Source organism: Tenrec ecaudatus, chromosome 18 (assembly GCF_050624435.1).
Source record: "Tenrec ecaudatus isolate mTenEca1 chromosome 18, mTenEca1.hap1, whole genome shotgun sequence".
Taxonomy (NCBI): domain Eukaryota; kingdom Metazoa; phylum Chordata; class Mammalia; order Afrosoricida; family Tenrecidae; genus Tenrec; species Tenrec ecaudatus.
Genome location: NC_134547.1, coordinates 34,766,781 through 34,910,959, shown reverse-complemented (window position 1 = coordinate 34,910,959; position 144,179 = coordinate 34,766,781).

The following is a 144,179-nucleotide window of genomic DNA, read 5'->3' as shown; positions in this document are numbered from 1 at the left end:
TCTTATCTGTAGCAGTGTACATGCTCTGGTCTTGCCAGATTTGTAAGCTACAACTGGGGTCACGATAGTGGTGGGGAGGACGCATTAAAGAACTAGAGGAATGTTGCGTGCTTCATCAGTGTTATACTGCACCCTGGCTGGCTCATCCCTTCTTCATGAGAGAATGTCCAATTGTCTACAGATGGACTTTTGGTCTCCATTCAAACTCCTTGGTTCAGATCAAAATGGTTGTTTGTTTTGGGTCTTTAGATGCCTGATACCTGATCCCATTGACACTCTTGATCACATGGGTTGGTGTGCGTCTTCCATGTGAGCTTGATTGTTTCCCTGCTAGATGGCCGCATGTTTAATTTCAAGCCTTTAAAACCACAGACACTATATCTAGCTGGAAACCATCAGCTTTCTTCATCACATAAGCTTATACACCCATGTTGTCTTCAGTGATTTTGTTGGGAAGGTGAACATCACAGAATGCCAGGTGATAAGAACAAAGTGTTCTTGCATTGAGGGAGGACTTGAGTAGATGCCCAATGTCTGACTGCTACCTCAATACTTGATCTATAAATATATGTACATAGACCTATATCCCTATCATTATATATTAATATATTAATATATTTATATATGTACATGCCTATGTTTGTATCTCTATAAATGTCCTTTGCCTCTCAGTTCTTTCCTCTGTTTCCTTTTACTTTCCTCCTGTCCCTCTATCGTGTTTAACCGCATTAGGCTCTCTGTACTTCTTCTAGGCTACATTGCACTTATCAAACTCTACCAGGCATTCTATGGCCTCCTCACCATCAATTGTACATCTCTTGTTTCCTTGTCCCTGGGTTTGTTGGCTCCCCCACTCCTTTTCCCTCCCTCCTCCTCTCCCCTGTCATCTTGTAAACATCATCCCTTTGTTGTCTCCTCCGGGTTGTTTATCCTGCCTATTTTAAATAGATAAACATGTAAAAAAAGAAATGAAGAAAGAAATGAAAAAAATAGCCTATGAATCGTTCTAGGTCTGTCTGCTGACCTTTATGAAGGTTTTCTGATGGCTCTGGTGCAATGCCAAGCCTTGCCCCCTGAGGCCCAAGTCTATTTTCAAAAGTCCTTGTAGACTCCCCTTGCTGCTCTGTTGCACTCCCTTTCTGTTACACCTGGTGTGTGTGGGGTCAGACCAGGCAACATTTCCACTGTCTCCAGTGCTGCCCTCCTTTGTGGTGGGGCTCAGTAAAGGACATCGTGGCTCCTGGTGAGGGCAATCCTATGGTACTCTCTGGGCATTGCCTGCTCCAAGCTGGAATGTCTTCCTTGAAGTTTGGTGAGTCAGGATGCTGTTCTCTCTCTCTCTCTCTCTCTCTCTCTCTCTCTCTCTCTCTCTCTCTCTCTCTCTTTCGTCTTTCCTCCACCCTCTCCTCTCTCTCCCTCTTTATTGGTTTCCATGTTTAGACTTTAATCTTTTAGGAAACAGCCTCTCATAGCTGTCTCCCACAGAGTGGCTGGTGGATTCAAACTGCTGACTCTTGCTTAGCAGCCAAGAGCTTAATCACTATGCGGCCAGAGCTCCCGTTCCCTGTGAGAAGACAGGCATATGGGTATTTATTTTACAAAACAGGGAGCAGATTCAGAGCATTTCAGTGTCTTCCCTAAGGTGACTCAGTTAACGAGTAGAGTATTGGAACCTAGATGTTCCTGCTCTGAATGTGTCCCATCTTAGGATTGGTCTTGTTGTTCTAGATAAAATTAAGCCAGCTACAACCCATACCAACTCTATGCACAACAGGACGAAAAACTGCACCGTCCTGCGCCATCCTCACAACCATTTCTATGCCTGACTTCGATATCAGGGAGGATTGGTCTGAGCACTCACAAGATCGAGAGTATTTATTGATGCCAACATCAAGGAAGACAGAGTGGACCTTCTTCTTCAAAATCAGCTGCTTGGAGAAGGTTATGGGATGCTTTGTAGACAGGGGTTGGCGGAAGGGGTCCCTGGAGCTCAGGCCTCTGAAACAGGCTCTCTGGTTCTCAGATGTCCCCTTTGCGGGAGGCACGTGACTGCACTCCAGCCGAGTTTAGTGAGTTCTGTCCTTCAGATGGAGAGGGGTTAATTTACCATGGAAAAGGCTGAGACAAAGGCTTGCTAGTGCACCATGAATTCAAACCGGATTTTCAGATTGAAAGGAAAGGGAGACAAAGCACAGGGGGCTCCTGCTAACCCAGGGTGGTAGCTCTCGCCTCTGCCCATCTCCTCTTGGAGAGTATTCTCATTAGGGCTCCTCTTCTCACAGCTTCAAACTGCAGTGAGTGGTTTCCCTTATAAAGCAGAGCTAAGAAGAAGAAGAAGACGTTCTTCACACGAGTCTTGTGCTTAAACTCAGTTTATGAAGTTACCGGAGCAGGCTCATGAGAGAAACCAGGGACCCAAAGGCCCCTCCCATAGGCTAATCATTATTTTCATAAATACATATTTATACAATAGGTTGTTGCTACTTCATTTTCTTTCAATCTTTGTAACAATTTATATACAAACTTACAGAATGCCTTACTTGTGCCACAAACTGTGTTACAGATGAAAATTGCTACTTGCTGTTTTTCAAAGTATAAGTGTGTTATTTGTAGGTGCTTAGAGGATTTTCAATTCATTGCCCCACCCCCACTTCCTAGCGCACAGCGTAGATGTCCTTATATGATTTGTTAGGCAGTAACCTTACTGGAAGAGCTCTGGAGGCAAGGCAGTTACATGCCAGGCTGCTAATTGCAAGGTCCACAGTTTGAAACCACCAGCCTCTCCACAGGAGAATGACTGGCCTTTCTACTCCAGAAGAGTCATAGTCTCAGAAACTCACAGGCAGTTCTACTCTGTCTATGGAGTTTGTGATAGGTAGGTTTATGGTGTCAACATGGCCAGTGAACACATGTGGGATTAATTGAAGGGTGGAGAAATAAATGACTCAGCGAGCCTCACCTTTCTTGTCTCTTGCTCTTTGATCATCTGACCAGTGCATTGCTGCCTTGCTTGTTCTTTGCCTCAATTTGCAAGCTACACTACCTGTGGGATACCTAACCCGTGGACTGTGTTGCTGTCCTTTGAGGTTCCTTCAAGACCTGCTTCACCACACTACTGGAGTATACATCTCTTGAGCTGGGGACTGTCTGATCCTGTCATCTGGCTGACTGCTAGTGACCTGCCTTGCTGTTTGCTGCCTGTGGCTGGATAGCCCGAATTGCTCTACCCAGCGAACAACCTCAAGACTTGAAGGACTGCCAGTGTATTAAGCTGTCTCACAGAAATGAGTTTCGCTGAACTATTTGTACTGTTTTATAGATTAATTTACTGTTTATTTCTTATGTTATATGTATCTAAATATATATCAAATTATTAGTGTCCTGGTTTTGTTTCTCTAGAGAACCCTGTTGAACATAGATAGGGTTGTTATAAGTCAACATTGATGCAATGTAAGTGAGTTTGTTTTTTGTTTTTGAAGGAGACTTTACAGGAACAAATTTCCAGGTCTTTTCTCCAACAGTCCCTCAACTACCAACCTTTCTGTTTGCAGACAAGTGCTTAGTTGTTGTGCCACCAGAGACCCTTATTGTTATATAAAACCACTTCCTATCTCTAGGACATTATTAACGTGCTTCCTGGAAATGCTTGGACCTCACTGAGACCTGTGGTTTTTCGTGGCACCCCATCATCCCAGTTAACTTGGAAGTTCTATCAATTATTATGGCTTAGAGTCGCTCGGGTCCATTCTGAACTTTATTTTTATTCCCCTCTTACTGACTTGTCCATATGCACTGGTGTTTGGCATGCCCCAATTCCTGACGTCATGGTAGAAAGAAAATGGGGTTTGGAGCTAGCACACCTAGATGGTCTCTGCCTATAACTTAGAGCCTTTTGTTTTTCATCTAAAATTTAAGCTTTGCCATCTAAATAATAGCCATTTCCTTTTTATTTCCTTTTTTGTCTTGCAACTTTGTTATGTAGATCCTTTGACATAGTCACCATGATTTGAAAAATGTGAGCCCTGAGTGCCTTCCTTTTGTCTTCCCAGGTACAGGGGAGGGTCTGCTGTCTTTGAAGTTCAGCATAGGCATGGCAGGGCAGTAGAAGTGCTGCCTGTCATCTCTAGGTGAAAGCCAGTGCGTGATTGACCATGCTACTCGCCCCCCAACTTTTTATTGTGCAGTAGGTGGGATTTTACATGTCAGATGATAATTCTTTCATCCAACAATTTAAACACATTGTCAAATGATGACTTGCCCTATTTTTACACCTCCCCCTCTTTTTGCCCCCTTTCTCCCTCTGGTAGATATTACTCTCATGTTCACCCAAATTAACATTTGTATACCCTCCAGCCCTGGGATTGGCAATCTTCTGAGATGGAAGAGCCAATCCTGTCCCTCACAACAATTTGAAAACTATTCAAGAGCCATAAATATATTTTTTGCAAACAAATGAAATCACCATTATTTGAATAATACCCTTTGTAAAAATAAATGACACTATGATAATTATACTTTCATTTTAAATATTACTTCAGAGCTACATGTTGGAACCAAAAGAGCCGCATATGACTGGGGAGCTGCAGTTTGCTGACCCTTAGTCTAGCCCACCCCTCTTTTTCCTCACCTCTGTTAACCTGGAAAATCTTTATCATGTTTACATTTTTACATATCAGTAATCTCATAAAATATTCTTTGTGATTGACTAATATCATTAAGTATCATGTTCTCCAAATCCATCCAGGTTGTAAGGTTTCATCAGCATTCTTTAAGGATGCAGTGTCCCATTGTGCTTAAGTACCAACATTATTTATCCATTATTTCACTATTGTGTATAGTCCTGTGATGAACATGGGTATGCATACATGTCATGTTATGTTTTTTACTTTTCTAGGATACATGCAAAGTAGAGAATTAATGGGTCACCTGGGATTTTATTTGCAGTGGTTGGAGGAGGTGCTGTCCCGCTCTCCACCATGGTTGCCCTGCTTGTGCAGTCCCACCAGCAGTATCTGAGGGGCCCAACCTCTCCACACCCTCTCTAGCATTTGTCTTTTTTTTTTTTTTACTTTGCTATCAATGCTAGACTGAGGTGATATCTCATAGTTGTTTTGATGTGCATCTCCAGAATGACTAAAGATCATGAGCATTTCTTCATGTGTGTTGTCTACCTGGTTATCTTTTTTGGTGAACTCATGTCCTTTCCATATTTTTGTATTGAATTATGTGTTTTATTTCTTGCCGAGGTGTTGAAATTTGTTAAATAGACTATAGAGATTAGTTCTTTGTCTGATATACCATTGCCAAATTTTCCCTAATCTATGAGATCTCTTTTCACTGTTTTGGTGAAGCATTTTGTTACATGTAAGTAAGTGTCTTATTGTATGAGGTTCCAGTCATCTATATTGTCTTCCACTCTGTGAATTTCATTACGTTTGATACTACCCTGTTTTCCCAAAAGTAAGACATCCTCTGAGAATAAGACCTACTTACAGTTCTGCCTCTCCGTGAAATATCAGGCACCCCCTAAAATAAGACCTCCCCGAAAATAAGCCCCCCGGAGCTACCGTAACTCTGGACTCTGAACCGTAGCGGCGGGCACCATGGCGCAGCTCACTGTTGGCCACCATGCATCTGGAGCAGACAGGAACTGTGAGGTCTCTTTTAATAAAACAATAAACAATAAATGTGTACTGTATTCTTCTCCATGGAAAAATAAGACATCACCTGAAAATAAGACCTAGCACTTCTTTGGGAGCAAAAATTAATATAAGACACTGCCTTATTTTCAGAGAAGCAGGTTATGTTTATGCCACATATTAGGACCTCTAAGTTTATGCCTAATTTTCCACTGATAATCTTTACAGTTATAGGGTTTGCTTTTTATCCTTTTCAAAATCATTTTATTGGGAGCTGATACAGATATCCTATCATTCCATAGTTCGATTACATCGAGAAGTATTGTACAGTTGCAACCACAAGCAGTTTCATAACATGTTTCCTTATAGAAATCCTCGACATCAGCTCCCCTGTACCTTCCCCTGCTGCAAAACCCCTGCGCTCCACCCCTGAAAACCTTATTCTACTTGCTATCCCTATAGGTTCATCAACCCTGGGTTTAAGTTTCATATCCTAAAAAACAGGAAAGCATAACAAAAATCCAAGGGGTCACCCCAGTGTCTAAATACATCTGGGATAACCCCAATATGAACAAAGAAAAAAAACCCAAAAGGAATACAAACAATGTTGAAAACCAGATCAGGTCCAATGTGCATCAGAGTGGGGATCAACTGACAAGGTTTTAACTGTTCAAGTCAGGTTTACCATTTTGAACTTCTATAGTCATCTCTACAATGCACTCTATTTGGGACCCAGAGTCTTCCCATCCCTCTACTGTGGAAAGAGGGAGATCACCAGAGGCTCATGTCCAATGTAGATCTTACAAATGTATCTTGGGCTCCTGCTTTCATCCATACCCTTCTGCAAAACTGACTCTCACAATTTAGGCTCTGAAACTATTCCCTCCTTCGATTTTAGCTTATATGATTTACAGTCCTTCAGCCACTGGTGTTGACATGCTTCTTCCATGTGGACTTAGTGGACATTTCACTTAGATGGTTGCTTGTGTGGTTTACATTTAGATTTTGTATACATATTGTGTTAGACCAGATTGACTAGAGAAACAAATCCAGAGACATTCATATATGTATAAGAAAGATCTTTATATCAAAGAGTGTTTGTATATCAAGAAAACATCCTAGCCCAGTCCAGATCAAGTCCATAAGTCTGATATTAGTCCATAAGTCTGACATTAGTCCATAAATCTCTCTTCAGACTCGTGAAGCCACATAAAGCGATGTCAAACGTAGGAAGATCACAGGCCAGTGGGTGAAAAGTCTTGCAAATCCCAGAGCGGTAGAAGTATCTCAGCCCTGGCATGGGTCTCCACAGGGTTCCTTCCAGCTCTCCAAGTGTGGCTCTTCAACAGGAAGGTGAAGAGACAGAGGCTCTTTGCAGGTCTCAATAAGTCTCTGCATGGCTTGTCAACAGGAAGAAGAAGGCAGAGAGAAAAGAAGTTCCCAGAATTCTCATGAGAAGGCCATGCCCACAAGCAGGCAACATCAGGCTGTGACCTGATTGACAGGCTAGACTCCACCCTACACTTATTTATCAAGTTGACATACAATTGTGTAACTACCACACATATTGTGTTAATTTTTGCATATTGAATGAGGGATGGGCCCTATATCATTCTTCTGCAAATGGAAAGAGATGATCTCTTCCCTTTTTAATAAGAAAAAATGATTAAAAATCAGTAGTCTTTAGGCAGATGGATTTATTTCTGGGTTCTCTAGTCATATCCCATTGGTTGTTTTGTGTATCATTGTACCAGTATTGTAATGTTTTGACAACCATGGTTGTGAAGTAGATTTTGAGAACAGAAGTAAGAGGCCTTCTGCTTTGTTCTTTAGAAGTGCTTTGCTTATCTTGGACTTCTTGCCATTTCATGTAACATTGGTGATGATTAGTTTTCTCATCTCTTTAAAGAATGTCATTGGCATTTTTAAAAAAACCTTGATAATTTATAAATTATTATTATTTTTATTTCTTACACTGTCCAATGTCTCCTTTCACCCACTTTTCTGTTGTCCGTCCCCCAGGGAGGGGTTATATGTAGATCATTGTGATCTGGTCCCTGTTTCTCCTCACTTTCCCCTTACCCTCCAGGTATCTCTATTCTCATTATTTGTCCTGAGGGGTTTACCTGTCCTGGATTCCCTGTGTTTCCAACTCTTATCTGTACCCGTATACATCCTCTGGTCTAGCCAGATATGTAAGGTAGAATTGAGATCATGATAGTGGGTGGGAAGGAAGCATTCAAGAACTAGAGGAAAGTTGTATGCTTCATCGGTGCTATACTACACTCTGACTGGCTTGTCAGAGATTATAATAATAACTTCTACTTTCTTTGAATTACTATTTGCTTGCATATTTTTGCCACCCTTTAATTCTCAGCCTATTTTTGTCTAAGACCTTGAGATGTGTCTCTTGTACACAACAGATTGAACGGTTATGTATTATAAGCCAGTCTGCTATTCTGTCTTCTAATGGGTGAGTTGTGATGATTGACATTGCAGGCCATGAAGGTGGCACTGCAGAGGGTTATTACACGTATACAGGAAACTGCATTGGCATGGCCCAGAGTGTCAAGGTGTGCTTCAGAGGGCAGCCACAGTATTTTTATCCCCTCCTCCTTGTGGTTATGTTATTCATTTTGTATCCTGTTTCTGATATTTGCATCTTCTCCTTTTTCTTTGTTAACCCTATAACGCCGAATGTGACATTTACATAACATTTAATTAAAGGTATATATTAATAAATACTGATAACTATGAAAGTAAAGTATAAAAACAAATTTTCCCCTGAAATGAAAAATTCAGGCATTATAGGACTAACTTTGCCAATGGCTAGTTGTTTATCATTCTTGTTACTCCTTTGAGGATCCAAATTCTTGCCTTATGGATATTTTCTATTATTTTTATGTTTTCTGATTCATTTATTTCTGATTTAATATTTACATCTTTCCTTCTGATAATTGAAGGTTAATTTTGGGCTTTTATTTCAGTTGTTGAAGATGTTGGGTTAAAGTTGTTGATTTTGGCTCTTATTTTTTTAATGTATAATTATCACTCTAAATTGCCTTCTGAGTACTGCTTTTATTTTTTTCTTAATGTTTTTGGAATGTTGTATATTTGTTCTCATTTGTTTTTAAATTTTCATTTCTAATTCATTTAAACAGGTTATTATCAGGGTATTGTCCAATATTCATATATTTAACTTTTTCTTGATCTTCTTATTGCCTATTTCTAAATTTTTAGTGTTATGGTCTGAGAAAATGGCTTGTAATAATTTTAAGTTTTTGTTTTGTTAAGGCTGTTCTGTGACCTAACACATGGTCTGTTTTGGAGAAAGTTACATGTGTACTGGAAAAGAATGTATATTGTGCTGTCGTTTGTGGAGTGTTCTGTGTCTATCCAGGAGATGAAATTGATTATTGTATTGATTAGTTTATCTCTATTGATCTTCTTCCTAGCTATTGTCTTTCCTTGGGAGTCAAATATTGAATTCTCTTACTATTATTGTAGTATTATCTATTTCCTCTCTTCAACTCTGTAAGAGTTTGTTTTGTATATTTTGAGGGTCTTTCATTGTATACAAAGTTATTTATTATGATTATATGTTCTTGTTCAATTGTCCCTTTAATCATTATGTGATGCCCATATTTATCTCTCATGATGGATTATCCTCTGAAATATATTTTTCTGTGATTGACATTGCCACTAGTTTGACATGTATTTTTCCATCCTTTAATTTTTATTTCATTTTTGTCTTTGTGTCTGAGGTATTTTTCTTGTAAGCAGCATACTGATGAGGCCTATTGTATTATCCATTCTGCTACTTTTTGTCTCTTGACTAGTACACTTAATCCATATTCATTCAATGTCATTACTGATATACATTTATTGCCATTATTTGATGTGCTTTTAGTGTGCGGTGTGGGTGTTGTAATTGGTCCTTGTAATTTCCTATAATGAGTGGGTACAGTTTGTGTGTTTTCTTGTCATTTCTTTCTTTGCTGATAATTTATAGGGTCTTTATGATCCTTTCCCCCATTTTATGAGATTTTTCCATTTTCCTTATGGTCATCTTGTTATTATTTTCTTATCAAGTTTAAACTGTCTTGTTGCCTTACAAATGATTTGATTTCTTTAAAAAATGTTTTTTATTTACATTTTGTAATTTTCTTCATTGTGTACTGATAGATCTGGCTTCTTCTTTTCAGGCTTAGTAAGTTTGTTTTACTTTGCGTACTACTTTGAATGAGTTAGCCGCGGCTGGTGGAGTCTTCCTGATCTCAGGTTGATGTCTGCCATTTTATTAACTCTCTATCCAAACTACTCCTCCGAGTATTTTTTTAACATTGACCTTGTTTTTATTTTCCACATTAATTCCTTTAATTACTCTTATCTGGTCATTTATTTCTCTCATATTTTAGGGATAATTTTTCTGGATATAAGTTTCTTGGATGGAAAGTTTCTTTTTTCTGATGTATCTAATCTCATTTTTTCCCTGCCTGCATGGTTTCTACTGGAAAATTCAGAATTCAGTCTTACTGGTCCCTTTGGAAGTAACTTCTCCTTTTTGAGTTGGTCAAGTTTGAGTATATGTTGTGGTGGTTTTCTTTTGGATTATATTCTCTGTGGGATTCTTTTGGCTTCTTGATTCATTATTTCCATCTCTTTCAAAATGCTAGGCAAATTTTCTTCCAGGAGGCTAACTTCTGTATTTTTCTTTTTCTGTAGTTTTTATTAATTGTTTGTTATTTCTCTTCTTAGTGTCCTACATAATTTTTAGATTTCCCCCCCCCCCCCAGCCTTCTTGGTTCTTTACAAAGGTTGTTCTATTAGATTGGTATTGAAAGATTTGGCTTCAAGCTCAGTGAGTTAGCCTTCTCTTTGCTTAATTTTACTGCTTTATTCTTTCAAAATGTTATCAATTTCTTATATCTTAATATTAACCTTCTGGATTACTATTTGCTGTTTTTATATGGTTTTAAAACTTTCACTTATTTTGCTAGATTACTCTTGTAGTTTTCTGAGTTCTTCTAATATATATTTTTTCTTCTGAATCTCTCTGGATATTTCACTCCATTCCTTAAAATGCCTACGAATAATTTCTCTAAATTCATTTTACAGTTTTTCCAAAACCTTTTCTTCCTTAGAAAGATATAATGGTCACTTAAAAATTATTTTATATTGCTTCTTTGTGTAATATAGGATTTCTTATTCACCCTGAGATATGGTGTTGCTTTAATATTTGTTTCTATTTGTTGTGGTGGTAATGGAATGAATGATTCCCTTGCTTACTAGTATGTTGTAGCCGTTGGAAATCTGAGGCTAGCCAAGTTGTGTGGAAACAGTTGACACCATCATTTGGGACAAGAAAGAAATAATTAAAACAAACTGAAACAAGAACACAAAAACTGAGCAATCAACACACAAACACACACACACACATACACACACACACAAGCCAGAATGAGCAGCATATGCTTTCTCACCAGTGCATGCTTTACAAGATTTACACACTAGCAGTGTAAATATAGGTGCATGAGGATGGAGAGTGGTGACTCTACTGTTCAACAGGGAGTAGTGGAGTTAGGCATTTCCACCCCCCACCCCCAGTGTCTTGTGTCCAGTTTATCTCCACTCTTGCTTTATCAGAACATCAAAAGAAGAGAACCCAAAGAAAAAAACAACAAAACAAAAACTCTGATAAAGCCCCAAGCCTGGCTTCTGCCTTTTTCTAGACCTCCATCCCATAGCTGAATTTCTTGACCATTAGGGGGTATGATTTCTAGGGATAGTTCTGACCCTCTTGTGGGCTGTTCTGGTGGTTTATCCAAATAAAAGAAAAAAGAAGGTGAAAAAGAAGAAGAAAAAAAGAAAAGCTGCAGGCTGTCTTCACCAGTTTCCCCCCAAGATATTTTCCATTATTAGAGCCTGTGTGGAGCCAATCTATGGGATTGGGTGATTGGTTCTAGTTGCCACTCCCTCTGCTGATGCAAATATGTAGGCCAACACCCATTTCAGTTACCAGGAAGCTGTTGGGGACTCAGGCTGATTCAGATCCTGGTATTAGCACCTGTACTATGCAGTGTTCCTTCCTGTTCTGCCTTCCTTTGGACCCTGGTGGTGTAATGATTAGGTGTTGGGCTGCAGTGTGTTTGGTTAGCAGTTAGAAATCACCTGCTCCACAAGAGAAAGACTGGCTTTCTACTCTTAAAAAGTCAGAGTCTGGGAAACTCACAGGAGGTCATTCTCAGTCAGCATTGACTGGATAGTCTTGAGCGGTAGCCCTGGGATTGTTGAAGGTGGGATACAATCAGCTACTGAGTACACTAGCTTGGGAGCTGTTCACTCCTCCATTCACCTGAGGGTGTGGGGAGCAGGGGTGGCGTGGTGTGGGGAGTGTATCTCTCTCAGTGGAGATTGCACTGCACTGTGCCGTAAGATGATCATCTCATGGTTGTTATGGCTGTTGTATGCTGGAGACTCCCCCTTGGACAGAGATGTTTGGCTTACCACTGGCTAGCAGAGAGTTTGCTGGATTCCTTGTGTGAGCATGGACTCTTGCCCCTCTTCTTTCTACATTGATGTGTATGGTTCACCAACCTCCCTTTTCTCAGAAATCCAGGCTTCTAGACCTTGTCTCCACATGCCGTTCCTTATGTCTTGATTGTAGAAAACTCAGCAAGTCTCTCTAGGTTACTTCTTACTGGAAGCTCACCATGTCTTCCCTACCCCTCCCCATACCTCACACCCTGCTACTGCAGTGATTTTAGAAGCACTGTGAAAATTAGCTTCTGGGTAACCTTGTTCCAGGAGTGACCACAATAATTACCAACTCATTGCCTTTGTGTTCATTCTGACTCACATTTTGGTAGTTGTTAAGTGGCATCAGATTGACTTTGACTCATAGCAACCCTGTGCACAACAGAACAAAATGCTACCATTCCTGCATCATCCTTGCAATTTATTAAGTTTGAGCCCATTTTTGCCACTAGGTCAATCCTGCTTATTGATTGTTTTCCTCTTTTTTGCTGATCCTCCACTTTACCAAGCATAATGTTCTTTAACAGGAATTGGTCTCTCCTGATAAAACGTATGTGAGACAGTACATGAAATGAAGTCTTGCCATTCCTATTTCTAAGGGACATTCAGGTTGTACTTCTTGTTCTGACAGTCTCCACAGTACTGTCAATATTCTTTAATACATCATAATGTAAACTTATCAATTTTCCTAAGGTGGCCCTTATTTGTTTTCCAGCCTCTGCATGCATACAGGGCTATTGACTGTAGCATGGCTTGGGCTAGGCACAGCTCAGTTCTCAAAGTGGCATGCTTGCTTTTCAACACTTGACAGATATCTTGCACAGCAGATTTAGCAAATGCAGTATAACCCTTCATTTCTTGATTGTTGCTTCCACGAGCAGAGATTGCGGATCAACGCAAGATGAAACCCTTGACAACCTCTTTGTTTTGTTCACCAGGATGTTTGCCTCTGATCCAATTGTGAGGACTTTCGTTGCCTTTACATTGGGTTGAAATTTATAGAGAAGATTCTGGTTTTCATTACCAAGTACGTCATGCCCGCCTCACTTTCAGCAAGGAAGGATGTGTTATCTGCATATAGCAGGTTATTAAGTCTTCCTACCGTCCTGATGGCCATTCTGTTTTACAGAGTTCACCTGCTTAGATTATGTGCTCAGTATACAGACTGAATAATGATTATGAGTGGGCACAACACTGACACACATCTTTCCTGATTTTACACTGTATCAGTCTTTTGTTCTATTTGGAAAATATTTCCTGTGCATGTACAGATTTGCTTCAGCACAATGAAGGGTTCTGTAATTTCTATTCTTTGTACTGTTATCCATAGATTATTATCTACACAGCAGAATGCCTATGTTATGACTCATAGCTACCCTATGTTATGTTTTCCAAGGCTGTAAAATTTTATGGAGAGATAGTTTCATCTCTCTCTTATAAAGTGGTGGTTGGGTTTGAACCACTGACTTTGCAATGAGCAACCCAGTGCTTAACTGACAGCACTACCAAGACTCTTTTATTTGCTGCAACAAATCTTCTGCTTTTAAGGTTGTTTCTTATTACAATAAAATTTGTTGTTGTTATTGGTCCCCAACTCCTGACAGCCACGTGCACAATGGAACAAAATGCTGGTTGGTCCTGTTTTCCTTCTGATTAGTGGATAGTGTCATCCTTAGAAAATGTGTTAGTTTTCAGAAACAGAGCACTAGGCCGAATTCACTGGTCCTAACTCACTAGTCTGTCATGGTTTGAAGATTCCTTTAAAACCTGTCCAGCAACATAGCAACATGCAAGTCTCCATATACAGACAGATGTTGGCTAAGCATGAGGTAAATTTGCTCAAAATAGATTCTAGGTTTACTGTGTGGACTATGTGAATTCTACTACTAAACCACCACTGTCACCACAGCAAACCTAGCCCGTCCTAACCATGAGTGTATGATGACAGTGAACATGATTCACAACATTTATGAGACTTTCTCTTCAGTACCGGAGCTCCCAGAGCCTATAGAAACACCACAACTGAAAAGAGCATCACTATTAAAAGGCTCGTTTTGAACTGCAGTGCGCAAAACAATTTATCAATTGCTAGAAGACTTGTAAATATTTTTCTCTTGTAATTTTAAAGCCAAGAAGGGCATTGAAACAAAGCATTGGCCCACCTCTGACTCCTTTCCTCCTTCCCAGATGTGGAATCTTTGGGAGCTTAAAGAATGACTGTAATATATTTTTTCTATAGAGATTCAAGATGTCTAAACTAATCTCTTACTAATCCTCTTATTCTCCCAGCGAGTTCATGAAATCAGTGAGTTAAACATTTCAGAGCACGCATGGGTGTGAGAGCACGATGTTGGCAATGAAACTGGCTTGCAAAAAGATTGCACCTGTGCTTTATCGCAGCACAGTGGCCATAATACCAAAAAGCTGCTTTAAGTAGTGTTACCGATAAGGAATAAATCCATCTTGACCTTATACAGCTTGAAGGTGATGCTTTATAGAGAAGTAGAGGTGAGCATGACCTGGTGTAGGCCGCCCTGTAGTGGCACTGGCTCTTTAATTCACACCGAGGCACCCGGGGCTGCTCACAGCACCTTCCAACCTCAGAATCTGACTCTGCAAAAGGACCTGATGCTTTGAGGGTGAAGTGAGACAATGCCCAGGAGGTTTCTGCCAAGAGGAAATGTGAATTTCATAATGAATTGCTGTTAACTGGAGCTTCTATTCATTCATTTGGAAGTTTTGCTACTTTGATTTACTGACAAGAAATCCTTTCAAAGACTCTTAAAAACATCTTTGTTGTCCCCTGTAGTGCTCTGGGTCAGTGAAGGACATCATGTCTTGAAGTGAGACCGGCCCTATGGTCCTCTCTGTACATTGACTGCTTTGAGCAGGAATATCATCCTCCTTGGAGCTTGGTGGGCCAGGATGTGTTCCACTCTCTCTCCTTCCCTCTTTGTTTACTTCTGTGATGTCCTTCATTGACCCATGGTGCTATAGGGGACAAAACTGAAGACACAGTGTGAGAATTGTGCTTGACCTGACCCCACCCCACCAGGATGAAATGCTAAGGGCATGCAACAGAGCAGCAAGGGGAGCAAAGCAATGAAGTCCCTGTGAAATACAAAGAATAGACTTTGGGACCAGGGTGTGGCATCCCATCAGACTAGACCAGAAAACACTCCTAAAGCTTGACAAACAAATCTGGAATGATTTATAGGCCTTTTCATTTTTTTGTTTTGTTGTTTTGTTTTCAATGAGGGGGGATCCGGATGGAGACCCAAAGCCCATCTGGACATCCCTTTAAAGAGGGGTTACAAGGAAGAGATGAGTCAATCAGGGTGCAGTAAAACACCAATGAAGCATACAACTTTCCTCTATTTCTTCTATTTAAAAAAATCATTTTATTAGGGCCTCATACAACTCTTATCACAATCCATACATACATCAATTATGTAAAGCACATTTGTACATTCATTGCCCTCGTCATTCTCAAAACATCTGCTCTCTACTTAAGCCCCTGACATCAGGTCCTCATTTTTCCCCTCCCTCCCCGCTCCTCTACTTCTTTAATGCTGCCCCCCACCCCGGCATAATGACCCCAGTTCTACCTTACAAATCCCACTGGACTGGAGCATGTGCATGGGTACAAATAAGAGCTGGAAACACAGGGAATGCAGGACAGATACACTCCTCAGGACCAATAATGAGAGAAGCGATACTAAAAGGAAGGTGGGAGAAGAAAGGGGGATCTCATCACAAGGGTCTACATATAACCCCTTCCCAGGAGGACAGACAACAGAAATGTGGGTAAAGGGAGACAGTCAGTGTAAGATATGAAAAAACAATAATAATTTATAAATTCTCTAGGGTTCATGAGGGAGGATAAAAATGAAAAGCTGATACCAAGGGCTCAAGTAGAAAGAAAATGTTTTGAAAATGATGGTGGCAACAAATGTACAAATGTGCTTGACACAATGGATGGATGTATGGATTGTGCTAAGAGCTGTAAGAGTCCCCAATAAAATGATTTTAAAAACACAGTATATAGACTAAAAGAAATAAAAAGACAGTAGAGGGAAAAAAACATTTTTGAAATGTTTAAGGGAAGTATAGAAGGAAAGTTCATGATAAATGGATGGAAAAATCCAGGGTCAGAGGCGGGTCTGGGGTGCTCAAGTGATTTGGGGTTCTCCCCATCCCCTGTACTTGCTCTCTATGGCAAGGCCTCTACAATCTTCAGGTGGTGGGGAGTGGAGTGATTCTCAGGACGACAGCTCTGAGTTGTGTCTCAATGGCTTGGCACAGAAGTGAACTCCTGAGGGAGGAGAGAACATTCACATGGATAAGCACTGAGTATAACACAATGAGGGGAAAAAATTAAGAAGGCTGCTATTAGGCTGGATGCCAAAAGCAGTGGGGGCCCAAAATAGAGGGTGAGGGCATTGTTCTGGAGTTTCTCTGGACTTTGGGGAGGCACCCTGCCAGCCCAGGAGCCACACGTGAGGGGATGTGCAGTATGTGAGGCCAGTGTACCTCCAGTCTACTCTGTTTAGAGACATCCAGGCAAGCTTGAGGACCCCCAGGAAAGTTCTCGGGCACCTTTCTTCATTGGTAGCAATGACATATTTTGAGTATTGAGTGAGTGAGGGGAGCAGGCGGGTGGCACTGAAAAGTTAGTATGTATTTTTCAAAAGTTACAATTCATTGTGAGCGCTGCTGAGGGGGACATTGGAATTGATATCAGGCAGAGTCTTTTAAGCAGCTAAGTGCACAGTAATTCAGTGGAAGATTGCCAGTTCAAACCTACAAAATATCTCTGTGGATGGAAACACCTGCTTCCTACTGGTGATATTCAAGAACATTTTTATTGCAATCTGCTTCCTACAGGTGATATTCAAGAAAGCCCCATGGGGCAGGCTTTGTCATAGGGGTCAGTATGAGCTAAAATGGACCCGACAGTGCCTAATCACAGAGTCATGGACCCTTCCTGAAGAAATGAATGCAACGGAATCTCCCCATTGCTATGCCGCTTCCATGCTGTGTCCCAGAGCACTTCCCTCACGGTTTATAAGAGCAGCGGTTGTTGGATTTTCCCCTAACCATTTCCCAGGTGGAAGATGGAGGAGGTGTCATGGGAAGACATTCATTTCTTCTGAAATGTCTTAGTCTAGGCTTTCCCCGGAAGCACCCCCGAGGAAGTGAGTGCGTGGGAATTGATCAAAGGAATGAGCCACATGGGCAAGGGCCTAAAGAAAGGTGTACTATTGAGGTGGTCATAGTGTGAGCAGCCAAGAGGTAGATTAACAGTTGGTGAGCAATTGATGCTCAGTCCCTCAGGAGGCCCCCAGAGGAGTATAGGGATGGCCTCTCAGAGTTGTGCCTCCGAAGGTTGACCATTTATCCACTTTCTCTTTCCCACTGGTTGAGGCTTGCCCAGGATGGTGGTAGGGTAGCCCCTCTGTACTTCTAGACTGCTCTACATTTGTGTCCGGGGGCTCTGACCTGGTCCCACCCCAGGCTGGCAGTGTTGAAGGTGTACTGGTGCTGACAGTGGAGAAAAGTGCAACATGTCCCTGGGAAAGATGCTGTTAGACAGGAGTGAACAAAACAGTTCTGATAGCCACAGTAACGTTAGGGAGGAACAACAAGAGGATGTGAGGCAGGTCCTGGAGGCATGCTATTGAACCCACAGAATGTGTACCATGTTGGTCCTCTGGCCCAGGGAAACTGTGCTAAATCCTGCCATGTGGGACAGATGGGCAACCCCAGCTGTCCCTCTCCTAAGCTGGGCTGGGAATACTCTGTTTCTGGGCTTCCATGGTCATGGATTCTCTGTGCTCATTGATGCTCCTTGATGCTAAGAGGTGTGGTTAGTCTAGAGATCCCAGGCCAACAGGTCTCTTTTCTCCCCTCACGAAGACTCTTTGAATTTCACCAGAAAAGGAATCCCAGGGGAAAGAGAATGCAGGGTCCCTTTTCAAGACTGCTAAAGTTTCTGCTTCCATCACAACAGGTGATAGGAGGTGATGACCGAGTGCAGGGAGCAATTTTCACCAGCACTTCAGTTAGAGACTCTCTTGGCTTTCTTTATTCAAATAAAGGATATTTTCTAGTTCCAAAAGTGAAAAAGAGTGCCCTGGGTGTTACTATTCCATACTTTGTGTTTCTTGGAGCGAATGCTTTACTTCATAAATGAAAAACTGTTATCTTTAGACTGTCTTGCTTCACAAGCAGACTTTGAGACAAAGATAGAAAGGTAAGTAGTTTATTTAGGAGATGGTCTCAGGAACACGAGACAGGGAGTGGGTGTGTCAGTTAACAAGGGATGTGTTATACAGCCAATTCTGTTCTTATTCTTAAGGTTTTCGATAGGTAATCCCTCAGAAGTGGACAACGCATTCATTCTTCATAGTTCTTCGCCTATAAGCTCTACTGAAACTTGTTCACTGTGAGTGACCTTGCAGGTATTTAAAATACCAATGGCATAGTTTCTAGAATCACAGCAACATGAAAGTTACCATGGTACAACCAAATGAGAGGCAAGTTGTAGAACTTCATTCTAGAACACATACTTCGTAAATGTTATGAGGAGAGACGGGACCCTGGAAAAAGACATCAGCATTGGTAAAGCAGAGGGTCAGTGAAAAAGAGGGAGACCATCAGGGAAAGGGATTGAACCAGTAGGTGCAAGAAAGGACTTGGCCGGGTTCTAAAATAAAAAAATCAACTGTTATGTACACTATGGAGCTCTATTGTGACACATATGGGATTGCCATTATTTGGAATTGATTGCTATGTTTCTGTTTTTTTAAAACATCTTAATGGAAAGACGAATGTCGTTTTCCTAGGAGACAGTCTTTTTTTCCTGTGCTTTTATTTTATCTCCCTAATTTTATGGGTTAGAGTGATTCCAAAGTAACAGAGTTCTCAGAGTGCCTTCAGGACCAGGGAGTCTGTCAACCTGTAAATGAGTAGATCTCTTCAGCATAAAGATAAGTAGATACAAATTTAATAAAAGAAAAGAGCAGCAACCTCTGCTGATAGACTCCTCTTTGTCATTGGCCTTTGGTACAAGCCGATGGAGCCCAGATTCCCAGCTCTCCTGGCTGACTTTTCCTAGCCCAGGAGCTAGTGGGGGTGGCTGACTGGTTGAGTTTCAGGGACATAGCTCTAGGGGACCAGCCTGGTGCCAAGGACAAATAGGTTTGTTTCTAAGCCCGGGCTATGGGAGCTCCTGTCTGACATCTTCACAGCCTTACCTCCCTAGTAGCAGTCATGGCACAGCCTTCTGAGTGGTCTGGGAATAACTGTACATGAGAATCTGGAGCAGGCATACATAGTTAAAAAACAGCATTACACACAAGCCAGGGGAGCGTCACAGGCCCCCATCTTAAGGCACTGACATTAGCAGGCATTCTGCCCTCTGCCCTCCGCCAATTCTTTGGTTAATAGATAACACACAGCTGGCCTATTAGCAATGGTAATAGCATAATAATATAAGTAGAAAGTGCAACAGTGATGGTGGGGGTGGGCTACAAAGCACAGGCAGGGAATTTGGGCATGAAACAAAGAATGAGAGCTTCAGGGCTCAGAAGCCACTCCTGGTTACATATTAATCAGCTGTCACATAACTTAGGCCTCTGGTCAGCACCCCTCCTAGACCTCCTAGGTGGCAGGTATAGACACCCTCCCCCCCACACACACACAGTTTGGTCACCTCCATCATTCAAAAAGAATGAACCCGTCCCCTCTGACCTGACCCTCCAGAGGTCCATAAGAATACAGGACTCTCAGCCCTACCAGAGACCAAAATCATTCCCCTAGCCTTAGTCTCAAGCCTACCCTGACGTGCTAAAAGACCACAGGATACTGAAGCCACAAACATACTGCTAGACACTGTCCCCAACTGCTCAACAGACCTCAGTGCTCCACAGTCCGGACTCCCCCCAGGACTCAGCTGTTCTTTTGTTGGTGCTGTTGCTTTGTGTTCCATCATCCCTATACCCTCCCCCCTGTTTAAAGAAAGTTGTTGCACTATGCTTCTAATGCTCCTCTATCAGCTTCCCTATCTGTAAGTATATATATGTAAGGACAGGAAAAATATACAACATTACTTTCGTGTTTTGCTTTCAATTTACTTTGTTTTTCAATCCCTCAACACATCACCAATGTACAAGTTAGCACCTAGATCAAGGCTGCTGGGCAAAGCTTAGAGTCCAAACAAACACACATGAACAGCTTTTCTGATTCCTATTTCACTATTATTTTCATTTTTAATAGTTTTGTCTTTTGCTATTTCCTTCTTTATTTTACTATCTAATCTTTAAATTCACAGCCTTTTCAGCCATCTTTCCCCCCCTTTTCCCTCATTAATCCTTCTCGTTGCTTCTCATCCTCATAAAACCAAAAGCTGACCCTGTTCTTACCATTTCGCTCTCTCCGATATTCTTACCACTCTCATTGCTAAACGGGCATGTTTTGAGTTTAATTTCATTTCTTTCAACATACCAATTAACACTACTTGATCCTTCCCTTTTAAAAATTCCTCTTCCTTTCTTTCTCCTTCCTCTACCACTTCTTCTTCCACCTTTTTACCTCTCTTCTAACACTTAATCTAGCACTCTTCCCCAGACACTGAACACGAGCTGTTTACCACTCCTCTACTGAACCCCCTAACAGTTCACTACTCTCAAGTAACCCCATCTCTCTAACACTCCTGATAGATATACCAAGGAAACAACATGCACTATCAGTTCACATGCAAAATAAAACCCAAACCAAAACAAAAAGAGAAACAGACACAAATAACCAAACTCCAACCACCCCCAACGAAATACCTGAAGTTGAACAGGTTATGAAATACCTGAAATTGAAGTATAAGAAAAATAATTTAAAATAATGATGATGACATGCAAACAACAGATGAAGGAAGAATCTGAGACGAAAAGTGAAAAAGAAAAAAAAAGTTAGAAACCTCACAGGACACATCAAAAATATTAACGAGAGGCCAATTTATAGCAGTTAATGCACACATGAAAAAAGAGTAGAAATACAAAAAATCAACACCTCGCACAACACTTTAAAGAACTAGGACAGGACAACAACATAAACATTCCAGTAAAAGAATGGAAAGAAATAAAGATCCAAGCAGGAAAAAGAAATGGGGAAAAATATCAATGAGACAAACAGCTGGTTCTTAGTAAGGATTAACAAAGATAGGCCACTGGAAAACTTAACAAAGGCCAAAAAAAAAAAAAAAAAGAAAAGGGGCAGACACCCAGAATAAGAGATAAAAGGGATTACATTACAACATATCCAAATAAAATACAAAGAATAATAACACACCAATATGAAACATGGAATTCAAACAAATTTGGCAATCTAGAAGAAATGGACAGATACTTTGAAATATATCACCCCTCAAATTAGGGAAGACAGTTACTGAAAAACTCAGCAGACTCATACAAATGGATGAAATAGGGATAAATAAGAAATGACCAACCAAGAAAGTCCTGGATGGATTATTTAACAGGGGAATTCTCCCAAATATTCAGAGAAGATATGATACCAAAATTTCATAATCTATTCCAGAACAAAGAAAAGACAATTATCTCCTAAAATCATTCTTTGAAGCCAGCAAAACACTAATACCTAAAGCAAGCAAAAATCCCACAATAATAGAAAATTACACACCAATATCCCTCATGAACACAGATGCTAAAATCCTCAACAAAATTGTAAACAATAGGATCCAACATCAAAAAGAAAAAATTCACCATGACCAAGTGAGAGCCATTACAGGTATGCAGGGAGGGTTCAATATTAGAAAAACCCTTGATTTAAATCAGGGTAAACAAGGCTAAGAGCAAAACCCACGTGATCATAACAACATGCTGGAAGTTTTAACTAGAGCCATCAGACAACACAATAAATCAATGGAATACAAAAGGAAAATAAGAAGTGAAACTCTTGCTAGTCACAGATGATACAATCAAAAGTTTCCACACAAAGCTTACTGGAAATAATCAAGGGATTCGGCAAGGTAGCAGGATACAAAATTAACAACCAGAAATCAATCAGATTTCTGTGTACCAGCGAAGAGAGCTAAGAAAAGGACATTACAGAACAACACCATTTACAGTAACCGCACAAAGATGAAAAATATAACAAGAAACAAAAGACCTATACAGAGAAAACTACAGAATATTACTACAAGAAGCCAAGAGATCTACAGAAATGGAAGGATGTTCTGTGCCCATTGGATTGGCAGACTTAATATTGTTAAAATGTCAATACTCCCTAAAACAATCTACAGAAACAACACACTTCCAATCCAAATTCTAAACATATTTTTTTAAAGAAATAGAAACACTATCCATTTCGCATGTGTAGGCAAAAGACTCAGGATAAGCGAAGAACTTCTTAAGAAGAAAGACCAAGTAGTAGGCCTCACACTATATGATCTAAAAGCCTACTATATAGCCAAAGTAGTCAAAATCTGGTATCATTATAGACCAATGAATCAGAACAGAAAATACAGCTATAAATGCAACAGCATACAGGCAATTAACAAACCTAGAAATGTCCAATGAGAAAAAGACAGCCTCTTCAACAAATGGTGTTGGACAAGCTGGATTTCCACATGCAGAAGAATGAAACAAGACCCATATGTCTTCCCTGCACAAAATGAGTTCAAGGTGGATTAAAGACCTAAATGTAAGCCCCAAATCTCTCAGCATTATCAATGAGAAAGCTGGAGCAAATATAAGGGCGTTATAACAGAACATATATAGATTACCAAGTATCATGAAGGAGGCACACACAATGGAAGACAAGATAGATGAATGGGATATGCTGAAATTACTTCACTTATGCACATCAAAAGTCTTCATCAGGAGAGTGAAATGAGAGCCCATAGAAAGGGAAAATTTTTTTACCCATGACACATCAGAAAAGGGTTTAATTACCAAAATATACAGAGCTGTACGATAGCTTAATAAGAAAAAACAAACTATCCAATTAAGAAATGGGAAAAAGACATAACAGACAGTTCACCATAAATGAAGTAAAAATAGCTAGCAACACATGAAAAAAATGCTCATGACCAATTGCCTTAGAGAAATCCAAATTAAAATCATAAAGAGATAACACTTTACACCCACAATGCTAGCTAAATTATATTTTTAAAAAGGGAAAACAACAAATGCAGAGGGAGAGATTAGAACTCATATACATTGTTGGTGGACTTGTAAATATATCCAACCACTATGGAAAAAAATATGATAACACTTAAAACAACTGGGATTGGAATCCCATATGATCCAGCAATACCATTATCAGGCATATGCTTCAAAGAAATAAGAGACACAACCCGAGTGGACGTATGTCTTCCTTTGTTTATAGCAGCACCGTTCACAGTAGCAAGAAACTTGAAGCAGCCCAAATACCCAACAATAGAAGAATGAATAAAGAAACTATGTTGCATATACACAATGGAATACCATGCATCTGTTGCATATACACCATGAAAACCACTCAAGCAGGGGAAAAGGGAGAAGACTATCCATTTGATGCTGTACACCATTGAGGAAGGATTCGATCAATCCAGAGTCCCTCCTCAGGAATGAGAGGAGAACCTTACTGGAAAACCAAGTTAAGACCACAGGAGGGCGCATCTGCATTTCAAAGCAGGCCCTGGTAATTCTTTGGTGGGGATGGTGGGTAAATAGGAAGTAGTAACCTCACATCAAGAAGGGATACTAGACTAAACCTGGTTCCCTGGACCTGGTTCTGTGAGTAGACACTTTAAATGTGTTTTTACCCAACCCTTGGTGAACCTCTCACCATGGACTAAGCACTGTGATGACCTTAGATGCTGGCCTTACAGGGAACATGGCATTCTCTCAAGGGCCACACCACAAAGATTCGACGTGGAAGCTGGACTGAAAGAAGTGGATCCTCCCTCAAAACTAACCATACCCTTGGACTTAGGACTGAAGTTCCCTGATGGGAAAGGAAGCAAAGGATAGCCACCCCAAGACTGTGGAAATAGTGGTCATTGGACCTTGGACAGAACCCCTGGCTTAGTGGGTATTCAATGAAAGAGGATCCAGAACCTCCATATATTTAGTATCTTAATGTTTCCCTTGCATTAATATGGCAAGCTTTATTCTTATAGTCAAGGATCTGCCCTTATAAGAAATGATAAAGGAAATTTCCCCCTATCACCAACCACTTGCTCAACCAATTCAAACTTTTTGGGATCTTAAAGGCTTGTATTCAAACACGCAGCCATCTAAGTGAGGTGTCAACTAAGTCCACACCGAAGAAGCAGAACGATGACAATAACAAAAATCCAAATATGATGAAGGGAAAATTACCAGAGCTTTATTTGTAGAAGTATATGGAGGACAATGGGATTCCAAAACCCACCTGAGAGTATCTAGTCAAATTAAGCCTCTGGAAAATCCTCTGTAGGCACAGGAGAGGTCCTTGAGCCATTTTCCTCTCAGACAGAAATGGCTGTAAACTTGATGGTGGTACATGGCACCAAGGTATAATAGGATTCTTGGTCAGTTGACTTCCCTCTTGACCCAACGTGAATCTGTTTTAAGCTCCAGTACTTCTCACTTGTTCCACAACAGAAATTCCTTCTCGGACTTTTAAAATGTTATTGGTGATCTTTTCTTTCTAACTCTATTATTATTTTTATATGTATAATATTATTTTCTACTTTCTCTCTCATTTTGTATTTTTTATTGCTTCTGTTGGGTTTCCAAATTTATGAAATACAGAAGGAGCGGATGCCTAGAGACAATAGCTGATACAATGGTTTATTGGAAATGGGTGGAGGGGTGGTGAGTGTGAGGGGATGGAGGGAGCAAACAATGACTACAGGAGGAGAGGGAGAAATCATTAGAACTGATTGCGATGATGCATATGTAACTTTTTAAAAGTGATTTAACCCTAGAAATATATGATGTGTGAATATTCTATCAAGAAAAGTATTACTAAAATAACAAAACCCAAGCCCAACTTGACCTATGGTTCCGGTGGGTAAAGATGGAAGAGTATTTGCTCAGGTGGCATTACGTTTAGGTAAATGGTGGTGGAATAATTTCAAGAAGAAGGCTATCAATAATCGTACAATGCAAAGAGGATAATAAATGACACTGAATTACACATGTAGAAGTTGTTGAACTGGAGAATGATTTGTTTCATATATTTTGCCACAATTGAAAACATAATTACACAAATTTTAAAAAATGAAAAGGAAATAAAAGAAACTCTTACGTGCTCTTCTATGCAGCAGATTGGTGATGGGCCCAAATGATAATAGACTAGTATCCTGAGCTACCAAGGTATTGCCCCCTTTTTCTTGTCTGGCCAGACCTGAGCTTCCTACAGTCCAGCCACTATTATGTAATGCTGGCCTGTTGGTGACCATTAGACCCTGCTCCTGCACCTTGGACATCATGCCTACCTGCAGGCCCGTAAGGGCCCAAGTACCCATTTCTGCAGGTCAATGAGGAGCCATGATGACTTGGTAATTATTTGAATGTGTCTCCTGGGCACACAGTACATCTCAGGAAGCAATTGCTCTATGGGTAGTAGATTTTTCTAAGCCTATTGTGATTTTTTTCCTAAAGAATAGTCTCTTCTAGTCTCCATTAGGAGTATTCTTTCATCCTTTGGTCAATTCTCACTCATCTTGCAGGAACCGGTAGGCCCACACAGAGTAAGAGCAGAGTATCAACTCGAATCCAATTTCCTCTGCTGAAAAATTGAGGAAACCAAGTCCCGGAGTCAGGAAGTGCCTTGCCAAAGTGTCAGCATCCATGAAGCCTTCCAGACCAGCTGTGTGACGACGGGTGCTCTGGAAACGCTCTCCCTCTCTTCTCTTAACCCTGATTCTCCTGGTTTGTTGGGGGTTAACTGCAGTCTGCATATTTCCTAGGGAGTTTTCAGGCATTTTAGCAGCTTTAAGTGGTAGGGTCTGTTAGCATATAGGAAGCTAAGTTACCTGCTAACTACACAGAGTGACTGGTGGTGGTCTCACAGCTGTCTTTGAATTTTCTTCCTTAGTCAACTCCTCCTCAGGCTGAGTCCTTTAGCCTGTGGGCTCAGGGTAGCCTCTCAGATCCTGGTGTAGTCGGTCATTTGGCACAATGGCTGTGAATTAGACTGGGGCCTTAAGCGGTAGGCTCCTAATGGTTACTTAGCGCATGTTTGTTGAAGGAGTACAAGGATGCATAAGAACATCAGAACTGCGACATGAATATGGGTGTAGTCGTGCTTATATTAATTCTTGTCTGTGAATAGAGGTAGGCTTTTGGGTGTAAGTTAAAATGCAATTCATGAGTGCTTACAGCGAAGCCAGAATAGCTGTTATTAGAGAAGAAGGACATTCTCCAGCGCTGGGCTATAAATAACATCTTTTGCCAGTTTGTGTGACTTCTCCTAAACGATTCCTGAAAATCTTGCACGCTAGGAAGACTAATTGATTTTCCTTTTAGTTACCACACAAGTTGGAAGGATGTTTTCACCTGGATTTACTTTGTAATTTATGCCTTGAAAACTCATTTTTATCAGTGTCAGAGGGCAAATTTTCCAACCTAATTAACCAAAGCCATAGCCGAGGATCTTAGCAGGAATTTGAGGATCTCCACACAGTCGCTATAGACTGCTTGCCTGCCTTGTAAGATAGTAGCATGGCAGTATAAGAGAGCACTGCAGAGTTCCTTAGCAATGTCACCTCCACGGTAACCTGCCAAAGCTATTTATATGAGAATGAGGACATAATTCCACTGCACAGTTACTTAATTTTAGTTCTCCTGGAGAGAAAAGGCCCCAGAAAACACCACCTCTGGCAAGCTGGTCTGCAGGCTTTGATTCTCCTGAAGTGGATGCCCATTGTTGATACGGTACATTGATGAACTCACATCTGCGAGCTCAACCCACAGGCATAAAAGCACAAGTAAATGTCTGGAAGAGAGGCCTTTGGTTCTCAGAAATTGCCATATTCAGCAGGCAAATGTGCATCCTTTCTGTGTTGCCAGAGAGCCTCTATATTTTAGCACAAGTGCTCTCGATTGAGACAGGAAAGAATCATTTAAGTCTTCTTGTGTCAATAGCAGCTTTGTAAGCATGGAAGTAGTCTAAAGGAAGACATAGCCTGTGTACAATACCTGGGATAATTCCGCACCTGACAGAAGATTTCAGTCGGTTTTCTTAAAGCTGAGTTAACTGATTGCAGGTGTTCTTTGAATAAGAATGGGTAATATTGGCTGTCCTTGTTTTCAAGGTCACTTGATCTTGAAAAAATGGAATCCAAGTGTTGGCTGTGGGATTGCTAATGAAGACAGCATCGCTTGGCCTTTCAACATATCAGCCCCTTTATTCTCTTTTCCCCCCATCCATCCTTTCATCCAGCCATCTACCCTCCTATCCATCAGCTTTCCCACCCACCCACCTAGGCACGGTGCACTATGTTGGAAGCTTCTATAGTCCGAACACTGACCAATGGAAGTGAGGAAGAGAAAAAATGTTCCCGCTCTCTTGAGATTTCCTGCTTGGACATGTGGGTGTGGAGAAGGCAGAGAAAAATAAGTAAATAACCAAATGGATTAGGTGATTTCATAGAGTAAAAGGGCTGTGAAGACAAAATGGAATTGTGAATTATGAGAGTGTCTTATGAGCTGGGACATAGATATAGTGAAGAGTTTTCTGAAGAGGAGGTCTTTGTACGACTGATGGTTAACTGGCTAGAATCTTCAGAAGATCTGAGGACAGGATATTCCAAATCGAGGGCAAGAGAGAGAAAAATCTTGAGGAGCATGGACTGAGGGATATGAGCAAAATTAGTTCAAATGTGGATATTTTTTCTATGTAGGTTAGAAATAGAATCTGATGATTCCCATCTAATGCTTTCCTCCAGAATTTAGCTGTTGGAAACTACCTACTCAAATAGAGCCTGTTTTCCCACGTTGGACCACTTGATGGCAGTCTTGCACTGTGCTAAATTACATGCTGGGCTCTCATAAAGTCTAAGGTATGTGTGTTTGAGACTATCTCCCTGATGTTGGGAGACTACTATTTTTTGCCTTGCTAAGCAGAGCTTTGCTGCTGTTGAAATACTTTTCCAGCAAGGACTACTTGCACTGCCAACCTAGAAGAGAGCTGCCAGGGTCCCCTTAGACTGTGAGTTATAGAACTCTACCAACCTCCAAATTCTATGCCAGGTGACTCAGTTAAGACTCAACACTTACTCTCATTCGTTTCTTGTGGTCAGGTGGGGGTAGAAAACTTTCCTGGAAAAACCAATATACTGGCTCCATGATTAATAAGACACTCACCACTTCCCCCAAGAAGCTTTAGGAACTGGCTATTGTATGGTATGGGAAGAGACTTTCCATCGGCTGGATATGTTGACTAACAACCAAATCATCTTAATATTCTCATTAATAATTACTACCTATTAAAAAGAAATGCACAGAAAGACTTGGATTCTGCACGAGCGCTGGTGAGTGAAGGATAGATGCCTGACTGCTGGTGTAAACTTCTAAGGCAAATTCTGGCTCCTCTTTTTCTGGAAACCAGTCTATATCCTGTGGTACACACTGCTTCCCACGGGCACTGCCAAGCTTTCCTCTCATTTGGGTGTGGCTGAAGTTACTACAGATCTAGAGCCAGAATACCTGCCAAAATCAATTATACTTTGAAAAAATGACTTCATCTCTTTACCTTATCAAAATGGGATGTTCTGAGAACAGATGGTCCTGGTTTCCATAAGAAAAGGTACTCTTGTCTGCACTGGGATCTGGTGTAAGTAGTCCAGGCTGTAAGTCAGTAGGCCAGACTTTGGTCCGTGTTCTGCTTTGTTATTTTTGATTCTGAGTATTTCAAGTCACCTCTTTCTGCCCCCTTTCCATGAACTAGAGGTGAACAGATCTTTTTGAAAGGGAAGATGAGTTGATTAATAAAGTCAAAGCGCCATGTAACTGTCAAGGGCTAAGTTAATACCAAGGATAATTACCATTATTTCTGTAAATCTTTTTTTCACACTTTCTCACCTTTAATTGCAGAAAAAGGATGAGTTTGGTAAAACAACAGCATCAATAATCCAGCAATCAATTGGGCAAGTGTACACACAGTGTTAGGTTGGGTTCTCTAGAGAAACACATGTGTATGTATACAGAAACATATGTAGTGGCTCACACAGTCGAAGACTCAAGTAAGCTCAGTGAAGTTCAGGTTTGTGAGTCAGATGGTAAGCTACTGGGGCCAATGAAGCAGGAAGGCCACAGGCCAGTAGATGTAAAGCCCATCTGTAGGCAACTGGACACCCCCTTACAGAAGGTTCGTAGGGAGGAGACAAGACAGTCAGGGTGCAGGGTATCAATGATGAAACATACAACTTTCCTCTAGTTCTTAAATGCTTCCTCCCCCGCCCCCCACAGCCCTATCATGATCCCAATTCTACTTTATAAATCTGGCTAGACCAGAGGAGGTACACTGGTACAGACAGGAACTGGAAACACAGGGAATCCAGGGTGAATGAACCCTTCAGGACTAGTGGTGATACCTGGAGGGTGGTGGGAAGGTGGGGTAGAAAGGGGGAACTGATTACAAGGATCTACATATAACCTCCTCCCTGAGGGATGGGCAATAGAAAAGTGGGTGCAGGGAGACATCGGACAGTGTAAGATATGACAAAATAATAATTTATAAATTATCAAGGGTTCATGAGGGAGGGAGAACGGGGAAGGAAGGGGGAAAATGAGGAGCTGATATCAAGGGCTCAAGTAGAAAGAAAGTGTTTTGAGAATGTTGATGGCAACAAATATGTTCAAATGTGCTTGACACAATGGATGTATATATGGATTGTGATAAGAATTTTACAAGCCACCAATAAAATGATTTAAAAATAACAAAAAAAATAATGAATTCAAAGTCAACCAAATGAACTGAAGGTAGACAGTCTGCTGATGGCTCCTGGGATCCGTGGGCCATATGACAGGAAGTCCTTTAACCAGATCCAGCAGATGTGAGCTAGCTGCCCCTCAGTGTCAATCTGTACTAAGGCTAGACCACGCTCTAAATGAAACTTTCTCCCAATTGCCTTAAGGCTATGGCTAGATTTAGGAGGTGTACTCCACTTTATTCTTCCAACAACTGCTTGGCTGCTTCAAAAACGATCCTATCATGGAGATAGCTATATTATGTTAAACCACATCATGGGAGAGTCCTGGCCCAGAGAGGTTGACATAAATCCTAACTATCATACCCATCGAGATCCTGTAGATCATGGGCATAAGGGTATATTTACCTAAATGTGATTCCGCTTTTACAGGTGCTATAAGGCAGACTATAACTTAAAAACAAAAGATTATTATTATTAGTTCAAGGATCGTTTGTTGGCCTTTAAGAGTGTTTTCTAGTCCAGTCTGTTGGGGCACCACGCCCTGGCCCCAAAGTCCACCTTCAGCATTCCCTGGGGACCTTGCCACTCCATTCCCTTGCTGTTCCGTTGGCTGCACTCCCCCAGGGCTTTGCCTTGGTGTGGCGGGATCAGGTCGGACGCAATTCCCACACTGTGTCTCTGGTGCTGTCCCCCGCAGGGCCATGGGTCAGTTTCTCATAGTGGGGCTGGCCATGAGGTCCTCTCTGTGAACTGGCTGCTCTAATAGAGGTCATTGTCTTCAAGGCCTGGTGGGACAGGACAAAATAATTATTTTTAGGACAATTAACATACATCAACTTTATTACTTTAAAATATACAATTCAGTGGCACTAAAATTTTTATTAAAAGATCATTTTGGGGAGGCTCTTACAGTTCTTATAACAACCTAGACATCAATTGTATCAAGCAAATTTGTACATGTTGTCATCATTGAGCCCTTGGTAGCAGTTCCTCTTTTTTCCCTCCCTGTCTCCCTCCCTCATGATACCTTGATCAATTATCAATTATTATTGTTTTCATATCTTACACTAACCCTGTCACCCTTCTTCCATGGTTTCTGTTGTTTGTTCTCCTGGGTGTGTATGTGGTGTGGTTGTGTCAATTATTGCTATTGATTCCACCTTCCTCCCCTTCTCTCCTCACATTCCTCTTCCCCTCCTGCTATCGCTACTTCCATTCCTGTTGCCATCTTCTGTGTGTTGTGAGCTCTTATTCTGCGCATGCTCGAGTCTAGCCTGAAGTGAAAGGCAGGACTGGGGTCAAGATAGTGGGCATGAGAAAGCCTCAAGGAACCAGAGGAATATTGTGTATTTCATCAGTGCTATACTGCAGCCTAGTTGACTCATCCCTTTCTTGTGACCCTTCTGTGAGGGATGTACAATGTTCTACAGATGGGTTTTCGGTCTCTGCTTTTACCTTTCTTGTTCTCAATGATATCATTTTGTTTGTTTGTTTGTGTTTTGGGGGTCTTTTGATGCCTGTTGCCCGATGCCATGAACACCTCATGATCAGACAGGCTGGTGTGCTTCTTCCACGTGGGCTTGTTGCTTCTCTGCTAGATGGCCGCTTGTTTAGCTTCAAGCCTTTCAGACCCCAGATGCTATATCTTTTGATAACCAAGGACCATCAGCTTTCATCACCACATTTGTTTATGTACTCGTTTTGTCTTTAGCGATTGTGCCAGGAGGGTGGTGAGCATCACAGAATGCCAGGTTGTTAGAACAAGTGTTTTTGCGTTGAGGGAGGGCTTGAGCAGAGGTCCAAAGTCCGTCCACTACCTCAATATACTGCCAAATAGATATATGTACATAGGCCAATATCTCTGTTTTTTTTATGAATTAATGTATTTATATATACATACCTATATTTATAACTCTGTTTACAGCTTTGATTCCTAGATCTTTCCTCTGTTTCCTTTTACCTTCCTCCTTGCCCTTCTTCCACCTCTTAGTAATTCCTCTCAGCTAGATTGCTGTTGCTCTGACAACCCCAGGATCTCTATGTCCTCCTCATTGTTGATTTTAATTCCCTAGTTGTTCCTCTGTCTATGGTGTTGTTTGCTCACTGCTACCTTCCCCTGGCTCCTCCTCCCCCCAAGTCTCTCAGGAACCATAAGTCCCATTTTGCTTTCTCCTCAAGCTTGTTTCCCATGCCTATTTTATATTAGTAGGCAAACCAACAATAACAGCAACCAGTCAAAAGGTAGGATAAAAGAGAGAGAGGAAACAACAACACACAGAATTCCAGGTCAGTCCAGTGACCTTTGTAACTATCGCCCCACTGGTCCTGGGAAGTTTTGGGAAATGCCCCGCCTAGCTTGAAGTCGACGTTTTGGGCTCCTAAGGGGCTTTGTGGCATTGCTTTGCTCCCGTTGCTTATCTGTTGTGTTCCCTTATTGGTTCACCCCGCTGTGGGGTGTTCAGGATGGACTACCTTCTTGCCGTGTGTCCCCAGTATTGTCCTCCATAATTAATTGCTTTTTAGTGTATTCAGGTAGCCCTAAATTTACCACACTTAGGCATGTCCCACACTCAGGTATGTCCATTACTGTTGTTACATTTTACAACCATTTTATCATTAGTAATATGTATATTATATACACTAATTATAGCACATAATTTGCTAGTGTTATCATATCTATATTTTTATATGCATCATTTCTAACCCCTGAGGACAAATATTCAATTTACAAAGATACAAATAATAAAAGACAATGATAATGAAAACTTTTTAAAAATGTGGTATTCAACATGCCAGAATTGATTTCTGATTGAGTCATTGAAACGGAACCCCATTGTAAGTCAGGTCTTACCTACTATATATACTCGAATATAAGCCGACCTGAGTATAAGCTGAGGTACCAAATTATTATGTGGGAAACCAGAAAAGCCGATTGACTCAAGTATAAGCCTAGGGTGGAAAATCCAGAAGCTATTGGTGAATTTCAATAATCAAAACAAATGAAAATAAAATACTAAAATTTGAGACACCGGTAGGGTAATGTTTTTAAATAAAAAAACATAAATTAAAGTGCAACAAGTCATTTAACATTAGTAAACCAGCACAGTAAGTGGAAAATAGGTTCAACAAAAAAAATAAGGTATCAACAATGGTACCTTAAGAGTACTATTCCCTGAGCTCAATCAGCAACCAAGCTAAAATGTAAAGAGTTAAAATCCTTCAAAACTGGATTCCTCATCATCATCTGTATCCCAATGCAGAGCTTCAGCTGGTGTGAGGTCATCATAGACGCTGTCCTCACTGAGATCACCATCACTGCTGTCATTTTCATACAAAGCGCAGTCTTCACTGCCATCCACAGCATTACTAATACTACATTTCTGGAAGTCACGTCACACTTTGCTATTAACTCTATGTCAGGCTTCATGAGATTTCCTCCTTTTTTTAGTTGGGCTTGACCAGATGACATCCATTCATGCCACTGACCCGTTTATCAGACGAATGCCAGTTTTTCAGCACATTTTTTATGCTCAAAAATTCAGCTTATACACAAGTATATACGGTATATTCACATGGTTGTATAAGCATCACCACTGTCTAATTCCAGCACATTCTCATTGCTCCAAATGAAACTCCATACGTATGCCCAATGCTGTCTTACAGGTCTCAGAAGCACTGCTCATTTTCATTTCTTTATTCTGTTAGTTCCTCTGTCTGTCAATTGACCTATCTTTGAATCACCGATTCATTATTCCAACTGCTCAAGTCTATTGTCGAGGTCCTCTCATGAGTTAAACATTTTTATTATTGTATTTTTCAACTCCAGAATTTCTGTTTCCTTTTTATGATTTCTTTTTATTGATATTCACTGTTTGATGAAATATTGTCCTCAAGCTTTCTCTTAGCTCCTTGGACATTTTAAAAACAGTGTTGTTAGGCGCCATCAGGTTGGTTCAGACCCATAGCAACCTTACACACACCAGAGTAAAACATTTCCCCATTCTGCATCGTCCTCACAATTCCTATTTCAGGACCCATTGTTGCAACCACTGTGTCAATCCATCCCATTGGGGCCTTCTTCTCCCACGCTGTACCTCTACTTTAACAAACATGATGTCCTCCTCCAGGGACTGGTCTCTCCTGACAACATGTCTTAAGTATATAAGATGAACTCCTGCCATGCTTGCCATAAGGAGCACTCTGGCCATTCCTCTTCCAAGAGAGATTGGTTTGTCCTTTTAGCAGTCCATGATACTTTCAGTATTATGACTCAAGCCGTGGTATTTTCAAATACCTAATATGCATGGGAAAGTTGAACATTGAATAAAGAAGGCCAAAGGAGAGTTGATACACTTGAATTTTGGTGTTGGAGAAGATATTTAAGAGTTGAATTAAATTTTTTTGTCTATAGGAATCTATATCAACTTTAGATATATGAATGGATTTTGAACTTGTACTTAATCATAAACTCTAACTTAAGCACAATTATATCTTACGATGCGGCCCTGGTCAATATTTGTCCTCATGAAGTGATCATGAAGATCTGGCGCTGTGGAAAAGTGTGGAGAAGAAATAAGATGGTGCCTGGCTAGCAGAAGGGATAGTGTCTAGGGCCTTAAAGGTTTTTCTGAACAGATATTTAAGTAAGTAAGGGATCAACTGAATTCACATAGCTGGCGCACACCAGACTGAGTAATACATGAAATGAAAATAATATAATCCAAGATCAGAGGAGGGAAGTATATTGGAGCTTAAGTTGTGAACACCTAGTTTTCAGAATACTATGGATATCAATAAACGCTCCAAACCTATTTTCAGTGACCCTACATAGGTTAAACCTCACTGAATTCCCATGAACTACTGATGAGGGATGTGAATAGCCCTGCCCTCACACAGAGTGCAGGGGAGAGTGAATAACTGCATATGGAATTAATGTAAATTTAACATGTGATCATTTGTTTTCCTTTTTGACCCATTTTAAAAATTTGTTCTAATTTCTATCATCTTCAACTTTCACCTGGATTGAGTTTTTGTGTGTGTTTTAGTTTATTGTTGTTGTTTTTTTTGTTATGATTTTGTTTATATGAAATCCATCCTAGGTAAATCTATAATAGAAACAACAACTAGAGGAACAGGTTTTAGGGTTATTGGAGGGGGATTGAATGAATAATGGTGAGCTAGTAATAAAGGTACAAGAATGCAGAAAATGCTTTCCAGTTGACTGTGGTGATGATTGCACACTCCTTTATATTTAAACTATTGAATTATATGTCAATAAAACTGTTACAAATAGAAATTTGTCTAGTATGTCCAATATCTGGGATAATCCAGACATCATTTTTACTGATTAATTTCCACCTATATATAAATAATACTTTCTTGTTACTTTGCATGTATCATCATTTTTGTTGAAACTAAACATTTTTAAGTAATCTGATGTGGCAATATTATTTCCCCACACCCTTAGAATTTTTATTATTACTATTTTTTGTGGCTACTGATATTTGTTAGTGATCTTTCTGAACTAATTTTGAATAGTCTATTTACTTTGTTACAGAGAGTCACTGAAATCTCAATTCCATTAACTGGTTATTGTAGCTGTTATTGAGTTGATTCATGACAACTTTATGCACAACAGAACAAAATGGTACCTGATCCTGCGGTTATCTTCAGAAACACCAGCATATTCAAATTCATTATTGTGGTTAGTGTACCAATTGTCTTATTGAAAGTCTCTTACACTTTCAAACATTCTATATGTCAGGAAATACAAGATTCTCCTTAGTGATTGATCTCTGCTGGTAATCTATCAAAAGCAGCAAGTTAAACAATTTTCTCTTGTGATCTATAAGGTTTTCATTGGATAATTTTGAGAATATCAATCATTATGACTCCCCACCTCCCCTTTTTCTTACTCTGGGAATTCTGCTTAAACCTTCCATGGACGACCATGTTGGTATTTGACGACCATGCCAGTATTGGATGACCATGTCTGTATTGGACGGCCATGTTGATATTGTACTACCATGTTGGTATTGGACGACCATGTAGTATTTGAAAGATTATTGGCATATTTTCCAGCATCACAGCAACACCTCACAGTAGGACAAAATGACTTAGTTGTTAGCTAATGGTTGGACAGATATTTCAACATTTGGAATCATTAATATCTGAACCTTTCCCACAAGGTTCTGTATGTATGCTGGGGCATGCTTGGTACCTGCAGCCAAGTGGTTTACAACACTCCTCCGCCTTTCCCTGCTGCTTTTACAGAGCCTTAAATTCAGTCAGAGGGAGAGCCTTGGACCTCTTCCAAACATTCCTCAGTGTAAGTATAGTTGTATAAATGCAAGGACTTTTCTAGAGTCCCAGAAATATGTTGAAGTTTTCAAATCCTGTATAGATATCTCCTTCCTTAGATTTTAAAAAGTATTTTGATTAGCCTGTTGTTTTCATCAACTTCTATCTGTGACCTAAGACAGTCACGCGGTCAAATTTTCTGTCATTGAATGTTTTCAACAAGTGCTATTCCCGACCCCACAAGATATGTTTCGCAGTATACCCCAGATAGAGCAGTCTTTTCAAGTGAGATCTTCCAGGGAACTACCAGTCAGGTCAAATAATGATGTTTCTTGGGAAAAGAACTTCCTGTTCTCCCCAATACTAGGAATGCAGGCTATTAGTTTCAAGACCATCACTGAGGTGAGAAAAGAGGATAAGAATATGGTAACTTAAAATGCCGCAACACTCATTGCTGTTACACAAATTAGTTGGTTCCTTTTCTTCCTTCTTGCCTTCCTTCCTTTCTTCCTTCCTTCCTTCCTTCCTTCCTTCCTTCCTTCCTTCCTTCCTTCCTTCAATATATACTTTTCAAGTTCCTGTGAGCCTTTGGTCATTTTTTAGATTTTTGAGAAGGTTGATTCTGACTTTTGGGGCTCATATTTTTCATAGCGTTTATAGATTTATAACTTTTTGGGAGTCTCTTTCATCTGCTTTCTCTTTTCCTTCGAAGTTGTTATGAACCTGTTGAGACCATGCTTCTGTGACACTAGAGATCCTGCTGTTTCTGTCCAGGGAGATGGGCTTTGGTCTCAAGATACTGAGCATTCTGTTCTGTTATATGAGAAAAGTGTCCAGAAATACTCCAAATAAATTAATTTTTAATTCACAGTCAATTAATATGGGAACATACACTCGAATTAATTCCCAAATGAAAGGGTGTCTATAATAGTTAAGGTTTTGTATCAACTTGGATAGGCTGGGATTCTCAGTGGAATTTCTGAGACATGGAAACTCTCCATGGTGAGCTCTAAAACAATGTCATTTCTTCCATGATGCGATCTGTGACAAGCAGCCCGTCATTTCTTCCATGATGCGATCTGTGACAAGCAGCCCGTCAATTGAAAGGAAGTTTCCTCAGGGTGTGATCTGCTTTCAATATATGTGGACAATATGAAAAATCTTGTTTATTGAGCCTGAATCCTGCATCTGGCTTGTCACCTGACCTACATTTCTTTAGACTGGAGTCATCAGCCTGTTATATTGCCTGCTAATCCCAGGAGTGGTCCGCAGTCAGCAGCCTGCCGTCTTCCTTGTTGACCTTTGATTCACTCACCTCTGCAGCTTGAAGGATGTCTGCTGTTTGACCTGCCATTTTGGATTCAACAGCCCCTGCATCTATCTGAATTGAGAGAAGCTTCTAGCCTGGCAACTGACTCACCATCTTGGAACTTGCCCACTTCTCCAACTGTGTGAGCTACTTCCTTGTTAGAAACTTCTCTCTCTATACACATGTATGAGCTTCACTGATTTTGCTCCTCAAGAGGAGCTAGATTATGATCATCTCCCAAAGTTAAAATGATCATAATCATTAACGAAGGGACAAGCCTGTGTGTCATTCTTGCCCCCAATTTTCTACTCATTAATTCAATGGTTCAGTCACTCAGTAATCTCTATTGAACAGCTGGGATATGTTTGACTTCATGCTTGGTGATGTGGTCAAGAAAGAGCCAGAGGGGATGTGATTCCTACTGTCTTGATGAGCCTACAGGACGCTATGTGATCATGAGCACCAGAGAGGCTGAACCCATCCCAGGACTCAGACAACACAGAGGAAGGCATATCTAACATCCCTGAATGACCTCAATAAGTTGCTTTATGGGCGGAGTGGTCATGGAACAGTCATTTATTTTGTTTAGTGTTTCTGTATTAGGACTTGTATGCTTACTCTCTTCCAACTGGGACTTTATTCCTTTCGTTCTTAACACAGAGAGGTCTTCCCTCAGGACCCAATCTGAATTAGCACTTCTCTGTCACTACTCCCATCATGTTGTGTTTTAATTACCTTCCAGTACTTGTGACTCTCTGAAAATGTCTTATTTACTTGCTCTTTTATTGTATGTACTTTGTTCCATGTCCCAGCCCTCACAAAGCCAGCCATCTATCTTGTCTTGCTTATTACTTTATTTGCAAAGCACAGGCCAGTATGGCTAATGGTTGTTGCCAAATAAGTATTTGTAAGTGAGTGTATAAACCATTAGGAAAAGAGTCCTCATGGTCCCTTTCTATGATCCATTTCCTGATTCCCATGCTCCACCTGACACTGTCTGCTCTGTGACTGGACCAGCCTTAGCTGATTGGGAAGGATGGGGCTGTTTGTCAATCCTAGGGGCAGAGAAATGCCTTCCTGGGGCAGGAGCTAGACCTGGGAGGAACTTCCTCATCGTGCCTCATAATCATTGACATCAGTCCTGGAAATTGGAAGGTGGCCCAGAGAACTTGGAGCACACAGGACAGTCCTCATCTTCCCTTCCTTAGAAGATCTGGATGGGCCAGCCCCTCTAAGCAAAGACCCTGAGGGAAAAGTAGCTGGCCCAGTTTTCTCTTTTAAAGAACCATGCCATTTTAAAATATAAACTTACTAAAGAATAGAAGAACTTCCAGATTAGGAATGACTAGACAAGAGATAGTTTGGAAGACATACCTGGGATATGATACAAATTATATATGAAGAAGGCATAACGTTCTCTTACCTACTTGGTTGAAAATGAGTGCTAGGTTGAATCCCAAGAGAAGCAAATACTTCTTATAGAAGGATCCCCAGGAGAAATACCACATCCTTATCACAAAAACATTTACCAGGATTCCATGGACATTGTGTGTGTATATACAGTTGTTTATGTTTGTTTCATTGGGTATGTGTGTGCTGTCTGTGTTTGCAGGTGTATGGTGTGCACAGTTGCACATGTGTTGTGTGTTTGTATGTGCTGCACATGTGTAGTGTCTTTGTGTGGATATATGTGCATGGCATGCATGTATAGTGTATTGTGTGTTTGTGTATGTAGTTACAATATATTGTACATATGTGTGGTTCTATGTTTACATCACTCTGTGTGTGTCATTCCCTCCAGTACTTTCCAGACCTCATCAATCACGGTTCCTCATTGTTTCCAATGTGATTCCATTTCTCCATTGTCTTTACTTGATATTTTTCTGCACATTCTGGTCTGCAGGTCGAACTTATAGAAGTTAAAGTGGGGAGAAAACAGACATTAAAAGGGATCCCTAAGTGGGTTAGAGTGATGAGGTGAGCTGAGACAGAGCTCCCAGGCCAGTCTGAAAGACAAGACCTGCTTCAAGAATGAGGAGAAATGCAAGACATGTGGGCTGGATTTCGTTTGGGAAAGCCAGCTCATCCCTTCTCTAACATCCAGGATCGGGGAGCAGTGCCTGCAGGGAGGCACGGGTCCTGCAAAGACAAGACCTGGAATTTGGGTGGTCCGTAGAGGGCCGGCAGCCCCTCCAGTGAGGGTGACGGATGCAGCACTGTGGCCTGGGCGATCAGGTGTGAAGAATAGCATTGTTGAATGTGTAAACAAAGGTAAGTCCATAGACGGAATTTATCTCACTTCTGGAAAAGCTTTCTCTTCTCTCCTCTCAGCTTTCTGATTTACAAGTGGCAGCAGAGTCCAGGAAGTACAGCTATTGGAATGAATTAGAATGGTCTGACCCAGAGACTGTGAAGAAAGAAACAGTTTGGGTATAACGCTCTCCACCAGAGGAGCACTCTGCCACCTTGTCTTGACGAGGAGGAATGGGGTCTTGCTGAGCAGGGTGTTTCCAGGATGGAAGGGTGGTGTTCAGCCAAAGGGCCTGCTCCACAAATCATGGAAGGGCAGTTATGCAATATGACTGACAAACATCTCTTGGCTGCTCTGATTTGAAATCTGCATTCTTCAGACAGTGGGGCAAGGCCACAGGACACTTGGATCAAGTTCTGTGAACAAAGCTAACATATTTTCCCCAAATCCTTTTCCGTAGTCAGAGTTCAAGAATCCAGTCTCCAACTCTTTACTTTCCCATTTTCCCCTCTAAGAAGTAATCTCTACTGGGAGATTTCCGAGGTATGTGTGAGAGCAGGTTTTGCTGTGTTTGGGTCCTCCCATCTCTCTGTTGCTCCTTGGAGCAGAGTTTGGGATAGGAAGATTCCCAGAGCTCAGCATCCCTGGGGCTGCTGTGCACTCTGAAGGCATATTCTGAGAAGGTCCCATCTCTGGGTGGAGCAAACAGACTGAGCTGACTGTGGGAATGTGCCATTCAGGGAAAAGTCCGTCAGGAATTGGTACCTGAGACCAGCAGGCAGAGTTAGAGATGGCAGAGGGTGCACGGATCATTTACTTTGGGGGAGGGTCAGATCTGAGGCTTTGACTCTCTGGTGATTCTGTCCTCAGAAGATAGACGAGCTGTATCTAATCACAAAGTGGTGACAGGTAGCAGTCTGGGGAACACCCAGGGTAAATGAGCAAAGTCTTGATTTTTGGTCCAGATGGAAAAATATGGAATTCAGTGCCCTTCTTTCTCCCTTTGCTTCATCAAAGTGTATGATGCTGCACATTCTCCAACAGACCAGTGTGTGGTCAATGTCTCTGCCTGGCCCATGTCTGACCTTCTCCTCCAAATCAGTTTTGTCCACATCTGGCGGGATATTGATACTATTGTGAGAGCAAAGGAATGGGGCCAGGGTTAAAAGCTGAGGCGAAACTCGGTTGTGTCCAGATCCGATTGAAGAGAAGAGAAGCAAAGCTAGAAGACTCTGGGAGAAATATACTGCAATGACTCACTGTGAGTTATATCCCACCGTGACTATGTGCTCATACTTGAGCATTTGACAGTGCCTACATATTCTCAAATGTCAGTGTCAGGAAGAGTGATGTTCCTGGCAGTAGCGATGGTAATTTAATTGAAAAGAGGGTCCATACAGAAATAAAGAGAGATAGAGATATATAAATAGACCTTGATAGCTATCCTCCCCTGGCCTTCTCTCTTTTCATAGCGATGGTTACAGCTACATGATGCTGAAAGCATCAGTGGAAAAACAAGTCACCTTTAAAACCTGTAAAGCTAATTATTTAAATTTTCTGTACACCAGCCCTCACTGCTTTGTGCTGTGATTGGTGCCTTGGGTGTGGCTGTGATGCTGGAAACTATGCCACCGCTATTTCAAATACCAGCAAGGCCGCTCGTGGTGTGCAGGATTCAGAAGAGCATCCAGATTTAGGCGTCGGAACAATTAGATCATTTCCTTGTGGCGCACTTCCCCTCCAAGCCCATGACAACCTATGTGCACAAAGCCACAACAATGGACTGAACGATCTCGATGATTGTGAAGAAGGCCTGTGGCCAGGTGCCTTGTTCTGTGATACATAAGTACCATCATCATGAGTCAGAGAGAATGAACTAGCAACTAACAACCCCAAGCATTTGTAGTCAGAAGTCTTCTTGTGTGTGTCTCTTTAAAAAATATCTCTGAGTAGCACAAGAGGAGAGTCTCTTCTTTCTTTGTGGTCTTCTTTCATGCTTTGATATCCTGAAAGTCTAGGACGTGCAGGACAATCGTTGGCCAGAGTAGAAATGACCCCGCTCCTAAGAGGCAGTCCCTGGCTTGCCTCTGCCTATGGCTTTAACTTCCCGGAAGCTTGAATCTTCTGCTTACACACATTCATGGATGTCCGCTTATGCTGTGAGGCACAGGTTATCTGACCTCGGTCTGTGTGAATAAAATAAAATATTTGGACTCTGAAACATCTTCTACGAATTTGTCGCCAGGAAGCGTCTGCTGAGTGCATGCCACCTTTTGTTTGTGGTTGACACCCTGCCAGGCCTTCATTGAGACAGTCAAGTGCCTTGGGAAGGTCACAGGGTGTTCCTCACACCTGCAGCAGCATGAGAACTGCAGTGCAGAGAGACATGGCGGCATTGGTAGTGACCTTGGCATGGAGGAGCTTCTCTTTCAGTCATGCCACCTCATTTGCAATTGTAATGGTTTTCCCAGAAAACCTGGAACCTGGTCTTTTGTTTTATGAAGCAGTAAAACTAATTAGCCAAAACAAATCCTGTCTGTGCTTAGTTTGCTCAGGACTACACAGTGGATATTAGTTTGCCTCTTGGTCTGTGCTCTTGGCTGCAGCATGACATTGCTGTATCTCTCAGGATCCAGGTGGGGCTGCTCCATCCTGGCATAGAGGAAAACAAGAGGAGGGAAATGTTCATGGAAGCTTTAGGCCATAGACTCTTCACAAACATAGCTGTGTTCTGGCCGTTCAGAGTTTAGAAGATGCTACTGGTATCAGGAATACAGAGCAGGGCTTCATACCAATGAGTACTAGAGTATAATCTAGAGCAAGGCGAATAAGTTGAAGGCCAGGCTAAGACCAGAGATAAAGAGATAAGTTGGCCACCAGCCAGCACACTCACCAAAGGCCTGGTTTCCTTTGACCAGTCTTATCGCTGGGTACTTGATGTGAGGGCAGTGGGGGCGAGGGGGATCTCTCTGTATCACTTTATCTAGGGGATCTTATCTAGGCTGGTGCCAGGGGGCAAGGGTAAGTGTGACAAAAATTAAGGTGACTACTCACATGGGGCTTGTCATGGATGTTCGAAGCAGAAAGTGTATTTTAATTAGACTTGTCCATTGCTTCCACTCGATTTCCAAATATTAAATTTTCTCTTTCATTTCTTGCGTGAGTAATCCTGGCCTTGATTAATTGGAAACACTGGGTCTTTGCCACTCTCACATATTATCCCTGGAGGGGACTGTGCTTCGGTGACAAATGTTAACGGAATGTACAGCATTATCTTCCCTTGGCTTTGCAAATAAAGGGGGGGAATCATTTATTCCCAGGCTCAGCGAGCAGCCGTAGGGGATCGAAGTGGCCTGGCTTTGACACCAACTAAATGATGGTGGCAGCATCGCCTCCTTTACCGGCAGACAGAACCCGTGCCCTCTCACTCCATTAGCCAAGTCAGAACCATCAAACTTTTATGGGAACCATTCCAGCTGAAACAACAAGCTCCTTAATCATCGCAGCAAGACTGTTGGGAATTATTTTTCCTGTGGAAAATTAATATCCTGAATGTGCCAAGTGGCCAACTCTGGAATTTTTTCTTCTTTTGATGCGCTTCAGAAGAATGGTTGGTTTTTACTGTGAGGAGAGAGAAGATAGAGTTTCTTGGAAAGTCTAACGAACAGGTTCTCTTATGTACAAAAATTCTTTGTCCTTTGACAAGTTACAGCTCAGGTGTCACATAATCCTGTGGTTCCACGTCTACATTTAAAAACTATCTGTTCTTAGAGGTCTATCTCATAAGAGCCAACTCTTTGTCATTTTGCAAGTTTCAGGGCCTATTTTCTAAATTATGACAGTCCTGTTTGTGGTTTGATGTTAAAGAGACTCCTATAATTACTTGAAAATGCTATTTAAATAACCACTTAGTCAAAGTTGGGGAGAGGTGAATACAGGTTGATATGCTACCAGATTAGTTATGCATCGAGCCTTCTGGGCTGGCTCCCAAAGTGGCGTTTACCTGATTATTCCATTCAGGGCTGTGCAAGTGGGTCAAAATGTTAGCTTTTCATCTCTTTCATGTTCTCTGGAACGTGGAAACTTCTCTAGAGGACTGTAAATATTTTATTTACCTCATTGATTCTTAAAGAAAATGATAGACTCTTCTTTCCTCTTTATTATGAGCAAATGCTTGAAGGTTTCTTTGCTTTGCCTTCCGACAGACAGCAGATGAGCACACTCGGATGAGACGTAACCCCGGAGGCATTGCTGGGGAGGGGAATCCTACTAGGCAGAGCCGATTCTCAAAGAAGGGCGCAAGGTCAAGTATGGGACAGTTACACAATTCTGGTGAAGGGGTGTGGCTTGAGGGCCAACAGGAACTGCCCCACAGTCCCCAGAGGACTGATGCTTTGTCTCTGGGGTTCAAAAAAGGCATGGCCATGCCACCACCTCTGTCTCCAACTCCAGGATTAGATTTTGACTCCCAGAAAGGATCCTTGGCATTCGTACTGAACATTTGTTTCATGTGGGCACCTGGCTTCCAGGTATCCTTTATCTGTGAACAACATCTCAAGTTCCTTCTGGGAAATTTCTTCTCTGAGAAATTCAAAGAAAACATTCAAATGGTAGCTTCCTTCTCCATCTCTAAGGGCAGTGTTGCTGGGAATATCAAAGATCCCTGACAGTCTAGAGATTAAATGCTTGCATATCAAGCAAAAGGTTGTAGTTCAAACCTGGTCTTTGAACTAGTTGTTCTTGGTTCACTCATGACTAATGAAGTAACACCAAGATGGACTTGAATCGATAGAATGTGGGGTTTCCACAATAATAACTAGAATGGGTACAATTACAGGTTGACATCCTGCTACATGCCTTTCTTAGAAACCGAGGGCACTATACATGTTGTCTAGCAACCAAATATCTTACTGGCAAAAATGGACACTACAGCCTGGCTTAAAGATGGCAGCCAACCATTCTGTTTTGAGTGTGTGTCATGCTCCCCAGGCCTGGCAAGAAATTGGTATCCCATATCAGATTCCCGAACAGGCTTTCTATGCTTCCTCCAAGACTCTCAGTCCAAAGATTTGATCTGTAATTTTATGTGTTTCCTTTATCATCCCAGCACATTTCCACATTATAAATTTAGGTAAGTTTGATTATGCTGCATCAGTTGTGAGTGAACCTGTTTGAAGCCACCAGGTTGCTCTGTGGGAAAAACTTATAGCCTTGAAAGCTTTTGGAGCGAAGTTTTACTCTGTCCGGTAGGGTTGCTATGAGTTGGAATAGAATGGCAATGCGTTTTATGGGACTGTTAATCAAGGAGGTCAGCTCTTCCCTGGCCAGTGCAGGAGCTGAAGGTTGAAAGGGAGAGGGAATCTGAGTTTCTTGTAGGCAAGGCCATTGGAGCCGGACCCCCACAACTGGACTAGCCTTGCAAAGAAGGGAGGAAAGGCCCTACCTAGGAAGTAGAAGATGAAGAAAATGAGAAGTGAGAACATCAAGGTGAAATTCATGTGTTCATTATTGTCACCAGCATTCTTGTAGGAGAAGAAAACGACTTGCACAAATGCCTTGAAACTGAAAAGGAGGGCCATGAAGGAGAAGTGCAGGCCAGGAGTCTGGGCAAGAGGATCTGCTAGTGTGGGGTGGGCTGAGGACCAAGTGGAGGCTCTTGGACACAGTTCTGCAATCAGCAAGAAGGAAAGGAAGGTCTCTGAGCAGCCGTGATCCATTTTGAAGAACTGTGATCCATTCATTTCAGGAAAGGGGTTCAGGAAGCCGGGCAGGGCGTGTTGGAGAGGTTGCGATGGGAGAACTCCCAGGGAGAAAGGATGTGAGAACCTTGGTTGTGGGGATGCATCTCTTCTTGGTTCTGAGGGGTTAGAACCAGGGCCAGAACAATGGGTTTTACATACTCTAGAGCAGAGGGAACTGGCCAAATCCTAACCACACTCTCCTCATTTACTCTGCTGTAGCCAAACAGGCCTCCTCACTGACCCTTAAATGTGCTAAGCTCATTCAACTCCCGAACACATATCCTCTGCCGGCAGTGCTTTCTCTCCTGGTAGTCATGGAGCTGGCTACTGTCCCATCAGGTAGCACCACCAAAATCATCTTTTCAGAGAGAATTTTCTAGACCAGCAAATCTAAAGGAACTCTTTCCCCCTCTATTTCCACAGCCCCAGCTATAGCTCATTATCCTGTTTAAGTTGCTTCATTCAGCACTTCTCAGTATGTGAAATCATCTTGTTTATTTACAGTTTCCCATCTTCCACAGTTTGCATTTATGTTCATGTGGATAGGATCTGCACTCATGAATCCATGAATGTGGATATAATAATACTTGACAGAGTTCAATAAATATTGCTTGAGTGAATAAAGACTAGCTAGAGTGATAAACCCAGTCACTGGTCCAGGAGGCTGTTAAGTCAGGTTTGACTAGAGAAACAAATTCATAGACACTATTATTTATATAAGAAAGAGGTTTATATACAAGAGCAATTGAACATCCAGAAAATGTCCCAGCCCAGTCCAGATCAAATCCACAAGTCCAATATCAGCCCATATGTTTGGCACCAATCCATAAAGTCCTCTTCAGACTAATGAAATACATGCAATGATACCAAATGCAAGAGGATCACAGGCCAATGGGTTGGGAGTCTTGTGGATCCAGTGGCATTGTAAGCATCTCAGGGCTGGCAGGGGTCTCTACATGGCTTCTCTGGCTCTAGAGGTCTGGTTGCATCAGGGCCCATGTGTCTTCTCCAACTCCAAGGGTGTAGAGCCCTGTGTCTTGTCAGTAGAGTGTCTCTCAGGGAGTGAGCCGAGAGGGAGAAGTGTCTCCTACCTCGAAGGAGGAAATACAGGAGTTCCCAGAATTCTCAGGAGAAGGTCATGCCCACACAGAGTCTGACTGGTTATATCTTTATTGACAGGCCAGACTCCACCTCTCCACCCCTAATCCTCTCAAACTGACACCAGATTATGTAACTATCACAGAGGAGAACCATTACTTCTAAGCAAAAGCTCTTTGACCTCCAGGTCTCTTATCCATGCCAGGAGAGGGAAGGGCTTTCGTGGTGGTGACTCTAGTAGATGACCTCCGTCAAACTTTCATTTTCTTGTAATTCCTACAGAGTTCTCATTGGTTCTATACACAGTACACAAGTACAGCCTGGGATGTTGATGGCAATGTATCACATGCATCTCTAGCCTCTGATGGAAAACTCCATCAGTTTATTTGGGCACGGATGATCCATCATTTAGAATCACTCTAGTCACTTTTTCATTGATCAGTATAGACACATTCTTATAAGTGCTAGCAAGTACTGCGAGTCAGCTGTTATTTGCAATTCGAGCAGCAGGGAGGTCTGGGATGGTCTGTAGTCACTGCCATATTGATGGGTTGGAACAAGCATGGATGACTAGGTCTCACATTACCAAAGATTCGGGGGATTTAGTGGGAAAAGGCAAACCTTTAACTGTTGGTTTATATCTTTTTCTTATCTGATCTTTGTTCCTACCCTAAGAATTAAAGATATGTCCCTAATTATAAGTAGAAAATCCCTCTGAAAAGGTGACTTTGGAGGGGCTGCCTGATAGAACAGGAGGCGGCTCTGTGAAAATCTGGAGCAAAAGCATTTAGAATATGGAGCCAAGAGTGAGACTATGTGTTCTGGAGTTGAATGAGCTTAGCACATTTAAGAGACACTGAGGAAGATGTCTTGTCCCTATCCAATGGCAGGATTTGGAGATCCGGGTTAGGCACCATTGAGTAGCTTCCAATGTGACCTTGCCCATAACAGAAGGGAACACTGCCCAGTCCTGCGCCACCCTACAATTGCTGCAGCCACGGTGCCAATCCACCCTCCCGGGCCTTTCTCCTTTTTGGCTGCCCTTCTACCTTGTCAAGCATGATGTCCTTCTCTAGGACGGGTCTCTCCTCAACATGTCCAAAGTACACAAGATGAAGCCTCACCGTCCTTGCCACTGAAAAACATGCTGGCCATGCTTCCTCCAAGACAGAAGGGTTTGTCCTTTTGACAGGCCATGGCACTTTCAATATTGTTAGCACCACAATTCCAATAAACCCTTTCTTTTTCAGCCTCTTTACTCAATTTCCAACTTTCACCTGCATACGAGACAACAGAAAACACCATGGCTGGAGTCAGACACAACTTAGTCCTCACAATAACACCCTGGCTTTTCTATACTCTGAGGAGGTCTGTGCAGCAGATTTATCCAATGCAGTGTGTCTTTTGATCTCTTGGCTGCTGCTTCCATGAGCATTGATTGTGAGTCCAAACAAGATGAAACCCTCGACAACGTCCATCTTTTCTCCACTTAATAGCATGCTACCTACCCTTTATCCTGGGTTCTGAGCTGTAGGACAGATATTTTTAATTTCCCAACATAGTTAAGAAGTATTTTTTTCTTTCTGAAAAGGAGTTGGTAGGCTACATAGTTTGGTAATTTAGGCTTAAAGTCTCAAAGAAAATTCTGTACTACTCTGTCTCCATTAGAAAGTAATGTAGTGGGTTACAAATTGGTCTAATAACTACAAGGTCAGTAGTTCAAGGCCACCAGGTCCCCTGAGGGAGACAGATGGAGCTTTCCCCACCTTGTAAATATTTACAGCCTCAGAAACCCGTGGAAGCACAGTCGCTGTGCCTAGGAAGCTAACCCCTCTGTTGTACAGGGCAGCTCTGAGTCCACATTGACGAGATGGCAATTGGTTTGGTTTGGTTCAATTTGGTTATTAGTGCTTCCTTCCCTGGGGGAGGTAGGTCCCGCATCCTTGCAATTTCCTAAAAGTTGTTCAATCTAAGAAAGTCATGTAGCACGTGGACTCTGTCTGCTGTCCCTGGTTACTTCTACAAAAGAATTAATGCACCCATATACACCATGTGGGGGTGCGAAGAGCTTATGTAAGATTTCAGTTCCCTTGCATGTGAAACGAGGGAACCTACATTTTATTGAAAAAAGCTAAATCACAAAGTGTATGGAAAGTGCTTAGCGAAGATAAAACACAGAACGAGCTCAATAAACATGCCCTGATGGTAGCAATGACTTCATTTAAAGAAAAAAAAATGACTGCCGAAAAATATTAAAAATCAATAGATTACTTGATATCCCAGCTATAAGATTCTGACTTTGAAATGCAAGGTAGAGCAGTAAAATAATTTGACAGAATCTCATGTTTGGATCCTGAAATCAATTTGTGAAATAAGAACGCCACTGAGATGTCATGGCAGAGGTATTATTGCTTCCGTTCTGTGCCAAACTAGAATTCTCTTGCATTTTAATTTAGTATAAAGCCATTGTCCTAGAGGAAGAGGGACTTCTCTTAGTCCCGATCTTCCCAGGTGTAGACCCTGGGCCACAATTTTAAGGTAATGTGTTTGTTTGTGACGTGATCTCATGCAAGATCAGTAGGAAAAGAGTGAAGGGAGAGTGAGGGGGATGAGCAGTGCATGAGGTGTTCATGAGCAGGTCACAGCTGAGGACAATTGGGCCACAAGTCCCCTAGGGCATTTTGGAGGGGTATGGAGTACAGAATTCAGAATTAGACCTCATGAAGACTGGGCATCTAAAATACTTATCATTGACTATTACCACCCATTTCTCAGTTTTTTATACTGTTGTGGCTTGCGATTAACATGTGACATGCAAATGACATTGCTTGCCCAAAATGAAGAGCCCTTGAAAAACTGATAAAAATCGTAGCTACAGCTTTCCATATGAATTACAACTGAAGTTGAAGAAAACAAAACTCCTTACACTGTATCAAGAAACAGCATCATTATATGTGAAGAAACTAAAGTTATCAATTATTTCATAGTACTTGGATCAAATCAATGTCCATAGAAACCAGATGTATATCAAGAAATTAAATGAGTCACATTAGATAAATTCTCTGCGAAATACCTCGTTAAAGTTTAAAAAGCAAAGATGTCACTTTGATAATTAAGGTGCAATTGAGCCAAACTGTGGTCCTTTTGATTGTTATAAGCATGGGAAAGTTGTAGAGTAAAATAGGCAGACAAAAGAGTTGGTCAAGCTGTGGGATGGCAAAGAATATTAAATACAGACTACCAAAAGAATGGACAGATAAGTCACAGAGAAATACAACCGGAATATTCTTCACAAGTGCGGACGATGAGATTTTGACTTCCTTACTTTGGACATGTGCACGGGAATGACTCGGGCTGGAAAGGAGCATTATGTTTTGTCTGAGAGAGGCCAGTAGAAACAAGAGAAACCCTCAGTGAAGTAGACTGACAAATTAGTCATAATGATGGACTGAAATATGCCATAATTAAAGATGGCACTGAACCAGGACATGTTTCACTCTGTTCTACATAAGGTTGATGAGTTAAAGACTGACTCTGACAAGTAGCAAATTGGCTGAAAGTTGTTCTAGGGCAGGGGATGGCACACTTTTAAGGTGGAAGAGCCAATCCTGTACCTCACAAGAACGTAAGAAACCATTCAAGGCCATAAATATATTGTTACAAATAGTCACCATAATCTGAATAATATACTTAAAAATGTTCACCTTTACTTCAGAGACACATATATGGACTGAAAGAGTATGTATGGCATGCCAGTTACGGTTTGCCAAACCCTGTTCCAGGGGTATCAGTGGAGCTGGCCAACTCTATGCAATAGCACCCATAACTTTGGAGGCTCTGGGGCAGAGGCAGTCTCAGACGCAGTAGGAAACTGTCAGCGTACAGTGAGCTGCTGATGGGAAATGGACAGGAATCAAGACTAGGTACTGAAGTCCTCATGCTATGTGACCGGGACTGCTTCCAGAGCAGCTGGCACTGCATTCACACGTCCATGTCAGCGCTGCTGGGCTATGAGGTGGAAGTGTTCAGATGCCAATTTAGAAAGGTAAGCTCAACCGCAGGAACAGTATAATAGTGATGCGGATCATAAAACCTTTGAGAGAGTATCTCCTGTGATCCTAACCCGCATTCAGTTATTCAGGGTACAATAGGGACCCAATTTAGGGGTGGACTGCCATTGGAACCAGACTTGGATCGGCTAGATGGACACTTGACTGGTCAGGCCTGGTTCTCATGCCCAACTCTGAAATCACTGGTGGAGTCACACACTTCCCCCACATAGTGGAAGGTAAGGAGGATTTGTTTCTCCCCCAAATCCAAGGTCTTGCTCTTAGGAGGTGTAGAAATTAAAGTTGGGCACATTAAAGCTACAAGTAGCTACTTAGCTTGTAAGAGGACATATGCTGTCACTTTAGATGCAGAAATTAGGAATCAGAGAGATTCAGAGACTTGCTTAGGGTCTCACATACTGTCAGAGGCAGAGCTGAGATTGGAACTCAAGACCTCCTTTCACCAAAGTCTTTCCTGCAACCCCAAAATGTTCCCCTTTCTAAAATCAATCTGAACAGAACGGAAGGCGTATAAAACACCTTACCTGATGCTTTCAGTGAGAGCATCAGCATTTCCATGTGGATTAAGCCCATGTTTGTGCTGGTTCATTATTAGATCATATGGTGTTTTTCAATGTCCTCACCTGCATATGAAAACTGGACAATGAAATAACAGAGACAGCAGCAGAACGGGTACATTACAGCTGTGCTGTTGGTGAAGAATACACTGTGGGTGGTCCAAAGAATGAAGAAATCAGTCTTAGAGAAATCTGAGAGTACATAAAATAAGTATTGCTATAAAGTCATAGAAACCTTAAAATAAAATAATACAAAATTAGAGTTGGGCTGCAATCTGCATGGTCAGCAGTTTGAAACCCCCAGCAGATCCATGGAAGAAAGACTGGATTTTCTACCCCTGTAAACTGGAGTCTTAGAAACTCACAGAGGGTCATTGTGAGTCAGCACTGACTCGATGACAGTGGGTTTGACTTCTCCATATTCTTCAGGCATATTTACTTCTGAAAGTGGTGTTTCTGTTTCTCTACTCTCTCTCTGAAGAATTCTGCAATCTTTGATTGACACCACATCAAAATTGTAGATTTGACACCCTCAGGGGCTAAAGTCGTGTTCCTCTGGAATTTTCTTAGAATTTTGAGAATAAGGAGAAATGTGAAGGGGCAAGATCAGGGCTGTAGGGTGGATGGGCTACTATTTCCAATGAGATTCTTGTAGGGCAGCCCGTGGCACCCTCAAAGAATGAGCGGGTGCATTTCATGATGGAGAACAATTCCTTGATGAAACTTTTCCGATCTTTTTATCATCAGTACAGTTTTCAGTTTTCAAAAAATGCCTTCTTAATAATCTCCAGTCAATTGTCATATGTCGGTCAATAAAACCTCTAAATATTACCCTGTTCAATAAAGTCTACCTTTGAAAGGCCCCCAAACAATAACCATGACCTTCTGAGCTGACCTCTCGACTTTGAATTAAACTGGTTTAGCAGATTCTCTCAGAAGCCAGTTTTGTTATTCTTTATAACATCCTTAATGAGATTAAGACAGGTGTATTATTGAAATAACTGGTCTGCAGCATCTACATGATCACAGAGACATGTTTGGACATGCTTTTTGTGAAATAAACCAGAGCATATAGGAATTTGAAACTAGGGAGCAATCTTTTTTTACTTACTTTTGTAAAACCAAGATGCTCCTTTGAAGTGAAAATAGCATTACTCACTACCATCGTGTCAATTCTGCCCCATAGTTATCCTATAGGACAGGATCACTGTGAGTTTCTGGGACTGTAACTCTTTACCAGAGTAGACAGCCTCATTTTTCTCTTCTTGAGAAGTTGGTGCTATCAAACTGTTGACCTTGAGGGTCACAGCCCAAGTTGTAATTATGCCACTAGGGCTCCTGTAATTAGCGATACATAGTGTGATACTTATGTTTTCTGTCCACTTGGCTGGGCCAGAATTCTCAGTACTTTGGCAGTTACGGCCTAGTAATCTCTCCTGATGTGACCTAACAATGTAATCAATAGCAATGGAATCAATACCTAATGGAATCAATATCAAATGGGATCTGCTGTAAGCAGCCAAGTAGTTGTAAGATGACCAGGAGGGAATGCAAACCCCTTGCTCATGTTACAGCCCTGAGACTAGGGAAAGGAAGTGCCGTGGCATGTGTAGCCTACCTCCTCTATAAACAAATCCTGTTGAAAAACTTGCTTGCATTTTTCTGGGTCTGGATCTTGCCTCTGACTCATCGACCTTTGTTTTTTTGGACTTGAGGCAATATCCTGCTGGTCCTGGAAGACATAAGGAACCTGACACCTGACCAGCTGACCTTGCATTCGCTCAGTTCTACAGCCAGCAGCCTGTGGTCTTCCTGCCCATCTCAAGTTCATTAGCCCTGGTGGTTACACAAGCCAGAAGAAGCTTCCGGTTTAATATCAGATGCACAGACTTAGAACCTGTCTAAACTCAGGCTGCGTTTGCCTGATTCTACTACTGTGTGAACCAAGTTCTTGATACAATGGATCTCTATATACACAGAGAAGCATCATTGACTTATTTTTCTTCTCTAGAAAGCCCAACCTCAGGCATGTGGTTGGCTGGGTTTGGAAGGCCAGTTGCAAGCAAAGGACACCAGTTTTAGTAACTGCAAGGTCTGGGAAAATGGAGGAAATGCTCCATGAGATGGATCAACACAATTAGCTACAACATGGCCTCCAACATGCCAGTGATCATGTTGTGTTTTGATCTTTTATACATAAGCTGATTTGGTGACTAACACAACCAACAAAGATAATGGGACAAGCAGGGCAATGTGGGGATTGCTGTTCCCAAATCTGGGTTTTTAAGAGAATATCTTTTGAGCAGAATTTGACAAAAACTTGAATATACTCTCTTGAGTTTACCTGTCTTGCTAGATCTTTAGTGCAGCTATTTTGTAATCAGGGTAGAGAAAGAATATGGGAGAGTAAACAGTCATGTTGGCAGGTCACCTCTTTATATGAAAGGGGAAGTTTAGAACTTGAGACTCACCTATATATGGTTGTGGAAACTTGTGATGGACACTTTTCAGAAATAATTTTCTATGAAAAACCAACACATGAGGAAATGCTCATGATTACTAGCCACCTAGGAGATGCAAAACAGAACAGGGATGAGCTATCACTTTATATCTACAATGATAGCAAAATTAAAAAAAAGAGTGAGAGTAACAAGTGCTAGAGAGGATACAGAGAACTTAGAACTCTCACACACTGCTGATGTGACTTCAAATATAAACAGCATTTGGTGCTATCTGAAGCAACTGAAAATAAAAATACCATATGACCTAGCAATATCACTGTTGTGCATGTACCTCAAGGAATCAAGAGAATACATGAGCAGATATATGCTCCCGCATGTTTGGGCAAGTACAGTCCACAAACAGCAAGAAGCTGTAAGGACATTACTGAAAGATCTAATCAAGAGAAAGGGGGGTTCGTGTATATATTGGGATGACGCAAACACTGTCTGAGTTGGGTACCCAGCCAATGGGAAAGATGCTGAACCCAGCATGGAGAAGTCCAAAATGGGGAACCTACTCAGTAATTTGTACCTAATGGGGCAATAATGACCTGGCACCTGATCAATCCTAGAAAACGTGACCCAGAACATGTAAGATAGAAAACTCAGACAATAGACTCGCGTCTTCTGAGATGTATGACTCACACAAATTTAGGATATATGAGGGGCTACTAAAAAATAAAGTAAAGCAGAATTTATTTTCCAAAGCTCTGTATTTAAATGTTTTTACAAAACAACCTTTAAAGCGCTCTCCATTACATGTAATAGCTTTGTCAAATCTGAGATTGCAGTCTTGGAAACATTTTTCAAACTCATCTGTTTGGATGGCTGACAGCGCCTCCCTCATTTTTTTGTTTTTTTTTCTTCACCTCTTCTACATTGTCAAATCACTGTCCTGTCATGTCCCTCTTCAATCACAGTATCAAAAAAGAAGTTGCATGGAACAGGGTCAGATGAGTAAGGGGCATGGGGCAAGAGAGGCATGCTGGTTTTTTTTGCCAAAAACTGGCACACTGAAATGGCTGCATGAGGAGATATATTGTCGTGGTGTCAAAACCAGTGCCCTGTCTGCCACAAATCAGGCCTTTTTTGTTGCTGTTACAAAATCTCTTCAGGACCTCTAAATAGAAAGATTGATTAACAATTTGACCTATTGGAATGAACTCCAAATTCACGATGAGTTGACATTTCCATCCTTTCTGGAAGTCGACGGACACGCAAAACGAGGTTGTTATCAGTTGACACTTCACCTTTTTTTTTTTCTTGCAACAAGAAAAACACTCGTATGCTTGAGTTTTTCCCATAGTACTCTCCTTGTAAGCTGTGTTCAGCATCACAACAGTCTCTGTGACATTTTTCCCAAGCAGGAAACAAAAATTTCACAGCTTCACACTGTTCTCTTAAATCAACTATCACAAAAAACAAGGTTTGAGTGAAACTGTTTTTATGAAAAAATTCACTGTGACCAGAGAGAACCTGCCTAGGAAACACCATTGGGTGCATGAACTCAGAGAGTTGCTCAATGCTCGCCTAGCAGGAAAATGCATATTGCAAAAGCTCCACTCTGACCAGTTCAATTACTTTTTTTAATACCCCCCTCATATACAAGCTGACTACTCAGTCAATAGAGTCTTAAAATTGCTACCCACGTGTGAAATTCTCAGCTCAATAATGCTATAACATTGACTGAAATAACATTTTTCACAAGAGAACTGATTTGAACCATATGGTTGATTTACTACACACTATGATAAAATGCCAATGATGGCCCCCAAATTAAAGTAGGGACTTACACAAATAACAGTTATAAGAATGGAGTTGGAGTTATTACTTGATCGTAACTGTAACAGAAGAAAAATTAATTCTTCTGACATGGCCCTGCCTAGTACTCAGCCCCATGAAGAGATCACTGAAGACATGGGTGCCATAGTAACATGTTGTGAAGAAACTAGATGGTGCCCAGCTGTCATGCATAATAGGGTCTGGGGTCTTGAAGGTTTGTCTCAAAACAAGCAGCATGTAAGTGAAAAAAATGAAAAGTCAACTAAGACCACACAGTAGAAGCACACCAAATTGTGTGATCCAAAGACAGCTTGTAATACAACCCAAACCTGGAAAAGGGGACAGGAACAGTGCCCAAATCCTAAATATCTGGATTGCAGAAAACTGAGGATGTTAGTGGTAGCTTGAAATCCACGTACAGGGTCACTACATGGGATACTCCTTGAGGAAATCCCTAATATACATCAGCTAGCAATGACAACAATATAAAAGGCTAATGGTGAGCATTTCAAAGGAGAGGTTAGCAACTGGACTCAGGCCATTATGTAAAGTTTTGTAATAGGATAACCCTATGGACTCCGTATAATTTTACATGAACTTTTAACATTCTTTACTTCTTTTTAGATTGAGTTCTTTGGTTTTGAATGGCCACTGTGGATGGATCCTTGCTTGGTGCCTACCCTAGTCTTCTATCATTTTCTGAATAGGGAAACTGGGATTGATGGAAATATGAAGATAATGGGATTGATGATTACTGGGGATGTGGAGGGAGGAGGAGGAGAAAGGGGAATCAATATCAGTGTGGTGTAAAAGAAAAAATTAAAAAGCTACAAAATTGATTATGATGACTGCATAGTCCTACTTCATATGCTTGGAACATTGAATTGCATAATATGGTAATTATAAATCAGTAAAATTTTAAGAAGTAAAATTAAAAAGAGATGTTTCTAGTATGCAACATATCTCGTGTCGATTTAGAGAGGCCAGCACAGCGGCTTTCTGGAGATAATCTGAGCTGGTATAATTTTTCTGTGTCAATATCACATATTCTTTGGTGCTTGAGCATTGATTTTCTCCATCATGGTAGCAAAGCTTGGCATGTCTAGTTGGTTGGCAGACAGATGGCTCAAGCATGCCTGGAGTGAGAAGGATGTGCCTGAGCACCCAGGGCTCTGTGCGGACTTTGCGCTCTTCTGCAGCTATCAAACCTGCCTCCTTGATGGAAGGAATCATACTTGAGAAATGTTCAGCATAAAAACAAAACCCCAAGAAACCAACCCAGAGTCTGAACAGTTTGGTGGAAAGCTTTAGTTTTCTTACTCCCACTTGTTGAGACAGGACTGAAAGGAAATGATTCTCGCAAATACATAAATCATTGAAACATGATTGTGTGGCCTTTACAACTCCCCAACTTGAAGCATTCAAGTCTTATAGATGGAAAGAAATGGAATAGCTTATGAAAGTAAAATGAGATCCCAATGCTGGCTTTCACTTCCAGTTCTCCAAATGGTTATAAAGCATAACGCGATCAAAGTCCCTGTCTGGTGTGTAGCAGGTTTGAAATGAAATGTAGTGGAGGCAGGGGCAGAAAACCCCAGGACAGTTGGTGACTGTTATATTGAAACCCAGAACTGCTGTGATTGGCACCAGTGGCCCAGGAGGTCTGGCTGCCAGAGTTGAAATGTAATAGGTGTCTGGCTGGTATGAAGCAAGAGGTAATGAGACAATCTAACTTATGGGTCATTACAGGTTCTAAAAACAGCCTCTTCATCTTGCAGCTGTGACAGGAGTCTTTACAATAAAGATGCATCTAGTTATCCAAATTTTGATGTGCAACCAATGATGTGTCAACAGGATCTTAGAAACTGCTGAAACAAGAGGGTGCCTTTGTTCTCCTTGTGAGCTACGATCCGTGAAACACTGTGTATCTCTGTCAGAGGCATCTCAGCTCTAGAGATTCCATGGGAATCAACTAAGAGCCTGCTGTGCTTACATTTTTGTTGGCTTCATTGCTTCCCTTGGGCTGTTTGAAAGTGAGAGAGAAGCAAAGGAAGGCGAGTTCTGTGCCAGCATAAGCTTCCCTGTATCTGGACCCACCCATCAGCCCGAGAAGCCAAAACAAGTGCAAGAGTGTGGAGCTGACTGTGCTTAGTACAGATTAGGCAATTCATTTTCTCGACACCCAGGTCCTTTTCTAATTTGTCTCCATATTACATTCAACTACTTTTCTAAACATGCTGTATTAGAGAAAACACAATTATTAGTGACTTGAGCGCGACATCAATTGGCTTAACCAAAATGGAATTTTGTTGGCTTATGCTTTGCCTTAAGGCCAGTTCTGACTCATTGCAACTCACAGGACAATGTAGAAAAGGTTTTTAGGGCTGTAATCTTTATGGAAGCAGAATGCCACATCTTTCTCCAGTGGGGTGGCTAGTGGATTTGATCCACAAACCATTCAGTTCAGAGCTGAGTGCTTAACCACTGTACCACTGTTACGTAACTGAAAAGGTATTATCAGGGCTCCTATTGTGTTACATAACTAAAACCATATTATCGTGTTACAAAGTCCTAGAGCTGAGTTACAAATCCCAGCCCCCCAACCACATTAACTGGATAGAAGAGAGGAGTGCTTCAAAGGGCAGTGACCCAAAGGGGGCCACTTACACCCCACTTAGATGACTGACCTGGATAGGGTACACTGGCACTTACTCCAGAATTTGTATCCTTTTAAAAAACTTTTCAAAAATATATGTGTAGCAAAGTCTTTGCCAATCCAATATTCTCCACATGTACATGTAGCAAGAATAACATGTTCCTCATGCTGTTCAGCTACAAACCTGACCTTTATACAGGATTTTCTATGACCCTCAACTGAAGCTCGGAGTTCATTGAACATTGGTGTTCCCGTCCTGCTCTTCTAACCCTCCCATGGCAGCTACTAATCAACTCTGCTCTCTATGCATTTGCCTATTCCAGATATTTGATGTGAGTGAGATTACACGACATGTTTTCTTTCGTGGCTTTTATACGGCGCACAGCAAGCTGGTTCAAGGTTTCATCCGTGTGGTGGCATGTACCAGAACCTCACTTCTATTCATTACTGAGTGACTCCCCTGAAAGAAGGGTAATAAGACAGTCATACTCCACGTTTGTAGAGGACTTCATTAAGCTAAAAATATTTTCATCTATTTAACCATTTTCCCCAAAGAGTTCTGTATTATTCTATTTAAATTCCATGGAAAAAGCACTTTCAGTATCATTGAGGGACTCAACTATCATTCCTTTTATTTATTTACTCATTTATTAATATTTTATTTTGAATATTGTGAAAGTTTAGAGAAGAAATGAGTTTTCTATTCAATTGATATATTTCAACTCAATGAGTCATATGTTTTATTTCATGTCATTAAGTGGGATCGCCAAAATGAAACATTTATATTACTTCTTCCATGTTTCACATTTCCATTTCATTATTTCCTAATCTCCTACTTTCTGAAATTTTCCTTTGGCAAATGCTTCCTTTTTGATCTCAAATGATTGCTTATTCCAAGGTGTGTGCCCATCTTTAACGTTGTTGAACATTTTAGAGACCCAACTTTCGTTTGGCCAAAGGGGTGAGTTTTGTTGAGTGTTAGGGTGAGTTTAATTCCAGGCATGAATAATGGCCACAGACCATAGTCTCATGGTGACACCAAAATTTATCCATTCAGTAGACCAGGTGATGCATGATTTTGAGTTGTGTTCCATATGGTTTGTTAAACCATATCCACACCCTTCGTATGTGATTCCTTTGAGAGAAGTTGGTAGTGGTGGCTGGGGTACCCTCTACTTCTGATCTCTGGGTCATGGAAGTCGAAGTTTGAGTGGTCCATTAGTCATTTGAAGTAATTTGTTTTCATGTGTCTTTCACTTTCTTACTTCTTCTCTTCTCAAAGGGGTGGGGGCAAAGATAGTCACAACTCATACCCCAATGGGCACTTACCAAAGTAAGATGCAGACTGTCTTTGTGGACTATATTTCAGGTGACTTTGAAATCCCCTGAGGCTACGGTCCTGAGTTCCTGGCCAGCACCTCAATTGCTCAAGTTGTTTGGTTAATGTCATACATTTTCGTAATGTTGGCCCCTGTAGAATCAATGTACCAAAGTAAGAAGTACAAGATGTACTGAAAGCATTATCAGAAAATCAAGTTCCAGGAATTGATGGAATACCAATAGAAATGTTTCAACAAACTGATGAAGTACTAGAAGCATTTATTTGTCTATGCCAGGGAATTTGAGAGACAGCTACCAGATCAACTGACTGTAAGAGATCCATATTTATACCCATTCTGAAGAAAGATGATTCAACAGAGTATTCAAATTATGGAACAGTATTATTGAAATCACATGAAAATAAAGTTTTGCTTAAGATCATCCAATAATAGTCTCAGCAGTACATGGACAGATCCAGGTCAGATACAGAAGAGGAAGTGGAACACAGGAGGTCATCGCTGATGCCAGATGGATCTTGGCTGAAACCAGAGAATACCAGAAACTTGCTGACTTGTATTTTATTAACTATGCCAAGGCATTTGACATTGTACATCTAACAAACTATGGGTAGACTTGAGAAGAATGAGAATCCCAGTACACTTCACTGGGCTCATGTGGAATCTGTACATGGATCAAAAGGCAGTTGTCCAAATATAGCAAGGGAATGCTTCAGGGTTTAACATCCGGAAAAGAGTTCCCCAGGGTTATGTCCTTGCACCGTATTTATTCAATCTCTATGCTGAACACATCACCAGAGAAACCGGCTCATATAAATAAGAATGTGGCATCAGGATTTTGTCTTATTAACAACCTGCGCTATACAGACGACACAGCCTTGCTTGCTGAAAGTGAGGAGGACTTGAAGCAGTTATTTATGATGATCAAGGATTGCAACTCAATGTAGAGAGAACCAAACCATCCCAAATGGACCAATAGGTAAAATCATGATAAATGGCCATTAGTTGTCTGTCAATTTGTCATACTTTGGTGGCTTGTGTGTTGCTGTGGTGCTGGAAGCTAGGTAACTGGAATTTTAGATGACAGCAGGGTCACTCAAGGTGAACAGATTTCAGCATAGCTTCCAGCCTAAGGACAGACAGTGAAGAAGTCCTTGGCTCCTTCCTTCAGAGGAAGAAGATGCTGAAACCTTATGCATAGCCTTGAAGCATTGTCAGATACTGAAAGCCTACAAAGAAGGAAGCAGACCATTGTCAGAGATAGTGCCAGAAGTTGGCCCCTCAAGTTTAAGGGCACTGAGAGTATGACCGAGGAGGGACTCATTTCTCAAAGTGGTGTCAAGCATGGTTGCATGAGTCAGAAGTCTATGGAAGAGGAGACTTTGGGATCTTCAGGGATGGTGGGGCAGGACTTGAGGTGAGGGGAAACTCTGCAAGTGATCAGAACTTGGAATATGTGAAGTATGAATCCAGAAAAATTAGAAGTCATTGAAAATGAAATGCAACCCATGAAGATATTATTCTAGGCACTAGTGAGATGAAATGGACTGATATTGGTCATTTTGAGTCAGAAAATCAGATTATTTACTGTGCTGGGAATGTCACAATCAAGAGAATCATTGTCAGAAAAGATCTTGCTAAATCCATCATGAAGTACAGTGCTGTCTGTGATAGGATTACATCCATCTGCTTTCAAGGAAATCCACTCAATACAACTATGATTCAACTTTATACACCAACTACAAAAGCTATGATGAAGAAATTGAAGAATTCTGCCAATGACCTAGTCAAAATTTGATCAAACATGCAATCAATATGCATTGATAATTATTGGTGATCGGAATGAAAAAGTTGGAAACAAAGAAATAGAAGTTAGAAAATATGAATTGGTGATAGAAATTAAGCTGGAGATAGCATGAGAGAATTTTGCAAAACTGATTACTTACTTAGAGCAAATACCTTTTTTCAACAACAGAAAAGGTGACTACACACATAGACTTGGCCAAATGGAATACACAGAAATCAAATTGACAACGTAGACACTAAGAAGAAGGTTTATATCAGTAGCTAAACCCATACCAAGGTCAGACTGTGGAACAAACCATCAATTGATCATACATAAGTTCAGAATAAAGCTGCAGAAAATGAAAACAAATCCATCAGAGTCAAATTATGACTGCGTCTATTCTATCTGAATTTCCGAAACATATTTTACACATTGAACACTAATGACAGGAGACCTGATGAACTGTAGGAAGACATTAAGACCATCATTCCTAAAGAAAGCAAATAGTCATTTAAAAGACAGGAAAGAAAGAAAACATCAAAGTGGATGTCAGATGAGACTTTGAAACTTGCTCTTAAATGTAGAATAAATAAAGGACAGGGAAGCAAGGATGAAATCAAAGACCTGAATAGAAAATTTCAAGGACAGCTTGAGAAGACAACGCCAAATATTATAATGAGATGTGTAAAGGCCTAGAATTAGAAAACCGAAAGGTAAGAACACACTCAGCATATCTTAAAAAACCCAAGAAAAAATTCAAGCCTCAAGTTGGAATCTTGAAGGAGTCTTTGGGAAAATATTGAACGATGCAGGAAACATCAAGAGAAGATGGAGAGAATACACAGAATCACTGTGTCAAAAAGAACTAGTCGACATGGCACAATTTCCGGAGGTAGCAGATGAGCAAGAACCATAGTGCTAAAGGAAGATATTCAAACTGTACTGAATGCATTAACCAAAAGCAAGGCTCTAGGAATTGGTGGAATAGCAAATGAAATGCTTCAGCAAGCTAACGAAGCACTGGAAGCATTCACTCGTCTATGCCAGGATATCTGGAAGACAGCTACTTGGTCAGTTGATAGGAAGAGAACATATTTGTGTCCATTCCTAAGAAAGGAGACCCAACAAAATGCTCAAACTATAGAACAATATCAATGATATCACACACAAATAAACTTTTGCATAAGATTACCCAACAATTTTTTCATCAGTACATTGACAGGGTGGTGCCAGAGATCCAGGCCAGATTCAGAAGAGGATGTGGGACAAGCGATATCATTGCTGCTAACTGATGGTTCTTGGATGAAAGCAGGAAATACCAGACGATGTTTACTTGTATTTCATTGATTATGCAATGGCATTCAACTGTGTGGACCTTAATGAATTGTGGATAACCCTGGGAAGAATGGGAATTCCAGAGCACTTCATTGTGCTTATAAGGAACTTATACATGGATCAAGAGGCAGTTGTGCAAACAGAACAAGAACATATTGCATGGCTTAAAATCAGGAAAGATATGCATCAGGATTGTATCCTATCACCATACAGTTCAATCTGATTGCTGAGCACATTATCAGAGAAACTGGATTCTATGAATAAGAATGTTGTATCAAGAGTGGAGGAAGGCTTTTTTAACAACCTTGACACACCAACAATCTTGACACATCTTGCTTGCTGAAAGTGAGGAGGACTTGACACAGTTGCTGATAAAGATCAATAATTTTATCCATCAATATGGATGAAAACTCAATGTAAAAGAAGCCCCAAATACTCACAACCAGACCAATAGGTACATCATGGTAAATGGAGAAAGGTTTGAAGTTGTTAAGGATTTGGACTTGCTGGGATCCATAATCAATGCTCATAAGAGCAGTGATATTGAATATATCTGATGCACAAGCCCTCTTTATAGTATTGAAAAACAAGGATGTTACTTTGAGAACTGAGGTGAACCTGGCCCAAGCCATGGTATTTTCAATTTCCTCATATGCATATTGGGTAGTTACATAATTTTGTGAAGAGGGATTTATGGACTAGTATCGAACTATATGGACTAGTATCCGATTTATGGATTGACATTGGGATGCTTTATTGATTGATACATGAGCATTTCTTTTTTAATCATTTTATTGGGCTCGTACAATTCTTATCACAATCCATACATCCATCCATTGTGTCAAAAACATGTACATTTGTTGCCATCAACATTCTCAAAACATTTGCCTTCTACTTGAGCCCTTAATATCTGCTGCTCATTTCCCCCTCCCTCCCCACTCCCCCACCCCGTGAACCCTTCATCATTCATATATTATTATTATTTTGTCATATATTATACTGTCTGAAGTCTCCCCCTGCCCTCTTCTCTGCTATCCCTCCCCCAGGGATGAGGCTATGTATAGATTCCTGTAATCAATTCCCCCTTTCTACCCCACATTCTCTCCACTCTCCAGGCATTGCCGCTCTCATCACTGGTTCTGGAGGAGTCATCTGTCCTAGATTCCCTGTGCTTCCAGTTGCTATCTGTACCACTGTACATCCTCTGGTCTATCCAGATTTGCAAGGTAGTATTGGGATCATGATAGTCGGGGGGGGGGGTGGTAGGAAGTATTTAAGGACTAGAGGAAAGTTATATGTTTCATTGTTGCTATCCTGCACCCTGCCTGGTTCATCTCCTCCCCACAGCCCCTCAGCACAGGGTGTCCGGTTGGCTGCCAATGGCCTTTGAGTCTCCACTCTGCACTCAACCACCTTTTCAATGATATGATTTTATGCTCCTTGATGCTTAATACCTGATCCCTTTGACAGTTCATGCTCACACAGGCTAGTGTGTTTCTTCCATGTGGGCTTTGTTGCTTCTGAGCTATATGGCTACTTGTTTATCTTCGAGTCTTTAAGACCCCTGATGCTATTTCTTTTGATAGCTGGGCACCATCTGCTTTCTTCACTACATTTGCTTATGCACACGTTTGGCTTCATTGATCGCATCAGGGAGGTGGGCACTCACTGATATGGTTTTTAGCTCTTTGCTGTCTGATAACTGGTCCCTTCTGCACCTTGTGGTCAGAAAGGCTCGTTTGCTTCTTCCATGTGGGCTTTGATGATTCTCAGCTAGATGGCCACTTGTTTATCTTCAAGCTTTTAAGACCCTAGACGCTAGGTCTTTTAATAGCCGGGCACCATTAGCTTTCTTCACCACATTTGCTTATGCACATGTTTGTCTTCAGTGGTTGTGTCAGGAAGGTGAGCACCCACTGATATGATTTTTTAACTCTTTGATGTCTGACAACTGGTCTCTTCTACACCTCATTGTCAGCCAAGCTGGTGTGCTTCTTCCATGTGGGTTTTGATGCTTCTCAGCTAGATGGCTTCTTGTTTATCTTCAAGCCTCTAAGACTCCAGACACTATATCTTTTGGTAGCCGGGCACTGTCAGCTTTCTTCACCATATTTGCTTATGCACACATTTTTCTTCAGCAATCGTGTCAGGAAAGTGTGCATCATGGAATGCCAATCTATTCAAACAAAGTGTTCTTGCATTTCTTTATATAAAGTTCTTTCTTATACATATATGTGTCACTTGATTTGTTTCTCTAGTCAACCCAGCCTAACACACATATGAAAATTGGATATCGCATAAAGAAGACCAATGAAGAATGAATGCCTTTTAATTATTGTGCTGTAAAAGAATATTGAAAAAAAAAACAGAGTGCTAAAAGGACAAACCAATCTGTTTTTGAAGTTTGGCCAGAGTGCTCCTTAGAGGCAAAAGCTCGGTCTTACATACTTGGGACGTATTGTCAGGATAGCGGATTCCTGGAGAAGGAGATCATGCTTGGTGAAGTGGAGCAGCAGTGAGAAAGATGAAATCTCTTAACAATTGACACAGTGGCTTCATCGACGGGCTCAGGGAGAGGAACAATTGTGAGGGTGGTTTAAGACTGCGCGGTGTTTTGGTCTGTTGTGCATAGGGTATCTATGGGTTGAAATTGACTCAGGTGTACCTAATAACAACAATGATAAATGGAGAAGGGATTGAAGTTCTTATTTCAAGAATTCATTTCAAGAATTTGTCTCGCTTGGATCCACAATAAGTGTTCACATTGCCCTGCGTCAATCGGCTGCAGAAGACCTCTTTCGGGTCTTGAAAAAGCAAGGATGTTAATCTGAGGACTAAGATGCATCTGGCTCAAGTCATGATCATTTCAATTGCTTCATATATTTGTGAGAATTGTACATCGAGCAAAGAAAACAAGAAAATCTGATGCATTTGAATTGTGGGGCTGGCAAGCATATTGATCATACAATGACTGCCCAAAGGACAACACATCTGTCTTAGAAGAAGTGTCATTAGAGGGTTCCTGAGAGGCAATGATGGCAAAATTTCCTCTTGCATATTTTGAACATGTCATCAGGAGAGACCAGGCCCTGGAGGAGGACATTATGCTCAGTAAAATAGAGGAACAGCAACAAAAGTGAAGATGAACTGACCCAGTGGCTGCAATAGTGGCTCAAGCACAAGAGCAATGGTGAGGATGGTGCAGGTTAAGGCAGTATTTCACCCCGTGGTGCACAGGATCGCTGTGTTGGGACTGACTCCATGGCACTGTGGCAGTTACATAATCTCCTGTCAACTTGATAGGGGGTGGAGTTCAACCTGTCAATCAGGTCACAGCTTGATAAATAGCTAGCTGGAGGCAGGACACACAGACTCTCCCTGTAAGACATTCCTGTTGACAAGCCATATGGAAATAGGCTATTAGAGCCAGAGCCTTGGAACTGGAGGAGCCACGTTGAGTCCCATGCCAGTGCTGAGATGCTTCCGTCACCACTGGATCCTCTGGTCTGTGATCTTCCTGCATTCAGCATCATTGCATGGCCAATGATGGCTAAAGAGTCTAAAGAGAAATTTATGCACTACTATCAGCATATGGGGTTATATTGGACTTATGGACTTGGTCTGGACTGGGCTGGGATGTTTTCTTAATGTACAATTGCTCTTTGATATAAAGTTCTTTCACATACATATGAGTGTGTATGAATTTGCTTCGCTAGTTAACCCAGAGTAACACAGGTGCTTTACAGCAATAATAGAATCTTCACTGATTATTAATTGAAGACATCGGTTTTCTGCATAACATCATCCCTAAAATACAAGGTACTGGCGAATCTGACAGGAGGATTCACTATGAGGGACTATTCTGGTCTGTAGAACAGATAGGTTCAAGAGTGATTTGACCTTCCAGGGTTTTCGCTTTTTTTTATTAACCCCAAAGCAACCATTAGGAGATAACAAAAGTGGCATTTCCACTCAGTTTTGGGGTGTTTGCACGACCTATCCTTCATAAATCTTTCCCAGCCTACTCCCTGTCTTAGAACTTCAATTGCACCCATTTGTAGCTGTTTGATTTGTGTATAGACTTTAATGTAGGGGACTCCCTCAGTCCCCATTCCTAACAGGTATGGACTGCCTTTAAACAAAAACCGGGTGGACAAAGGATTAGGTGCTGCTGAATTAGCTCTGACTCATGAGAACCTACATCTTCTGTAAGACAGAAGGAAACATTGCCTGATCCTGCACTATCCTCATAGTGGAATTATGCTTGAGCACATTGTTGCAGTCACAGTGCCAATCAGTCCCACTGAGTGTCCGTCTCTTTTTCACTGACCTTCTTATTTACCAAACATGATATTCTTTTCCAAGGACTATCTCTGCCGATGACACGTCCAAAGTATGTGAGACAAACTCTCTTCATCTTTGCTTCTAAAAGCATTCTCACTGTACTTCCAACGTGAATTTATTCATTCTTCAGTCAGCTTGTGGTATATTTATTCTTCTTCTCAAACACTATAATTCAAAGAAATTAATGCGTTGGCATTCTTTATACATTACACACCTTTCGAATGCACATGAGGTGATTAAAAATTTCATGGCTTGGGTCAGGCACACTTCACTCTCCAAAATAATACTGCCTTTTTACACTTTAACAAGGCTTTCACAGACGATTTTCCCAGTGCAGTCCATTGTTTGACTTTCTGACTGCTGCTTTCATGAATGCTGATTGTAGATCCAAATAAAATGAAATTGTTGTCAACTTCAGCCTTTTCTTCATTGATAGTAACATTGTGTTTTGGCCCAGTTGTGAGATTTTTTTCTTACGTTGGTGTAATTCATATTGAATACAATATTTTTGACTAGGTATTGTGGGATATAAAAATACTTTTCTCCAGCTTTGTCTCACCCAAATATATGCCAAACAGTAGAAGCTGTTTGCCAGCACATGGTGGGAGGTCAGATGCTTAGAGATATTCTCCCTGAAGGCATTCAGCCATCAGAGTACTGTCTGGTCCACTGTAGGTGGGGCTCACACCCTACTGAATGGATAGTAATTGTCTCCATGGAGAGCCAGAGAATAGGTCAAGCCTGCTCAATGACGTCCAAAGTTAGACTGCCACCCTGAATCTACAATTCACCCATTGTGTTCCATGTGTACCCCAATCCCTCCCCTTCCTATAGCATGTATACCCCTAGATTGTCCCCCTCCCATTAATGTGTTACCTATAATACAAGCCCTTCCTATGATATATGTCTTTACCTGTAATTAGGGGGCATGCCCCTAAAAGATATATAAGCCTTGGTTAATAATATATCTCTCTCCCCTGGTCTCTCTCTCTCCCAGTCCCCTCTCCTCCTGTCCTTCTTCCCTGCCCTCTCTCTCCCCTGACATTTCCACCATCCATATGCCCACGTGGACCACCAAGTGGGGCTGAGGCGACCATGCTACCATGGAATGGGTCTGACTCCTTCATTGTACTCTCTCTCCAATCTCTCACATTCTCTGTGACTTTACTGTAATCTTTATATATTTTTGTGGTACAATTGTGCGTGGCAGGACTGTGATGATTTGTTAGGAGATGGCTCCCCTGACAATGCATATGCTTCATTTTTGGCAACCAAAATTATTTTAACTACTTAGCATAGGTTGTTAGTAAGCCTTCCTCTCATCCTGATAGCAAGTTCTTCATATAGTTTTACATGTTGAAGTATTTGTTTAATATACAGGATGAATACGTGTGGTCAAAAGACACCACCCTGACAGCACACCTTTTGGGATTTTAAATCACAAAGTATTCTCTTTTTTTGTTTAATTGACTTCCTGTTGGTTCTGCATTAGCACAATTAGGTATTTTGGAATTTCCATTATTATCAAAGTTATTCATAACTTACCATGTCCCAACAACTCAAATGTCTTTTCATTGTCAATAAAACACAAATTAACATCTTTTTAATATTCTCTTCTTCAGCCACGCTCCATTATCTGTAATGATAATACCTCATTCTCTGTCTTCTGAATCTGGCTTGAATTTATAGCAGTTGTTTGTCAATTTGTTGCTGGAACTAGTTTTGAATTATCATCATAAAATTTTATTCACAGGAGACATGAATGATATTGTTGGATCATTTCTACCTTCTTTTGGATTACCTCTCCTTGGAACAAACACAAATATGGATCTCTGTCCCTCAGTTTGACCAAGTAGTAGTCTTCTAAGTTTCTTGTCACAGACAAACATTTCTAGTGCTGCACCCATTTGTTAAACATTTCCATTGTTATTCTGTCAATTTTCAGTACCTTGTTTTTCACAAATGGTTTCAACACAGTTTGGACTTCATTTAGTACTACCAGTTCTTGATCATATAGTATCTCTTGAGATGGTTGAAAATAGACAAATTCTTTTTGGTACAATGGCTGTACTATTTTTGATGCTTCCTGCATCATTGAGTATTTCATACATAGAATCATTCAATAGTGGAACCTGAGCCTTAAGACTTCATTAGTGCTTTCAGCTTGACTTATATTAGACATTTTCTTTCATTTTGTTTTTCTAAGTCTATGTCTTTGTATACTTCATTAAAATACTTTAATTTGTCTTCTCTAAATGCCCTTTGAAATCATCTGTTCAGATCTTTTATTTTCTTTCTATTGAACTTTTATGCATTCTAAAACATATGTCAGTATCTTTGGATGTACAATTTGGTCTTTCTTGTCTTCTTAGTGATTTACTGTTTCCTTCGTGTATGATGTCCTTTTCATCCCACAGCTCCTCTGGTCTTCAGTCATTCATATTCAATATACCAAATTTATTTCTTATTCTATTTTAAATTTTCTATTATAAATCAGGTGGGGTTTACACTTCATATCATCAACTTTTTATTCATCAGTTTCAACTACTAATCAAATCCCCAATATTTTCACTTCAAATCCATTTTTGAGATGATTTATAAATTCAGATCAGGTGTACTCAGGCCTTATTTTGCCTCTCATGAATCGTTTTAATTTTCTTCAGCATTAATTTGAACTTACACTTGAGTAGTTGATTTGTTCTACAGTCAGCCCTTGGCCTTACTGATGATAGTGAGTATCCCCATCATTTCTTTCCATAGGTGCATTTGATTTGATTTCTGTGCTTTCCAATCAACAAGGTTACTTTATACAGTCACCACTATGTTGTCAGAAGAAAGTACTTGCAATGAATAAGTCATTAATCTTCTAAAATTCTATCATGTTTTTTCTATCACCAAGCGTTGTTTCCATTGTCAAGTCTATAGTTTCCAATTGCTAAGCCCTCTTTGTTTCCAACTTTCACATTCCAGTCACCAGTATTTGTCAGTGCATTTTGATTGTATGTGTGATCCATTTCAACTGCATAAATTGGTAGAAGTATGCATTTTTCATCTTTGACATTACCGATTGGTGTATAAGTTTACAAAGTAGTGCTATTAAAGGTTTTTCCTTGCATACATATTGATATTATCCTATCACTGGCACATTGTGCTTTACGATAAATCCTGAAAGGTATTAAAAACAATGAATGTGAAGCAGTTCTTCTTCAATTTTTCATTCCTAGTATAGAAGACCATATGCTTATCTAATTAAAACTGGCCAATATCAGGCTATTTCAATTCACTAGTACCTGGAATATTGCTCTTTATACATTCCATTTCAGTTTTATGACTTATATTTTTCTATATTCTTCATACTACCATGTACTGATTATTAATGGATATTTACAGCTGTTTATTCTTAGTCTGAATCTTGCCATATCAGTGAAAAAATATCGTAGAAGCTCTACTCCATTTATATCATTAAGGTAAACTCTGCTTTTAGAGGCAATTCTTCCTCATTTGTATTTTGAGTGACTTCCAATCTGAGGGTCTCAATTTCTGGCACTATATCAGACAATGTTCTGCTGCATTCATAATGTTTCTGGTGGTCTTTTTTTAAAATGGATTTTCAGGTATTCTTCCAAGTCTGCCTTAGTCTGAAAGCTATTCTGAAACGTGGCCACCACAAGTCGTGCTGGCATTGAAATATGAATGGCATAACTTCCAGCATTACACAGACATGTAAACCACCACAGTATGACAAACTGGAAGATGAATGCTGAAGTCAAATAATAGCCAGGTCTGTACAGTGAAGAAGCAACACTAGAGAGGTACACAATCTTTAGAACAATCTACCATTCAAGATCCAATGGATGACATTTGCTCAAGGGTAAAGTTCAGAGAGCAGGAAGGATTAGGATAGAAAGAACACTGGGAATTGGAAACAGAGGGTAGACGAGGTAGGAGTGATATATTGTATGGATTACAATCAATTACATAAAACAAAATGTGTCTCAATTGTTTAATGTAAAGTTTTTTTTACAAAGGACTGCATCTCAATTCACAATAAAAAGTTTAAGATAAAAAGATAAAATTGAAGAGGAAGATTATGGAGAAATATTAGAAAGTGGTAGGATACCTTTTGACCTTATGTATATTGTTTATTCTATACACTAAGACTCAACAAATTGAGATTACTACTACTAGTTTTACCAATCCTGCAGAAGAGGAATTAATCTATTTGCTTGACCTCAAATGAAATGTTTTAAGAACTCCTACTACAAACTCGATTCCTGGTGGCATGGTTGTTACATGTTGTGCTGCAATCCGCAAGGTCAGCAGTTCCAAACCACCAGCTTCTCCGATGGAGAAAGACAGGGCTTTCTATACCTGTGAACAGGTACAGCTTTGGAAACCCACAGCAGCAATTCTACCCTGTCATATAGGGTCTCTATGAGTCGACATCAACTCAATGGCAATGAGTTTTGAGTAACTACAAAACTGACTGGATGCTACCTAACAATAGGTAAAAGTGATTCAATGGTAGAATTCTTGCCTTCCACTAGAGACATGAATTCAATTCTTGGCCAATGTACTTCTTGAGAGTAGCCTCCAGTTCTTTGCCAGTGGAGGCTTGCATGCTTCGTGATGTTGAACAGGATTCAGAAACTTCCAGACTAAGATAGACTAGGATGGTCTAGCTATCTGCTTCTTAAACCCAGGAACAAAAACACAGAAAATAGTACTCATAGATGCTTATAGAGCTCTCTATCCAGCAGCAAACAAATAAACAAACAAAATAAAACAAAAAACCCTCAGATTCTTTTGTAATGAACATGGCTCATATTTTAGAATAGACCATATGCTGGGACATAAAGCAGATTTGAGAAAATTCAGACATATAGAGATCATTCAGTCCTTCTTATCTGACTAGAGATCATTAGACTGGAAATCAACAATAGATAGAATAGACCAAAAAAAAGACAATAACCTGGAGGGTCAACAGTTCACATCTCAAAAAGGAATGGGTGTTAGAACAAATAAGAGAGAAAATTAGGAAATTCCTAGAAACTAAGGAGAATAATAACACACTATATCAAAACCTATGGGATGCAGCAGATGCAGTGACCACAGGCCACTCCATTGCACTAATGCACACGGAACCTCCAAGAATTAGAACAGAGGCAACAGCATAATTCCTCCAACAATAAAAGAAAATAAATCATAAAAATAAGAGCAGAAATAAATCAACTGTATAACAAGAACAGTGTTAAAAGTTAACAAAACAAGAAGCTGGCTCTTTGAAAGGATTAACAAAATCAAGAAACCCACAGCACACTTTAGAACAGAAGGAGTAGACATCAATATCAGGAATTTGGAATGAAGAGGGGAACCTACAACAGACCCTAATAAATAAAGATATTAATAACCCCGTGCTGTAAAAGACTGTATGCTGATAAACTCAATAACTTGGATGACATGGACAAATAGCCACAAAAGCACTCCCTAAATCAATGCACATGGACATTAAGAACTTGAACAGACGCATAGCAAAAGACAAAGTAGATAAGAAGCTCCCAACTAAAAGATGCCCTGGCTAGGATGGCTTCACAGGAGAATTCTACCAAACATTCAGAGAAAAGCTGACACAATCCTACACACTCTTCCAGAACATAGAAAGGGACAGCAAAGTCCCAAATGCACTCTATGAAGGCAGCATAACCCTGATACCAAAACTGGGCAATCACCCCGCAAGATTAGAGAACTGCAGACCTATGTCTCCCATGAACATAGATAACAAAATCCTGGCCAATAGAATACAACAACAACAAAAATACAGTATGGCCAAGTGGGATGCAAGGATGGTTCAACATTTGAAAAAAAATTAAGGTAATTCATCATATTAGCAAGAAAAAAGACAAGAACCATATCGTCTTATTAATTGATGCAGAAAAAGCTTTTAGTAATATCCAACATCCATTCCTAATAAAATCTCTTAAGAAGATAGGAGTAGAAGGGAGAATTCTCAATACAATAAAGGCTATTTATGAAAAAAACAAGAGCCAATATTAAACTCAATGGAGAAAAGCTGAAAACATTTCCACTGCATAAGGGAAACCCAACAAGGATGTCCCTTAGCCCCATTTTTACTCAACATTATGTTGGAAGTCCTAGCCAGTACTAAAAGACAACAGGAAGAGATCCAGGGAGTACAGTTGGGTAAAGAAGAAGCGATCCTTGCACTATTTGCAGATGATATGATTTTATATGCTGAGAATCATAAGGTGCCCACAATATGATTACTAGAAACAATAGAGGAGTTTGGTAGTGTAGCAGGATACAAGATTAACCAGCAGAAATCAGTTGGTTTCCTATATATCGGTGATGGGAATGTGAAAAAGATATCAAGGAAACAATACAATTCATAATAGCCACGCAGAAGCTGAAATACTTCGCAATAAAACTAACCACAAAATCTAAAGACCCGTAAGAAGAAAACTACAGAACATGACTCCAAGAAACCAGAAGGGATCTACACAAATGTAGGGACATCCCATGCTTGTGAATTAGAAGACACAATATTATGAAGGCGACCGTATTACCTAAAGCACTCTACAAATTCAATGTAATCCTGATCCAAATTCCAGCATCACTTGTCAAAGAATGGAAAAACTAATTACCAACTTCATACGGAAAGGGTAGAAACCCAGGACAGGCAAAGAACTGCTCAGGAAGAGGAATGAAGTAGGTAGCCTGGCACTACCTGACTTCAAAACCTTTCTACAGCCACAGTTGTCTGAACCGCCTGGTACTGAATAAAATAAACGATAGATACACGGACCACTGGGTCAGCACAGAAAATCCAGAAAGAAACACATCTGCATACAATTGATTTTGATAGAGGCTCTAAATATTAAATGGGAAACAGTTTCCCTCTTCAATAAATGGTGTTGGAAAAGCTGGATATCCATGTATAGGAGAAGGAAACAAGACCCATATCTGACTCCATGCACAAAACCAAACTCAAGGTGGATCAAAGACCTAAATGTAAACCCCTAAACTATCAGGATCATCAAAGAGAAAATTGGGACAAAGCTAGAATCCTAGTGGGGAGAATATATGGGCTGCCAGAATTAACAAACAGAACACACTCCATGGAAGATAAAATAGATGAGTGGGACCTATAAAAAAATAAAATGCTTGTGTTCATCGAAAGACTTTATTAAAAGAGTAAAAAGAGAGCCACAGACATAGAAAAGATATTTAGTAATGACATAACAGACAACGGACTGATTACTAAAATCTACACAATTTTACAAGCCTACATCAAGAAAAAACTAATAGCCCTCTGAGAAGGTGGGAAAAAGACCTGGACAGACAATTCACAAAGGATGACTCTAGAGTGGCTAATAAACACATGAGGAAATGCTCTCCATCACTAGCCATCTGGGAAGTGCAAATCCAAACAACCACTAGGTAACACCTGAGACCCATTATTATTCTCAACCTGTGGGTCATGAGCCCTTTGGGGCTAGAAAGACCATTTCACAGGGGTCGCTTGATTCCAACGTAGCACAATTACAGTTATGAAATAGCAACGAAAATAATTTTATGGTTGGGGGTCACCACAACGTGAGGAACTGTATTAAAGCATCACGGCATTAGGAAGGTTGAGGACCACGATTGTAGCCCAATTTACAAACCTGAGAACAACAATGTGGGAGAAGGTGTGGTGAGATAGGAACTCATATCCACTGCTGGTGGACTTGGAAATACATACAGGCACGTGGGAGGCAATGTGGCAATACCTCAAACTGAATTCCCATAAGACCCAGCCATAGCATACTGGAAATATACCCAAAGAAGTAAGAAGCAGAACATGAGCAGATGTTTGCTCCCCAGTGTTCATTGCAGCGCAGGGCACAACAGTCAGAAGCTGGAAACAGCCCACATTCCCATCAATAGAAGAGCGGATTACAGACCTCTGGTATCCAAGGGCTCCAGTAGAAAGAAAATGTTTGGAAAAGGATGATGGCAAAACACGTACAAATGTACTTGATACAGTGTATGTATGGATGCTATAAGAACTGTAAGAACCCCCCATAAAATTGTTTATTAAAATAAAAACAACAAAAAACCCCTCTGGTATATACACAAATGGAATACTACATATCCTTACAAAACCAGCAATGAAACAATGAAACACCTCAGTTCATCAGGGGATCTGGAAGTTAGCCAATCACAAAAGGATGAATACTGTCTGAGACCACTGCCGTAGGAAGAAGCAGCAGAACAGGTACAAGCTCAAGCTTGCAGGCCGTTCTGTCTTCTGCTCAGGGACCAGGCAGCCTAGTAAAGAGTCTGACCAGTGCCAATAAACCACACGCCATCTGCTCCAGATGCCAGAGGCCCCCTCATGACAGCCGGAGGCGGGGTAGGTGGGTGATCTATTAGCTGAGTGGTAGTGGATGTGGGGTGAGGTCCCATGGAGAGGGGTGGTGGCCATTTTTAGAAGGTTGAGGGTTGTTGATGGATGGATATCACAGAAGTAGGGAGGGGGAATTGTCAAGTTTGGAGGGGGCAACATAGGTGCAAGTATGTTGAGGAGAGGGAGGCCTGACATCTAGGTGGGGCTGGGGAGAGACTGGTGATGCTCTTGGGAACATTAGGCGGGGGACATCTTTAGTGGAGGTCAGTGGGTGGGCAGAAATGACCTAGGGCATCCAGGGTCTCCCGGGAACGCATCCTGGGTGTTAGAGAGCACTGGGACACGGAATTTTGCATCTTCGGGGCACATGGCATGCTCCTGAAGCTGCGTCACTGATACCCCGCACTGGAACTGGACACTACTTCAGACACACTTTCAACCTGAGGACGTAAGCTGGAAAAAACACATGGTGTCTGAGGAAGCAAAAGGCAGCCGTACCAAGTGTGGTGTGCTACTGTTGGTTGGTGGACAAACAAGATCTTGATGGATCAATGCTCTGTATGCTGTCTTAATCCTGTGATGTATTTTTCTGGCAATCCTGTGATGGCTACTCTGATAGATTTTGCTTGTGATTTTGTACCTTGGGGTGTATCTCAGAGGTACACTGCCACTGGGGGTCACCCTCTTGAAGGTGTGTAATTTTTTCTCTGTTTCTCTGTAAATGTAATCCAGTGTCATTGACACTTTTGGAAAAGAAAACATAACAAGGGTTTGGGGCAGGGGACAAATAGAGGGGTGTGGTAAATAAGAAGGAGATGATGTCAAGAATCCAGGAAGGAAAATAACTTTAGAGACTTATTATGGAAGCAATTGTAGAATTATGTTTAAAATGATTGAATGATGAAATGATGTGACATATGTATTCCCAAGTCACAGCAAATTAAAAACAAGCAAACAAAAAATCCCCAAACATAGATCCAAGAATGAATTATGTGCTAGCATTAAATTCTAGCTCTAACTTAAGAACAACTTGTTCTTACATCATGGCCCTCCTCGATACTCACATTCTTGAAATGATCACTGAAGATAACAGTGCTATAGCAAAGTGTGGTAAAGAAAGTAGAGGGTGCCTGGCTATCAATTAGGAATATTATCTGCTATATTAAAGACTAACAAGCAGCCATCTAAGTGAGAATTCACTAAGTCCACACAGAAGAACACTAGCTTATGTGATCCAAAGATGACAATAAAATTTTTGAATATGGTGGAGAGAAAAATATCAGGACTGAGTTATGAACACCCAATTTATGGAAGGTCGTGCAGGATAGTGGCAGCCCAAAACCCATCTGCAGAGTATCTAGTCAGACTGAGCCACTGACAGATACCCTCTACCCAAGGACAAGAGTCCTGAACATTCTTATAATCAGGAAGAGACCACTGTAATCTTGATTATGCTGAATAGAACATTATACCTGGCCAGTTGACCTCCCTAAAGACACGATCTGAAATGATTCTGGGTGCAATGATCTTAGTTGTTCCATGACAGAATTTTCTTCTCCGGCTTTTTGAATGTTGATGTGGGTCTTCTCCCTCTCATGCATTGTACCTATTTTTTTTGTCTTTACACCAATATGATCTTATCCTTACCATCTTAGTGTGATTTGTTTTCATCATTTCCTGTTGAGCTTTCCCAGGGTGAAGCACAGGAGGAGTGGATGCATAACGATAACAACTAATACAGGGTGTCATAGGGGATTCAGGGCTGGGTGATGAGTGATAGTGAAGGATAGGGGATTTAGGGAGTGGATAATGAGGGAGGGAGAGGGAGGGAGCACTAGACCTGATCATGATTGCACAACTCATATTAAAGAGGAGGACCAATGCTCTAAGATAGATGTGGTGAGGATTGTACAATTTCTCTTGATATGATTGAACAATTAAACTACTCAATTGTATGATATGTAAATTATGTGCCAATCAAACTGTTGGAAAAAATAAAATGAAATCACACAAAATCCTACGAATCATAGTAGTAAGACTGGGCAGCATTCCATGGTGCATGGAGGCCCCGTCAGTCAAGGACTAGTCATGGGCTGCTAATAACAACTACTGGCATAGAAATGCTGACGTCAGCTGGAGATGAGCCCGCTTTTAATTGCGTTACACCATAATGGGGAAAGAATGAAACCTAATGAGCATGAGTAAGGTGGTGAATGAGAAATTTTACTGTGCTTTTAAATGTATGTGCACCAGGCTTCCCCCAAATCCACCCACCTTTCAATATCAAGAAAACATCACTGCGGGGCTAGAGGCCTCTTCTTGGTCATCTAGGCAGTCTTCCAGGGATGATGAAAGCCAGGAGAGGGGTTGGGGGAAGAGGTGGGCATCACAGGCGCTTCATCCGTGATGCCATCATTTGTATGAGGACGGGAGGAGGTCGGACTGGATAGGATTAGAAAACTACAATGGGAATCACAATTTGATGTGCTTCAGCTGAAACGTGTGCTTGGACATATGCAATCCTAGTTTTATGGAGATGACTAATCGCCCTCAAAGTACAGCTGGGTAGAACCCGAACGTGAACCATAAGGCTCAAGTCATTTCTATCCAAATCTTCCAGTCCATCTCTCTCTTGACTATTCTTTGGCATCTCTCCCTGATCAGATTTTATCCCTTGATCTTCTGTGTAAACTTCTGCTTATTTGATCTTTCTGGATGAGGGTAACATACACATATCAAGGGTTAAATTGTGTTCTCCCCTGTTCCCACACATGCAAATTTAGCAAGCAGAGTAGTAGATTGAGACAACACATGTCTGGCCCAGAGTAACTTTTTCCATATTCACTGTTTTTTTTTTTTTTACGATCTCTGATGGTACACACTCATCCTACCAAACTTCATATAATTTCATCATTTGGGGGATCACCTGAGAAATTTGTTAGCAATGAAGGTATGTGTAATGTAAATGAAGAGAGAGTGAGCTAAGAATCAGGAGACTTAGGTTCTAAGCAGCTTACAATATCTAAATGTCTAATTTTGAGTAAGTCACCAAGCCTCCCTAGATTGAATAGTCTCCACTGGGGGGTGGGGGGGAGGAAGAATACTGAAGTATTGTCTTCCAAATCTCCACTAATATTTATATAGGCAAGCCCCATGAGTTTCAGAATAGAAATCATATATGAAGAAGTACTGTGCCCTGTGGAATTTCCACATGCATAGAGAGGGCCTAGTTTCTGGCTAAGCTACCCCCTTACTCTCTGGTCTTTCACACACTTTCACCATTTGGCATTTCCTGTGCCATTGTCCAGTCTTCAACTGGTGGCTGAGTTAAGGCATCATTCTCTAAAACAGACTAGCAATCTTTGCTGGGGAATTAAGTCCATGGAGAAAATTGCATTGGTTAAATGAGACGGGATTAAAAAGCTGGCGACTGGTGACATTTTTAGTTTGGCTCACATATAAATTTACAAGCTCAACCGGTTAAAAGGCGATCAAATTAAATCTAGGCTTATTGATGTAGCCAACTGCAATAAGCGAAAACAGACTTGGTCAGAGTCAGGTACAAATGAAGCCTAGAGGAAAGTGGTGGCTCTGTGTGCAGGCCGGGGCTTGTCAATCCTCCTCACTGGCTTCTACCTCTAGTCTAGTGTCTGATTGCTTCTGAATGGCAGTCCTGTGCAGATTAGTGCTAAAGTGGCTGAGAAAGATGGGCTGAGACCTACAGGTGCCCGGGCTCCCTTGAATGTAGCACATTGCAATTAAGAGCTACAGAGTAGCTTTGTGCCAGTGTGTTTCTGGGAAAAAGAAAGCAAGGGTGGACATTTTATAAAAGCCTATGCGTTGGACTTCCCTGCTCTCCAGTCCTTCTGCTCAGCAATTTGTGCACTTCCAAGCCCAAAGATGTCATTTGACCAGTGTTACTAGACTGCGTCCAATTGTTTGGCTCAAGCAACGAGTAATGGAATGTTTCTAGGATAGTGCGTCCTCTGTGCCTACCCAACATCTTTGATGACTCTTTCATCCATAATATCTAGTCCGTCACCCAATTTCATGGGCTTACATCATAGTCTTATTCTTTTCACTTCTCCTTTAAACGCTACTTTCAATACTCAGTTTTAAACCTGCATGATCTCTCATCTCAATAGCAAAAGTAGCCCGCGTGGCAGATGTGCTCAGTGCCCCTGACTTGGCATCATCAGCACCCGTATTTCTCTCTGCTAGCGTGCATCCTGTTTATAAACACAATGGGAGAAGCACAGGAGAATTAATGCCAATTATCCTTCAGTCTTCAACTAGTGATGGAAACTGGGGTGCAAATACTCCATTTTTTCTCAGTTATTGGGTAAGATAATCTGAGATTCATGGTCTAATTAACATTCAAAGTTCCCCAGTTGCGTACCCCAGCTGACCACTGAAATGACTTTCTTGAGAACACAACATGCAGCAGCTGCCTTCCCTTCCCGGTCTCTCTTCCCCTCTCTTCTACCAGTTAGCTGGCCTCCCTTTCCAAAGGAACCACTTAGTGAACCCGACTAAAAATGTCTGCCTCCTATACCGGCTCTTACGATTCTCTCCTCACAGAGCGGCTGGATTCACTTCATAGAACTCAAGAAATAACATGCCGCATCCTGCTTACATTGTTCAATACCTTCTCAGGCACGTAAAACACAAGCACGTTACTGAAATAGAAAAGGCTACATAGTGTGTTCCCTGACAACGGCCTTAGCGGCCTTCAAACTCTCCAAGCTTTCCAGCTTTCTAGCATATCACAAATGTGCCAAGTTCTTTTTCACAATCAAGTGGATTCTGACACATACCGTAGCAAACCAATAGGAGAGGGTAGAACTGCTCCTGTGGGTTTCTGAGCCTGTCGCTCTTTACAGGAGGAGACAGCCTCATCTTTATCTCCCAGAGGGGTTTATGGTTTCAAACTACCAACCTTTTGGTTAGCAGCCCAATGAGGAATCTAATGCAAGTGGAAGAAATGATGTCAGAAAGAAGCTGAAGAGAAAACCTCAAAGGACAGCTTGAGGAGACAAAGTAAAGTATTATAATGAAATGGACAGAGGTACAAAATCAAAAAGGAAGAATATGTATGAAAATATTCAAGCCTTGAGTTTCAATATTGAAAGATTCAATTGGGAAAACCATTGAGTGAGGCAGGAGGCATCCAACCAAGATGAAGAGGATACACGTCACTTGACACAATGGATGTATATATGGATTGTGATGAGAGTTGTATGAGCCCCCAATGAAATGATTTAAAAAAGAAAAGTAAAAGAAAAGTATATGCAGTCACTGTACAAAACAAAGCAAAAAGCACAAGAAAACAAAAACAACAAATGACATTCAATCATTTTAAGAGGTAGCATATGGCAGTGAATGAAGATTTTTAGCTTTAAATTTTCCAAAAGTTTTATTGGCAAGTAATATCAGACATATTGTCTAATTCAATAGTTCAATCATTCAATAATATCAAAGAGAATTGTACAGTCACTCTCACATAAAAGTTTTAGAAATTCTCCCTCCCATGGTGAAATCGCCTCAAGATGAGTTCTGCAATCACAACCCATTCTCGTGATCCCCACCCACACCATCCCGACTTCCCCATCCGCCCCCAAGATCCCCTTATCCTCCCGTCATCCATCCCCCATCCCTGTGCTCCCCAGAACCCCTTGTATCAGTTATTCTCATTATGTATCCAGTCCTCCCATGCGTCATGCCCAAATTCATCTTTTCAGTTTTCTTTAGTTTTCTCAGACTGGCTTTCCCGGACAACCCAATCTAAAATGCTCTTCCATCCCAAGAATAAGCTTCTCTTCTTCATCATATCATTCTATGTTTTAAAAATCATTTAATTAATTTTAACAGTTTTATATCATTTTAACAGTTTTATTGGCACAGAATCCACATACCACACAAGTTAATAGTTCAGTCATATCAAAAAGAGTTGTGCACTCATCACCACAACCAATTTTAGAACATTTTATTCTTTCTTGCATTCATTGTTGTCAGTTTATTTCCCCATAGACTCCCCTGCCAGGCCTCTAAGAAACCATTAATCCAGTTATTGTCTCTAGATTTACCTATCTTGGATTTCATTTATAGAAAAATGTACAAAAAACAAGTCACCACCACAACACAACTAACAGCAATTAACAAAGTAAAGCAGAGAAAAACTTCCATCAAAAATAAAGCAGAAAACATTAAAAGCAATAACAACTTTAAAATGGGTACAAATGGAGATCAAATGATAAGGTGTGAAATTTTAACCTAACCATTTCTGCAACAATCCACCTTCCAATGCCCTCTGCATGAGAGCATGGCTAGTCATGTGCCTGCTCTGTGATCAGAGGGCATCCAATGGAGGCTTAATCCCCGTTTTTAATTTTTTTAACAGAAGCTACTTTTAAGTGGATAAAAAGGGAGATCAACTAAGATGGTACATTTTAATTTAATGATATCCACCATTGTTGACTTTACAATGCTCCCTCTCTGATAAGAAGGCTATTTACATCCTTTGTCTATGGTCAAAGGGGATTGACTGTTTTCTTGTTTGTTTATTTTATTTTTTAAATTAAATCATTTTATTGGGGCCTTGTACAACTCTTATCACAAACCACAGATACATCCATCGTGTCAAGCACTTTTGTACATTTGTTTCCCTCATCATTCTCAAAACATTTGCTTTCTACCTGAGCCCCTGGTATTCGTTCCTCATTTTTTCTCCTCTCTCCCTGACCTCCCTCCCCCATGAACCCTTGATAATTTATAAATTATTATTACATTTGTTTATTTTTAATCTCCATTGCACTTGCCACGATCTGCACTTATTTAGATTTTATAGTTTACATTTTGCTGATTTGGCACTTTGGCAAATAGGAGAGAAGATTTGCCAGGCTCAGAGCCCTTGTTCCCGGCAGAAGGAAAAGGCTTGCACTCAGCTTGTCATGGTGGTTAATTTTTTAATGCTACTTTGGCTAGGCCAGAGTTCTAAGTTGTAAAATTAATCAAGTTACTATTATAGAGTAGTTACAAGTGATTAAATCAGTTGGCCCTGGAGAGAGCAGATGGCCTTCTATAATGTAATTAAACATAATCACGTTTTCATAATGTAATCTAGTCTTAGTTGAGGTGATACCAGTATAGGATGGATCCTAAGTGTAGAACCGTTTGAGTTAAATAAAGATCAGAATCCACATAAACACATGCAATGAGACAGACAGTAATTGAGTTTTGTTTTATAAGTCAATGAACACCAGGAGGCACCAACAAGGAAGGGAGCAACATCACTGAGACCCTGGTTGGGGATATTTGCTTTTAGAACTATAACAAGCAGGTGGGTGGTGGGTGGGAAGGAAGCATTAAAGAACTAGAGGAATGTTGTGAGTTTAGGCAGTACTATACTATACCCTGGCTGCTTGCCCCTTCCTTGTGACCCTTTTGTGAGAGGATGTCAAATTGTCTACAGATGGGCTTTGAGTCTGTACTCTGTCCCTCCTTGTTTACATCAATATACTTGTTTTGCGTCTTCTGATGCCTGATACCTAATCCTGACACCTTGTCTTTGGAAGCTGAGCATCACAGAATGCCAGGATATTAAAACAGAGTGTCCTAGCATAGAGGGAGGGCTTGAGTAGAGGCCCAATGTCCATCTGCTACCTTCATACTTAACATATAAATAGATGTATGTAGAGCTATATCTTTATCATTATGAATTAATATATTTACATATATACATGACTATATTTGTACCTCTATAAATGTCTTTCGCCTCCTAGTTCTTTCCTCCATTTCCTCTCTCTTTCCTCTACACCACTATCATGTTTGACCTTCATTTGGCTATCAGTAGTTCCTCTTGGGTGCATTGCACTTGATCAAATCCCACCAGGTGTTTTACCCCTCTTTTCCATTTATCTCTCTAGTTATTCCCTTGTCCTTGGGTTTGTTGATTGCCCACTCCCTTCCCTTCCTTCCCCTATCCCCTGTCCCCTGGTACTGTCAGTCGCATTGTTTCCTTCTCGGTATTATTTATCTTGCCTATTTTATATAGATAGATGTGAAAAAAAGGAAGAAAGATTAAAAAATAAGGGGTCCTATAAATAGTTCCAGATTTGTCTGCTGACTCTTATGCATGTTTTCTGATCAAGTCTGATGAAGTGCCAAGCCCTGCTCTCTAAGTCTGAAGTCTATTTTCGGGATTCCTCAGTTATTTCATTGCTTTGCTCCCCTTGCCGCTCTGTGCACTTCCTTTGTGTTTCGCCCTTGTGTGGGGTGGGGGTCAGGCTAGGCACAATTCCTGAACTCTGTCTTCAATGCTGTCCCCTGCAATGCTGAGGGTCAGTAAGGGGATGCTGAGTCTTTTCGTGGGACAGCCCTATGGTCCTCTCTGTGCCTTGGCTGCTCTGAGCAGGAGTGTTGTCCTCAGGGCCTGGTGGGCCGGAATGCAGTTCTCTCTCTCACTCTCTTTCCCTATTAGTTTGCTCCAGTGTCGTCTGCCCCACGACTCTCCCTGGGCTATATCTTCAGTGCTGTTCTCTGTAGTGCAATCTTCTGGGGGATTGGTGCTGGCCTAGCAGACCCCCCTGTTAGTTCACTGCTTCATGCTGGTATGTTGCCCTCAAGGATAGACATACCAAGTTGAGGTCTGGTCCTTATCTCTATTTCCTGTGGAGAATTCAATAATACCCTTGCCATGGGAGCGTCCTCTTTTTCTCTTCCCCTCCTTTTTAGTTGGCTGCCATATGTATTCCTGGGTTGGGTCTGACCCCTGCCAGAGTGTTTTCTTGACATTTTATAATAGCAGTACTTATAAAATTTTTGTCATTTGTGAATAATTTCATTCAACACAGTATCATCTAGATTAATCCATATTATGAGTTTTCTCAAAGATTCATCATTATTCTTTAAAAATATTATTAATTGGGAATCAATACATATATCATAGTTCAGTCACATCTAGCAGTATTGTACAATTGCATCTCACTGATGCAGCCTCTGGAGCATGCCCTTCACCTTGAAGATTCAGTGTCCCTAGGATGTACACAGAAGGCCAGGTCAATGTGACCCATTAGGGGTCTACCACCAGAAAACTGCCCCTAGCCTTGGCTGTCTAAAATCATTTCAGTCATTCTTCCCCCCCAAGCTGGAGATCAGTCTTCCCTCTGTTGCTACCAACAGACATGCATTTGTGTTCCCCCAAATGGGTTTGCTTTCTTTTCCCTCTACTGACTTGTTTCCTCATCAATATGCCGCATCCTTCTGATAGGGGACCTCATCATAGCTTTACATGGCAGCCACTCTGTAGACAACACCCCCTTCCCCTTCCTTGACCACTTGATCTCAGCTGATGTGAGTCCATTTCTGGCAAAGTGACCTTCAAATACTTACCTATAGCTGAGGGTGCATGGTTCATTGGCACGGTCAGACTGTCTGGTGCTCCTGGCGAGCAGACTGGATGCCCTACAAGCTGGAGATTGTGCCTGAGCTTGTTTCTATAGCAGTGGACTCATACAGTATTTGTCCTTTTGTGATTGGCTAATTTCTCTCACCATGAGGTCTCTAGATCCCTCCAGTCTTGAGGTGTTCCAGTTTCATCGCTGTTTTTAAGGGATGCATAGTATTGCATTGTGTGCATATACCTCAGATTTCTTATCCAATCTCCTGATGGGAATTTAGGCTGTTTCCAACCTCTTGCTCTCGTGAACTCTGTTGCCCTCAACATGGGGGAACAAACATCTTGTGATCTGTTTCTTATTTCTTTGGGCTATATGCCCAGTAATGGTATTGCTGGTTTATATGGAATTTCAATTTCCAACTCTTTTAGGACTCACCATTTTGCCTTCCACAATGGCGATCCATATTTACCAGCCCACAACAGTGGATAAATCCCCATCTCCCCACACCCTCTCCAGTATTTGTTGTTCTCAGGTTTTTTGTTTTTTTTAATTGGGCTACAATTGTGATTGTTAGATGGTATCTCGTGATTGTTTTGATTTGAATTTCACAGACTGATAACGACCAGCAGCATTTCCTCATGTGTTTGTTAGTAATTAGAGTGTAATCCTTTGTGAATCATCTATTCAGGTCCTTTCCCCACCTTCTCAGACAGTTATTCATTTTTTTTCTTGTTGAAGGCTTGTAATATGCTGTAGATTTTACTAATTAGTGTTCTGTCCATTATGATGTTATTAAATATCTTTTCCCAATTTGTGGGCTCTATTTTCACTCTTTTAATCAAGTCTTTGATGTACACAATTTTTAACTTAATTTTTGATAGATCCCAGTCATCTGCTTTGTCTTCCACAGAATGTATTTCTTTTGTTTTCTTCCATAGCTCATATATTTCCCACACTGGGGCACTTAAATTTGTCCCAATTTTCTCATTGAGGATCCTGAGAGCTTTGGGTACATTTACGTCTTCGATCCCCTTATGTTTGTTTTCTCTTCCAGCACCATTTATTGAAGAGCACATCTACTTCCCAGCTAATGCTTATTGGGCTTTTGTCAAAAATCAGTTGTCTGTATGTGGATGTTTTATTTCTGAGTTTTCTGTCCTGATCCATTGGCCCATGTATCTATCATTAGACCTGTACCAGGGAGCTTTGAAAATGGTGGCATTCTTTAATAAACATTGGAGTATGTCCCAACGTTTATTTATTCACTCCTTTAACTGGTGGGCACTGAGGCCATGTCTGTGTTTTGCTAGTGTGAGCAGCGCTGCTGTTCACACCATGACCCTTCTGCTCTAGGACGTATACCTAGCCGTGGGACTCCTGGATCATCTGGTATTTCTCTTTCTAATGCTTTAAGAAGTGCCACACCATTTCTCAGAGTGGGTGCATTTTACAGTCCTACCAGGATTATACAATGTTTCTGGTCTCTTGCTACCTTTGGGAGCCTTTGTCATTTTTCTGTTTTTTGCTTTTGTGATTTGTTCTTTAACTTTACTGTTAATGCTGTTGGAGCCCTGGCAGTGTAGTGGTTACTTATTTGGCTGCTAATGGCAAGTTTAGCAGATCAAATTCACCAGCCGCTCCATGGTGAGGCTTTCTACTCTGGTAGAGAGTTGTAGTCTCTGAAATTCTCAGAGCCAATTCTACTTTATCCTATTGGGTTGCTCTAAGATGGTATAGATTTACTGTTAGTGAGTTTGGTTCATGCTGGGATGAGATGATGTTTTGATTTGTGTGTCTCTAAAGGCTAATGATTGCAAGCATTTAAAATGATTTTTGACCCTTAAAAAATAATTTTATTGGGGGCTCATACAATGCTTATCACAATCCATTCTTCTATCCATTGGGTTAAGCACGTCTGTACATCTATTGCCATCACCATTCTCAAAACATTTGCTTTCTACTTGAGCCCTTGGTATCAGTTCCTCGTTTTCTCCCCTTTTCCCTACTGCCCCCTCCCTCATGAACCCTTGATCATTTATAAATTATTATTATTTTGTCATATCTTACACTGCCTGACATCTCCCTTCACCCACTTCTCTGTTGTCCATCCCTCAGAGAGGAGGCCATATGCAGATCCTTGTAATCAGTTCTCCACTTCTACCCCACCCTTACAGTATTGTCACTCTCACCACTGGTCCTGAGGGGTTCATATATCCTGTATTTCCTGTGTTTCCAGTTCCTATCTGTACCAGTGTACATCCTTTGGTCCAGCCTGATTTGATTTGTAAGGTATAATTGGGATCATGATGGTAGGAGTGGGGGGAGGAAGCATTTAAGAACTAGAGGAAAGTTTATGTTTCATCGTTGCTACGCTAAATTTTTTTTGGTGAAATGTTTATTTGTATACTTTGCTGATTTTTAAATTGCATTCTTATTTATTACTTGTTGGTTTGATGTTGGAATTTTACATAAATTTTAGAGATCAATCCCTTTTCTGATATGCCATTGCCAATTTTTCTCTGTCATTAGTGTCTCCTCTCACTCCTTTGGTGAAATCTTTTAATATGTCCAATGTTCAATTTTCAGGAGGTCTTAGTCATTTTTTTCTACTGCGGGTGAAATTTTTATTGTATTTCATAGTGTATATGTGCCATAGTAGATGATCCCTAAATTTGGCCTAAATTTTATATGATAATTTTCCTTATAGTTTCAGGTTTTATATTTAGATTTTGATCCATCTTGATTTAGTTTTTGTATCTTGTGTAAGATATAGAGCCAGTTTCATTTTTGTGCAAATAGATATCCAGTTTGTCAACACCATTTGAGGTAGTTAGGTTATGGCCTATAAACACAGGTGGGGTTAATTGAAGGGCGGAGGAATAAATGGCTCAGTGAGCCTCACCTTTCTAGTTCTTGGGTCTCTTGCTTTCTGATGGTCAGACCAGGGTGCAGCTGCCTTAGCCAGTTGGCAAGGCTCACTTCCTGCAAGACATCCCTGAGGAGAAGCCGCATGGACCTACCCCGATGCAGCCCTGGGTGCTAGAGCACCCGTGTGAAGACTCCTGCCAGCGCTGAGATGCTTACACATTCACTGATTTGACTTTCCTCCTGCAGTCGGCATCATTGCATCTGTTTTTGTGAGATGGAGGAAGAGTTTGTGGATTGGTATTGGACATGTGGGTTTATGTTGGAATTGTGGGTTTGGGCAGCACTGGGTTGGGATGTTTTCTTGATGTGTACTTAACCTTTAGTTTTTATGTAAAACTCATATACATGAGTTTCTGTGGATTTGTTTCTCTAAAGTACGCAGGCTAACACACCATTTGTTAAAAGATCATCTTTCCCCTACTCATGGATGTCCACCCAAATAAGTGTCAGCATGGTTATGCTATTTTCCTCAGGAGCTTGGCAGTTATGTATTCACTCCCATGATGTGATTTTATAAACCAATATATATTTAAAGGCGGACTCAACACCCTTACTCCCTTCACAAACCTGATCTTACCTAAGTGGTGTGTCCTTAGATTGTGCCTATCAATACCTTTTCTCTCAGAAGAGCTCATGGCGAAAGAAGAGAGCAGCTCAGAGAAGCTGATAGCTCTCGTTTCTTGATGGTAGTGAGTGTAGTGTGTTCTTTTGACCTCGGGTCCCTGCATTGTGAAACACCCAGATCCAGTAGGGAGACTGATGCCAAGACACTATGCCGAGAGATACATCGGGAGCGCTAGAACTACAGATGCCGAAAGATGCTGACCAAGGAGGTAGCATGGGGCAGTGCGCCTGGTCCAGGACAGTGGTTCTGCTGGTAGAGGGGGCACCTGGAGCTTGGGCATGTGGTCTGCTTCAGCAAGCTCTGTTAGCTGAGGAAGCAGACAGTGCATGTCTCCAAATACCGGTGTGGTGTGCATAAAGCATTTGATATGAGTGAGTACGCTCAGACTTCCGAAGTGGCAATGGTGGCATAGGAAAGGGTGTCACTGGCCACTGAATGGGTGGGGTTGTGGGTAGGGCAGTCGCACATCTGGTCATGAGATATAAGGGGGAATAAGGGAGCAAGTCATATCTGGTCATCAGCCACCACGGTGGGCACACTGGTTCAGTCCTGTGTGAGAGGAGCCAGTTATCTGGTTTCTACCCAGATTGGAATGTTTCTTGCAATGATTCAATAATTAATAATAACTGGTCTGTTATAGTGGACCAGTTGACAGCTGACTGTTTTATATGTCCCCTTGTTTACTGTTTTTATCTTCTAATGAGACTTTTATTTACTTCTTTATCTTTTCCTTGGAAGTACAGAGTTCCAGGAGTATCATCCTTACTGGTTACACTTGGTTTCTGAGATCTTGTGTAGAGGGTCTGACTACTCAACCATCTGGCCAGAGGTCCTCAGAATGTGTTCTTTACGCTGGCCCACCAAGGAGGGAAAGGAGTTGGATGAGATTTCAGCTTACCCTCCATCATCCGGATCATCAATTATAGTTGTTTGTACCTTAGAAATTAAACTGCTCACCTGGGTCTCTTTGTTGGATGTGTACAGTCGCCCAGAGGACGTGCAGAACTTCTCTGAGGGAGCACCTTCAGGTGGGGCTAGTGCAACCTCTGTGCTGCTCCGCAGGAAGGGGGCAGGCCCAGCAAGCAGCTCCCACCTCTTCCAGGGTTGGGTCCGAAGGGAGGGACTGCTAGGCTAGAATTTCAAAAATCCATTGCTACGTCCAGAATGCTCCTTAGAGACAAAGAAAGCAAAGCTTCAACTCACATACTTTGGACCTGTTCTCCGGAGCGATCAGTCCCTGGGGAAGAAAATCCTGCTGGGTCAAGTGGAGGGGCAGCAAAGGAGAGGAAGGCCCTGGACAAGCTGGATGGACACAGTGCTGCCTCAATGGGCTCACATATAGGAACGATTGTGAGGACGGGGCAGGACTGGGCGGGGTTCCAGGGTGCTGTGCATAGGGCTGCTATGCGTTGAAACTGACGCAGTGCCACTGAACGACAAAAACAAACGGGACTGATCATATGAGTGCCATGCTGGCAATGTGGTGGGACGATCCTCCTAGCAGACGAAGCACGGGCAGTTGGCATGAAGCCCAGCCTCTCTGCCTCGGTCTCCAGAGTCGTTGGAGGCAGATCTCTGACAAAAGCCATGTTTGTTGAACCTCCAGTCTTCTGCACATATTGGTAGATGTGATTGAACAAACCAAGATTATTTCCAACCTTGGCAAGTTACCTAGGGCAGCTCGTGGCCTTAGGGCCTTTTCCTCAGGACAGGTGAACAGAGGAGGGAAGCACAGTTTGATAATGGGGTGCATCTGCTCTCCCAGCTGTATTTTGCTTAGAGGTCAGGTGGGAGTTCCGGGCTCACAGGGCCTGGCCACATGAGATCTAGAAGGCAGTGACCTTTTTGTTCCCTGGGCTGTGTGACTGGCACTATGTGACTATTGTGCCCTTGCAATATTGAGTTATTGAGCCTTTAAGTGAAAAATATCCATCAGATATTATCCTTTAAACACAAAAAGGATGTGAAATATCTCAATACTCCTTTATATTGATAACATATTGAAATGATAAATTTTTCATAGACAGGTTTAAATAAGATAAATTATTCAAGTTCTCACTCTATCTCTCTCATTCTTCTGCTTTCAGTGTGGTTCCGAGAAAATCTGAAGGGAGACTCTTAGCTCATGCCATGTCTCCATTGGACCGCACTAGGAAGGGTTAGGTTTATATTTGCTAGCCACCAGTTTGGGGGACAGCCCACAACCCCTGTGGCCTGCAGCTTCTTTGTGTGGTGGGTGTGGTGGCTAGCTGAGATGGGCAGCAACTCTGGTGCGTTGATGACTGCCTGGGTGGCTACCAGGTCACAGAGGGAAGTGGCTGGTAGCTTGGGCTCCCCTTGCAGAGGACAGAGCAGTTGCTCTGCCAGCCAGCGCTCGGCCCCAGCAGTTTGGGATGATACTTGGTATTCTGCACGTGCTCCATGACTGACACAGCAATTACAGGTTTTTGCATTGTTTATGCCTCTCCAAAAGCATAGCTGCGTGCTTTGAACCAGCGGCTGGAAGGCGCTCCGCGAGTTTTCATTACAGTGGATAATTGTATTTACCCTTTCAGGCCTCCTGGTCTCATGGAGCCTCTCACAGCTTCCACACTATTCACTTTCCTCATAATTAAATCACCGATTCGATGAAAAAAGAAAAGAAAAACCAAATCATTTTTCTAAATAGTGATCCAACATGGCTTGGGTGCATTAGCATAAAAGTACCCAATTTTCTGTCTCTTTCTATTTTTCTGCTCTGATCAAGGGCATGCGGCCTTTATGGCTGTCCTGCTGCCTTTCAGGAATCAAGCAGCTCTGTGGCTAGCCGGGATGTGAGTGTATGGAGTGTGGGTGGTGGGGGTGGGGGTGCAGCCTCCGGTCCTTCCCCTATGCCAATTCCTACCTATCTTGACTCAGCAACTTTTGCTAGGCGCTGACTGTAATATCTCTCCCTGTATAATCTAAGCTGTTGGACTCAAAGGGAGCTATGTTCCTGTCTGGCCTCACCCCAGGGTCCAGAGTGGTGCACTCATGACCATTTTCCTTCAGTGTGGGTTTGCTCAGAGAAGTTCAATTTATGTGTGTGTTTGTGTAGCTTTCCCTCAAAATGACACAAAATGTACATGTATGCTGAGGTCCTTCCTGAATTATCTGATTGTAGACTCAATAGACACAGCATTTCTCACTCTTCCTCTCTCCTTCGTCAGATCCTCGCTGTTACTGGTGTCTAAACGCTAGTGTAAGGAATCCCCAGGTGGTAGATCTAGTCTTGGTTATTAACCAAAAGGTTGAAGTTTCTAAACCAATCAGAAGTACCTCAGAAGAAAGGCCTGGTGGTCTACTTAAAGCAAAACCAAAACCCAGCCATAGAAAACATAGCTCTACATGGGTTGGCCATGAACTGAGTTGATACCATGGTAACAAATAGACTTCAGCCTGATAACCCAGGTCCACACTACTTCCTCTGAATGGGGAAGTGAGTGAAGTCTGGCTCTGCTTGAGTTGGGGCAAAGGCAGATGTTATGAGGACATACAAGAAGAACATTCCCTTCTACGAGGGCTTTTCTCCACCTACTTTCAAGCTGAACTAATTTAAGCATAGAAGCAATGATTCTGTTTTACCATTAGGGCTTGAGCTTTGTCGCAGATTCTCCTTGAGGAAACCCAGTCAATAAGGTCTTAAGCTCATACCAAGTTGTGAATGAGAACGACAGTAGCCATGGTAATAATAGCAAATACGTCCATAGCTCTTTCTATGCTCCAAACAACAACAAAAACAACAGTGAAAAACCAAACCAAACTTACTGCCATCAAGTCAGTGCTGACCCACAGCAAGCCCTCCTTCTAGGTTTCCGAGGCTGTAACCATTGATGAGGAGTGGGAAGCCTGAGGCGCTGCTGGTGCATCAGAGTTCCACTTGCAAGCACTCCACAACCAGGACTCCTTACTGTGGTCTAAGAGCTTAAATAAGTCAACTCATTCCAATCTGGGGCAGACATATGAAAGGTTTAAATAGGTTTGAGTAGGCTAACTTATACCAACCCGCGAAGTACGGAACTAAGGGAGAAGAGAGAGCCAAGCCTCATGGTAGCATGGGCCCAAAACCTGTACAATCTGTGGGCATTGATGATTGGTCAGAGCTGGGGCGCTTCAGAACCCCCTCTGTAGACTCCTCAATTCTGTTGAAGGCTGTGAGAGGCTGTGAAAATGATGGGGATTGTGTTGTGAGAGGTAATGATATGGCTGCTTATTTTGGCTATGTTTAATCCAGAAATAATGGTCATTTTTTTCTTTTTCTCTAACTAGCTAATTTTGGGCACTTAGGAAACCTCCTTCTAGAAAAAGCAGGTGTCAAATATTTAAATCCAGATACTTTAACAGATTACATGATTGTAGTAATTAGACTGCTGGGAGCAGGCGTACACTGTTTAATTAACATATTTTAAGGGAAATTCAATTGTTAAAGAAAATACGATGAAAAGTGAAAGCTGACATCACCATAAGAGCATTTTCTTCCCATCCACCTGAGGTAGCTAAATGTCCATGATCTCTAGCTTACTGTTTATTGAGGGAAGGGATGTTAAGTGCAGGTAGGGAAAAAGTTATTTTATATGGAGCTGGGTGGTGGAAAACTGAAGGACCTGTCATCTATCCTAAGCCCCCAAATGGGATCCCCACATAAACTACTGAGCAGATTCCCAGGTGCTAACCACAGTTCAGTGAGAGCCCTGATGTATTGTTTATGAGTTAGGCTGCTAACTGCAAAGTCAGCAGTTCAAAACCACCAGCTGAGTGAGAAAGGTAGAGCTTTTTATTCCAGTAAAGAGTTACAGTCTCAGAAATATACCAGGGCAATCCTACCCTGATTTTTAGAGTCAATATGAGTGGTATAACCTTCGTGGCAGTGAGTTTGGTTTCAGTGTATGTCAACCTCCACGGTATCTAGAAGAGATGTGAGGCTTCACTGTGAGTCAACAACCACAGCACAATCAAATGAATTCAAAGATCATCTGCCTGCCCTTCGCCAGCAGTGGTCTCACAGTCTTCTCTCATCATCACCATTCTTGCCTCTTTCTTTTTAAAAAAATCATTTTAATAGGGGCTCATACAACTCTTATGACAATCCATGCATACATCAATTGTGTAAAGCACATTTATAGAGTCATTGCCCTCATCATTCTCAAAGCATTTGCTTTTTACTTAAGCCCCTGGCATCAGATCCTAATTCTTTCCCCTCCCTCCGTGCTCCTCCATCCATCATGAACCCTTGATAATTTATAAATTAGTATTTTGACATATGTTGCCCTGTCTGATGTCTCCCTTCACCCACTTTTCTGTTGTCTGTCCCCCAGGGGGGAGATCACATGTAGATCCTTGTAATCGGTTTCCCCTTTCCAGCCCACACTCCCTCTACCCTTCCAGTATCGCCACTTACACCACTGGTCCTGAAGGGATCATCCACCATGGAGTCCCTGTGTTTCGGGTTCCTATCTGTACCAGTGTACATCCTCTGGTCTAGCCAGACTTGCAAGGTAGAATTGGGATCATGATAGTGGTGGGGGGAGGAAGCATTTAGGAACTAGAGGAGAGTTGTATTTTTCATTGTTGCTATATCGCACCCTGATTGGCTCGTCTCCTCCCTGATACCCTTCTCTAAGGGGATGTCCAGTGGCCTACAAATGGGCTTTGGGTCTCAACTCCGCACTCCTCCCCTCATTCACTGTAATAAGATTTTTTGTTCTGATGATGTCTAATACCTGATCCCTTTGACACATCGTGATTACACAGGCTGGTGCACTTCTTCCATGTGGGCTTTGTTGCTTCTGAGCTAGATGGCCACTTGTTTACTTTCAAGCCTTTAAGACCCCAGACACTATATCTTTTGATTGCTGGGCACCATCAGTTTTCTTTGCCACATTTGCTTATGCACCCATTTTTCTTTAGCGAACATATCATAGAGATGAGTACACAATGATATGATTCTTTGTTCTTTGATACCTGATAACTGATGCCTTGGGCACCTCGTGATCACACAGGCTGGTGTGCTTCTTCCATGTAGGCTTTGTTGCTTCTGAGCTAGATGGCTGCTTGTCTACTTTTAAGCCTTTAAGACCCCAGATGCTAGATCTTTTGATAGCCGGAACCATCAGCTTTCTTCACCACATTTGTTTATTCACCCGCTTTGTCTTCAGCTATTGTGTCAGGAAGGTGAGCATCATAGAATGCCAATTTAATAGAATAAAGTATTCTTGTATTTAAGGAGTACTTGAGTGGAGGCCCAATGTTCTTCTGCCACCTTAATACTAAACCTATAAATATATGCACATCGATTTATTTCCCCATCCTCATATATAAATATATTTGCATATGCACATGTCTTTATCTAGACCTCTGTAAATGTTCCTTGCCTCCCAGCTCTCTCATGCTCAGTCCCCACCTGGGTTTCAGCAATTCCTCTTGGTTACATTACCCTTGATCATGCCTTACCAGGCCTCCCACACCCTCCTCACCACTGATTTTGATCCCTTGTTGTTCCTTTGTCCCTGGGTTTGTTAACACCACTATCTTTCCCCCACCTCCCCTCTCCCATGTCCCCCTGGAACTGTCGGTCTCGTTGTTTTCTCCTCCAGATTGTTCATCCAGCCTATCTTATTTAGACAGACCTGCAGAGATAATATGCACAAAAACAAGACAGAGCAAAACCAAGCAACAATATACAACAACACAACAAACCAATCACACACACACACAAACACATATGAAAGAAAAGCTTGTAGTTAGTTCTAGGATTGTTTGTTGGCCTTTAAGAGTGTTTTTCAGTCCAGTCTGTTGGGGCACCATGCCCTGGCCCCAAAGTCCACCTTCAGTATTCCCTGGGGATCTCGCCGCTCCATTCCCTTGCTGTTCTGTTGCACTCTCTTAGTGTTTTGCCTCTGTGTGGTGGGATCAGATCTGGTATAATTACCACACTGTGTCTCTGGTGTTGTCCCCTGTAGGGCTATGGGTCAGTGAGGGGCGTCATGTCTCATAGTGGTGCCTGTCATGTGGTTCTCTCTGTGGACTGCTCCAATTGGGAACATCATCAACATGACCTGGTGGGCCAGGATGTGCTCCATTCTCTCTTCCTCCCCCTTCATCTGCTCCCATGTGCTCTGATCAGGTATGTCCCTCTCCTGGAGCTGCAGATTCAATTACGTCCTTTGAAATACATTCTTCTGGTGGGAGGGGTAGGTATCCATGTAGTTGTTGAGATTGGGGCCAGTCCCCCAGATTACCTCTTTCTAATAAGGTCTCTGGACTGATATTTCCATAACAACAAAATAGTCTTTATTTTCTAAATTGTTTATGGGTTCCCCACTGTTTTCATAGTGAAACGGAAACTGTTTAATAGGCCATATAAGAAGCCATATATTATTTGGCTTCTGCCCACCTCTCCTGTCTCAACCCTCAACACCCTCCCAACCTTACAACTTTTCTTAAATGCTGGACTCTACCCGCAATTCAATCCAATTGCTTAATCTAAAATCTACTGGTCATTTTTTGTCCTTCCTTTTCTCCCACACGTCCCACTCACCCATTCTATCTTGATAGTAAATCAGCTTCTTTCTTCTTAAAGTCTCCCACATCTCCCTGACAGTAGGAATGAAACCCAAACTTGGGCTCTAGTGGTCCCACCTGAGTTCAGCCCGCCCCCTCTACCCCAAACTATCTGCATACATATTTATTTCCTTTTGCTTCTTCAAACTGGTCTATTCACTTGTCTTCAACTAGATCAGGCCTTTCTCTGCCTTTAGACTTTGGCCTCGCTAGTATGTTTTTTGAGTGTGTTCTCCAAGCTCTATGAAAGTTGCTGGTTTTTATCCTTTAGATCTCAACTCAAATGCTACATTTTGGGGGAGCCCTACTTTGACCATGATATCTTCACACATGTTCTCCCCATCCATGAGCTCTCTTTCTTACTCATCTGTAACCAGAATTTATAGAATGTGGCATCAGGACTGGCTGAGAATAGATTACTTAACAACTTGCGAAATGCAGCTGTCACAGCCTTCTTTGCTGCAAGAGAAGAGGACTTGAAGCACTTGCTGATGAAGATAAAATATAGCAGCATTCAGTATAGATTAGACTCTCAACGCGAAGGAAACAAAAAATCCTCACAATTGTACCAATTGCATAATATAATAAGCAATATTATAATAAATGAAGGCAAGTTTGAACTTATCAAAGATTCATTTTGGTGGATCTATAATCAATGCCCATAGAAACAATAGTCTAGAAGTTAAAGGATAGATCATATTGATATACTTTGCAAACCAGCTGCAAAGTTTCTGTTTCTAATGCTAAAAAGAAGTCACTTTGAGGATTAAGGTATGGTTGGGTAAAATAATGAATGGTATCTTCATTGGCCTCGTGTGTCTATTCCTATGAGTTGGACGATATATAAGCTGGAGAATGACTGAAGAAAACTGATGTCTTTGAATTACGGTGTTGTTGAAGAATACGGAAAAGTCCATGAAAATACTAGAAAAATAAACAAATCTGTCTTAGAAGAACTAGAGTGAAAATGCCTCTTAGAAATGCGATTGCCAAGTCTTTGTTTTATGTACTGTGGACAGGCTATCAGGAAAGACCAGTCCCGGAAGGAGGACATCATGCTTGGTAAAGTAGAGGGTCAGAAGGAAAGAGGGAGCCCCTCAAAGAGATGAACTGACCAAGTGGCGGCAACAATGGCCTCACACAGCAATGATTGTGAGGGTGACATGTTTCACGCTGTGGTATATAGGATCTCTGTGAGCCATAACTGACCCAATGGCATGTAGAACCAACAGCTGTTTCAAGGTGTGTTCTTGTACATGAACTCTCCAAGACATCTGATATGTCTACTTGGTGCTTGGCACCCCGAAGGCCTCAATGATCATGTTCTGAATGAATTTCCTGGGATTTGAATTTGCCTTTTCTATTCTTGTTAATTCTTCCCTCCAGTCTACTGTGCATGTTGTCAAACTCATATTCTACCTTTAAGTATCAATTTAGACATAATTTTCTTGAGATATCTTCGCTTAGCCCTTCAACCTACGTTAAATGTTCCTTGTATGTGTTTTCCCACCACCCATGTACTCCCTAAAATTGTTCATAATCCATTTCATTGTTGTCTTGGTTTAATTCTCTGTCTTCAATTTCTGTGACTTTCATTTTACTATGCTGCAGAGCCTATCCTGTAGCTGGCAGACAGCATGATTCCATAAATCTAGACTACTAGGCACAAAGCTTATTAATAGCCTATCATATGAAGATGATACAACGTTGTTTGCTAAAAATGAGGAGGACTTGAAACATTTGCTGATGAATACAAAGGGTTTAAGCCTTCATTATGTATTACAATCCAGTTTTTAAAAAACCCAAGATATTTATAACTGAACCAATAAAAATATTATGATAAATGGAGAAGAGATTGAAGTCAAGTATTTCATCTTACTTAGACAACCAATGCTAATGGAAGCAGTAGTCAATAAATCACATGACACATTGCATTGGGCAGATCTTCTGTACAAGAACTCTTTGAGGTATTTAAGAGCCAGGATGTAACGTTGAGGATTAAGGTGTGCCTGGCCTAAGCCATGGAATTTTCATTCACCTCATAGTCACATGAACGTTGGACAATGACTAAGGAAAGCCAAAAAGAATTGATGCAGTTGAATTATGCTGTTGACAAAGAGTATTGCGAGGACTGCCAGAAGAACAAACCAATCTGTACTGGCATAAATACAGCCAGAACGCTCCTTGAAGTGAGGAGGGTGGGATTATGGATATGATACCAGGAAAAACTGGTATTTGGAGAAGGACATAATGCTTGGTTAAGCACAGGGTCTGAAAAAAAAAGAGGAGGAGTCTCAGGGAGATAGACATATGGCTGCAAGAATGGGCTCATAATAACAATTGTGAGAGTGGCACAAGATAAGACAGTATTTTATTCTAACAATACGAACAAGGCCCATTGTAGGTAATCTTGCCATTGGGTAGTCACTTAAGCCTTTTCTATCCCCTAATTTCATTGTTGTTAGGTGTTATTGAGTGTATGGATCACAGCAAATTGTGTGCTTGTTATAAAATTTAGCTCCTGTCTAAATTTTAGAAAGGAAAAGGAGAGATCTGTTTCCTCAGAGGCCCACTACAGTCATTGTTGCTCCTTCTTTTAGGCTAGATTCCTGCTTTGTCCCCAGGAATTTTCTTGGGTACTAGGCTAACCTAGGACACGCTGAATTATCTTCTATATCAAAATCCACCAGTGACCTCACAAAGTGGCATGAAGAATGTAAGTCACTCCGTCTGTGTGCTTACCTTTGTTTCTTCACTTGCAGAATGGCTTCCGTAAGAACATCCCTGTATGCCTTTGGTGTTACTCATCTTAGTGGATAAGGGAGAGGCTACTTCTGCCCAAGAGACGAGTATAAAGAGGTGGCGATTAGCTCCATGCAGTTTTGAGATGTATAGCTTTTATGGCCTTGGGGGTTGTCTGGCGACGTCACAGGTATCCAGGAAGAATTATGACTCTATGGTTCTTTTCTTCAGGCTCGCGTATCTTTATAGAACTACCCCTTTCCTGCTGTTCTTCATTCACATGCTCTATTTCCTGGAATTAAGTGTTCTGACTCACATTTCGCCAGAGTACCCTATCCCTCTGGCTTTATGATCTAAGATAAGGCAATCAGAGCCCTACTAAGACTTGTTGAAGAAAGAGCATATGTACACATGCACTAACACAATATGCACACATATGGTATGCATTATTTGTGTGTGTATATGTTTAATGAAGATTAATTCTATGAGGTGGTATCAGCCCATGGTTGTTGGTAACAGTTGTCTTATTTCTTAATTATACAAGTGGATGCCTTTCAAGAACATACATTTATTTTCTCACACATTAGGAGATGAGGAATCTGAATTCAGGCACTTACTATAGGGGGAAACTATGTTGGCTTTTGGGGAAGATTTTTGCCTCAGCTTCTATAATTCATGACATTACAAAACTGCTGAATTACATCATCCTTGGTTACTTGGTGATATTCACATGACACCTGTCTTTCCCTATGAGCTACCTTAGCTTTCTATTCATGCTGTTCCTTCTTACTCAAAAGTGATTATGTTTTTCGAGCACATACTATATTAGCATAACCTCACTAACCCTGTTTCCACATTGGATTTCATCTCCTGTTGTGGTGAAGTGAAGCTGTTTGTTATGGATTCACTATTCACAGTCTGTGTAACTATTGGTTAGGAGCATGTGAATAAGGTAGAGGGGACTCTACCATGGGGATTCATCAGTTTCGTCACTCCACTGAGTATAATAGTGACTACCCCACTAAGAAGCAGGAATAAAGGAATCCCATTTCGACAACAAAGAAAAGCCAGTAGTAGAGCTCATTAGAAGCTTCTGTCTGAAGTAGTAAAGGTGGCAGATGCACCTGAGACACCAAAGGCTGCAGTACAGAGACCATGAGAGAGAGAGCAAAGGAGCCACACTGAGACTATGTGATAGACCACTGAACTAGTAAAAGTGAGTGCTTTAAGGCAGGAGACTGGCTTGTGGAGTGGAATGCCCATTGGACACTTACTCGTGCTATGCGAACACTTGCCTGATCAGGACATAGGCCAAGGGGCTGCATGATTGAGGGGCTATGGACCAGAGAGTTATGTGCCTGCTGGTCAGGCAGAGAAGAGGCCCTGTAGCAGGTAGAAACATTATCCTTATAATTCTTTCTGATCCTGGCTTGTGGTAACCTGTTAACGTCCCTTAAAAATTAAATTGTGAGTAATATCTGTGAGGTCTGTGGTGACACTGCAACAGCTGATGGAGCCCAGCAAGAAGTAGAGATCTGTAGGCAGGATGGCTGGTGTCAGAATAGGATAATGAAGGATGGATGTATATCTGGCCTCTACATCAAAGGAATCGTCCTTGGGCAAATATGGAGTTGAATTCTCCTTGCCCTTTGTGCAAGAAGATCAGACATGCCTCCACACCATGATCTCCTTAAGTCTGATGTGAATTAGTATTCCCAGACATGTCTTATCAGAGCACATAGGAGCAAATGAAAGGAGAGGCAGAGAGAGTGTAACTCATCCTGGCCCACCAAACCCTGAGGATGATATTCCCACTCAAAGCAGTTAAGCACAGAGAGGACCATAGGTCAGCCCCACTATGGACACTATGTCCCTCACTGACCCATACTGCTATGGGGGACAACTCTGGAGACAGTGTGGGAATTTCCCCTGATCTGACCCCACCACACCGAGGCGAAACACTAAGTGTGTGCAACAGAACAGCAAGGGGAACAGAACAACAAAGTCCCAAGGGAATACCAAAAATAGACTTTGGTGCTAAGGCATGGCACCCTATCAGATTTGACTGGAAAACACTCCTAAAGGTCAACAAACAGACCTTGAACTATTTACAGGCTTTCTTTTATTGTAATTGGTTTTGATGTTGTTGTTTTTCTTTTGTTGCTATGTTTTGCTCTGTCTTGTTTTGTTTTTTTTTTGTGTGCATCTTATTACCTCTGCAGGTCCATCAAAGATATGGGGGATAAACAATCTGGAGGAGAAAACAATAGAATGGATGGTTCTGGGGGGGACATGGGAGAGGGGAAGCAAGGGAAAAGGAAAGCTGTTAACAAACCCAGAGACAAGGGAACAGCAAGTGATCTAAAATCAATTGCAAGAAGGGTATAGGAGGCCTGGTGGGGCTTGATCGAGGGCAATGTCACCAAGAGGAAACCCAAATGAAGGCTGAACATGATAGTGGGACAAGAGGAAAGTAAAAGGAAATAGAGGCAAGAACTAGGAGACAAAGAACATTTATAGAGGTCTAAATACAGGCATGTACATATGTAAATATGTTTATATGTGATGATGGGGAAATAGATCTATGTGCATATATTTATAGGTTTAGTATTAAGGTAGCAGATGAACATTGGGCCTCTACTCAAGTTCTCCCTAAATGCAAGAACACTTTATTCTATTAAACTGACACTCCATGATGCTCACCTTCCTGACACGATCACTCAAGACAAAGCTGGTGCATAAGCAAATGTGGTAAAGAAAGCTGATGGTGCCTGGCTGTCAATGGATATAGCGTCTGGGGTCTTAAAGGCTTGAAGATAAACAAGTGGCCATCTAACTGAGAAGTAACAAAGCCCACATGGAAAAAGCACACCAACCTGTGTGATCATAAGGTGTCAATAGGATCAGGTATCAGACATCAGAGAACCAAAAATCATATCATTGTGAATGAGAGGGAGTGTGGAGTGGAGACCCAAAGCCCATCTGTGGGCAACTGGACATTTCTTTACATAAGGGTCATGGGGAGGAGGCGAGCCAGTCAGTGTTCAGTATAGCAATGATGAAACATAGAACTTTCCTCTAGTCTTTTAATGCTTCCTCCCCACTCCCCACCAGAACTATCATCATCCTAATTCTACCTTACAAATCTGGCTAGACCAGAGGAAGTACACTAGTACAGAGCAGAAAACACAGGGAATCCAAGACAGGTAGACCCTTCAGGAACAATAATGAGAGTAGTGATACTGGGAGGCTAAGGGGAAGGTGGGGGCCAAAGGGGAACTGATCACTATATATAAAACCCCCTCCCTGGGGGACTAACAACAGAAAAGTGGGTGAAGGGAGACATCAGATAGTATAAGACATGACAAAATAATAATTTATAAGTTGTCAAGGTTTCATGAGGGAGTGAGAGTAAGAGTAGGGGGAGAAAAAATGTGGAGTTGATGCCAATGGCTCAAGTAGAAAGAGAATGTCTTGAGAATAATGATGGCAACAGATATTCAAATGCGCTTGACACAATGGATGGATGTATAGATTGCGATAAGAGTTGTTCGATCCCCCAATAAAATAATTATTAAAAAAACATGAAAAGAAGAGAAATTCCTCAACATAATAAAGGCTATAATAAACAGGAAAAAAAAGAATTCCAAGATATATTTTTATAAGCCAATTAAATCCCTAATAACTCTGTTGGATATTATGTAGATAAACCTCTTTATTGCATATTCAGCACATCTACTTTTCACTTATCTACATGATTATGTCCCAAAGACCAGGTCATTATGAGAAAAATCAATGTTATGCAAAAGTTATAGATAGTCATATCAGATCACAAAGGGAAGGATGAGTACATCATTACATAACTGCCAAATTAATTCATTACACGTGTGCCAAATGTGATAGTTACATAATCTGGTGTCAACGTGAGACTAAGTCTTAAGGGGTGGAGTTTAACCTGTCAATCAGGTTGAAGTGGGTATCCTCATTTGGAGGTGCTACGGAGATAAATAGCTCACTGGAGCCCAGAACCACACACCCTCTCTGATTGACTCTCTCTGCAAGACATTCTTGTTGACCCACCACATGGAGCTATTGCTGATGGAAGCCAGAGTCTTGGAGCTGGAGGAGCAATGTGGAGACCCACGACAACACTAAGATGCTTCCACTGCCACTGGTTCAACAAGACTTTCCACTCAATAACTTGTGATCTCCCTGTACTTAGCATCATCGCATATTCTGCGTGAGTCTGAAGAGGAACTTACAGACTGGTATCAGACATATGGGCTACTATCAGACTTATGGACTTGATCTGGACTGGACTGGGATGTTTTCTTGATATACAATTACTCTTTTATATAAAGGTCTTTCTTATACACATATGAGTATATGAATTTGCTTCTCTAGTCAACCCAGTCTGACACATTATGGTACTAGGAATGGGGTTTAGCTTTTCAGAGTCTTCTTTGCAGCTTGGTCCTAAACCCATAAAAAGATCAAATTTTAATGGCTCAAGGCAAGTGGGCTTACAAGCTCTCAATTCTCATACTTCCCACTAATAATTTCTATCAATAATTATATCTATAAAATCATATCATTATAAATGAGGATGAGTGCAGAGTGGAGACTCAAAGCCCATCGGTAGGCAACTGGACATCCCTTTACTGAAGGCTTGTGGGGAGGAGATGAGCCAGTCAGGGTGCAGGGTAGCAACGATGAAACATATAACTTTCCTGTAGTTCCTACATGCGTCCTTCCCCCCACTATCATGATCCCAATTCTACCTTACAAATCTGGCTAGACCAGAGGATGTACATTGGTACACATAGCAACTGGAAACACAGGGAATCCAGGACAGATGACCCCTTCAGGACCAGTGGTAAGAGTGGCGATGCCTGGGGGGTGAAGGGAATATGGGATGGAAAGGGGGAAGCGATTATAAGAATCTACGTAGAACCTCCTCCCTGGGGGTAGACAACAGAGAAATGGGCAAGGGGAGATGTCGGACAGTGTAAGATATGACAAGATAATAATAATTTATGAATTATGAAGGGTTCATGAGGGAGGGGGGAGGGAGCGGGAAAATGAGGAGCTGATATTAAGAACTCAAGTAGAAGGCAAATGTTTTGAGAATGATGATGGCAACAAATGTACAAATGTGTTTGACACAATGTATTTATGTATGGATTGTGATAAGAATTGTAAGAGCCCCCAATAAAATGATTTAAAAATATATATCAATAACAGTAAGCAGCAAAAATTAGTATAAACAAAGAATTGGATTCTGAACTCAGTTCTTAAAGCAGTCAAGTTCAATTCTGATCTAATTTATCTTAATCCTTATCTAAACTATTCGATTGATACAAAGTATGGGAGTAGGCCTCTGACAGCATCAAGCCCAGGTAAGCCTTTCTGTCAGCCATTTTGAACTTCTCTCGGCTGTTTTCACTAAGCAGGTTGGTCTCTGAGAAACTCAAGGGGGGATTTCTTCTCCTGAGATCAAAATATACATTAGCACATTCATTTTTGTCATTTCAAACATGAATAACCAAAGACTACAACCAAACAAAATAATCAAAACTTTTAACTTCCCATATTCTTTACAGAAAATAACCCAGTAAATTCTATGGATATATATGACCTCTGGTTTGTCAGAGATGAAAAACTACTGTGGGGCAGAGGTCAATGGTACCAGGAGTCCAAACTAAGAATTATGGCCCAGTCAAATTGACATCCAACCACTACTGTCATGCTTAGGTTTCTTCCCACCTAAGCATTTGCTGTGGCCAGATGAACATCATTAAAGTACAAAACAGTTGAAGAGTAGATTGTTTTACTATTGTCATAAATATGAAATGTTATATTATGAGATAATCAATAAATAAAGGGTATGTATATTGATTAAAGAGCAGTAACAGATGAAGAGAGAATCAGAACCCCATTTTCTGAATGCCTAGTGCTAGGTCTGAAGTTTTCACTCCCTTTCTTATTAGTTATTCATAGATATGTTTGAATTGAATCATTGTCATTTCAACTAAAAGATATAATGTATCCTGTATCCAAAAAGAGTGAAATAAAAGAAGGATATAATTGCAAGACTTGAAAATTGCCATATGTCAAAGCAAAATTTACCAGTTAGAAAACAGATAATTAAGCTACCCCGAGAAGCAAAGTTTCCAAAAGCATAGATTTACAAAGGTGTAGATGGGGTGCAGTCGAACTGATTAGAAGGGTCTTAGGCTGACCCTCCAGCTCTGTGGCCCGAGGGCTCTGGCCTACACCCTCTTTCATGGTTTTCAGGAACTAATAATGAACTGTCCTGTTTGGACTTGCTCAGCATCTTGAGAAGGCTGCTAATAGCACACTCCGGCGAAGGAGATCCCTTTAAGATCCATAAAGCGTAATTATGTAGAGATCATGGCCCATTTTATGATACCCTCTCATGACACTGTGTCTGATTGTCATTCCTGTGAGAAGGAACTCCACCGTGAATCTTCTGTGAGCGACCGTCTCTCTCCATTATCTCCAATAAAGTGAATCTATACCATAGTGCACTTAAGTTAATAGTACCTTATGACTCTGTCTGAATCTTTCAATGAAATACAAATGATTATAAATTAAGTGGAACTGCCTGTATCCTTCCAGAGAATTTATATACCCACCCAACCTGCTTGTTATATCAGTTGTTAGAATGTATCCAAGCATCATGAAAAGAATGAATGTAGAGGAATTAAATGTGCTAAGGAACATTGAGATGAGTCGTCACCATAAACTGGATTTATTCTGGAATCACATGTTTTTCACTGCCCACCCCCCAACCCCTAGCTCTTTCTTACATCCCACCCAACCACAGAAATCTTGGGACATTTTGCTTTTGGAAGTTAATTCAAGGGTGGTTTACTCACACCAGTACCCACGAATTTAAGTGTGACGCTGGAAGGTGAACTTAGGAGCCTGCTTTATACATTTTTTTTTCAGAGGTGGAAGCAAGATTCTTCCGCACCTGCCAGATGCACATTCACACAGGAACATCTGAGAACTGTGGATGCTTTGCTGTTTGCTCTTGAAGGCACTAAAACTTTGGCAAGCATTCCCAGACAGACTGTGGGATGACAGGATGAAGCTTTGTATCCGGGAATAATGGCCTTTCTAGCCCAGTCACATCTCCACTCCACAGGCTCCGTGACCCAGAGCAGCCATCGGCTGTCACAAGCCTCAATTTTCTTGTCTGTGAAATGGCGATGATTGTAGCTGCCCAGTGTAATGTCAGAGTAAGTACTTTGAAAAATACAGAGTGGAACTCAAGTTATTATTCCTACTACTCAACCCTGATTTCCTAAAGTTATTCTTAACACAGTGCTGCCAATATTTTATCAAGTTCACAGACGAGTGAGGCCTGGCTCTTAGCACCCCTTTCTCGCAAGTGAACCTGGCTGAGATAATAATAACCATTTCTTTTAAATCAACTCATTGGTAAGAACAGGATTATACTATTTTACAGGTTTGTTTTAAGAATTTAAGGTGCTTTCTACATATAAGTTTTAATGATACAAATGGTCAAATAAAAATAGTTTCCTCGATCATTATAGGGTTTTTTTTGTGTGTGTCTTCAGCTCATTGAAATATCTAGAATATATTTTTTGTTTATGGTATGACCTAAATTGAACATTTCTTAGATGCATGGCAAATTATTACATTTGATTTAAAATGTGATCGTTATCATATGCTAAATTCCCACTGGTGCTCTTCCTAGACTGGTAATCTAGTCCACTGAACTAACTATTTTATCGATAATTCACAACTCCAACTATGGGGAGGAGGTCCTGTGTCAGTGTCTCCCCTGCCCCGAGGGTTTCTACTAGATTTTTTCTTCTTAGAAGCAACATAACATTTTGTTTCTTCCTTAGGCACAGCACGCCATGTTATTGACTCAAAAGATACCATGTACCTTCCTCATTCATTTCCACAACTAAACAAATTCAGGTCAACTTCTGGTTGACTAGAAAACACTTTGTAATATCAGGAAACACATTTTTTCTAAAATAGAAATTGTATTTCTGGCCAAGTTAGCTGCGATGTCCTAGATTTTTACCAAATCTCAGTAGCATCCGACATTGTTCACTGAGCCACACTGCCGGCCCGCCCGCCCTCATCGTGCTTTTGGACTTGGGAACATTGGTACTGGCCCCAGGAATACTGGTTACATTTCTGGGGTCCGAGAACACCTGCCACACGCTCCGGTTTCCTCATCTGCCTGCACTCTCTGCCTTCCTATAATGCAAAACGCCAGGCCTGGGTGAATCACAGGTGTTTGCAATTTTCACTTAATGAGTTGCTGAGTGAAGAGGTGATTACAAACTTAAAATTGAATCTGAACTTTCTCATTCTGAGTTCTTTAAAAAAAAGTGTGTGTGTGTGTGTGTGTCTAATTGTATGACCTGCCCTGAACTTTCCCAACGTAATTCGTTTAGACAGGGAATCCTTTGTGTTGGATTCCCAGGCTGATGATAGAGTGAGATGTCTGCTTCTAGAAGGGGCACAGCTTCTTTGCCAGTTTGCTCTAGAAATCCCACCTTCCAACCAATTGCAGCTGGGAAATCGGGAGGTCCGTCATCACGTACTTTCAATGGTTGGGGAGTAGCATCTATTGCTTCACATCCATACCTCCCATAGGGTTGGTCACGTGTACTCTAATTGCCAGTTATTGGAAAGCAGTTAAGCAGTGGGTAGAAGGGATAGATCCATCCATTCTCAAAGGTTGCCTTACCATACCTACATACTTCAGACCTTTTACAAAACTGCCCCCCCAATTTCTGGTTCTGAAATCATAATATTGGGATCATTGGAAGATACTGCCCCAAATATGATCATTTATCTGTATTATTGCTCCTTTGCTTGACAGAACATTATTTAATTTGTTATTTAACTATATGAAAGCAAAAACCACCTAAATCCTGGTAATTGGCTATGTGGGAGTGTTGAAGGAACTGTATAGACTCAAAATGCTTCACTTTTATTAGCCTGGCTTCAAATAATAGTGCTTGAGAAATAAAATTCCCTTATATTCTTTTAATTTTCCTCCACCTTTTTTTCCTGTTACTTAAAAAAAAATCTCTTTTGAAGACTTGAAGTGAAATTTTTCTGAAGTTGGTAAATAATGGATTTCTGAACTTAAAGCTCAGAAAATATTAAATAAAATATGTCTTGTGAAAGAGTAAAAATTATATCTGAACAAGTAGTTAATTATAAGCCATATTCTTGTTGCTCTTATGTGTTGTGGTGGTTCCGACTGACAGTGACCTTATAGAATGCAACACTGCCTGGTCCTATGCCATTCCCCAATTGTGCAAATGCCTGAGCCCAATATTGCCGTCATTGTGCCGATCTATCTTGTTGAGGGCCTGTCTATTCTCCACTGCTTCTCTTCTTCACCAAGCATGATGTCCTTCTCCAGGAACTGGTCTTTCCTGATATGATGTTCAAAGTAGATGACAGAAAGTCTTGTCATTCCTGCTTCTTTGTTTTTTAAACATTTTATTAGGGGCTCATACAACTCATCACAATCCATACATACATCAGTTGTGTAAAGCACGTCTGTACAATCTTTGCCCTCATCATTTTCAAAGCATTTTCTCTCCACTTAAACCCTTTGCATCATGTCCTCTTTTTCCCCTCCCTCCCCGCTACCCCCTCCCTCATGAGCCCTTGATAATTTATAAATTATTATTTTGTAATATCTTTCCCTGTCCGACGTCTCCCTTCACCCACTTTTATATTGTCCGTCCCCCAGGGAGGAGGATATATGTAGACGGTTGTAATCGGTTCCCTCTTTCTAACCCACTCTCTACTCTCCCAGTATCGCCCCTCACATCCCTGGTCCTGAAGGTATCATCCGCCCTGGATTCCCTGTGCCTCCAGCTCCTATCTGCACCAGTGTACATCCTCTGCTCTATCCAGACTTGCAAGGTAGAATTCAGATCATGGTAGTTGGGAGGCGGGGGAGGAAGCATTTAGGAACTGGAGCAAAGCTGTATTCATCATCGGTGCTACATCGCAACTTGACTGACTCATCTCCTCCCCTAGACCCCTCTGTGAGGGGATCTTTCTGGCTCCACTGCTTCCAAGACAGATTTGTTTGTTCTTTTGGCAGTTCATGGTATTTTCTATATTCCTCACCAGCACCAAATTCAAATGCCCTGATTCTTCTTTGGTCTTTCTTATTCATTTTCCAACTTTCAAATGCATATGAGCCAATTGAAAATACTATGGCTTGTGTAAGGTGAACATTAGTCCTCAAAGTAACATCCTTGCTTTTTTTTAACACTTTAAAGACTCCTTGTGCAGCAGATATACCCAAGGCAATGCATCATTTGCTCTCTTGACTGTTGCATCCGTGAGTATTGATTATGGATCCAAGCAAGATGAAATCCCTGACAAATTGTCTTTTCTCAATATACCATGATGTTACCTATTGGCTCGGTCGTGAGGATATTTGTTTGCTTTACATTGAGTTGTAATCCGTACTGAAGGCTACAATCCTTGATCTTCAGCAGCCATGTTCTTAGCACAGTGGAAATTTGAAAGGAATATTTTCAGTCAGAGCTTGGATGCCGAAGGGGATGTGGCTTGGATGGGATGGTATATGGGCGTGGCTAGGGGAGAGGGAAGATAGGGATATCAAGGGAATTTGCCAAGATTATGAATTTTTGGTGACTTTAGGGTGGTACAATGCATTTTAAATTTATTTATTAATCACCTACGATTCTGGATATGCAAATACATAGAGGTCTTTTCCTAGAAGATAAGCTAAACCATGTATTAAACCTGTTGACATCAAGCAGATTCTGACTCAAATCCACTCTGTGTCAATGTAGAACTCTACTGTAGAGGATTTCCTTCCTTTTTTAAAGAAATTTTTCATTGTGAACTAAGTGAAGGTTTACAGAGTAGACTATCAGTATTACATATAACTCTTCATACACATTTTATTCCAACTTATCCATTCCGATTCCCTTTGATATATTATCACTTATCTTGCTTTCTCCCTCTGTTTCTCTTTCTCTTTCTCTCCTAACCCTCTGATATTTTCCACTGGGTAAATGATGCCCTTTGGTCTTGCATTGTGTTAGATTATTTGGCCTTAATTACGGTTGATTATTCTACTGCAGGGGTGAATTCAGTTCCAGACCTGAAGGGTAAATAAAGGCTATTGTCTTGGAAAGTTCACTGGTCTCTGTCCAATCAGTCTCTATCCTGGTATCTTTTATGATTTTGAGTCTTGTTCCATATTTCCTCCCATTCTACCCCAAGACCTTTGAGTGTATTTTTCCCCAAAGCATTTGGTCGAGGTAGGTGGGCAACATCTAGGTATTTTGTTCTCATGTTTGTGGAGACTGGTGTTTTCGTGGCCCTTTAGTTTGGGGACTAGATGTTTTTGTATGCGTTTCCATTTTTATCACTCTTTTTCAGTCTGGATTGAGAGAGATTATGAGACTGTTTATGAGCTTTTAAGACCTCTGTGTCCACTCACCCAAGTAAGATAAAGAACATTGTCTTTGTGAACCATGTTTGCCAATAGACCTTGGGATTCCCTGAGACTGTGGGGTGCATTCCCTAGGACCCTCAAGTCATTTCCTTAAGGTATTTGGTTACGTCTAAGAAGTATTCAGACTTTGTTTCTTGTATGCTTCACCACACTCATAAATCTATTTGCATCAAAGGAAAATATCCATGTTTTCTTTCAATATGTATTTCTTTCAGTTTTTCAATTCTTTCTTTCAATTTTCTTTCTCTCTACATATTTGTGAGTATACTCCCCCTCTGTCTCCCTCAACTGTTCTGTATGTGTGTCTATCCAAGCATCTACCTGTAGGTTACCACGATTGCGGGATTATTTATATAAATAGCATTTACCTCTGTTGCCTTTAACGCTTGCAGACCTCTCATGTCTTGCCTTTTACCTTCATAAGTTTTTGTAATTTGAGCTTGTTTTATATTGTCCTCCCCTTCACTCATATTAACACCTGCCTTTGATTTTCCCCTCTCCTCCTTTCCCCTCCCACCGGTTGTAACCATAAAAACTTCCTTTTAATGTGAAAACATTTCCTTAATTTCTTATAACAGTGACCTCATATAGTATCAGTCCTTTGGTGATGGACCAATTTCACTCAGCATAAGGTCCAACGGGCTCATGTTTGTCATGAACTGTTTTGGAAATTCGCATTTTTCTTGAACATTTCCTGATATTCTCATTAATCTATTCTATTGTGGGTATTTAAGTTGCTTCTTGTTTTTAGCTATTATGAATAATGCTTTGATTAACATGGGTGTGCATACATCTATTTATTCTTGCCCCACCTCTTCTTTATTTAGGATACGTACGAAGTAAGAAGAGGGGTGGGTGGATCATATGGTATTTCTATTCTTGACTTCTTGGGGAAGTACCATGGCACTTTCCCCAGTGGTGCACCATATTAGAGTCCCATCAGTAGTAAGTATGAGGCTTCTAGTCTCTCTACACACTCAAGTTGTTTATTCTTTGCAACTCTGCTGTTATTGCTGGAATAATTTGCATATCTCAAATTACTAATGCTCATGAACATTTCTTTATATGTTTATAAATGGCCTGAATTTGGTGTAGTGTCTGTTCATGTCCCCTGCTCATTTAAATTGGATTATTTGACGTTTTCTTGTTTAGATGTTGAAGCTTTCTATTGATGTTTGAAATCAGTCCTTTGTATGGAATATTTTTGCTGATATTTTCCAAAGTATGTGGATTCTTCTTTTGTGTTTTGGTAATATTTTCTTGGTATAGTCTTCTTTTATTTTAAAAATCCTTTTACAAGGGCTCTCATAGCTTATAAAAATTCATACATCAATTGTATCAAGCATATTTGTGCATATGTTGCCATCATAATTTCCAAAATATTTTCTTTCTACTTGACCTCTTGGTATCAGTTCTTCATTTCCCCCTCCCACCCTTGTAAACCCTTGATAACTTATAAATTATTTTTAGTTTCACTTTATACCACCTGCTGTCTTCCTTCACGCACGTTTCTGTTGTCCAACCCCTGGTGTGTGTGTGTGTGTGTGTGTGTGTGTGTGTGTGTGCGTGTCAATCATTGTGATTGGTTCCCCCATTCTACTCCCACCTTCCCTCTACTCTTATGGTATTGCTACTCTAACTATTGGTCTTGAAGGGTTTGTCTGTCCTGGATTTTGTGTGTCAAGAGCTCTTCTCTGTACCATTGTACATGGCCTGGACTAACCATATTTGTAAGATAGAGCTGGGGTCATGATAATGGGGAGAGGAAGCATTTAAGAACTAGAGAAATGTAGTTTCATTGGTGCTATACTGCACCCTGACTGGCTGGTCCAATCTGGGAATGAAAAATCTTCTATTTTGTTTTGTTTTTAATTGTGTTTTATTTATCCTGGATTTCCATATAAAATTGGTGGTTAGTTTTTCTATTTCTTTTCAGAATTATGCTGGGATTTGGATCAGAATTGCAAGTAATTTGTAAAGTTTCTTGGTAATATTTACATTTAGTTAACCCACCAAGGAGCATGATAGCTGTTTCATTTCTACAGATCGCTTGGTTTCTTTTAGGATTTTGTTGTTGTTTTCTTTGTACAATTGTTTTATTTGTCTGGTAAGATTTATTCCTAAATATTTCTTTATCTTTTATGTAGTTACACAAATGGCATTGTTATTTTAATATATTTTTCACTCTGATCTTTAATATACAACAATTCAACTGATTTATATACATTGGATCTTATAGCTTGCTACATTGCCAAAATTTTCAATTATTTCTAGCAATTTTTAATTGAATCTTTGAGGTTTTTAATATATAGGAAGATATCACCTGCAAATAAAGAGTTTTTTTTCTTCAGTGACTATCTGGATGCCTTTAATGTCTTTTTTTGTCTTATATCTCTGGCTGGGACTTCCAAGACTGTATTAAATAAAAGTAGAAGGAAAGGGCAGCCCTGTTCTTGTTCTCATTCAAATTGTTTTCAATTCTCTCCATTGAGATGCTGACTTGGTTTCAATTTATGACTTTATCATGTTGAGAAATTTCCCTTCTATTCCTGTTTTATTGAGTGTTTTTATCAAGAATGCATGTTGATTTTATCAAATGCCTTTCCTGCATGAGATATAATTTGTATATTTATATGGGTTAAAAAAAGAAATAATTTGTTGCACATATTGTTAGGTATCAGGAGTAAAAGTGAACTTGGGGCTTGGCAGACTCAAATCCGTGAAAGCCATTTCCTTGAGATCTATCTTCCTGTCTGTCTGTCTGTCTATCTAATCTATATGTCTATAAGAAAGTTGAGGCTATCGGCTCTTGCTAATATTTATAGCCCAGGAAACCACACATAGGGTTGCTATGAATTGGAATCGGCTTGCTGGTAGTGTTTTTTTGGTATATACACACATATACACACATGCACATTCCCTGTTTTGCTTCTCTAGGGGAACCGGGATTAATAAAAGTAGAAGGAAACATAATGAGGAAAGATGCAAAGAATCTAAGGATCTATGATAAACCATGTAATGTATCCACACACACGATGGAAATCTCAGAACAAGGAGAGGACCATACTTCTTCCTCAGACCTCCTTGTCACTAATCTTGCCATTGTGTTCTTTCAAAGTCACTGACTATCCAGGTAAGCAATTGGTCACAACGATGACTATGGATACAATTGCACATCTGGTCATTTCCCTTGAAGCAAAGTGAACATTCAGGGGTACCGCTTGAAGGTGTTACTATTAGCATTTTCCTTCACCATTGCTCTTCTGGGAAGTTTCAAAGGGGGATGCTGCTGTGTCATTTTGAGTGGTGATTGCATATTGTGCAGAGTTATCTACAAACCACGCATATGTTTTATCTTCCTTAGTCAGTGAATATTAAGACAATAAGTGACATTGGGAGAGGAAAGATAATGTGACAGATTTATAGGCCATGGCTATTTGGGGCACTTCCTCAAACTATGTACTTGTGTCTCCAGTTCCTGCTTGACCCAAGTCTCAAATATACCACTGCAATTTCATGATGGAAGGATGCTGTGTGCATCTGCATCTGGTGTTGTCACAGGCCTGTGCAGTGTTTCATTTTGGTGAACATAGGGTTGATATGAGTCAGACCGACTTGATGGAATCTAACAACTTTGGGTGCGACACCATCCAGCTCATAATGAACAGTTTGGCCACATGGCGCCTTGGTGGCACGTGGTTAGACAATCAGTTTCTACCAAGACTCGGTAAAACGCCAAAAGTAGCTCCTCAAAAATAGGCTAGTTGCCAGCAAAGGATAGCTTTGCTCCCAATTCTTAAGGACACGAGCTGTTATTCACTAATAGAGGCCTCAATGAGACCCTGTGTTAGACTGAGTTGATTAGAGAAACAAACTCAGGGAAACTGATATAGCTATGTACACGGAAAAGAGAGCTTTATAGCAAAGAAAAAAAGTATATTAAGAAAACATACCAGCCCAGTCTAGATCAAGTCCTTAAGTGTGAAATTAGCTCATAAGTTCAATGCTGGTCCCTAAAATCATCTTCAGACGCATGCAGCACATGCGGCACTGCAAAATGCAGGAAGATCACAGGCCAGTGGGTGCAGAGTCTTGAGGCTCCAGTGGTGGTGAAGCATCTCTGGGGCACTGGCAGGTCTCTGAGTGACTCAACAGCAGGGAGGTGAAGCAGAGAGAGAGATAGAGATAGAAAGAGAGAGAGAGAGAGAGGCTCTTGTAAGGCTCAGCAACTCTCCGCATGTCTTGTCAGCAGGAAGAGGAAGGCTGAAAGAGAGAGGAAGTTCTGAAACGCCTCATGAGAAGTCCATGCCCAGAAGGAGGCCGTGACCTGATTGATAGGCTTGTCTCCACCTGTACACTTATTTATCCAGTTGACATGAAATTATGTAAGTACAACAGACCCCAGTGTTTCTATTTGCCACAGGCATTTCAAGAACCATTAGAGAACATTTTTAACAAAAAACCTTTGCAAATAGTAACAAATATTAAAAGATGTCTCATAAGTGTAACAAAACTATGTAAAATGTTTTAAAATTATTCAATTTTACTAAAAATTATTCAATAAGTTATGAGGAAGAGCATCTAATATGGTGAAAATGTCATTTTAACATCAGCAACAACAATAAAACATTAGATGAGAAGAATCATATAACTCAGTGGAAAAGTGGATTGTATGACAGCCTGCAAATTCAGGATCTTCTCTTATTCTGGCCCTGTTAAAAAATAGCAGTTTTAAAGAATTTCTCTATAAAAAGAACAAAGTGGGAGAACTTGCACCCTCCAACCTCAAAATCTACACAGCCACAGTATTCAAGCACCCTAGTATTGGTTCAATGATAGCTATATAGACCAATGGGACAGGATAGGAAACCCAGAGATAAAAGCATCTACCTAAGGCAACTGATTTTTGACAAGGGACTAAAGTGATGATACAAAAATTTGTGTCTATCTGGAGATGAATGAAACAGGACCCATACCTTGTTCCATGCAAAAAAACAAACTAACTGATATGTTAGAGACCTAAATGTATACCCCAAAGATATCAGGACCATCAATGAGAAAATTGGGACAGTGGGGGAAATCGGGACAAAGTTAAGGCCCCTATTGTAGGGCATACACCGACCACTGAATATAATAAAGTACATAAAGTGGAAGACAAAATAGATGACTGAGACCTACTAAAAATAAAACTTATGCACTTCAAAAGAGTAAAATGAGAGCCCATACATTGGGAAAAAGTCTTTAGCAATGACACACAGAACTAATATCTAAAATCTATAGAATGATGCAACACTTTAATAAGACAAAACAGATCATCCAATTTAAAGGTGGGCAAAGGAAATGAATAGACAAATCACAAGGGACAATACTTGGATAGCTAGCACACACGTGGAAATGATGACAATCACTAGCCAGCTGGGAAATGCTAATGAAAGCAAGGATACATTTGCGGCTTCCATTGTCATCCACAGCCTTCTGCAAACCGAGTGTTCACAATTTAAGCTCTGCGACTATTCCCCCCTTCAGATTTGGAGTTTATTATTTATAATCCTTAAAGCACACAGGCTAGTGTACTTCTTCCAGAACTAGAGTTCCTTGATGCTCCATTTAGATGGTTGCTTGTTTGAAGACAGGCCTCTAAGACACCATGGATGACAGTCAAGCCAAAAATCCCTAGGCAAGGCCCGCCAATGGATTAAGCCCTCGGAGAATCCCTTCTGGGCATGGTCAAAGGATGTGAGTTATTAATAGATAGAGGACAATGAAAAATTGATTATGGCAGATGTAGTTCGGTTAAAATGTAATGTTATCGTTTCAATTTCCTTTTGACCCATTTTAGCGGTTTCAGTTTTTAATATTTTATACTTTCTTTTATGCTGAGGTTTTTCTGTTTTCTTTAGTCATTAGTGTTGGTAATTTTGTTGGTTTATTCCTGTTAGTATTTTATATGACTTTCTGTATATAAAATCCAGAATATGCAGAACTATAGACAGTAACTGGATTGATCATTGACTGAGGGCATGATCGGGGTGGCTGGGAGAAAATGAGGAGCTAACAAGAGTATGAGAAAAAAGTGTTCTGAAATTGATTGTGGTGATGATTGCACAAATCTTTTAAATATGATTTAAAGATTAAAGTGTATGTTATGTGAAGTATGTTCCAATAAAACTATTAAAAACAACAACAATGAGATATCACATTGCAAGGGGTGGCCCCCCAAAAAACTGGACAAAAAGCTTTCCTGGACAGAACTTTGATAGTATGCATTTTTCCTTCTAGGTGAGCATGGCATGGAGCAACTCATCCTGAGTCAGTGCACCCAGTGGCATCACCTGGGAAGGTTCTATGTGGTTACAGTGATTTTTTTTCTTAAAAGCAACTTCTTTTTAAATTTTATTTAAAAAAATAATTTTATTAAGGGCTCACACAACTCTTATCACAATCTATACATACATCAATTGAATAAAGCACATTTGTATATTCATTGCCCTCATCCTCAAAACATTTGCTTTCCACTTAAGCCCCTGGTATCAACTCCTCATTTTCCCCTTCCTCCTCGCTCCCCATCCGTCAAGAACCCTTGATAATTTATAAATTATTATTTTGTCATATCTTGCCCTATCTGATGTCTCCCTTCACCCACTTTTCTGTTGTTTGTCCCCCAGGGTGGAGGTCATATGTAGATCCTTGTAATTGGTTCTCCCTTTCCAACCCACTCTCCTTCTATGCTCCCAGTATTGCCACTCACAGCACTGGTCCTGAAGGGGTCATCTTCCCTGGATTCTCTGTGTTTCCAGTTCCTATCTGTACCAGTGTACATCCTCTGGTCTAGCCAGACTTGCAAGGGAGAATTTGGATCATGATAGGGGTAGTGGGGGTGGGCAGGAAGCATTTAGGACCTAGAGAAAAGTTGTGTTTTTCATCATTGCTACATTGCACCTTGACTGTCTTGTCTCCTCCCCAAGACCCTTCTCTAAGGGGATGTCCAGTGGCCTATAAATGGGCTTTGGGTCTCTACTCTGCACTCCCCTCCTCGTTCACTATGGTAAAATTCTTTGTTCTGATGATGCCTGATACCTGAGTCCATTGACACCTTGTGATCACACAGGATGGTGTGCTTCTTCCATGTGGGCTTTGTTGCTTCTGAGCTGGATGGCCGCTTATTTACCTTTAAGCCTTTAAGATCCCAGACGCGATGTCTTTTTTTAATTTTTTTACATTTTATTAGGGGCTCATACAACTCTTATCACAATCCATACATATACATACATCAATTGTATAAAGCACATCCATACATTCTTTGCCCTCATCATTTTCAAAGCATTTGCTCTCCACTTAAGCCCTTCACATCAGGTCCTCTTTTTTTCCCTCCCTCCCCGTTGCCCCCTCCCTTATGAGCCCTTGATAATTTATAGATTGTTATTTTGTCATATCTTGCCCTATCCAGAGTCTCCCTTCCCCCTCTTCCCTGCCGTCCCTCTCCCAGGGAGGAGGTCACATGTGGATCCCTGTAATCAGTTCCCCCTTTCCAACCTACTCACCCTCCACTCTCCCAACATCGCCCCTCACACCCCTGGTCCTGAAGGTATCATCCACCCTGGTTTCCCTGTGCCTCCAGCTCCCCTATGCACCAGTGTACAACCTCTGCCCCATCCAGTCCTGCAAGGTAGAATTCAGATCACTGTAGTTGGGGGGAAGAAGCATCCAGGATCTAGGGGAAAGCTGTGTTCTTCATTGGTACTACATCGCACCCTGGCTGACCCATCTCCTCTCTTAAACCCCTCTACACTATGTCTTTTGATTGCTGGGTACCCTCTGCTTTCTTCTCCACATTTGCTTATGTACCCATTTATCTTCAGCAATCATATCATGGAGGTGAGCAGGCAATGCTATGACTTTTCTTTCTTTGATGTCTGATAACTGATCCCTTCAGCACCTTGTGATCACATAGGCTGGTGCGCTGTGATGGCCAGTTTAAGATAACAGTGTACAGAAGTGAAATTTTGTTTTCTGTTCAAGAGAAATGCCACAGAAACTGTTGTGATGTTGAACACAGCTTCCAGGGTCAGTGCTATTGGAAAAACTCAATGTACAAGTGGCTTTCTTGTTTCAAAAAAAGTGAAGTCAGTTGATCACAAACCTGGTTCTGAACATCGACAGAATGTGCACAATTGTGCTCAAAGACTGACCACGGACTGTAGCAGACATGGGAAGTTGTCTGGAGTATCTTGGAGCTTGAGCAGTAGATTTGGGTTTGAGAAGGTTCACTACAATATGCGTGCCTTGGGTTCTGACTGACCAGCAAAAAGGGCTTCGACTGGAAACATGTCATACTTAGAAAGCTAGCTCTGAAAAAAACAACACAGGCCTTTTTTTTCAAGGTTTTTACTGGTGACAAGACATGGTGCTATTCTTATGCCTCTCAATACAACCATCAGTCAAGCCTGATGAAAATGCCATCATCACCTCACCCCAAAGAAGCTCTCCAAGTGAAATCAAAGATCAAGACAATGCCCCCCTTTTTTTAATGTGAGGGGCATAGTGCATTTGAAGTTTATTCCACCAGGTCAGACTGTTAATCAAGCTTTCTATTTAGATGTTCTGAAAAGATTGTGTAACATTGTGTAACAAAAAGGGACTGGTTTTGCCACCATGACAATGCACCTGCTCACACAGCCATCTCAATGTGCCAATTTTTTTGGCAAAAACTAATATTCTTCTCTTACCCCATACACCTTATTCACCTGACCTTTCTCTGTACAACTTCTTTTTTGTTTCTGTGAATGAAGAGGAACATGAAAGGAGAGAAATTTGATGTAGAAGAGGCAAAGAAAAAACAAGAGAGGTGCTGTCAGCCATCCAAACAGATGAGTTCTAAAAATATTTCCAAGAATGGAATTGCAGATTTGACAAATGTATTAAATGTAATGGAGATTTCTTTGAAGGTGATAAGGTTGTTTTGTTAAAAAAATAAATACATAGCTTTGAAAAATTCCTTTTTTTTTGGTATACCCACAACTATAGCCCAATTAAGATAGAGAACAACAAATATTGGGGAGAGTATGGAAAGGTTGGACCTCTTATGCACTGCTGGTGGACTTGTAAATATACACAATTATGTCAGAAAGTGATAGGGTGCTACCCAAAATAATTAGGAATAGAATACCATTCTGTGGGAAATAGAAAAGTTATTCCCCAGGTTGTCTGTCCTCCCATAATATATTCCAAACCTAAGTTGTGGCTTGCTAACACAGAGTCAATCATTATACACTTGGAGGTCAACTGCAAAAAGGTTATCTCCCTGATGGTTAATAGTCATCTAGTCTAGATGGTTATTAGCCATCTAATCAGACCCTATAGTCTGTCCCAAGCTAAGTAGGACCCACTCCCTTCTGATAAGGACAATGGATTGTTCTCTTGAAGGACAGCCCAAAGTCTAAGGTCAAGCCAACTCAGGGAGGACCAAGGTTAGGTTGCCCCTTGACTGTAGGCTCCGTCCATCTTGTCAGATGTACGCCCCCGTGCTTCCCCTTCCTATTGCATGTACTCCCCTACCTCGTCCCTATCCTGTCACACAGATGCCTATTGAAGACCCCCTTCCTGTTACTTGACTTCAGAATGGATAGCTATAAACGAATATCTCTACTAGAGTACCAGAGGAAGGCCTTCAAGGAGCGGATTAACACCATGGGGGACAATGATAGACTTAATCATAGCAACAGCTGTGAGGATGGCTCTGGTCCAGGTGGTGTTTCCTTCGGTTGTGTATGGGGCATGGGGCCACTAGCACTCAGAGCTGACTTCAGGGCACCTACCAACTACCACTACTACACTGACAGCAAACAGAAGCCCAGCTAATGTTTGTGATAGACTTGTTTACCCTGGTACATAATGGGATGAGTACAGGTAAGTGCTAAGCTACTATATGAAAGATTGGAGGCTTGGGCCACCAGAGGCACCTTGAAAGAAAAGTCTGGTGATCTACCTACAGAAGGATGAACAACAGAAATACAGATGAAGGGAGACAGTGGATGGTGTAAAATATGAAAATAATAATAATTTATCAAGTGCTCATGAGGGTGTGAGCGTGGGGCAAGGAGGGCAAAAAGAGTCACTGATATCAAGGGCTCAAGTAGAAAGAAAATGTTTTGAAAGTAATGATGGCAACATATGTACAAATGCTTTTGATGCAATTGATGTATGGATTGTTTTAAGACTTGTAACAACCCCCAGTAAAATGATTTATTAACCAAAAAAGGATGAAATCTTGCCATTCTTGACTCTAAGGAACACTTGGGCTTACTTCCTTCAATACAGATTGATTTGAACTTTTAGTAGTCCATGGTACTTTCAATATTCTTTTCCAGCACCAAAATCCACCAATTTTTCTACAGTCTTCCTGATTCAACGTCCAACTTTCACATGTATATGAGCCAATGGATAATACTATGGCTTAAGGCCTTAATGTAACTTCCTTGCCATTCAACACTCTAAAGGGGTCTTGTGCAGCAGCAGATTTACCTACTGCAATGGTCCTTTGATGTCTTGACTGCTGCTTCCATGAGTATGGATTGTGGATACAAGCAGGGGAAAATCCTTGACAACTTCAACTTTTCCTCCATTTAACATAATGTCACCTATTGGTCCAGTTTTGATTATCCTGGCCTTTCTTAGATTGAGTTGTAATCCATGCTGAAGATTACAGTCCTTGATCATCATCAGCCAGTGCTTCCAAATCCTGCTCACTTTCAGAAAGCAAGGCTGGGTCAGCTGCATACCACAGGTTAATACACTTTCTTCCAACCCTGTTGTCATATTCTTCTTCACATAATCCAGCTTCTCTGATGATTTTCTCAGCATACAGATTGAAGAAGTATGGTGAGAGGATACAACCTTGCTGCACACCTTCCTGAATTTAAACCGGGCAGTATTCCCTTGTTCTAGTCACACAACTTCCTCTTTATCCATGTACAAATTCTGGATGAGCACAATGAAGTATAGACCACTGCATAATCCCTGCTTCCATGAACCAATCAAATAAATGATTAAGAATAAAGACTCTGTACTTAGTAAGCCCATATTAAAAAAACAAAGCCAGATCCAATTTTATGTCCATTCTACCATTATCCCAAGTCTTTAATAGCCACTCCCACACACATTCTCCCAATTTCTGAATCTATCTGTTAGAAAAATTAAGCAGTTCTTTTGTAATGTAGAGTATTTCTTCCTGGATCACACTTTTTACTTCACTTTTGGGACTTACTGGGTGTTAAGTTATAAAAGTTGAAGCAAAAATGCGTGGCAAGTGAATCTCCTGGGATTTCTCATAAGGTTTCTGCCTTAGTGGATGTTTCAGGAATAGCAGGCAGGGTGGGATGAATATTATCAAATATGGGCTGAATGAATGATGGTTTTATTGAGAATGAGCAGAAAAACATGTCATAATGTCTTCAGATAGGAGTGGGGGTATGGCTGGTAATGATCCAATAAAATTAATCCCAAACTCCAAACTCTCAGCTATTCAGTCAATTTGAATGCATGGGATCCTCTAAGACAGGGTAGAATTTACCCCTGTGGATTTCTGAACCTGTATCTCTTTAATGTAATAGAAAGCCTCAGCTTTTTCTGGAGGAGCAACATGGGGTTTCAAACTGCTGACTGTGTGGTTCCAGCCTGAAAAATAACCACAATGCTGCAAGGGCTGACTTAATAGAATTAAGGGGCCCATACAGTCCTGATTATCTGACCATGCTAAGTTTCAGTATCCCATTTCCTTCCAATGAATGTCCCCACTTTAATATCAGTTCCTATTTGATACAGGTAGTTCAATTGACATTGTAATTCACTCTTACAATAAGACTCTTTTAAAAAATTCAATATTAGTTCTGTTAGCTACTAGGAATTCATTCTTTTATGCAGCATTTGAACTGTGACTCTGAATCTCTGAGCACACCCCCCCCACCCCGCCCTACTTTGTCTAGTGAAAGACAGACCAATTAAGCAGCTTCCTTATACCTCTCATTCTGATAAAATTGTAGAGAAATATCTACTCCGTAATCACCTATAATTTTATTTCTCACAAACATTTCATTATTGAGGGTGATATTTACTTAGTTCTATTGACATCTCATTCCATAGGTTACTAGTGACCTCTTTATCAATATGGGCAAAATTTTCAAGCTGGTTGTGAAAATACATTTAGGAAACTCTTCTTTATAATTTTCTTTGTCTGATTGAATTTCAGTACAAAATGTATTAAACTGAGTTCTCTAGTAGTGGACTTTGTATCTGTATATGTAAATAGAGGTTTATCTCAAGGAAATGATTCACAGTGCTGTAGAGACCATCAAGTATCAAGTTCATAAGTCAACCATCAGCTACAGACTTGTCTTGACTCACGATAGTAACCAAAAAAAAAGAAAAAATCACTGCCATTGAGTCAATGCCAACTCATAGCAACCTTAAAAGGGTCGAACTGCTCCTGTGAGTTTCTTAGACTGTAACTATTTTTGGGGTGTAGAATGCCCCATCTATCTCCTGCTGAAGGGCTGGTGGTTTCAAACCGCCAACCTTGCAGTTGGCAGCCCAACATGTAACCTATATGCTGTCAGCGATCCTCATATAGCGACTGGTGCTGATAAATCCAAAATTGAAAGGTCATATGTGGGGGTTCCCCAAAAAACCCAGAATTTTTTGTCCAAAGCTATGTATTTAATTTTTTTTACAAAACAACCTTATAACCTACAAAATACTCTCCATTAAACCTAATATATTTGTCAAATCTCTAATTCTGTTCTTGGGAACACTTCTTCAAACTCATTTGTTTGGATGGCTGACAGCATCTCCCTCACTGTTGTTGTTGTTGTTTTGTTTCCACTTCTTTTATGTCTTCAAATCTCTATCCTTTTTCCCTTTTCATTCACAGAAACAAAAAGAAGCCACATGGAGTGAGGACAGGTGAGTAGGGTGCATTCGCCAAGACAGCCATACTGTTTTTTGCCCCAAACTGGCACATTGAGTTGGCTGAGTGAGCAGATGCTTTGTTGTGGTGACAAAACCAGTCCCCTTTCTGCCACAAACCAGGCCCTTGTGTCACACACTGTTATGCAATCTTTTCAGAACCTTTAAGTAAAAAGCTTGATTAACAGTCTGCCCTGGTGGAGTGAACTCCGTTGTGGAAGTTGACACGCCCAGAATGAAGTTTGTCATCTATCAATATTTCACTTTTTCTGAAATGAGAAAACCACTCATCCACTTGAGTTTTTCCCATGGTGCTGTCCTTGTAAGCTGTGGTCTGCATCACAGGGGCCTGTAGCACTTTTCCCTAGCAGCAAACACAATTTCACAGACACAGGCTGTTATCTTAAAGGAGCCATCACAAAAACGAGGTTCACATGAAACTGCTTTTGTAAAAAATTAACTGTGACCAGAGGGCACCTCCCCATCGGCTGGATGGTCAATGAAGAGAGCTGGATCCAGGATCCAGGGTGAACTAGAACTAGATCTATGGATGTGCCAGCACATCCACACATAACTGAGTTAGGACATATTGACTTTCTTTACATTCGACCACTCTGCCATAATGTAGATTCCAACTCATAGCAGCCTGATATAGGATTTCCAAGATACAGATCTGTTTGGTTTTTTTTTAAACATTTTATTAGGGGCTCATACAACTCTTATCACAATCCATACATATACATACAACAATTGTATAAAGCACATCTGTACATTCTTTGCCCTAATCATTTTCTTTTTTTTTATCTTTTCTTTTTTTTACATTTTATTAGGGGCTCATACTGGAGCAGATAGATTTGTCTTTCTCCTGAAGAGCATCTTGTGTGTCTGAGATACTAACGTTAGAGTTAGTAATTCAGTATTTACCCAGAAGTGCCACCAGGACTCCTCCTTGGGTGTTCTCATGAATGAGGGCTGGACCTGAGTCAGGATGGCAGAGCCAAGCCAAATCCCCTCATGGAAGATGAGGGCTTCTCCTATCGGACCAGATCGCGGAGGAGAGGATGGGATTACAAGCTGCCACGTTACATTATTACTTAATTGCCAAAGCAGAGCATCAGGAATTCGCCAAGCTGATATAAATTTAATAATCAAACTGTTCTTCATGCTAATTTCAATCCCCCTATCATCAGGTTTTTCTGATGCTTGTCTGCTGCCTACTACATCTGGTCTTGAGCCCCTCTAGCAAAGTTTTCACTTCGTTTTACTAGTTGGTTCCCTTTTTGTCATCTCTATGAGTTTATTACCATTCGTTATTTTCTCAGGCATCATTCTCTTGATGATTTTAGTTTGTTACCTGTTATTTCCTTCACATCTTTGCATATATTTAAAATAGACAGTTTGAAGTCTTTTTCTAATAAGCACAATGTGCAGGTTTCTTCCAGGGTGGTTCCTGCCATTTCCTTTTTTCCTGTGAATGGGCCATCCTGTCCTACTTCTTGGTATCCTTTGTAATATTTTTGTTGAGGATTAGGCATTTTGAAGCCTCTCCCAGTGACTTCTAATGCTATTAATGTAAGATTACAGTCTCCTATATGTTTAGTTAATTCCCCCCCCCTTTTTTGTTGCAGAACTGGTATTTAGTTTTATGTGTTGCTATTGATTGATTCTGTCAATTATTTTCATGGTCATCCAATGACTTGACTGAAATTACCTTGAAAGGAAAAAGAAGGTAAAAAATAACACTTTCAGAGAACTACCAGGCAAATTAAAGCACACAAACCTGGCGGTTCTTAGACAAAAAGCCAACGTTCACCCAAATTCCCCACTCTCTCTTCGTTCTGTACTTTCCTGGATGCTGTAAGTGTTAAACTAGATTTGTGAGTTACAGAATAGCTTATTTTTACAGTTTTGGACACTTGTTTGGTAGAAGGATTGAATCCTGGAATTTCCTACTTTGCTATCTTCCAAGAGCGTATGGTTCATTTACAAGGGGAAGACATAGTTTATACTCACAGCATAGTGTATTTATGCACCCCAACTTCTGTGATGAAAGTTGGAAGCTTTTCTCAAGGACTAGGAACAGAGTAAAATCATCCATTTCCATAATTTAAAATGTAGTGCATGCTTGATACCTGTCCTGCCATGTGCAAAGTTGTTTACACGCATCACTCCTCAAAACAACTCTTTTAGGCATATCTCCCCGTCTCCATTTTGGAATGAAGAGAACTTAAAGCTTGTGCCATATTTATGGAATCTTATAGTCAGTTTGGGAAGTATGATATTGTCATCTTATCAGTTTTAGGAGGCAAGAGAGAAAAGGTGGAAAACACCAGAGGTGATATGACCCAAAGTTTCAGGCTAAACCATTAACTGGTTTAAGCAATGTAGATCATTCATTATCTTATATAATAAGTTAAAAATACAGATCTGGTCTCACTTTGGTGACAGTGGGTCCAACTTCCCGTTGTAAGCCTGGGACTCCATCTCTTTGCTCCACTCCATTGTTGTTAGCATCATTTTCTGGCAGGCTCTTGTCCTAGTTTCATGACAGTTTAGGAGCGACTGCCTCCTTTGTGCACATAGAGCAGACAAGAGATGACTTCCCTCAAGGATAATGGATGTAAAATCCTAGACTTCACCTTCACTGGCCTGAGCAAAGTCTAATACTCAAGAGAAGACCCCGTCACTGTGGTTCGGAAGATTGTTGGGTGGCTATAGTCACTCACTATCCATTCTGTGGTTAAGAGTGGGATTTATCTCACAGCCTGTATAGTGGACCTGGTGTGAGTGCGAGGGAGGAGAGATTACCTAGAGGATTGTTGGGGTACCAAAAAAAAAAAAAAAAACCCAAACCCTGAGAGAGTTGCAGGAACAACTTATATCAATATCCATCAAGGTTGACGAATATAACCTCTAGTGGTCCCATCAAATTGCTGATCAAATGTTCTGCTTTTACTGAATTACAGGTTGTTATTTTATTATTAAGGAATCAACTAGCTCTTGTCTGCTCAAATTACTGGCTTAGTTTTATTCTCTTAGCTCAGATAATAAACCGATGAAACTAATATATCACATGAATTTTTAATTATAGTATAAAATTTCCATATGTGCTGTTTCTCTCCACAAACCTACAAGAAGAAAATTTGAGGTAATCACAACAATGTTTTTAGATGAGGAAACAGAATCAGAAAGAATTAGCGATGGGGTGTGGCCTACACTGTCATCCCCCCAGCCATGCATACACATTAACCCATTGTACTGAGCAGGAGCATCACTCTGGCATGCGGGCTTTGAAGAAGATGGAGAAAGAGATATAATGCCAGGACTTTTGAGTTTGAACTTGTTGGGATATTATTTTGGAAATGGAGAAAATAAGATTAAAAGGTGACACAATTGCTGTCTTCACATATTTCAAGGACTATCATTTGGACATGGAGCCATTCTGGGTTCAGTGAGAAGCAGCTTTCATTTAAAAATAAGGCAGAAACCCCTTGCAATGAGATCTGCCCACCAAGAGGGTAATTCCTCATTTTAGGACCATTCCAGCAAGGGTTAGATGATAACAGATAAGAGAAGCATGTGTTTGGCCAAGGCTAGATTGGATTCAAAGAAATGATCTCATGATATCCTTGAACTTGAGAATGTCATGATACCTGCAACTCGGTCTAGCCAGGGAAATTAGGCATGTACACAGGAGCTGTGTCAATGAAAGGAAAAAGGTAGAACATGATCAAATAATGCAGAAGAAACCTCTAAAGTTTGGCTGCCTGGATCTGAACCTTAAGTCCATTCTCTGCCTATAGTGTGACCTTGAACAGGCTACTTCTGCTTGTTAACTTCAATTTCTTCCCTTGTAAAGTAGGAATAGAGGCATTCAGCATGGAGCTTGGCACCGAGAAAAATGCTCTTTAAATTCTAGTCATTGTAATAAGGGCACAGAGATCCATGTGGTACACAGGGATCAGGTTTTTGCCCCCCCCCCGAAAAAAAATCTGCCTGAGAGTTATGAAAATGGAGAGGAAACAGGAGAGGCTTGTTGGTCATGGCGCCCTGGGAATGTGACAGGGAGGGCAGGCTTGCTTCAAAGTCCATTGTGCTCCCAATTCCAGGGATAGCTTAGATTTCTTGCAGACTTCTCATCCCAAACAAATTCTCATAAGCCCCAAGTTAATACAAACAGTATTAGGAGGGCTTCTGGGACGTTGGCTGTTCAGCGGGGCAACATGTTGAGATGCTTGGATGATAATGTAGCTAGCCCTCAAGGGAGACTTTTCTGGGGGGATCAAGGAAACGAGGGGAAAGCTGGTAAGCTTCCACAGGCTGGAGATGAGGCACAAGTGGCTGCCTCTCTCTCTCAACCTCTGTCCTGGTGCTGCATCCACTGAAATTGCCTGGCCCCAGGATGTGGCTGCTGAGATGATGATTCTTATTGAAATTTAATTTAAGGTTTTCCCCTGGCATCAAACTTTCTCTCTCCTTATTTACTTATACTCTGTAACTAGTTTCTTACTACTGCAGGAAACTTATTAATAAAAACGGTCTTAGTTTCTGTACTTAAGAGTTTAATTCTTTCAGCTAAGGGAGCAAGAGTGCTTTTGGATTTTTTTTCCCCTCTGGGCTTCTGGGGTGTTTCCCTGAATCTCATGTCTGTTCCAGGTGAGCAGGCCCTGACAGCTTTTGATGTCAAGAAAAAAATAACTGTGAGTAACAGAATTAATTAACAGTTTGTGCTAACAAGGGGTCCATGGGTGTCACAAATGGTCAAGAGCTTGGTTAGGAACTAAAATGTGGGTGATGTCAATCTACCCGGTGATGTCACGCCCTGGAGATCTTCAGAGTCATTGAAAACCCTATGGAGTATAGTTTCACCCTGAAACACATGGGCCTCCATGAGTCAGAATCAATTGTGATTGAGATATATATTTTATGTACCAGGTATTGTCCCCTGCACTTTATATGTGGTGCTCAATTCTCTTAACAATGATCTTCCATAGGCACAGTTATGAGGGAATTGAGGCCGAGAGGTGAATTACCTTGGGCGCAGGGACACATAGCAAGTAAGTGTTGAAGCTGGCGTGTGAACCCATGTTACCTCATCAGAGGTAACTTGATCTTATCCCCAACAGGGTCTTGTCCTTATCCCTAACAGGGCTTCCTATTGCGAGCACCAACAACACTTCACTGAGTACTTTCCCTTGGCCATTGTGATGCTAAGGTTATGGGCAGGCTAGCCAGAAGTGGTAGAGAGTCAGCCCTTTCTAAACCAGAGGTTCTCAACCTGTGGATCTTGACCCCTTTGGGGGTTCAACAACCCTTTCACAGGGTTGCCTGATTCATAACAGTAGCAAAATTACCGTTATGAAGTAGCAACAAAAATAATTTTATGGTTGGGGGAGGGTCACCACAACACGAGGAGCTGTATTAAAGGGTCATGACATTCAGAATGTTGAGAACCACTGTTCTAGACCATTCTTCAACCCATGATAGTCTGGAGGTGGTGGCTCAGTATCTGAGCTGCTTTGTCCCTTGAGTTAGGAAATTCTGTGGTCTCTAATAGGATTGAGCCTCAGTTGCCTAGAGTGATATGCACACACTGAACTATGCCCCCTTCTTCTCTTCCTTGATTTTCCACTTTATTACAAGTACTTTCTCAGATCTCCTCCAAAATACAGTACTTGCACCCAAATCCTTGTTTCCAAGTCTGCTGCACAGCCGTCAATAGTCCATTTTCTGACTATTTGAATATTAAGCAGATAGCGTGTGAATTCCTTGTGATAAACTGCAAAAACGGCTCCAGGTTGTGTCTCTCCTTGTGTCCTTGTGTAGATATTCTCTTCCCACAGTGCCTCTGGGGTTGGCTATGTCACTTGTTTTGACTGATGTAATATGATCGAAAACGTAAGAAGCAAAGACTTAAGAAGCATGTGTGCATTGCAGTTGCTTCTCTTGCTGTTCGAATAGCAAGACTTCTGTGTAAACGTGCTTGGACTAGTCTGCTAGAGGATAAGAGGCTCTCTGGAGTGGAACCAAGATAGCTGAGGTTCAGCCACCCAGTGAGGGTGCCCTATACACTGTTCAGATGCCAGCTAACCCACCAAAGTGGTCCACTCAGCAGAGGTCAGCCAACCTGATGTGGTCTTCTAGAAGGACCGTCCAGCTGACCACAGGATGATAGAACGCAACAACTACTGCCTTGAGCCACTACAGCTGAGGCTGGTTCCTCATGCAGCAAAAGATAACTGGTCCATCCTCGTTCTTTTAGCAGCAAGCGCTGGACTGGTTGGGCCTGTTGGTTGCCCTAGGAAGATGGTTTGCTAAAGTTCCATGATCTGGTTGGGGAGCTGGATAGCATAGCAATCTTTTCCAGCAAAGGAATTTACAGTTAATTTGTGGAAAACCAAGTTAGGGGTATGCTATAGCTTCATGAATTCTTTCTAACACTAGTTTTGCAACTCAGATCCCAGAGAGAGCTGGTTGGCTCCAATATCTGACCATCCAGCTCCAGGTAATGATTTTTTTCCTGCTGCAATTGGCGGGAATACTATAAGAAAAATGATGTCATCCCCCTGGAGTGTCCATGGGTCACTGGTATTCTGAAGTCTCTCTAATCTCCATTTCCAAATCATCTTGGGGAAAAAGTCCTATGACTTGCATGTTTGTGAGTTCAAGCAAAGTTTGGAACATGGAATACATGCCTTGAGAGGAAGGCGTCATTCCTGATCGTGCCAGAAATGTGGGCTTATGTTCACTGGCAGGGAACGTAATTTCCATTGTTGGGACTTCAAGATTTGTGGTCCAAGTCACTGCAGAAACTCGCCAGCCTTCCAGCTTTCGACAAACGTGTTTATAAAAGGTGTTAGCAATTCCTCTGGTAGAGCGAGGAAGGGAGAAAAGCAACTGAAGTGACTGAGGAGACAGAAAAGAGGGAACAATACCACCTGGCTCTATCACGTGGATGGGGGTCTATCAAATTGGGAAACAGGGCCTGGAAGCCTACTCCAAGAACTACTCTTGCATTATTTTATTTTAGACTCCTGAGACTACTTGAGCTCAATTTTAGCATCACCACCCTCTGGAACATTCTCTGGTACTTCCATTTCTGTTCCCCTCCCCTCACGCCTGGAAAGACCTGCACTTAGCTTCTGGTAGGATGTATTGTCTCATTAGAGGCAAGGATGGTGAACCATTGCCTGGTGTATTTGGACATGTTGTCAGGAGTCCCTGGAGAAGGACATCATGATTGGTTACACGGAGGGGCAGAGAAAAAGGGAAAGGCCTTCATGGAGACAGATTGACACAGTGGCTCCACTAATGGGCTAGAAGATAAGAACAATTGCGGGGATGGTACAGGACGAGCCGATGTTTTGTTCTGTTGTACAAAGGGTCACTATGACTACAACCAAATTGATGGTCCCTAACTGCAACACCAGAATGTGTTGACACAACTAGTTACAATTTAGTAAAGACGAACACCCATTGTGCACTTGGACACAAGCAATAATACATCCAAGTTGGGGACAAAAAGGAGGTTTGGAGTTAGAGGCAGAGTACTAGATTTGTTGGAGACGGAACTAGAAGCTCTTTCCTCCCTCATGACACTCACTGTCTTTGACCAGAGGTGACATGTTCGTGAACGTGGCTGCAGTTCTGTGATGCTGTTGCCATGGACTCACATGAAGGTGGCATAGAGATGAAGCAGGCTAGGGGTAAGCACAGTCCTCCTTCCCGTTGGGAATAGTCTTTCTTCCGATGACTCTTTTCATGGAGCTTTTTAAAATCATTTTATTCGGGCCTCATACAACTCTTATCACGTTCCATACATATACCAATTGTGTAAAGCACATTTGTACAATCATTGCCCTCATCATTCTCAAAACATTTGCTCTCCACCTAAGTCCCTAGTATCAGCTCCTCATTTTTTTCTGCTCCCTCTCTGCTCCCCACTCCCTCATGAACCCTTGATAATCTATAAATTATTATTTTGTCATATCTTGCCCTGTCTGACGTCTCTCATCACCCACTTTTCTGTTGTCTGTCCCCCAGGGAGAAGGTCACATGTAGATCCTTGTAATTGGTTCCCCCTTTCCAACCCACTCTCCCTCTACCCTCCCAGTATTGCCACTCTTACCACTGGTCCTGAAGGGATCATCCACCCTGGATTCCCTGTGTTTCCAGTTCCTATCTGTACCAGTGTACATCCTCTGGTCTAGTCAGATTTGTAAAGTAGAATTGGGATCATGATAGTTGGGGGAGAGGAAGCATTTAGGAACTGGAGAAAAGTTGTATTTTTCATCATTGCTACTTCGCACCCTGACTGTCTTGCCTCCTCCCTGAGACCCTTCTGTAAGGGGATGTTCAGTGGCCTACAAATGGGCTTTGGGTCTCCACTCTGCATTACCCCTTCATTCACTATGGTAAGATTTTTTGTTCTGATGATGCCTGATCCCTGATCCCTGATCCCTTCAACACCTCATGATTGCACAGACTGGTGTGCTTCTTCCATGTGGGCTTTGCTGCTTCTGAGCTAGATGGCCGCTTATTTACCTTCAAGCCTTTAAGACCCCAGACACTTTATCTTTTGATAGCTGGGCGCCACCAGCTTTCCTTGCTACAGCTTTTTAAGACTATCTTTCCATTAATCATTTTTGACAGACAAATTGAAAACAAAAACTTGCCATTTTCCTTTTATCCTATTATGCAAGTATGATAAAATATAGCAATTGACTGTAGACCACTGAAACTGGGAGACAATTGGAACTGGTGGGGAATGTGTTCATTGGAGATTTCAGGACCAGTTAGAGGATTGGACATCATTCACTCCCAGCCTTTTGTTGCCTAAAAGGAATGGAGGCACACTATTGAAAGATTTCTTTGCCTTTTGTTTTTTTAAAAGACAAAACAAATCTGTATTTTGATGTGAGATTCACTTTAAGTCAAGAATTTTCTGAAAGCAAATTTAGGTTTTTAGAGTCCACATGCTGGGAAGCAGAGCGTCTTGGGTGGTGAAGAGGCCAGATAATGCCCATGTTGTCAGCCAAGAGCTTTCCTGGCCTCTGGAAGGTACACACACTATGGGAAACAGGGAGGTAGGTAAACATATTCAGATTTTATTTATAACATGCATTAGTTTCATTTCAAATCATAAATAATTCTTTCCAAACTCTGAGGTAGAAAAATCTATTTCAGTTTATCTGCTGAGATCAGAGAGCGTGTGACCCATGCAGAGAAGTTTTGTTTATAAAACCTCACTTCTTCCCATGTCATATATTCAGAAAGTTAATGGTTCTACTGAGGTTTCCCCTAATTGTATTTCACCTGGAAACAACCAGGAAGAGGCAGACACTGGCTGGGTCTCAACTCAGCCAAAGTGGTGTGTGAGGCCTGTCAGCTTGAAGATGGCTCTATAGTCACAGGAAGAAATGACTCCTGTCTGCCTTCCCTTGGGGGTATCTGCTAGGACAACTTGCTCCCAGAGAGCATATTGCTCCGTAAACATGCCTCTTGGGTGAACACAATCATGAAGGGGATGGATTAGGTTGACTTTGTAGTGACATCTCTACTCCTGGCTAAGCCATTCTGGGAGAAGTGTCAATCTTCCTGTGACCTGCACAGATGTAGCAACATGCCCAGGAGTTCTGGTCTCTGTACTGGTTACAGTGTGGGAAATCAGGCACAGCTGCCCGATTCAGCCACCCACTGAGGTCCCTGCTAACTCTGGGTTTATGTCTACCCTGTCAGGGCTTTAGTTCCACAGGCCGCTGCCCAACCTGGAGAGGTGAAGAGCTTTAATTGTACCCCCCAAGGAAACACTCTAATTCCATTTGCAAATGGTAACCAATAATAAAGTGTTGGTTGAAAACTTGTCACCAAGCATGGGCTTCACATGGCCCGTTGGTGAATGTGAATGGGCTTCAAAGCTTTCTGTTTCTTTGTAACCAGGTACTAATTCACATCACCATCACCAGGCTTGATTTCTCCTTTTTTCTTACCATTTCTCATCACCCATTCATTTCCTTAGCAGATTTAGGCCAGTTAGTGGTTCAGTTTGTTCTGGCTCCACAGTAGCCAGTTTATATTAGGTAAAGAGGATTGATTCATACCCCCAGGATTTAGACTATTTGCAAGGAGTAATTTAATTTACACTCAAATACCTAGATTCCTAATGCTGCAGTGTGGTTGAGACAGTTCCAAGCTGTCTGTCCGTCATCACAGTGCACACGCTACGGTGTCAACTGCATTAAAGTCCAAGTCTCTTTAACAGGTATTGTCTCCCTGAATAATGACTGTGGATTTGTTTTAGCGTGCATTCTGGGGGAGTGAAACCTATTTATTCTGTGCAGCCATTCCATATATGTCTTGGTTGATTGGTTTTAGATTAGCCATTTAATGAAAATAAAATGTATTTGGAGCGCTTCGATGCCCCTGTCAGTTTATCAGTGGTTCTGCAGACATAAAAATGAAATAATTTGGGGGGTTCCTCTCCCTTAATGGGAAAGTCAGGCTACAGGCAATTCCTTGGGATAATGAAAGGCGCAGGGTGTAAATGTAAACATGCAATTAGGAAGGCCTAGCTATTAGTTGTGTTTATCTGCTGCGTAATTCTCCAAACTAATTAATTTTAGGCTAAAATGTGTGAAATCTAGATAATTCAGGTCTGATTTGATTACCCATCTCTTCAGAACAGAAACCCCCTTTCATCAGGCATTCATTCACGGGGGCATTTCAGTGTTTGATCGCAGACCAGGTTGTGATAGGTGCAAGGGCTGCAATGGGAGCGGAATGTTTTGTGAAAATGTCTTTGAATGTGATTCCACTGTAATCTAGTATTAATACACTGAAACCTGTGGGTGGCCAGAAAAGGCAAATCTCAAGTATGGGAGAGTGAAAGGTATGCTTTCTCCCAAGCTTTCTGTTGTTTCCTGAGAGGTGAACTCCTCGCTAGTGAGATTGCGAGGTTGCCTTTACTCAACTTGTCTCTGACTTTGGAGAATTGCTCATTGAATGTGAGGCTAGCTTTATTTAAGAATACTCTCCATAATGTTGTTGTACGTTCATGGGCATTAAAAAGTATTTCTGGACCTGAGTGATTGCCTAATTGATACTTAAGGCTTCTACTTGCTTTTATTTTCTTGGAGTTTCTTGCCTCCTCCCAGCAGTCTCCTATAAGCTCCTAATATCCCTGGTAGGGGTAACATATAGACCTCTTACACACCCATGTGGGCAATTCAATTTTGGTGGTTTCTTGGGAATTTCCAGATTGGTCTGGAGTTAGGAGCTTGGAAGCAGAGGGCATGGGTAAAGATTACCAAGTAGGCAGTGCAGAGCCTCTGTGGAAAGTCAAGCCCAAGAGGCCTGATTTATGCAAGTTCATGTTTCACCTTTGTCATAATTGTTCTAATGACACTGTAACAAGGAGCAGATGGCCTTCCTTACAGGAGCCCCGTGGAAGGCAGATGGTGCGAACATCTGACACAAGCAGGGCTGAACTGGCAAGGGGAGCACTGATGGCGTGCACGGCCACAGGCTCTCACCTGGACAAAGCCCCAAGGTTTAGCAAGCAGGGCCACACACGTGAGCGCTCCATTTAGCCAGACATGATCACCTAGGCCTCTGGCCAGTGGGTAGCTCAGGAAAACAGTGTATGCAGGGCTGGGAGGAAAATTTCACCTAGGTTTCAATGCTTTTTGTTTTTTTTACTCATTTTTTGGGGGCTCATACAACACATATCACAATCTCTCTATCCATCCATTGTGTTAAGCACATCTTAACACAATGCTAGTGTGTGAGGCCTGTCAGCTTGAAGATGGCTCTATAGTCACAGGAAGAAATGACTCCCGTCTGCCTTCCCTTGGGGGTATCTGCTAGGACAACTTGCTCCCAGAGAGCATACATGCTCCGTAAACATGCCTCTTGGGTTAACACAGTCATGAAGGCTATGGATTAGGTTGGCTTTGTAGTGACATCTCTACTCCTGGCTAAGCCATTCTGAGAGAAGTGTTGCCAGCATCATTCTCAAAACATTTTCTTTCTACTTGAGCCCTTAGTATCAGCTCCTCAGTTACCCCCTCTCTCCCACCCTCCCTCCCTCCCTCATGAACCCTTGATAATTTATAAATTATTATTATTTTTTCATGTCTCATACTGTCTGAAGTCTCCTTTCACCCACTTTCCTGTTGTCTGACCCCCAGGGAGGGGCTTATATGTAGATCATTGTGATAGGTTCCCCTTTTCTCCCCACCTTCCTCTTCCGCTCCTGGTAGCTCCACTCTCACCACTGGTCCTGAAGGGATCAACTGTCCTGGATTTCCTGTGTTCCAGTTCCTATCTGTACCAGTGTACATCCTCTGTTCTAGCCAGATTTGTAATGTAGAATTGGGATCATGATAGTTGGGGAGAGGAAGCATTTGGGAACTAGAGGAAAGTTGTATGTTTCATTGTTGCTATACTGCACCCTGACTGGCTCATCTCCTCCCTGCAACCCTTCTGTAAGGGGAAGACCAGTTGCCTACAGATGGGCTTTGGGTCCCCAATCTACATTCCTCCTCATTCACAATGATATGATTTTTGTTCTTTGATGCCTGATACCTGATCCTATCATTACACCTTATGATCATACAGGCTGGTGTGCTTCTTTCATGTGGGATTTGTTGCTTCTGAACTAGATGGCTGCTTGTTTACCTTAAAGTCTTTAAGACCCTAGATGCTATATCTTTTGATAGCCGGGCTCCATCAGCTTTATTCACCGCATTTTCTTATGCACCTGCTTTTTCCTTTGTGATTGTGTTGGGAAGGTGAGCATCATGGAATGCCAGTTTAACAGAACAAATTGTTCCAGCATTGAGGGAGTACTTGAATAGAAGTTTCAATAGTTATAGTCTTCTTTATCACACTGAAAATGGCTATTTATTACCCCATGTGAGGGCACACAAGGACTGCCTTTGTTTATGAAAGGCATGGATGTGACACCCATGCCAGAAATAGTTCAGCTATCTCAGACATGAAAGCAAGTGCGTTTATACAAACGTGTTGAATAATTTAAATTGTGAGATGCATTAAACAGTTGTGATAAAAGAATTTACATAGTACTATTTGAGCTTTGCACAGAGTTGGCATTCAGTGAGTATTTAATTGGACCTGTGTATATCGAATTCCCTTTTATTGCTCCTCTCTCTTTCCCCTTGGCTAGTATATTTCACACAGAAATGTCTTCTAGTCACCAATAAAAACCCTAGTGATGTCACAGATAAGTACTTGGGTGCTAACCAAAAAGTTAGTAGTTCAAGCCAAGGCATAGTGCTCATTCAGTCAGGGCCCGGCATGCGGTGAAACCAGGTTGTGCCAGAATTTTGAAAATGTGGATTCCTGGAACAATAACTGGAACAAGGAAAATGATGGATCTGAGACCTGATAAGGGAAATTAATAAGAGATGTAGCGAGCCCTTTCAAGAGCTTGGTGCGAACTGCTAGATCATTTCCAGGACTGTGGAGAGCAATATACCTTCAAAGTAGTGTGCAGGGCTGCCGTCTTCAAGCAGGGCACCACTGTTTCTGACTCTACCAGAAGAGAGATTTAGTTTCTGTATGATAGAGACACTATCCTTGTGTTCTAGGAGGGAGATTAAGTTTTTAATAAGGTATTGACTCACAATTTTTTCCATTTTGGTTATCATTCCAGGCACCCATGTTTTAAAATGTTCAGTTTTCCTTCAGTGGCCATGACTGAAACAGGAAGGATCCACTGAAAGATCTGATTATGAACTCACCCAGTGCCTCCAAAGGAGGAAGACAAAGCAATCTATTCTTGTCAATATTGCAGCCCAGAAAACTCTATGAGGGCATGTCTGCTCTGTTACATAAGGCTGAGATGGGGTGTAAGTGTCCTGATGGCAGGTAAATCACCAATGAGGCCCAAATTGTGGAGCGGACATACATCTGTCTGCCGGACATTTCTGCTTCAACACAACTGAACATGTGTCCAAAATAGAACCCCGATACGTGGCCCCACCTCCCTCTATTCTAGAATGATTTCAACCCAGGAAATTAATCTCATTTCCACCCTTTCTACTTCTTTTACACTAAATTTACCATTAAGTCCAAATAGTACCTTGAACCCATCATGTGTTTCCTTTCAATGTAATGTGACCAGCAGTGTTGTAAACGCCACTGCCACTACTGTCTGTATCCAGCTCTCTGTTTGCGGCTCTTTGTCCTCACTGCCGCCCATGCCCAGTCCATTCTTCACCCAGCCATTGCCATAACCTCTTAAAAATAAATCAGAGCACATATCCCCCTGATGGAAACTTTTTAGTGACTCCCCAGTACACTTTGGAGAAAAATGAAATCATCTGTCATGACTTATAAAGCCCCGCACACCTGGCACCTGCATCCTCTGTGATATACCTTATGCCAGACTCCCCACACCCGCCCTGCTCCCCATGTACACCTTCAGTACTCTGCACATTCCAAGTACGATGTATTAGATTGTTCGATCCTGTGCCCTGCGACTAATACAACTCTGATGACCTCCGGTTCAGTCTCAGTTCCTATGATGTGCTCCTGTACACCTACTCTATACCATAGCAGTATGGCCCATTTCTCCAGCTACGCCAACATGCCAAGCTTCAATGCTTCCATCACAATTGTCAGTTACGTATTAGCTAGACTCCCAGTTTGTTTTGCTTCTAATCATGGGCTCTAACTTGTTCAAGAGCAGGAACGACGTCTTTCTTTTTAATTTCTCCCTTGAATGAATGCATGAAAGAATTTTATGAGTACAATGCCTGCATTGTTTGGGAGCATAACATTAAACTATACTTATGTTTTTGACAATTAAGGGTTTTCTCAAAATCAGTTCCTTCATCAAAACACATTCACCCTGAACTAACCCACCAATCAACCTCCTATTGGCACATCTTGCCAATATGACTTTATTCTCATGGCTGGAAGTGCTGTGATGGGTGAACCTCACTGCCAGGTGAGAGTGAGGAGTCATATTTTGAAATTTTATATGTTCTAAGCACCATTATATGTTTTAGTGCATATTAATTTATTTAAATCTTAAGAACTGTGTTGTTAGGTGCCATCCAATAATTTCTGACACATAGTGACCCCATGTATAAGACAGCAAGAGACTCTCAGTCCCGTACCATTCTCACAATTGTTCTTTCGTCTTAGCCCATTTTTACAAACAATGTATCAATCCCTATATCAAGTGCCTTCCACGTTTTCACTGCCACTCTACACCATGTCCTTCTCCAGGGACTCGTTTCTCCTAAAAGCACACCCCAATTAAAGAGACTGAAGTCTTTCCATCCTCGCCTCCAAGAAACATTCTGACTGTCCTTCTTTCAAGTCAGATTTGTTTGTCCTTTCCACATTCCATGATGTTCTCGATATTCTTCTCCAGCACCATAATTCAAATGCATCGATTCTTCTTCTGTCTTCCTTATTCAAAATCTGCTTTTCACAAGCATATGAGGCGTTGAAAATACCATTTCTTCATTTAGACCTACCTTAGTCCTCAAAGTAATCGCCTTGATTTTCAAAGTTGAAAGGTCTTATGCAGCAGATTCATTCAATGCAAGTAACCATAGCTTGATCTTATGATGGTTCCTTCCCTGAGCATTGATCGTGCATCCAAGCAAGACATAATCCTTGAAAACTTGAATTTTTCTCCTTGCAACCTCATGTTACCTCTTGGTCCAGTAGCGAGGATGCTGATCTTTACATTGAGCTGTAATCTGTACTGAAAGCTGCATACTTTGATCTTCATCAAGTGCTTTAACACTTCCTCACTTTCACGGAGCAAAATTGTGTCATCTGCATATCAAAGCTTGTTACCAAGCCTTCCTCAATCCTGAGGCCACATGCTTATTCATAGAAACCAGATTTGCTGATTACTTTCTCAGCATACGGATGGAATCATTATGGTGACAGGACCCGACCCCGAGGCACACCTTTCTTGCCTTTCAACCATGCAGTTATTCCCATGTTCTGGTCACACAAATGCCTCTTGATCCAGGGACCAGTTCCAGATGAGTATAATGAACAGTGTCTTCAGTGATTGAGCGGGGAGGGTGAGCATCACAGAAGGCCAGGTTGTTAGAACACAGTGTTCTTGCATTGAGGGAGGGCTTGAGCAGAGGCCCGAAGTCTGTCCACTACCTCAATGTAAATATATGTACATAGACCAATACCTCAATTTTTATGAAATAATGGATTAAACATTTTTGTACACACCTAGGTTTTTATCTCTATCCATATCTTTTGCTGCCGGGTCTTTGAATATTTCATTATAACATTTGACTTTGTCTTCTCCAGCTGCCCTTTGCCATTTTCTGTTCAACTCTTTGACGTCATCCTTTCTTCAGTTTGCCTTCGTTGCTCTCTGATTGAGAACAAGTCTCTGAGGTTCTTCTGACTTCCACTTTGAACTGTCTTTCTTTCCTTTGTTTTTAATGACCTTTTACTCGGTTCATGAACGATGTTCTTGATATTCGCCTGCGGCTCAGTAGATCTCATTATTGTTCAATGCAGCCAGTATGCTCTTGAGATGTTCTCCAAATGTAGGTGGCGTACTCTCAAGTTCGTATTTGAAGCTCTTGGACTTGTTTTAATTGTCATCACTTTCAAGCTGAACGATTGCTGGTCTTCTCTATGTCAGCGCCGGGTCTGTTTTTATGTGCTGATATCGAAATTCTCCAACATTTCTTCCCACAGATGTAGTCAATTGTATTTCTGTGTATTCCCTCTGTAGAAGGCCATGTGTATAATCACTGTTTGTGTTGTGGGAAAAATGCATTTGTGATGAAGAAATTGGTCTTTCAAAATTTAACCATGAAACGGGCAGTTTAGTTTCGACCATATTTTCCAACTATTGTTCTTTTCTCTTTGTTTCTAACTTTAGCATTCCAATGTCCAAAATGATAAGTGCACTTTTATTGCATACCTGTTCAAATTTAAACTGAAGGCACTAGTAGAATTCTTAAATTTATTCACCACAAACTTTAGTGGTTGGTGGATCAATGTGAGTAATAGTTGTATTGATTGGGTTTCCTTGAAGGCAGACATATGTAATCTGACCACATATAGCTTTGTACTTCAAGATAGATCTTGAAAAGTCCTTTTTGAAGAACAATACAAAGCCATCATCTAGAGTGTATTATCCCCATTGTAGTCCACCATATGATGTTCTGATTCACAATGGCCAATAGCTATCTATTTCAGCTTAAACACCTGGGATAGCAATCTTTATGTGTTCCAGTCAATCTTTGATAACTCCAAACTTTCCTAGATTCATACGTTGTACATTTCCCATTCTGATTATTATTTGATATGTGCAACTTCTTTTTCTTCCTTTGAGTTAGGCTTCATCAGCAAATGAAGGTCCCAAAGCTTTCTTCCTGCAGACTGTACTTCATTCATTCTGATGGACTCCACCTTGGAAGGACCTGGGCACCTCACCTTCTGGCACTCTCTCTGACAATGTCCAGCTGCTCTTCGGAGCGCTTCAGTGTCTGACAGTGTTTCAGTGGTCTGCGTAAGGCTTTCAGCCATTAATTCCTTATAAGTGAACAGCTGATTCCTTCTTTGTAGTATGTTTTTAGTTTGGGTACTCCACTGAAACATGTTCCTTTTGGGTGATCCTAAATAGCATTTGAAATACCAGGGGCATAACTTCCAGCTCACGGCCACATACAAGCCACCACAGTACAACAAATGGACAGACAAGAGGGGCTTTCTCCCCTGGGATCCTAGTAGGAAACCAATATCAGTTCAAGGGGCCTTTAAAAAAAGAGAGATCATCTCTTTAGGGATATTTGCGTGGAGGAAAGGAATAAGCAAGAGGTCCAGCTTCTAAGCAAGAACTTGTGGCAGAGGAAAGTGTCCATCACTGTAGTAGATTCTGTGATGCATTGCTTAACCCCCTTCACAGGCCTAAGGACTCATACCCAAGCTCATGGGAGTCTTTGGTAGAATGGCTGGGAATTATTTTTGTTTGAGGAGAGTCACCTGCATCTACGTGAGAAGGATAGAGGGTTGGCCCTCTGGGTCCACATTTGATTGTTTCTCCCAGCTTCAGAGAAGTACACAAAGCCAACGGAGGCCTTCACCAGGATGGAAAACTCCCTCCGCCCAAGCTACTTTCTTACTTGTCTCACTGGGGTTGATCCTAACTGGTTGCAAACTCACCTACATCTCTGAGTCCGCTTCTTTGTTACCCCAAGTGCAGACAACCTCTGAGCCCATTAGCATGACCCAGAGACTCCCCAAGAAGTGACAGATGGAATAAAAACCCTGAACCCCTTTTCCTCACACCCTCCAATCTCCTGCCATGCACTGTGTTGCGGTGGCCCTTGAGTTCTTACTCACACCAACCCTATGAGCATCTAAGGAGACACGGACTGGTCCTGCTTACAGTAGTGCCGATGTGGGAGCCCCTGTTGCAGCCATGATATCAGTCTAATGTTTTGAACATCTGCTTTGCTCATTCTCTTGCAAGCATGATATCCTTCTCCAGGACCTGGAGTAAACGAGACAAACTCTCACTATACTTGCCTCTAAAGAGCATCCGACGGCATTTCTTCTGTTGTATTTATCCACTTTTCTTACAGTCTATGGTATATCCAATCCTTTCCACCCAAACTACAATTCAAAACATTGATTCTTCTTTGTTTTTTTTCTTTATTAATTGTCCAGCTTTCATAGGCGTATGATGTGATTGAAAATAGCATGGCTTAGGTCCGGCCCATGTTGGTCTTCCAAGTGACAGCTCAGCTTTTCTGTGCTCTAAAGAGGCTTTTTTCTTTTCCCGATCATTTGCCCACTGAAATAAGGTGCTTGGTTTCTTGACTGCTGCTTTCAGGAAGGTTGATTGTGGACCTAAGTAAAATGAAATCCTGATCAACTCAATCTTTTCAATCTCAATTGATCATGATGTTGCTTACAGGTTTGTTGTGAGGATATTTGTTTTATGTTTTGTTGTAATTCATATGAAAGGCTGTAGACTTTGATGTCCATCAGTAAGTGTTTCAAGTCCTCTCCATTGCTGAGCACTAACAAAAAACAAGGGGATGCTACACTGCCAAGAAGTCCGAGGCAGCCTCTGGAGCCAAGAGGGAGCAGAGAAGGCAAGAGAGTGGACCTGGATGGAGAAGTAAAGAAGAACCAGCACAGGAAGGCACTGGCATACTTGCTTCCTGCTCACAGCTGAAGAAATGGTAAAGTTAGGCTGATTGCGAGTGGGCCTAGACGAAGAACCCCAGGACTCTGCTCTTGACCTGTACTCTGTACTGTTTCCCTATATTTCCAGTTTCTTTTCCTGACTTGGTTCTTCCTAAAGCACTGGGTCAGATATTTCACTTTTACAATCCTTTATTTCATCATTAAGGCTTAAGAAACACTAGGAGCTTGTCCCGTATCTGTGAAACTTTGGCAGTTTCTGGTCTGCTCGGGGATCCAATGCCTGGAAACCTTCAACGTAGATTTAGCCACTTCCAGTGGTTTCTGAGTGATGCAAACAAGTTTGGTGGTTTGGCTGCTAATCACTGGGATGAAAATTTGAGTCCTCTCAGAGATGCCTCAGAAGAAAAGCCTGGTGATCAACTCCTGAAAAACCAGCCATCGAATACCTTCTGGAGCACAGTCTCCTCAGATGTCCTTAGGCTCAGCATGCATCAGAATCAACTTGAGGGCAACTGATAATCAGACAGACAAATTAGAAATTTAACAAATCTTGTCATCAAGTCCTTTTGAGTGTCTGTTCATATATAGCATTCTGAATGGGCCTATTTTATTGACTTACAGCTTTTCCTTCACGAATAAAATACCAAACAGCAGTTTCAATAGTGAAATCCTAATTATGTGAAATGTCAGACGTGAAACCCAGCAAGCGACCATCTCCTGGGGAGTAATGGTCCTGATCAGAAAGGGCATGCTACTTAAAGTGAGTCCACAATTCGTCTGGACAAAGGCAGTGCGCTCCTATCCTACTCCATGGCTGTGGATATTGATCTCCTCTGTGCGTTGACTCAGCTCTAGCTTGTCTAGGACAGTGCCTCCTTCCAGAGGACAGCCCTTCATTTGAGGAAGCGGCCACAAGAAGCCAACCATTGAATTGGAACCTTGCTGTTGGCCTTCCTGAGGGCAGGAGGTCAGCCCAGGGAGGATGGGACAATGGAGCAGGGCCCCCGGTAACAAGGCTTGGGAGGAGGCAGCCATCATGGTGGAGACTTAGACAATCCTTTTGTGGACACTTGCCTAGGAGGAGACAATACTGTGGTTCCATAAAAGGCCACTGCTGATTTTAAAAAGAGGGCAGAGGAGTCCAGGGTCAGGGATTGCTCTGGGATCCCCTTGTCTCTCTCTGTCCCTAGGGCTCACAGAGATTGTTTCCACCTTTAGACCTCTGTTTGGGATGGCTTCCCCAGGACTACCATGGCTGACTGCTGCCGACCATGCAGGGCTCTCTCAAGGATGCTTCCTCAAAGAGAAGTTCCCTGATTATCCTCTGCACTTCACCCCCAAGCCCGGAGGCATCCCTAATCCTATTTCCCAGCTGTATATAGTCATCTAAGCTATCCTTCTATGATATTATCCTATTTTTCCCCCAAATACCTCTTCAATTAGAATATAAACTCTGTAAGACTAGTATTTTGTTTTGTTTACTTCTGTTTCTTTGTTAGAAATTAAGCAAACAAACAAATGAGAAACTCACTGCCTTTGAGTCAATGCCAACTCATAGAAAGCCTATAGGACAGAGTAGAAACTGAGTTTCTGAGACTAGAACTCTTTATGTGAGAACAGAAAGCCTCATTGATCTCCCTCAGAG